Raw genomic sequence first — 127,221 nt, forward strand, 5'->3', positions numbered from 1 at the left:
CCAGAACCGAGTTGATTTTTAAGTGTTGTGGAATTTGGCCTCATTGTGCTCTCGCTCTGGATGACAAATATCACAGATCAGGAAGATTCACAGATCAGGAAGATTCACAGATCAGGAAGATTCATAATGACTAAAACCTATAGTAATCCACTTATATACACATCAGCTTCGATTTAAGATAGATTTGAAAACCCAAACTATCCCTTTAAACACTAACTGGAAACGTGATCAGCATTATTAAGTTTCATCAACGGAATCATGTTTCATTAAATAAATGAAAAGTCCAACAAATATTATTTATTATTATGTATCATTTTCTAAACTCTCTATTGTTTTACTGACTGATTGCTTGGCAGATCAGGTCTTCATTATTTTTTAGACTTGGTGCCAGATGACAGCTTTGTTTCTAGCATCTGCTGAAACAAACCTGCTGGGACAAAAACAGTCAGAAGCCTCCAATAATAAGAAAAAAGTCATTCATTTCTTTCCTTCTTGCTGACTGCAGATCTGTAATAAACTATTTTAGTTGTTTATTAAGCTGGGCAATTTGCAGAAATGTAATAAAAATAAAAGCTGACATTTATACAAGATTAAAAAAAATAATTTCTTTATATTTTTATATTAGTTTTTCTGAATTTCAAAGATATAGAATCAAGATTAGAGGCTTTTTTCGAAGTACAAAGCTCTCATTTTTATATGTAGAAATTTACTTGGACAATGTGCGTCACAATCACACTCAGTCAATTCTAAATAACTATTGGCACTTAATTAAATTTAATTAAAATTAGTCCTGGAACATAATTGAACTTGTATGAAAAACATCAATAGCATAACAAAAACCTTTCTAAAAACATTTGCTACAAAAATCAACAATTGGAATATTGGAATTGGAACTGTAATATGAACTTTTTTGGCTCCAATACTTCCAGAGCTGAGCGTATAGGAGAACTCACCATCAAGTGCATCTGTGATACAATATCCATCCTCAACCAGGAAAAATGAATAAATGGGAAAGTGTACAAATCAATAAACTGATTAGTTTAAAATAAATAAATAAATAAATAAATAAAATAAAAAACATCACAACCCCACCCACTTTTTCTTTTATATTTTTGAAATAGTTCATGAAATAGTCATAAAATATTTTTTTCATTAATTGCTTCTCAATTTCTGAAGACTATGAGAGAATTTGAAAAAGAGTTATTAAAAAAAAACATTTAAATCTGAAAATTTCCTTTTATTTTTAAAAATCATTTAGGGGCATCAAATCACGTTTTGAGAGGAAAGAATAAATGTTTCAAATGGACAATATTCTCTCTACTTATTTGATAGGAAAAAAATAATAATTGCGAGTCATTTTGATATTGTACAAAATTGAGGACAAGATGGTAATAATTTCGGAGTTACCTCCATATACAGGGCAGCTGATGCTTTCAGACAGTGTCGAATGTATTTTTTTCTTATGACAGCATAAAAAAAGTTATTACCCAGGAGCTTTATATGAATGATGATCAATGAATGTCCGATAAATCATAATAAAAAAGTGACAAACAGAAGACTTGAGGACTGGAAGAAAAACACCAGCAATTTTAATTACTTATTTAAGTACAATCTACATACAGTATTGGGGGCGTTCATATCAAACCGGGACCTGTGATAAAAGTTCTGGTGTAAAAGTGATTTACAGAAGACAGAAGCACAGTACGGTGATGAAATTCTTAGACACAGTAAAACATTTAAATGGTGCAAGTGTTTTAAAGCAGGCCGTACATCTGCGAATGAGAAACCACAACGGTACACACACAATCATTCACCAACACCACTTGCAGAGTACAGGAACTTGGCTGGGAGTTATTGCCACATCCTACTTACAATCCTGACCTCACTCCAAGTCCATAAAGGAGTTCCTGGGAGCCTGGCATTTCAGATGTGAAGCAGGCAGTCAGCTTACTGTGACAACTTTCTACCTGGATGGTATCAAAGCACTAGTGAAAAGCTGGGATAAGTGCATCAGGGGATTATAAAGAGAAATAAAGGGAATTAATAAGTCCTGGTTTGATTTGAACGCCCCCCGAATATGCACCACAAAAGTATATGCTTTGTCTTATGCAACTGAGCAGCAGTAGTTTCTGAAAACACACTAATTCTCCAGTGGCACTTCGCGACACATTCAGTATTGTTTCTGAGCATTTCTCTCTCTCGCTCTCTCTCTCTCTCTGTATTGGCACTTCTGTCCAAGATTTAAAATTAGATGGTTTTTACCACTTTAAATTATTACAACAATGCGAAATCTGACAAAACTTGTAATTTAAAACAAAAAGTGACCCTCTGGACCCCACAACCAGTCCAACACTTTAATAAAGTCTGAATAACGTATAGACGTCACTAAGCTGTGTTTAAAATATCAAACAGGAAACAGAAATGAAGATGCTTTTTTCACAGTTTCAAATAAATTTTTTCTTATTGCTCCAATTGTTCCAAAAACACTTCTGGTAGAGTAAAATTTAATTCCAGAGGTATATAATATACAGAAGGGTGACAAATTAAAGGAAAAAACAACAGAACAGCTTTAGTGCTCCTCTGTATCAATTCTACAAGTCACTGGAACTGTACTGAAGTAAGAAAGCGTGTTATTCCTAAAGACTTTCCCTTGGTGAGATGTTCATGATGATGATGACAAGCACATCATTCAAAAATGTTCCTCTGGTTTGTGATGTGGTTCATGCCAAGGCCAGGGCATGTGATATCCTATCTCATAAAACCTTTCAATGAGCCTTCGCGCACTTTAGATAGGAGTGAAGCCATTTAAAGAGGACAAACAAAAGAAAACTAGAACTTTGTTTTTATTTGCAGTGAAGCTTCAATTTTTAGAGAAGACACTGTGATAAAATAAATATACCCTTAGCACTGATCGTTACAAAGCCAGCGCTTTTTCTTTTAATTCGTCACCATTTCGTATGTATGTCTGTACCATTACATTATAATTATACCTTTTCATTTTATTCAAGCAGCTTCAGGACAAATCATAAAACAAACACAACAACGTAATGCGCGTGTGAGTGTGTGTGTGTGTGTGCTTATGTCTGTATTTTCTCCTTTCTCTCCAGTGTACTATATTTACCTATTTCTCACAATCTCAGCCCCGTGTGCTGATCAGAAACAGAAAATGGATATAAACATAATGATACATTCTTTCAGAAACCAGCACACACCTCCCTGAGATCTCTGCTCCCCTAGGGAGAGCCTTACACACCACAAGTTCGGCCACGAGTATCCACGTTTAACCATTTGGCTTACAAAACATCAAAAAGCCCTGAAACATCACTTCTGATATGCACGGTTAATACCACCAACTATAATCCACCTTTAAGTTATATTTTGGATTTCAATCCGTAAAAACTTGTAGAATTACAGTTAATAAAGACATGTCATCAACAGGTCATGTTCATCCCACTTTCAGGTTTGAGTTCCAGGGACAGAGTGTGACCACGCCCACCTGGAACTATGACCACTCCCATACACTTCTCTAGAAACTCTGATCCCGCCCTCACGCAACCACACACAGATGTCTACAATCTCATGTGCTTTTAAAGAAGCCATAACCATACACAGACATTCCTGTAGAATCAATTAACACACCCACTCTCTGTGAAAACTGTGACCACACCCACAAGCACCTGAGGAAAACAGCCCACACAGGCCAGGAGCACCGTGAAAACCTTGTGCACCTCCATATGCTTGTACAATAACCAGGCGCCAAGCTCTTACAGAAACAATAACCACACCCCCATCTCACAGCACAATTTAGGGCCACACCCATGGTACAGAAACAATAGCCATGTCCACTCGTCCCTGGAGAAACAATAACCACGCTCACTTGTTTCTGCTGAGAGTGACCACGCCCACTTGTTCCTGGAGAAAAGGTGACCACGCCCACTTGTTCCTGGAGAAACAGTGACCACGCCCACTTGTTCCTGGAGAAACAGTGACCACGCCCACTTGTACCTAAAGAAACACTGATTACACCCAGAGTATTCCAGTAACTGCATCCACACACTCCTGCAAGAACTCTAAAGCCCACCCACCTGCGTTCACATGATGTAACCACGCCCTCCATGTTCCTGCAGAAACACTTTGTACATGCCCACACAATCATACAGAAACTTTGACCACACCCACCTTCCTGAAAACACTAACATGCTCCTACAGAAACTCTGACCACGCCCATGTTTCTCCAAAAATGAACTCTGGCCCCTCCCACATTCTGCTGAATTCTTATGTCTGCACCTTGAGAAGTCATTTCTGTTTGAAAATATAATCAGTCTACATTGTTCTGCATGTAATAAAGATGATGTCATGATTAGAAGTAGTCTGTGTTGTATGGCCATTGTTAAACTTTCCCACACTCTCTGTGAGCTGAAGTTCTGTTAATGTTGTAAAAAGTTTAAAAGAGGATGAAGAAAGCTGTTTAGCGCATGAACAGGACGTCCTCATCTTCATCACTGCTCGTGTGTCCACTTTGCATCCTGTTTTTCTTTGCACTTCTATCTCTACCAGCAGAGTGTGCGTTAAGGTCTGCATGTGGATCAGTGCGAGTGTTTGAGCAGAGATCGGTGTGTGTCGGGGAATTCATCTCTTCCTCATTCTGGCTGCTGGATGATGTCACAGACTCAGGAGTGGACAGAGGAGAGACTCCCAGTACGGAGCTCCGTGTCACTGGCGTAGCTCCCAGTTCTGCTGCGAGTCCCTGGACGACCCTCCTGGACACACGTGTCTGAAACAATAGACGTGAGGGTCGACGTGGAGCTCCACATGATCTCCGCTCATCTCTTTGCCTGAGATCAGATGCTCGGTTATGATCCTCGTCATCATTCTCGTCGTCTTCGTCCTCCAGCGTGTCTGAGGTGGAGCGTGGAAGGGCTGGTGATGTGGCCGACGATGTCGGCGACCCGCTTTCAGCTAAGCATAGGACCTCCGCGTGAGCCTGCAGGTCCACCCACTCGCCGTTCTGACCTTCTATGGCACAGTGGCTGCTACTTCCAGTCCGAGAGTGACCAGGCGGCAGAGGATGCGCCTGTGAAGGAGTGTGTGCACGCCCAGGCGGGGTAAGGAGAAGAATATGACCACGCAGCCGACTTCCACGCTGGAACAGACGACTCCAAAGGCGCCCCAGTCTGCGACGCGACGCCATTCGGCGAGAAGAATGACGCCTCATCTGCCTCCGCATGGCCGAGCGGAGATTGTGAAGGACGGATGCCTGAGACAGAGGAAGGAAACAAAGTGTGCACACAAATATGTTGAGAGAAAGATAATAAATAAAGATGAATAGAATATATTAGCGTCTGATTGTTTCACACAGTCCTACAAACTGCACGGGGTTTATTCAGGATGTAGGAACAGTGTGAAACTCAGGGTGCTCTAAAAACAGCATGGCTGGAGGACACTAACAAGCACCTCTCTAGCACATGAGACCTTATTAGCACTGCGCCATGGGGGAAAAAAAAAAACATCAAACACGTCTGGGCAAGTGAAAGCGTCTGGGTGAGAACTAGAAGTCCACATGAAGGACTGTAGCGCTAATTATGCCAAGAGAGATCTTCTCACTGCGTAAAACACTGAGAACTGTTGAACGCTGAGATGACCACTACTACACTCAGCTGAACCGGTCCCATTTATATACTCACTCTGTACTAACGTTAAGCTCTGAGCGCCGACCAGTCACACTTCTGACACACACGCTTATAAGTAATGAGTCATCAAACTGTGTTTTTGTGTCTGAGAGTCAGTCTGTGAAAAATAAAGGCGTAACCACTGAGCAGACCTGTCAATCAATTGGCGATACACTTTTTGTTTCCATAGAGACAGTCTCTGCCTCCTTGTCTCACATGCAAATTAGTCAGGAAGAAGAGAATCTTTACTGCAGAGTTCAGTGGTAATAAAAATCATCCGACACGGACTGCGTACAGAAAAACTCAGATGGCAGCAGAGTTGTTACCATACAGCATTTGTATGGTCTTCACCACATCCTCTCTCTCTCATGAGGGAAGTGATATATTTATCATCATCATTATTTTTGAAGAATATTTCAATTAGGAACCAAACAGGGCCACTTATAGAATTATATAAAACGAAATATTAAAGCACACCACCTGGACAAAAACAAAGCCACACACACTAAAATACTTCATGAGTTCCTCATGTTCCCAAAACTAATCTTTAACCCCCCTAAAATATGTCCGTGCCATCAGGGAAGAAGAAGAAAACCTCCATAGATGTGATAACCTGGTGATTCAGTACATTCAGGTGGTCAGCTGACTTCATTTTATTGCCCCATAACGTTACTGAGTCTAGACCTTAGCGACTGAAGCAACCCCTGATCATAACACTGTCTCCAGAGGCTTGTACAGTGGACACTATGCATGATGGTGCATCGCTTTATGTGCTTCCCTTCTCACCCTGACACGCCCATCACTCTGGAATAGGCTCAGTCTGGACTCATCAGGTCATGTTTTTTTCCGTCGCTCCAAAGTCTAATATTTATGGTCCCTGATTCCAGTCATTTTAATGTTTTCCTTGCGTGGTCCAGAATAAATAAATTGACCCGGTTTTGTGATTAATAAATTTTTTTTTTTTTTTTTCTATGAAGCTTGAATTCATAGAGAGTAAACCTAGCTACAAGCGATGATCACCCAGGAATACCCAAACACCAGCTCAAAGACCATATTTTAAATAATGAGTCAAAAATAAATCACTAAAAAGAAACGAATGACTAAAAGTTATTTTAAATATTTTAATAAGATAAAAGATCTATGCAAAGCAGACATGTTGTGTGTTGTGCGTGCTGAGATGCTTTTCTGCTTAGCATAGTTGTAAAGAGTGTTTATTTAAGCTAACACATCCTTTCTGGTCAGGTGTTTCAAACCACAGAACCAACACTTTCTCGCCTCGTTCTGTGTGCAAAGATGGAAAGTAACTAAGTACATTTATTCCATTACTCGTGAATATTACGTCCAGTTTTCACGTATCTGTACGTTACTTGAGTAGTTTCATTAGTGGATATCTTTTACTTTTACTCCACTACATCCTACAACAAATATCTCTACTTTCTACTTCACTACACTGAGTTACATAACCACAGTGGTGTGTAGTAGTCGAAGTGGTAATGTGGTGTGTGTGCAGGATTTCTTTACCTGAGCAGGATTATAAGCAGGAAAATCCTCCACCGGTGGGATGAGACCCTGAGCAATCAGCTGACCATATGAGGGTGGAGCTTCTCTCTGAACAAACTCCGCCTCCAGCTGAGTCATCTGGGTTTCAAAAGCTCTGTGAAGATGCAAAGAAATTTTAACCTTATTTAGACCTGACATTAACGAAGTAAAAGAACTAACGGTAAAATAGTCGGTTTTGTGAATCATGTTTATCACAGAATTCCAACCCTCAACCTTGTGTATTTAAAGGTGTGTAGAACCGTCACAGGGTTTAGCTAAAGCGTTGTGATGACCTTCATGACTGGTTAAGGATAAATCTAATAATTCTAATTTTGGTTGCAGTTTTACTACTTTCATATCTTTCATTAGTACCTCACCAACCGAGGAATTTTTATGTTTCAGATAGTTTTCTGTTTTATTCCTTCCACTGATTTGCCCTCAGACTGTTCTTATAAATAAATGTTAGTCTTCATAACATATTAACATCTCCACAACACCTCCACAACACCTCCATAACATCTTAACATCTTAACATCTCCTTAAAATGTTTATAACGTCTCCCTAACGTCTCGATGCTAGCTAGCTGCATGATTAGTCTCACTCATTTGTTCGTTTATGTCCATATTCACCAGATGCTTAACAACGGTGCTCTCATGACCTTAACCAACTGAACAGACAATCATTTGATATCAACATCCAAATACAGTGGACATTGTGAAATCTCTCTCTCTCGCTTGTGCGTGCGCACTCACTGTGAGTTACACACTTTTTTCCTCTCTCTCTTTCTCCCTCTCTCTCCCTCTCTTGTATTTCAGATCAATAGTATAAGTCCTGACTCACAGCAGTAATACTATATCATCTGAACAGCTGCAGCACTTATTGACTAATTCTTACTTTCATTTGTCACGTTGTGGATGCTAGGAGGTGTGGGCATGAGAGAGAGAGAGAGAGAGCGCGAAAGAGAGAGAGAGTATATGCTTGCTTCTGACACAAATTGAATCAGCAGAAGAAAAAGGACGGTGAAAGAGGAGAAGTGATAAGAACAGATGGTAAGAAGAGAGAAGAGTGATGTGATGTTCCAAAGAGGGAGAGAGGGAGAGAGGGAGAGAGAGAGAGCGAGAGAGAGAGATTATTCGCCCACTGTATCTGAGTTAAATGTTGGAAATTTCTGCTACAAGATATTTTATTATACAAGATAAGTGAGATTAAAATATTGCAACTGTTGCCAAACCGCAGTGGTGTAAAAGTAATAAAACACTTCAGGACGTGAGATCATAAGAAAATAATCACCTTGATTTATCACACTATGTCGACACCAAGTGTTTTATTTTTCTTATATGTTAAATCTTTGCTTAAGATTTGTATTCCCTATAAAGATCTTGAGTTGAAACAACACATTTTCCCAGCAGTAATGTGATCATTAACATTATATGCATAATTAAAATCTGTAATTGCAAACCCAACCCCAGCGAGCCGGATGGAGATGGAGCCTCACCGGTACTCCCTGGTCCTGAGCGAGTAGAGTTTAAAAGCACAGCCGAGGGCGATGACAAGCAACAAGCCGCACGCCAGACTGCCAATCAGCGCTGCCGTGATGACCTTACGTGGCACAGCAGCCTGGCACTCGCGCTCGTCACTGCCGTCAGCACAGTCCTCCTGCCCGTCACAGCGCCAAGTCTCCAGGATACACAGGTTAGTTGCACAGTGGAACGTTCCCGGCTGGCAGGAGAAGCAGTTTTTCTCATCTGACCCGTCTGGGCACTGTTTCTGATTATCACAGCGCTCGTGAGCTGAGTAACACACACCTCCGGGGCCTTGGCAGGGGTACTGACCCGGGGCACACAGAGAACACCCCTCCTCATCTCGGCCACTTGGGCAGTGCCAGTAACCATCACAGCGCTGATGCTGAGAGTAACAGCCCTCATCAGGACCACATGGGAACTCACCCGGAAAACAGTAACCTTTCACCTGAAGGAGAAACAGAAAGAGAAGCTGCATGTTACATTATCTTTTGTTCCGTCTAGGTCACCTTTTACATTTTAAACATTTTATGCTCATACTGATATCCAGGTGTTACTTTTTAGGAAGTGCTCTACATAAAAAAATATAATTTATTATACACATAAATCTCAGGTCACTTTTTCTCTTTTAAAATCTATTACACACACTCCGTTATTACTGCAGTTTATGAGCAACCTGGCTCAGGTTCTCACCTGGTACGAGGCATTGAAGCCGTGCCCCTGGCTGTGGGGTTTGGCGTGGTACAGGATGCTCATCTGCCCCTGCGAGGACTCCAGCACGGCTGAGCGCTGGTTGTTGTGGTGCGTGAGACTCTGCAGCAGACGCTCGGCTCGTTCGCCCAGACCGTCATACACCCGCACCGAGTCGCCCGCTCCCAACTGCAGGTCCAACCGCAGCAACAGGGGCTTCGGGTCCTGCGTATAGTGTGTGCACATGTGTGTGTTTGTGTTAATGTCAGAATTACACCAGGTTTGATTAAAGAAATAATGATATATAATGTATATGATATGTAAAGTACTTGTCAGTTAAATTGACTCCCAGACCTACTCCAAGTGATTTTACTATTCATTATAATAAAACTTATGGACTGTTATATTTTTATCCCCAGATTTAACTCTCACATTTTTTTTCAAGTCATAAATGTATAATTAAAATAAACTAATTAAAACAGATATTTTAAAGTATAAAACAAAAAATGCAGATTGATGCATTACATTTCCATGTTTTATAAAAAAATTATAATCCCTAAAAAGAAATATAAAATCTAAACATAAAATATTGCATAATTAAAGTATATAGAACTTTATACAACAGTTACTTCTGGTCGAGTAATCCGATTGGATGAGATGCAATCCGCGAGTGCTGATACAGAGTATAACAGCACTATACGGTATGTATCACGCCGCATCACAGGTGTTTTACGATCATAAAATTGCTGTATAAGCTTTGGTGAGAGTGGGTACGGTCTGTATGGTCCGCAGTACTGAGGAGAGAGCAGCTGCCTGCCTAAACCCACTTTCACAACCAGTCACAGAAGCACATTCAGCAACAACACACGTCTTAGTAATCTCTTGTAAGTTGTTCTGAATCGCCTCTGAAACGTCCATGTTGTTCTGTTCTCAACTAGTCTGAGCATATAACACAATGCTGAATCCCAAACCCCTCTCTAACCCCTGATCAAGGGCACTACTTGGTGTGTGTGGAACAAGTGATTGTACCACACCCCACATAGCGCACTAGCTTTCCATTTCCAACATTGCAGCATTTCACATTCCAATGCTATTTAGGATTCGATCCAAAATTAATTAGAATAAGTGAGAATATAAAGTAAATCTCATAAGTTTCCCGGGACTGTTCACCGCGTCCATGGTTTATTCACCTCACCTTTTGTCTATATAGTACCAGAAAAATATAAAACTACTTTCATTTCACTAACTGTTGGTCACCAGCTCCACCAGTCGCAGTTAGTTAGTTCCGTTAGACATGTAAAGATATGTGTGGGTGGCGCAAAATAACCGGTTAAATAAAGAAGCAAATCTGTTGATAATAAATGGTGTTTGTGTAGCTGTTGTATAAAAGCAATATCACATTTGAGGTCATACTGTTGTACTGAATATTAGCAATGCCCTAATATCTTCAGTAGTCAGGCTGCTTAAATATATTAATTATTTTGTACATTTAGTTAGTCTTACAATATATTACAGATTTATATCCTTTATATAAACTAAAGAATATAAAAAAAAAAAAAAACTAAATTAAATATGCATATTTAAGTCTAAACTGTATACTCAGAGGTGTGTGTTCGTAATAACCTGTGTGTCCAGTAACCAGGTGCAGTAGAGGTCCGTGCCAGTGCTGCGGTTTGGCCTGAAGAAATCGGGCGAGGCGAACATGCCGTAGAAGTTTGCCAGCCGTTTCCCACACACCATGTCGGGACACTGAGCCTCGTCTGAGCCGTCGGGGCAGTCCTGCACGCCGTTACAGCGCAGCGCAGAGGGTAGGCAGCGGGTCGACTGGGCGAGGCTGCACTCCAGCATACCTGGGGTGCACAGGCTGGCCCGGGCGGGCGTGGGGGGGCCAACGCAGCTCCTCTCATCTGTGCCGTCTCCACATTCATCCAGGCTGTTACAGCGCCAGGAGCGCGGCACACACTTCCCATTACCGCAGAGATACTCATCACTTTCACAGCTGCTCTCTCCCAGACGACCTGCAAACACACATGGAGGGAGAGAAAGAGAGAGAGAGATATCAAATGATAGAGGAATTTAATCATTCTCCTAATGACACGTTTACAAAACATAATTAAATCTTAAAGCTAAACTAATGACAAGAAAAGACAAAGACCTACAGAGAAAGACACACAGCCTGCCAGGATGGAATTTCCAAAAAGTAAATTTTATATTTAAACCGTCTCATAAACTAGAACCAGGAATCGCTTTCTTACACAAACTCGAACTGGGAAATGTGCAACCATTTGTAAGTTTTTTAGTTTATTTTTGATTATATTTGATTTGCGTCTCTTCTCAGCTTCGTGTCCGCCGTGTTTCTGACTCGGATATTATAATGAGCCCTAGTCACGTGACTAAGCTTTTCTTTTAGACATTTTCAGGAACATTGGTAATATTAGCACTCCTGGCCAAATGCTTTTTTTTATTTCTGCTGTATTTTGTTGTAAACACAAGAATGAGTATAACTCTGCAGCAAACTACTAAATAGTCAGGATGTCTTACAAATGTTAATGTGTACTTACGTTTATTAGTGATCTTCCAAAAGGGAAAAAATAAATAGTGTAAGTAATTGCGCAATTTGCAAAACTTTGGACGCTCTTCCAGGGGTAGCATCTCAGATGAAAAGATGAAAGCACTTCCAGTTTGCACTTTCCACAATGTCATTAAGATATACAGTAGCAGTTATGGGAAACAAAGTAAGTAGGGACACTAAGTAAGTATAGGCAACATCTGGAAGACTCCAAACATTTTCTGTGCAGAAAGGCAGAGGATCTCTTCTCTTTACGTCTCTTCTTTGCAGAATCTGTTGAGGTTTGATTTGCGTCTCTTTCTTTTCAGCTTCGTGTCAGTTGTGTTTCTGCTTTAAATATTATAATAAGCCCTAGTCTAGACTAAGGCCTAGACTTCTTTTAGACATTTTCAGAAATGTTACTGAAATTATTGCAAGATGATTGTTTTCTTTTTATTTGCATGCAGATATAATTTGCAGGGATTTGTCATGTTATACAAATAACTTTATTAAAATATAAAAATTAATATATTATTCATGATTTGAACATTAAGCCAATAAACTGATTATTCTGTATTATTATTGTTATTCCCTAAGTATAGAAATATAAAAGCTGAATACATCTTTAAGATTTTGAGTTGACCGTTTCAGTAATAATTTAAAGAAACTCTTGAGGAATCTGCTAAATTGGACTTGAACATGAACCTGTACTGTATGTTGACTCACCGCGTATATAGGAGAGCCGGAAGCCTTGCGCTAGTCCCGAGCTGTTGGCCTGCGAGTGAAAGTGGAGCCACACCGCGCCTCTGGACGAGATGAACGGAGTTGGCAGGGTCGAGCCACATACGCGATACTCGTCTTTCCACGTGGGGCCGAGCAGCAGCCAGTCTCCCCGACATCCCCCCGACTCCTCAACGTCAAAACTATGGAAGCTGTGGACCGCAAACCCAGAGCAGAAAGCACATCTCAAACAGTGGCTTTATTCAACACTCAAGAAGGCATCGCAATTGTGGTGAAAAACTAGCTAGCTTAACATCAGAAATTAACGAATAGAGTAAGATAAGGGGAACGCTGTCCTAGGATGCTATAAAGAGTCACTTAACACCTTCAATCAAGCCCACTGTATAGCTATGGATTTTACAAAATATTGGCGGCCCACAAAAAAAATGAGCAAAAGCTGACTCATGAGTGATAAAGAAAGCGCTTCATCAGCAGATCCTCAGTCTATCCCAGGAACACTGAGTACAAGGTGGAACAATACACCCTGGACAATACACCCTGGGCAACACACATACACTCAGGGGCATTTTAGAGTCACAAATAGAGCTTTTAGGGTTTGGGAGGAAACCAGAGAACTATTAAGAAAACCGACACAGATGCAGGGAGATGATGTAATGACATTTTCTTTCTCTCTCTATCGAAATAAATTTTTTCCTTTCCTTAATTATTTTTTAAAGACACTGTCATTTCTTGAAGCAGCTGATTTAAAGTAAAAAAAAAAAAGGTAATATATACTTAAAAATATATTTTTAATTACATTTTCAAATAATAATTAAGCATTTGCCTTCGTTTCAGCAATAATACACATTTTTGTAGATATGAAATAAAAGATCATCAAAACATTTTTAGCATATAAGTTAAATAAAATATTGTTCTGACCAGCAAATTGTTGCCAGATGTATATATTATAATGTCGTATATAACATCATATCAAGATGAGTCAAAAATTATCCACACTCTTGCTGTAGAATCAATTTTAATTAACTTTTAGAAAAGAAAAATACATAATCTTTTGTCATAATCTCCTTACTTTTTAAAACACTTCGTCCTTTTTCAACAAGCTTTTATATTCCCTCATTAAAAAATGTTTTAGGCTAAACTGCAAGCCTCGAATGCATCGCTGTCTTCACTTCTTCATCAGAATCTTCGTATTCGTAGTTCTACTTTCAGGGGACCAAACAGGTGAAAAGCCGATGGAGCGAGATCAGGACTACAGGGAGGACGCTTTAACACCCCAGAGTGTCGACAGTGTGGGCTGAAGTTTTATTATAATAAAAAATGTATTTCTGACAGACCCACGTATTATATGATATGATATTTCTGTCATTGTGCCTATAATTTTATCCATTATCTTTGAGGGTGGAAAAAATTTCAGTTTTCAAATTCTCTTCCTTTACATTTTACATGTTGTCATAATGACAATCATTAACCATAATAATAAAAACGCTTGGTGATGCAATGTTGATTATTCTGTTTGATTTTGGAATATTTAATAAATATAAAAGGATAACAGAGCAGATTACATGACTCTGATAAACGGCAATTACGTTAGTTAGTGCATAATTATAATCAAAGAATTTATAATTGCATGATCAAGGAGAGTGATACAAGCGTTGATATTGAATGCATGATTTTGCTGAGAGAGAGAGAGAGAGAGAGAGAGAGAGAGACTATAATAAATGTGTCTGTAGTGCAGTAAAGGCCAGTAATCCTATCAAACAGCTCAGAGAAGTGCTGAGCGCATACACACAGGCGTTTTGCTCACTCAGATAAAATCAGTGTTCAGCAGCAAAGCCTTTAACAGTCTATAAATCCACACTTTACACCGTTTGGAAGGGTTACAGTAAACAAGAAAAAAAAATCCTTTCTCTGAGCAATCCACAAATGTCACCAAGTGTTACTGGAGCTTTAGATAGAATTTTTTTTTACTGCCCTGGGTATTGGCATTGTGGGGTGAAGAGCACTGCCAATATCTGGATCTACATCAGTTCAGTGCTTTAAATAGCCGTATCTTCTTTCAAAACGCTACCTCTAATGTCTCTTATATACTATTCTAGACTGCGGCGCACTTTTGCACCACAATATCAAAACATTGTGTAAACTGATATTAAGGCTACATTTACATCATCAGCCCGAAGTGACTCAACTGCTATTTTTGTTACCCAAATATGACACACATTTGATTTTTAAGACTGTCTGAATGCACAAATCTAATGTTTTTCAGATTGGATCTGAGTCACTTTCGTAGGTGGTTCTAGATCAGGTATACTGTATATCTGAAACATGACCATGTGACTCGAATGAGAACAGGCAGATTGGTATTCATGTGACTTTTTTGCTTCTATGGTGTAGGGTGCTTGCTGACATCACACAGCACTGGCAGCACGGGGATTTCATAGCAGTGCTAGCAACATCTGATTAACCAGCCAAAGTGAGGCGTCTGACTTTCTTTTTCCTTCTGGACCTTAACAAATACACGTGACTAACTGCTTGTTGTCCTCAAGAGCAACATCCCAAGCATATTTTGCTGAAATCCTATATATTTAATGAATGAGTGGTCGGAAAACTTGTGACCTTTTTTTGTCCAGATGGGGCGAGCAAAGAAAACAGATGTGTCCACATTACAATCAGATCAAAGTCACTTTTAAATAAGACTGTGAACTGTCATGACATGCAAATCCAATCTGACCAAAACATCAGAATTGAGCAGTGTGACTTATGTGGCCTAACTTCTTGCACATAACTGATCTAGATCTGTGCAATTTTAGATCTTTTATTGGACAATTTTCAACTCAGAATCAATTTACACTCAATTCAAATCAAAATGATTTACATTGAGTCTAATCTACTCAATTAATTCTCAGTAATTTACATTTGTTTCATTTACAGTCACTAGGAAGTGCAAAGTAAGCAAAGTGCAAAATCAGAATATAGTCCCTTGCACCATATTCCCACAGTGCCTTTCAGCCTGAGAGCACAGACATATAGCAGGGACTGATTTATGCTTATACTATCCGTTATCACCCAAATGAGGATTGAGTCCAAATGAGTCTGGTTCCTCTTAAGATTTCTTCCTATTGCCATCTCAGGGACAGCATCCCAGTTTTTCCTTGCCACTGTCGCCCTTGGCTTGCTTATCAAGGACAAACTGATAATTATAATTTATACATTTCCCTTACATTTTACAGTAAAGTCTTGAATCTGAGAGCTTGAACACTACCACTACACCCTCCGAAAAAAATTAGAAGGAGGGAATTCATCTGTAAAAAGATGAGCAGTGTCAGCATGGGGTGTGTATTCTGGCTCTGACCGTTCCTCACCCTCCACTGATGTCAAACTGAGATATATGCATTTTTATTTTGTATATTTCTTTTTGCTCATACCTTCGTGTGATGTTCACATCACCACACCCTGACGTTAATAAATGTGGTCTATATCAGTCCTGAAGGCTTCAGATCGAACTGCTTGGCTCGCTCGTGCCCACATGAAAGTAAAAACCTTCCTCTTCCAATTTATTTAACCAAGGTGGTCACGGGCACAAGTTACCGATAACCTCATCTTTAAATGCAGGCAATAACGATTAACTCTTAAAACTTCGCTTAAATACAGCAATAAAACAATAGCGAAAATAATTATGTTATAAATACTGTAGCTTTAAATTCAATCATGCTAAATGTATTTCATTTGTTGTCTGCCAGATATTCCATGAGCTTTCCATGACTTTTAATTGAATTCAGAACTCTATGAAGACATGACCTGTGAACCTTTATGACCAGTTTCTTAAAAAAATATCTGTATCTGTTTAAATCAGAGTAAGTGTGTTTACATGGACCATAAATTTCCATAAATAATGGACCCGTAATAAACCTGCATCATGTAAATATCTCGGTCTGACCTGATCCGACAATCGATCACAATGAATTTCTAATCAGAATAAGAGAGGTGTGTAAACCTCTGATAAACTGTTCAGCAGATAAGTATTAGCCATGTAAACATTTGATCTAAACATTCCTTTCCTGTCAGAATCAATACACTCTTTCTGCTCGTTTGCTCCATGTTGGGGTAACATCAGGTGACGAGTTTGCAGGAGGATCAGTAAACTCCATAAGGACAATTAACTCTTTCCCTTTATTTTCATCCACTGGGTCTCTGGCTGATTGTCTCACCATTTCACTCACCCATAGTAAAGCATCTAACCAATCATAGATGAGAAGTGAATTCTCATAACCTATCATAACGCAGAAGGTAGGATTTATTAGAAAAATGGAAAGCCTAGCTTAATCTCAAAGTTTGAGAAAAAATATTTTTTCTTCTTCTCCTGTTATATTTCCAGCAGATTAAGAACTTTAAAGCGAGTAGAACCGCCGTGTTCCCATCAATAAAGCGATATGGTGATACTATTGTATATAGATATTGTATACACATTCCTTATAGGATCAGCGTCCAACAGTTAAAGTGGACACTCAAAAAAATATATTGTCCATGTGCATGCAGCTATTGTCTTTGGTATTTTTCAGTTACATGTCTGGTGTACAAAGATTCCCATTGTAAAATCCATTGGTGTTAATCAGTACATTTGGGGCTGTTTTATCTGTGGTGGTTTTAGCGCTTCCAGAACATTTCCCCCAAAATCCTGACTATCTCAGTCTCAACACAGGGACAGGTACTGACACTAAAATAATCAGTTTCTTGTCCAGCATCATCTACAAGTTTCTTCAACTTTGAAATGCATCACTGGCACGTTCATGGGAAAGACAGAAGATGTGATTTACATAAATTCAACAAATAATTAAAAAAGCATTTTTAGCATTAATGATCCTTCATATTCATTATAGCAAAGATTTAAAAAAAAAAAGTAAATTAGTTTGTCCCCTCACATACCCCCGGAGGAGCTGTTACCAAATATTATTAATCGAAGGAATGCTGAAAAATCTGGCTTCAGTGTTTTGCAGTTAGAATAAAATCAGATCCCCTTACACTGAAGCTTGCATGTTGTTTATGTTGTAAATTTCTCCTAATTCACATGAGTTTGCTGGAGCTGACTGTAAAGAATAGTGAATGTGCTACCTTATAGTGATGACCTCGCCGCGGTTCCCCTGGATGTTCCAGGAGCAGTTGACTCCAGCTGGGTAGTTTAGAGGCCAGGATGGACTGTATATCACTCCTCGTCTCTCTGTGTGCAGCTCCACCTTCCCACCGCAGGCAGCTGAGACACACGGGGAAGATAACACAAGTTTACACAGTAGAAAAAAGCTTGTGTGTGTGTGTGGTGTTACAGTGACAATAACACACACCTATATACACTAGTAAATGCTTACACCTGTCAGGTATTTTTCTTCTGCTGTAGGAAATTTATTGCTGAAAAAAATTTATTGCTTTGTGTTTTTTTTAGCTACTAGGTTTAAAGATGAAGTCGACATCATGAATCATTTACTCTGATGCTCATCACATGAATCGCTAGAATATTTTATGGACTAAAATCACCATGAACAGATTTAACCCAATCTCTGTCAGTGAAGTTGAGAGGTTTGACAATGTAAACTACTGTACTGGTTTACTCATGGAGCTTGCCCTGTATTGGATTGTGCAGGTCAATACAGCAGAAGAATGAATTAAAGAAAGAACAGAAGCAAGGTAACACCAATGTCTCAGTGTGATTCTGTCTGAAAAGATGAGCAGACGCAGATGAAAGCGTGACTTGGCTTAGGCACTAGTGCATCAGCATGCAAGAGCTCAAACGTGCGCGCGCACACACACACACACACACACACACACACACACACACACACACACACACACACACACACACACACACAAGGACAACGGAGATTGGTGAACCGTTTCAATTCAAACCTTAAATCAAAATTTAAAGAAAGAAAATTTGGCAAAAGACAAAAAGAGGGAGCAACAACTACATAATGATTTAAGCAAGTCCACATCACAAATACTCTGAAACACACCATCATTAACTTCTATACACTAATCTATTTCCATAACCCTACATCAGATCTTCTCTTGACTATACACCTGCACCTCTCCTCACCTCACCTCGGCCCTTAAAAGTTTTATTCCTCATCTGAGATTAACTGACTTATACATTTATAATAACTTTTTCATTTATAATAAATTTATTGAAGGAGTCTCTAGGGTCAGCACTTTGTAACAGTCAGATATAAAGCTGTGAATTTAGGGCTTTGTTAGAACTGCATGCGAAAGTAGCCCAAATTCGATTGAACACGCAAATCAGATTTCTTAATTACGGCGTTCACATTGAATCTTTTATGTGACCTACAGTACACAAACTCCAAACTCCCCAGATCCTGAGGGGCCAGAGATGCCCCGGCGGGACAAGGGGTACCTACAAAATACTGGGCTTTATGTTTTGCTTTGTAATGTTATTGCAGATGAGTGTGTACCTAACATTAGGCTGAACAGAACTTGCACAATTAACAATGTGTCACATGATTCATTTAAGCTTGCAGTTAAAAGGGCAGGTTATTAAAATTACTTCTTTGATTCGCATCCTTAGTTTCTTTAAATGTTGTTTTTAACATGTCCCCTATACAACTTCGCTTTGCCGCTGCATCAGGCTCTCCTAAGGCTTCGTTCGGGCCCATGAATGAAAGTGTCCCAAATCAGCATTGAAAGTTATCAGATTCCATGTGATTTGTGCTGTTCATACTGTTATGGGGGGAAAAAAAAACCAGACCTGAGTTACATGGGAGCAAAATAATCTGGTCGGGGCAATTTTGGCTGGAGTGTGAACGCAGCCCAGGTGAGAACAGAAACTGACTTGTTTTATGGATGATCAATAAGATAAAATGTAACTATAACCAGATACGGTAATATGCAATATGTTGCCTTTCATGAGTAAAAACTGTACCTTTAAAATAGCAAAATTTTAAATAAAAACACTAATAACAGAAACTGATTGTTTTATAATAACAGAATCACACAGAATGTTTAAATATTTATATAATGAATAAATAAAATTTTAAATAGGGAGCATTCTTCATATAAAAAATTAATGCTTTAATTATAGCAAAAATTATCATAATAGAAATCCAGTCAATATCATTCACAGCGAAAATTTACTTTTTTTAAGCCAAATTGTTTTTAATTTAATTTTAAAATGTTTCTGTATTTTTATAATTCATATTTGCAGTGTCTTTTCTTATGCGCATCTTCATAAGCAGATACTTCGCAGCAAAAACATTTCTCACGTAAATCCACAAAGAGAACGCAAACGAAACATCAGAGACAGAACGCTGCTCTGACAGTGAGACTGACAGCTGGTGCCGCAAAGACGACCATTTCTCTGCTGTGTGAGCTGATTCAGAGTGTACGTGATGACCAAATCGATTTCAACAACTAGCCAAGTGCACAAAAAGGCCATTAGAACCAAGTTCACACCAGCAATACTACGGCAGCCTTTAATCGTTAAACTACTATCAGCACAGTAAACCAGACTGGAGGTGAGTTTGTTCAGGAACTTATTTATTTGAGTTAGATCACGAGATACACCTTGCACTTGTTATACTCACATTATATTTGTAATCAGGGTTAAACAATAATCATTTTACACTGCTTGTATTATCTAGGCTTAGATTAAATTAGCACACACACACACACACACTAATCACTTCAGAGAGCAAAACATCAGAGTGTGAAGTCTAAACCCAAACTTCCTTATCTTCCAGAAGCTGATTATCTTCCTGCAACAGATGGTCTTAAAGTGATTTATTCTTTACATACCACAGCAACTCTCTATAGCAGCTGTAGAGGGCCGAGCTCTCACCAGCCTCTCCTTTATTTTACCTTTTGATGCTAGTATTAGTATTAGATTGAGCATGTTAATACACAACCCGCACACTGCTCTTACAGAGAATTAATCAACACCTTCTGATCAATCAAGAATTTTATAGCACTGCTGTGAACAAGGATTGGAGCTCTAGTGTCTAGTGTGAACATCTAGTGTAAAATAAAAACCTTGTCACAGAAAGGGATTTGCCAGCTATGAATGCTTACATTTTTGAATCTGCATGTCTAGACATGAAGAAATCCTCTCTGCTTTGTGGGTGTTTTATGTGTTTAAAGGATCTATTGTGTTTGAGACTCTTGTGCAGGTGAAGCAGAACAAACACACAGTCTTGGATGTGCCGCGGCTATTTTTGAGACAGTCATGTACGTTCTGCTTGTGCGCTTATCCAAACATACAGAACATGATAGCTTCATACAGGACTTCAGGGATCGTTACAGCGACCACATCACACATCGCAGGCTCCGACAGTCCCTGGTGCGTGTGTGTTTGGGTGTCTCACTGACCTCAGCGTCTCGTGTAACTCGTGAAAGAGAAGCAAAATATTCCAGACTCAGTTTCCTTCCTGTTACGACTGATCACTATCACTACAGACTACAGACTATAGACAATACAGTGAGGAACAGAACAATTTGGGACTTGCAGCTATAGTTGAGGTCATTATATGGTCACGGTTGATTTTTTTCTTTATTTATATACCACTTTGCCTATCTTTTTTTTTCTATATTTTCCCCATTACAAGCATAGTTTATTTTTCTAATGAATTTGATTATATAACTTTGCTGAAATGAGCGCATCACTGTTTTGTAATTTTGCTTTTTCACTATGTATCTGATTTTACATACTTAATTTTTTGCTTTTTGGTAAAATATGATTTCCAAGTAATATGTAAATTGGTTAATAATACATTTTTCAAATCAGTCAAATTCTTAACGGAATTGAATAAATTAGTGATAATTTATTACCCAAGGTTTATAAATAATTATGCAACAGCACAACTTTTTAAAAGTGTATCTTTGCTAGTGTATCTTTGTGTATCTTTATCTTGCTAACCAATAATTCAACAATAATTTAATTATCTAATTTATTTTTCATTTAATTCATTAATATACATCAATCCCTTTCTGTCCATCATGAGTATTCATTAGGGAGACCAGAGGTTAATGGTCATTTAGTGTGTGATTGAGAGGGACCCAGGTGGAACGGTGAGCCTACATGGAGCAGAGGTAAAGAGGGTGCAGGACTTTAAGTACTTAGGGTCAACAGTCATGCGCAACGGAGAGAGTGGAAAGGAGGTGAAGAGGCGGGTACTGGCAGGTTGAAACGGGTGGAGAAAAGTGTCAGGTGTGTGTGTTGTGCGATAAAAGAGTATCATCAAGAATGAAAGGAAAGGTGTACAGGACAGTAGTGAGACCAGCGATGCTCTACAGCTTAGAGACAGTGGCACTGTAGAAAAGACAGGAGGCAGAGTTGAAGGTAGCAGAGCTGAAGATGTTGAGGTTCTCTTTGGGAGTGACAAGGATGGACAAGATCAAGAATAAGTTCATCAAAGGGACAACCCATGTTAGATGTTTTGGAGATAAAGTCAGAGAGGCCAGATTGAGGTGGTTTGGACATGTTCAGAGAAGAGATTGTGAATATATCGGTAGAAGGATGTTGAGGTTGGAACTGCCAGGCAGGAGGTCTAGAGGAAGACCAAAGAGGAGATTTATGGATGTAGTGAGAGAGGACATGAAGTTAGTTGGTGTCAAAGAAGAAGATGCAGAGGATAGGATTAGATGGAGGCAGATGATTCGCTGTGGCGACCCCTGAAAGGGAACAGCCGAAAGACAAAGAAGAAGAAGTTGGTGAAGTAGTTTTTCAGGTTTCGCTGCAGTAAAGTGCTATTTGTACTTCAATAACACAGGTAAAGCAGACATTTGGATTTTAATTAGTGGTTTTAATTCTTTTCCCTCAATCATTTAATCAGCTAATTAACAGCTCTCCCAGTTCCACCTTCACCTACTATCTGTGTGGAGTGTCACATGCTCCCTGTGTGGTTCTCCAGTGTCCCTCCACCTCCTAAAATCATCCCAGCAGGTAAACAGGCTAATATAATGTACCCATAAGTGTGAATGAGTGTGTGAACATGTGCATGTGTGCCTGACTATGTCCTGTTAGGTTTTTCCTTACAATAACCAGAACAAGAAATTGAAATTCAAATTGTGTGAGCTTGAACACACTTTCAGTAAGCAGTTCCTACCTAATAATATCTATTAGAGTGTACTATTTATTAGTTTACTGCGCAGGTTGTTAGCTGTGGATTTAAAATCTATTAGAGGGTACGATTTAGTACTGTTGTGCACATGGTGGGATTTAGCAGTGGATTTAGTATCTACTTTAGTAGTGTAGTGTGCAGAGTTGATTTAGCCATAGATTTAGTATCTATTAGAGCTTATTTATAAGGCTATGTTTACAATACCAGCCTGAAGTGCTTAGTTACCCTAATGTTACACAGATCAGATTCTTTAGGGCGGTCTAAATGCATAAATCGGATGTTTTCAGATTGGAGTTAAGTCACTTTCGTATGTTAGCCCAGATCTGATATTTATCCGATATGGTGTCATGCGACTTAAATGAGAAGAGCAGATACGAATTAATGTGAATTTTTGCCTCTGCGCATGCTTGGGACTCTTGCTGACATCATCAGTCAGTACTGGCAGTGCTGGGATTTTATAGTAGCGCTAGCAACAGCAAGGTGTCTGGCTTTCTTTCTCCTTCTAGATCTAAACAAATACAGCAAAATAAATGCTCACCGTCCTCCAGAGCCAAAACCCAAGCAGATTTATGATAAAATCGCATACATGGTTTGAACTAAATGAGCGGTTGCACAAATATTATGTTTTTAACCAAGATTAAGCAAGCAAAGACTTATCGATGTAGTTTCATAACACAGGTCCACATTAGTGTCAGATGTAAAAGTCACATGTAATTATGACTGAGAACTGTCATGACATGCAAATCCAATCTGACCAAAAAATTTAAACTGAGCAATGTGACTTCTGATGTAAGAGTAGAGTAAAACAGGGATTATATTTCAAATTTGTAAGCATGGTCTAATTTTTTTTATCCACCACGATTTCTCCCAAAACGCAACGCATCACTGGCGATTTCCAAAGATCTCTTAATCGTAGAGGTTCAGGATCAAATTTAGAAATGTCCAAAAAAAAGGGGGTTATCCATTTTTACACAATAGTAACCAGTGTCACCTCTAGTGCTCTCACTAGAGACTAGAGCTCAAGACCATGACCTGGACCTGGACGTCTATAAATCTGGTTTATTGTGCCACTGAAAGGAAGGAACCCGGACTGGACTTAAAGGTACTCACCCAAACAAAGCCATGCCCAGCGCAGGAAAAACACGCAGTTCATCAGGAAAAGCTTCATCCCTCTGACCTCCGGCATCATACGGGAGAAGCGCAGGTGATTCCCTGGATCACATTGCAGATGTTTCCTTCCGCATCTGGCGGTGTGTTAGTCAACAGCTCGGATCAGAAAAGCCAGATCTGTTTATCCGAAACCTCCATCGGCGAGAGGACTCGGGGACACAAAGTAACACCGGATCTAACATTGAGACGAATGAAACAAAATAATCTTTTGCATGTTTATTCCAAACTTCACTTCACCTGTGCATTAATTTACAAGCACCTTTTTTATTCATGCTCACCTTGGTTCATTCGCGTTATTTGTCGCCAATCAGCTCTCGCGTTTCAGTGATGCAAGCCATGGCTCTCAGTGTCTCCTGGCTTCATGCACTGATTCTGACATTTTAAATAAATTAAAGATTAAAATGCATGAAGGAAATAAACTGATACCGATGCGTTCAAGTACTGTCGTGATTATTACATGAAAGGAAAGCAAAAGAAAAGACAAGCACACAGAAAAACAAAAACAAAACACCATTCAGTGTGCGTGTGTGTGTGTGTGTGTCTGCAGAACTGCACATCCGAGCTCGGGTTTCTCTCACATCCTGCCGCCTTATCAGTCATGCATGTTAAGAAAAACGCTACAATGTATCACCTGGATGAAGCGCTTCATTGTTTCCAGATTTGATTCCTGAATACACGGTTTTCCAGCCCGTTTAAAGAAGCCTCTCGGACTGGGAGGGGGGGTCAGTTTATGAGTGAAAGGGCGCCCCCTAAAGGCCGGAGGGATCACCACGACTATACGTAGGTCTATACTATGACTATATTACCCGTACAAGCACTACATTCACTCCCTCACTCACTCATCGTCTATACCGCTTTATCCTGTATAAAACAGTCGCGGGGCATGGAGCCTATCCCAGGAGACTTAGGGCATAAGGCAGGGTACACCCTGGACGAGGTGTCAATCAGTCACACACTTACAGGCTGATTTACACACCACAGGCAATTTGTGGAATGCAAATTAGCTTAATCTGCATATCTTTGGACTGTGGGAGGAAACCAGAGTACTCTGAGGAAACCCACCAAGCAACTGGAAAACATGCAAACTCCATGCACACAGACCCTGAGGCGGGAATCGAACCTGAACCACGGATGTACAAAGTGACAGTGCTAACACAAGCAATACACGTGCCTGAATAAAGAGTTTTGTTTCTCTTATAATACAGCACTTTATTAGTTCTTACAATGTGTTGTTTATTATAAAAATTAAAAAAAACATATATAATACAAAAACATGCTAGAAATAAGAAGACACTTTTAGCTCTAGGATAAAACATATGCACCAAAACGTGTTGTCATTATTATGATTACTGACTTACCTTCTTTTCATATTGAATAGACCCATCTTTAGGCATGCCTAGAAGGTAAAATTACAATTTATTTATTTATTTTGCTTTTCTATCATATGAGACTGGATCACCTAAGAATATGTTCTATTTTAGCCTGGTGGTATATTTACTTTGAGTTTTGTTTTGCTGATTTGAGTACATGTACCCATTGTACTATTGTGCAAATGCACAATAGTTCAAAGGGTACATGTACTCTAATACATACACATAACAGGACACTGTCTAAAATATTTTACACATGTTTATGTACTATAATAGTAATATTTATATATTTATCTCAGCAGTGCCATCTTACCTGTTATGGTTCCGTCCAAATGTTAAAACACAGTACTTTGGTTATTACCATGGTACTTATTGGGTATCACAGTGGCTACCAAAGTTCAGCAAGTACCTAATATGGTACTGCCCGTACTATACCATACAAATAGTATGTACTTTGGTAGCCGCTGTGGCACCCAATAAGTACCAGGGTGTTCATCAGTGTTGTGATACACACAATAGTACCATAGTACTACAATGGTATCCACTAAAGTATCATAGTACCTAACTTGGTACCATGGTAATAATTTAAAGTAAACTAGTATACATTCAAATTAAAATTTTATTTGTCACATACAGCCATACATGGTTTGATATGCAGTAAAATACAAACCTTTACGACCACCAAACTACATGCCATAGTTAAATTTCTTGTGGCCGGTGTTCCTATTTGAACAAGACAATGAAGGGTGCAAATAATTCTAAAGCCAAACATATACAGTACTGTAACAGAGCTGTTTCAAGGGGTCCCATGTGGTTTTAATGTTATGACAGATTGTTGTGTATTTGGCTAAGTAGTATAATAGAAGGAAATTTGGCGCTTGTCGTAAATACACAGTATAAAAAATAATAAGTACACTTTAATTCACGGTAATTCCACAAATGTTGATTTATTTACCTTGAAAATTATATAAAATGAACTTTGGATTTTTACAGGAAATACAAAAGGCACCGCTGGGATTCGAACCCAGGATCTCCTGTTTACTAGACAGGCGCTTTAACCAACTAAGCCACGGCGCCACTGCGTGCCAGGCGTTATATTACACCTTAAATAGAGCGTTGATTACTCAGGGTTTTTAGACCTTTTACTTAAATGTACAGGTAAATAAGGTACTTGTCAGCTTTACTAGCTGGTCAGATGTAGCATGCTACAGAGGCGGAGGCGCTGGTGGAGATCTGTGTGTAGTCTTCAGGCGACAGAACACACACGTGGTGATGAAGTGAACTTTCTCCAAGCGAGACAGCGAAAACGCCTTTCCACATTCCTCACACTAAAACACAAACAAAAACATTTTAGTTGTATAAGACCAGATACTAAAAGTAAAAAATCACAATTTACCCTCATATGTTTTTTAGATTATTGTATTACATTCATCTATAACTCTTGACATTTAACAAAACGTTTATTTTACCGTGTTTGGAACAATGATCTAAACTCATGATCACAAGTATAGTCCAACTGTTTCCAGGTGAAATTTCTTCCTTCTTACTAAGTCACAGAAGCCAACGGGTGACGTCATTCATCGACGTCGAATCGTTTTTGTGAACAGAACAAAACGCAACAGAACAGAACGCAAAATAATATACGTCGAGGATAAGAGACGTCGTTTTAATGTTTTTTTTTTTTCATGGCATCACAAACATACGTTTTGCGATAAGCAAACATACACAGATAACACAGGAATTAATGGCATGACACTGAATATCGACAAAAAGAAAGTTTAAAATGTAGATTTTATGTGTGAATACAAATAGTGGATTTAAATACGGTACAAATCCTACAGTGGCCCTGAAGTGCAAAACAAATTAACAAAACTGAAAACAAAATAACAAAACCCAAAACAAAATAACAAATTCAAACCCAAATTAACAAAACGGAAAACAAAATAACTAATATCTGACTGGCTTTGAATTTGTTTTCTGTTTTGTTAATTTGTATTGCACTTCTCGGCCAGTCAGATATTAGTTATTTTGTTTTGGGTTTTGTTATTTTGTTTTCAGTTTTGTTAATTTGTTTTGCACTTCAGGGCCACCGTACATATCGCAGTTTAAATCGCAATTAAAACGTCAAAATAATCGCAATGTAATTTAAAGGATATATCAAATCGTGCAGCCCTAGTTCTTGGGAAATGGGTAAGCAGTGAATGATCGTGAAGAACTATGGCTCACGCAAGTGAACTCAGCCCAGCTGGAGCTCTATATCAACGTCAGGACAGTCACCAATGTCTGCTCGAAAAAGCCATATTTGTTACTAGGCCCTTTTCTGTATTACCCTAGGCTGTTTTAAAAGTCATTAAATCTATTGAGAAATTCTTTTAAGTTTGATTGAAGCATTTATAAGACAGTACCTGAATGATATGAGGCTCATAGCCATGTGCTCTCCTGCTCTCTCTGACTGCAGGAATGTTCTCATGCTGCTCAATGTTCCACAGACGCACTGTACAATCCTACAAACACACCACAACTCAGTGCACTGTATGGTGCACTCTACTCAGTTCTTTAATACAGAGGTTTGAAAATCCACAGACTTGGATAATCAGTGTATTTTCCCCTATAAATATAAACCGTGTTTGGAACACACACGTGGTCTCTGTTGATTCAGAAGTAGATCATTACCTAGATGAAACAGCTATTTAAAGGCAGGTGTTTAACCTCCTGGTAGAGGCAAGTTTTTGCAGGTCTTTAAAGGATGCCTCAATTAAACATCAATTATCAACCTTCCTCTTTATTATTAACTGACTGTTATTCATCATCATAAACGCCTCACCTTGGAGGAAGAAGCCACCCAGTTCTTATCAGCACTGATGTCCACATCTGTCACCCAGTCCAGGTGACCCTGCATTTAAAAAGGTATGTAAATCATTTTCATTCAAAGCAACAAGCATGATTGTGTAACCTTCTCATGTTAGAACTGCTTGTCCATTTTTATTAGAAGGAGAAAAAATCTCTCTTTAATCTCAAATACAGTTACCTTCAGCACCAGAGTTCTGTACAATCCCTTTACATCCCACAATGCAACCGTCCTGTCGTAAGCTCCAGACACAAGTACAGAGGCTAGAGAGCAGATTATTTTCTCATTAGAGACATTAAAAGGTTCAACTCAGTAAATGTATTAATGACTTGCTGTCAAATCTGGTTAATTATATTAGAGTTTAATATAAAGTCCCACATATTCAACAATTTTCGGTTCTATGTGAAAGCTGAGAAACCTAAGAGTATTAATAGATAATTTTGAAGAAAACACTCAATACCATCACTGGAGAAGGCACAGGAGCTGACAATTCCATCATGCAATTGACAAAGCCGCTCTCCTCCTTTGGTACGGAATGAACCTGTTTGCACATCCCACAGCAGTAGAGCACGATCCCATGATGCAGTGCACAAGTAACGTCCATTTTGTGTAAAGCAGCAGCTGGAGATGACATTCCTGTGCGCACTGGAAGGAGAAAAAAAAACACACCAAAAGATAAGAAAGAAACAAAGAAAAGAAACTATAAAACAATTTAGCTAAGAATATAGCTAAGAACATGGAGCAATTAAGGGCAAATGATTCGCTGTGGCGACCCCTGAAAGGGAACAGCCGAAAGACAAAGAAGAAGATCATATGCTAGCCAGTGTTGACATAGATGTTCTTTTTTTGCTGTTGTTGTTGTTTTTCAGTCATTTGCATGATATTTCTGATGGAAGAATTTATTTTGTAATAGATGTTACAGGATGTGGAAGGATGTCAATACCTGTTAATGCTCAGGGTGGTTTTGTGAGAACAGAGGTCCCATAATTTGATGGACCTGTCCGCTGAGACGCTGGCCACGTGCTGACTCTGAGCATCAAACCTGCAGCTCATTATTGTGGATGTATGATGACCTTAGAGAGAAAGAGACATTGATACTTACTGTACATTCTTCCTCAAATTAAAGAAAGCATCACAGGCACAGATTAGCACGATTCGCACAATTAGCTAGTCACTGTCGAATTTTAATCTTTCGAAATCACCTTCTTTATTGTGGACAAATATTACAAAGAAAAAAAAAGTTTGAAAGAATGTATGAAATTGTCAGTGTCTGGTAATTATTTAAAATTGCAAGCTAGCCTGATCTGCTAAAATGCTTTAAAGCTCAAATTCAAATTTTATTTGTCACATACACAGTACGATATGCAGTGAAATGCTTAGACAACTGCTTGTGACCTAAAAATAAAAGACTATGAATAGCAATAGGAAATGAATATGAAAATTAAAATAAAGGGTAAATTTAACTAGGAAAGAATAAAATAAAATATAAAAATTAAAGTTAAAAATAAAATAACTGTACAACAAAAATACACAATATAGAACATATATGAAGAATATATGAAGAAATATAGAACAATAAGAGCAGCTGTACGAGTAGGTATATATTTATGTAATTTTTGTGTGGAATGGAGTTAGAATAAATGGTAATAAAAGAATGGTAATGTCCAGGGTTGTGCAATTCACATATTTAAAGTGTCTTGTGCAGTGCAAATATGCTTAAAAGTGATTTATTTAAAGTGACTTGCTACAGCTAATACAAACTGTAGCATGTAATCCATACCAAAAAATCAATTTTCACAATTTCTTAAAATACTAGAATGAATTTTAAGCAAAAAATTTAAAAAAAGCATATAATATGATGGCATGATCAACGGTTGCATTCAGTGATCAGTTGATTTCCTGTGCATTTCAGTTGAACAGTTATAAGAAATAGCAGTTGATTTTAATTGTGTATTCTGTGTATTTTTTTTTCTGCACAACCAGGTTTCTCTGCTGTGTAGAAAATGCATAAGTCCAAATAACGCACCTGGACTTCTCAGGCTCACACCATGGATGTGTAAAATGGCAGGGGATCTATCTTAAGATGACCTGTTACTATATACGGTTTTCCCGGAAAAAAAGGCCATTCCCGGCTTTGGACGCACGTTGTTGGGGAAACAAATGACAGAAGTAAAGCACCAATAAAGTAAAAATCTTAACACTCCACCATATGGAGTATGTTTACAACAGTTAATGCTGGTTGGCCTACAATAACAGTGCTATGACAGTTGGATCATGATTTTAGCTTTAATATATTAATGTTTATGCGAGTAATCCTAGTTGGTGTACATGTGTGTAATTGTACTCTGGGTGTAGTATTAGTAAATGGGATTGATTTTTAGGAAACACATTGTACTTTGCGATGAAACTGATTATTAACGATCATCGATTGGTTTACTCAAACCCATGATTGATTATGGAATGATTATCGACTCCCATTACTAGTATATCATATTATAAGGACATTTATTCTGTTTAAAGTTTAGCTCTTTACCTGGAATATAATGCACACTCTGTCCTGTTGCTGCACAGTTGACGTACAGAGTGTTCTCCAAGTCTGAGGCTGACGCCACATACTTCCCATCCCCTGATACACTGCAGGACATCAGCAACCCTCCCTGCACTACTGTCCACTGAAAACACACACAAATACACACATATTACATCTTCACCGTAGGTTTTACATTTAAGCTGTGAATCTGGAAATGAGATGAGGAAAATTCACCAGGATTTTGCCGGTCTCCAGATCCCAGGCATTTACAGTCTTATCCCAAGAGGATGTTATTACTCTAATGGACAGAACACACAAAAAAAGAAAGATGTCTCATCAGCCTGAAGAGCGCTAATGTTAGTGAAGTTATATGTGTTTATTTATAATACTACTTATAATATTTATAAGATTTATAATACGAAAACTGTTTTTCTTTTTTAAATCATGTCCCAGTACTTGCCATTTATTACATGATTTGATATTATATCTTTTCATTTTTAATTCATTTATCTTTTACATTGTTTATCCTGTACAGGGTCACAGGAAGCCTGGAGCCTATTCCAGGGAACTCAGAGGTGAAAGGCCACAGTGCTAACCTCTACCGCATCATTCTTGGCCAGGGACCATTTGAAAAAGAGACTATAGTCTCAATATGATTTCCCCTGGTTAAATAAAGGAAAAATAAAATAAAAATAACAAGCATGTAAACATCATGATTTCTGTCTGGTCCTGGATTTCGCTTAACTGCTATTTTACCACTGAGAAGACAACAGAGTCTTTAAAGAACTGTGTAATTTAACTACAAACATGCATGTCAAAAAGATCAGCTTTTATTTTTCTGTATCTAGACACAATGAAAAAGTCCATCAACATTTACTAACAAGACATTTAGTCCCTGCTGCAGAGAAACTCATTACTGTCACACTAAGTGATCTTTGGCTTCTTGTGTTGCCAAGCAACAGCATCCGTTTCCTAACAAAGGACTGTGCAGTAATAAAAGAAGTGAGAGGCGAGAGTGTAACCGGAGACATCTGTGTGTGTGTGTGTGTGTGTGTGTGTGTGTGTGTTTGTGTGAGAAAGCGTGTTCTGTTTTTTTTCTTTTCTTTTTCTTCTTGTCAGGACTTGAGTACTAAAAGGGTCTTGTTTATCAAGATGCTTTTTTCTAAAAACAAGAAGCATCAAATTTAATCCTCAAGACATGATAATAAAGAAACAAAGGGTGAAGTCACATAAAACGCACACATGATTCACCTATTTTCAAATATTGCATTTGCTTTAAGATGCTGTTTTAAAAAAAAACTGTTTTATGATGACATTAAAAAGTTTGCTATTAAAACAAGACCAGAGAATGATAGAAGAACACTCCATATAGATAGAAAATGTTGAATAGATTATTTTTAATGTCCCCTTGCACTGACCAGCAGGGTGATCTCTACAAGAGTATATATTTCATATTATTTATTTATTTATTTATTTATTTATTGTCACTAACTAACTAACTAACTAACAGCTTGTTTGTCTTTGCTGCAGCTTAACAAAAAAAAATTCAAGGCATCTGAGCTTCTTGCATGCCATCCGATACAGGTGAATGTCCTCAAAACTATGTTTAACTTTTTAAGGCTTATTATGACTAAAACTGACTGCCTTTTTATAGTACTATTAGATCGGTTTTATGCTGATTCAACTGACTACAATGGAAATGATAATTTAGATTAAATCCTATAATAAATGTTTTGCTCAGTGAGGTAAAGTGTGGGTTCTCACTCCTTCTTTTCTACCTGTTCTTCTCTGGGACTAAACAGCATGCAGTGATGGCCCCTGTGTGTCCTCCTTTTAGCACCATCAACTGTGATCCTGTCTCCACATCCTGCACGCAGAGGAATCAGTGCGAGAGAACAGAAATGCAATGTACAAACTGACCCATATTTTGTAATTTAAGGTGTGATCATCCTCAAATGATCATACCCAGAATATTGCCGTCTTGTCGTGGGAGCTGGTGAGAAGTCGTGTGTCATGAAAACAGAAGTGGCAGCTGGTGGCAGATTCAGTGTGTCCCCTCAACACCTTTACAGGAATCTACAGTACAGAGCAAGGTTATTTCAAGAGATAGGAATACATTAGCACAAACTGTCTGAAAACTGTCACTCACACAGGTCACTTAGTAGGTGTTCAACTACAGAGTGGCAAAAAAGTATTTAGTCAGCCACCAATTGTGCAAGTTCTCCCACTTAAAAAGATGAGAGAGGCCTGTAATTTTCATCATAGGTATACCTCATGAGAGACAAAATAATAATTACTACTATTAATACGCATATTACATAGGGTCTTTGAGTCAAACTCCATTTATTTCTCTATTTAATCCCCTGCTACACTAATGCACTTATCCCAGAGTTTCACTAGTGCTTGGACACCATCAAGGTAGACAAGGAGCCTTCTTTAAAGCGTTTGCACAGTTCAAATGTTTTACTATGTGCTTTAAGTCTTTAAATTTCATCATATGTCCACGGTTTTCATAATAATAATGATACTAATCATTGTCAAAGACTGATTTAAATTTTGTAAAAAGCAACACATAGAAACAGTCTAGTCTGAAGTTATTTGCTATGTTGTCTTGGACTTTCCCAAAAGTCATGGCACTGGTATCTGGACTTGTCTTGGTCTTAACTCTTAACTCAGATTTTATAAAAAGATGTTTCACATGCATAAGATTGACAATCAGTAATTTCTTCTTGGATAAAACAGCATAATTATTAAATGTTGAAAAAAGCATTTATTGGTTAAAAATAAAAAAGTCAGGACATATAACTTGCTTTTATTCAGATTTGATCTTGACTTGGTTTCGACCCCTTTACTGCTGGGTATTGGATTAGATAGTGACTACATGGTCTTTATTACATCTCTAAAACAAACACTAATATGATTTTATGTTTGTTTGGTTTTGGACATGGGCTCCATATGAGACATCTAAATTTCCATTTACTACTTTTTATTAGTTAATTCTTATTGTATATAAGATGTAGGCTATTCTGCCTAAATGCTTTATAAAACCAGAAATATAAAAGCAATTATTTTATTATATCTGCAGTGTTCAGGTCCACTTTACACTTTACACATCTTGTTTGCTGAATCTCTGCTTGTGTCTTTTTCTTTTTCTGCTGCGAGTCAGTCATGGTTATAAGCCTGAGTCACGTGACCGGGTCCGCCTTTTAGAAAGTCGTGAAAATTCGCTGTTTTTGGCTTTTGCTTAGGAAGGATTTGCCATGTTATACAAATTAATACTAAGTGTCTAATAAGTAATTTTATGAATAAAAAGAATGAATGTATGAATATCATGTTTCTTTACATTACACACTGTTATGGATAACTGATCCACAGTGCAGGTTTGGTGTGCGTGATTCCTGCTATGTGTCTCAATGTTTGATGTAAGATTCCTGGTTTAATAAAATTGTGTCTTTTTTTTAAATAAGGTATTAGATTAAATAATCTTTAAAAACATTGTTGTTTCAGCTACATGGTATCAGTTATGTGGAGTTTAGAAACTTTTGAGTCTATTAAAGTACTTTTAATGAAATAATAGTTTATTATCACACACACACACACCTGCGCGAGCGCCTCGTGTTCCCACAGTGAGTTAGTGTCTGCGTCTTCCTCCTCCTCCTCCTCATTAATCACCTGATCCAGGGTCAGTGGGTCCAGCAGGGCCTGAGACATGGCAGCTCGTGTAAACACCTCCTCTACACTGAGAGAGAAATCAGTCCGCAGTCACTCCGACATCTCTCTGCTAACTTCCAGGAGTCTTGGATACAACGCCTTCCGTTTCCATGGCAACTGTGCGTTGGAAGTTTCCGGCAACTCTCGGGAGCTTTCGTTTAAGGCTCGGTCTTCAACAGATCCTGATCAGCACACAAGTGCACTACATAGGTTGCGAAATCAAGGATAAATCTACGTTATGGACAATATACAGTTTATATGGGTGAGCAAAAACTCTGCTCGAATATGTATAACCAGAATTGCAAAAACTATACTATATAGAATAATAATATATTTTTGTAATCTTTTTTGTGACATCTTCTAATTTCTTTTTTGAAATTAGGGAACACTTTATGCACACCTTGTATATTATTTTATTTTAATAATCTGAATTACCTTTAATTGTTTTAAACATAACTCACATTCAGTTAGTCTTATAATTATACTTATCTCTCTATTTTTTGCCAAGCCATCACAGGGCGCACAGATACACGCACGCATGCTACGGGCAATTTGTGTAGGCCAATAAGCCTAATCTGCATGTCTTCTGGTGGGAAGAAACAAGAGAACCCAGAGGAAACCCACTAAGCATGGGGAGAACATGCAAACTCCATGCACACAAACTCGAGGCAGGTATTGCATCCAGAGCCTGGAGGTGTAAGGCGACAGTGCTAACCACGCCACCTTCTATTTATCTATCTATATAAATAAAATAAAGGTTTTTCTGTGCTTTGTAAAACTCATGTTTTATATGTTTGAGAACCCGAAACCACTTGTTCCAAACCATGTTGAGTAGAAGGGACGTTATGAGCGGTTATGTGCCAGATTACCTCACAGCAGCCAGGACATTTTTCCTCAAGGTGGGCGTGGCTATACTCAACGGAGCCAAATAACACAATAGTTTAGGTCGAAAAAATATATCCACAGCAATCCGAGGTTAGTGCGTGCAAAATACCTGAACCGAGAGCACACAGTTATGCGCCAAAATCAAAACATTGAATAAAAGTGGTGTTAAAAAGTGAAGTTGAATGAAAGTGAAGGCGTAAGATACCCAGCCTTAGAACAATTTATTTCTTTGTATTAATAAGGTATGCAGAGAGTTCTGCCTTACAAAAAGACAGGCAGACATGTATGTGGGCTTCAACCTGAAATAATATCATTGCCTACATTAACGCTGATCAGATTATTTGTAACCTTTCAACTATCTCTAAAAAGCCTTTACCTGCCAACATCGGGTACTAACGCTAGTAAATAAATAAAAAATACTTCACTTTAGAGCTGTCATATAGTGATCAGCATAATATAAAATGTCATAAAAAAAATTATAATTATATATTAATTGTTTGGATACTACTGCCAGCCCTATTTCTACAATATAATCAGTGAGTAAAGAATAATACACTGACTATCATGTTGTTTTAGGAAAATAATCAGTGACGGGGTGGTATGATTGAGCAGATTTATTGCTACCACACTAGCACTGTGTGTTATCGGTCTTGTATCACAAGAAAATGCCAATACTAATCACGTCTACTGAAGCAAGGAAAAGAAAGTCTCGTCATACTCATACATTTACTGTTGTAAAATGTCCATGAAACAAGAATTTTTAGGTATAGTAGCTACGGTATAACTATTTGTTTACTCATCAACCTATTTTTTTTTCTTGCTTTTAAATAAAAAAAAACAAGAATCCCAAACATAGCTTGTGATGTGTCTGAGATGGCAAAGGGTGAACTGACAAAACATCAGAGGAAAATAGATTGAAATGTACATGCAGTGATTTTCATTGCTGAATCATGTTGTACCGTATAAGGCAAGCTATATTGAAATAAAAAGGGTTGTTCAAGTCAAACTGGGACTTCTGATAACAAAACACAATTCTGAGAGTAAAAACCCCCTTTATTTCTCTATATAAACCCTTGCTACACTAATGCACTTATACCACCATTTCACTAGTGCTTGGACACCATCAAGGTAGAAAGTTTTCTCGGTACGCTGGACCCGCGATCGGACAGCCTGTCTGATTTATGTCTAAAACAGAAGGATGCGTCTCTTCTGCAAGTTACCCGTAGATTTTTTAAGGATCAGGGGTTCCACTCACTAAATGTTAACGGGCAGACTGCAGTGGGCTCTGGTTCACCTCTGCTGGGATCGTCATTCATGGATGTACAGCCAACTTTAAAATGTTTACATATTTTAGTGTGGCTAAGAATCTCATCGCCGTACTGTGCTTGAAGTCTTCTGTAAATGTCAATCGCTTTTATGCCTTTATTCACCAGAAATTTTATCACTAGTCCTGGTTTGACTTTTAAGTGATACAATCTAATATATTTATTTTACATTTAAAAGGATTATATGTTCTAATAATAGGATAACGGTCTTATAAATAAATTGTATAAGAAATTAGCTTTAATTAGCTTTCACACTTCAATCAGGGATCGCAGTAACTTTATTTTTAAATCAGGCAAAGGCTGGAAAGCATGTTCTTCATTTTGCAAAATATGGATTTACACAAAAAGTTTCGCTCTTGTTTGTGTTAAAACAGAATCCTCATGGAGGACAGTTCATCCGTCTCAGAGTCATCACACCATCACTTCTTTCCTCGGAGGTTTCTCAACCTGAGAGCAGAAAACAAAGACAGTTTTAAAAATTCTGATAAAAAGACATAAAATCATGGACAGCATACTGACTACAGGAAGGACCCTGGACCTCTGTAGCAGCTCGTCATTGGACACTAAGCCTGTCCTCATTACATCACCGCCATCAGAGTCATTAGAGTCATCTGAGCTACTGTCTGTTTCCTCCTCTTTTTTCTTCTTCTTCTGTTTCCCTTTATGCTTGTGCTTCTTACTCTTCTTCTTATGCTAAAAGAAAAAAAGAGACACAAAGTGAGACAGAAATGCGACAAGTAGAAATTACCTTACCGTTACTGTGGAAACTGCACTCAGCTCACCTTCTTCTCTTTTCTGTGTTTGTGTTCTTTCTTGGATTTGTGTCTCTCTTTACTTTGTTTCTTTGGTTTTTCCTCCCATTCTGGTGATGAGGAAGAGGGAAACACTTGGCCTGATAAGAAAATAAAAGATATAAAGGTAGAAATACTGACACTGAAATGGTAGTGAGTGTATACACAAATCACTTTTATTAGCATTTTAATGTCACTGCTAATAATCAATGGCTGTATTTTTGTGTGAACTGCATGACACTGTTCAATTTATTTCACAATATAATGTCACAAAACAGTATTCACTGGCATTTGGGGTAAACCGGAGCCAGATCTTGGGCGGTAGATTTTGAATGCTTCTCACATGCCATATTTGTGAAGGACACACACACAGAAAAAGATCCTTGAAGTGCAACTTCCTTGCAAGATAAGCTAAATTTGTCTAAAAGATTTGTCACATCATTAGAAAAATGGATGACTCTTTCAAGGACCACATGCGTCACCTGCCCACTGAACACTAGAAATAGCTAGTGAATGTGTGAGCCTTCTAATAAAGGCTCTGTGATGGTTTGGTCAAAATCCTATGAACGGTTTAGAAGGAGTTGCGGATAGACTAAAAGTGTCACAATGACAGATGATGATGACGCCAACACAAGATGACGGATATGGATATACTGGTCGTCAGTGCTTCTCATGCAGGCGACACAATGAAACAGGTAGTGCACATCTACAGTATTAAATATCAAATGTACAAGCCAGTTGTTCTTGACACATTCATTATTTATACATGAACTGTAGAAGATAGCACTCACACCTTGCACGGCAGCGCTCAAGTTGTTTTTGGTCTCTTTATTTACACTCTCGATACAGCAGGTGGTAGTAAGCACATACTTGGTTTGCAAGCCACCGTTAAACGCAAGAGAACAAGAGAACGAGAAAGTTAACCTTTGCGCTATGCCTAATATTACTGATATTTCTGAAAAAATGTCAAGATCGATGATCTGGTGTGCCTTTGTACTGTATCAGCTATGGCTAGTTGTAGATATGGTATCCTATAATGGATGAGATTGGAACATGCTAGACACACAAAAAGAGTTCGAAACAGACACGACAGCACCGATGACGGCGCGTCTAAACAGCGACCTAATTCTGTTTTCCAGTACGATTGTTTTCCGTATCTGATTTGATCTGTGCACGAGTATGCCGTATAGCTCTTGAGACCTCATCTTCCAGCGGACTCAGGGACAGTTTCTGAGTGCAGAACAATTGTGTTCTCACTGATTAAAATGAACCAGACTTTGGGGTCAAGTGTTCACAAAAACAATCCCAGGGCTTAATGTGAAAATGCCCGAAGTTCAGCGAGGTAGCTGATGACAAATCAAAAGGAAGAGCCATCTTGTGGTATTATTTGGTATTATCTTGTACTCATATTAAGCATTAGGTAAAAAAGCATTTTTTTTTTTTTACCGATTTTCTCCCTAATTTAGTTGTGTCCAATTCCTCCCCGTCACTAGGGGGCTCCCACATTAAGGCTACTACTACCACTCAGCCGGGAGGGCCGAAGACTATCACGTGTTTCCTCCGAACCGCGTGACGTCAGCCGACCACATCTTTTCTAACTGCTTGCTCACGCACCAGTGGGGGCGGAGTAACACACTACGAGGAAAGCGTTAGCCGCTCCTTCTGCGTGCGCGAGCTCACAGACACCCCTGATTGGCTGCAGAGCCGTAATTAATGTGGGAGCACAAAGTACCTCTCATCCCTCCCCTCTGAGAGAGCTCGACCAATCAGCTCTCTCTAGACCTCCGGCTGTGAGAGGAAGACAGCATCACCCGGGGATCGAACCAGCGATCTCCGGATGATAGGGCAAGCACTTTACCACTATGCCACCCGGAGGCTGTGCAATGTAAAAATTTTTAATAAAGGTTCTGTGACGGCATGGGCATTCTGTAGTCATGACTGATTGTCTAAGCCACCATTTGCCTGAGCTACATTCTATTATTTAACTAATTAAATTATTCATCATGACAGCAGGTTATAATCTATATTCATTTATAATAAGCAGTTATTCCCTCACCGGCATCTCTATTTTTGTCTCTAAGCTTGTCAAAGTATAAACCCGTCTGTCCTGAAGATACAGGAAAAATTGTGCTGACACTGGAGACTTCTTCCCTGAACATTAACTAAACAATGATTACACTACACTACCCTGTGAATTAGCCGTTACTATAGAAAGAACTACATATTAATTTAAAACTGTAATAATTAGTTGCACTTTTGTCAGAGCTACAGCTCCAGATAATTAGTCAATAGCATTTGAAAAATCTGGATTAAGGATTTAGTTACTAACCAGAAGGTGGCAGTCTGGGTCCAAACTCTTCACAGTCAAGACCTGCAGTCTGGACAGAAGACGCAGCAGGAGCGTCTTTTTGCTCTGCTTTGTCAGCGATTTCTGATTCTGCCTCTGTACAGTAAATATATGTTAGATTTATAAAGTAACATTTATCCACTTATATCTAAGGCTAGCACGTACCAGTTACACTACTCAAACATGATATGGGAGGGGTTGGAAGAGCCTGGGGTACGACAGGTAGGGCAGGTGTGATGGCAGGTGTGATGGCAGGTTTGACGACAGGTGTCTGCAGCTCCGCCTTCTTTTCCTCCTCCTCATCATCGCTCTCCGCCTCGGAAGAAGAGGAGCTCTTCTCGTCCGATGAGCTGGCGAAGATTGCCTTGAACAAATCCATCGGAGGTCTGACCTCTTCTTCCTCCACCTCCTCCTCATCCTCCTTCGGTTTCTGCTCAGCGCCAGCTTCAGACACTTTAGGCTGCAACTCGCAAATTGCAATTAGAAATTAATAAACAGTCATATACAGGTAGATCCAAAATTATTGGCACCCTTCAGGGAAATGAGCAGATGCTAATCTATAAAATGAATATGAGTCAGTGATAGGTTGAGCTTAAACATACAAAGGCATTGTGTTGCTTTAATTTATTTTTACACAATCAGTGTGTTTTTAAAGTACTGGAAATTTGTTCTGTTTGTTTTTAAAACTGCTACGTGTCATTTTTGTTCATTCTTTGGAAGGTCAATACTTATAAATGCAATAATACTTTTTGCATTTTAAAAGACCATTATTTTTCACTCTTTTCTCTCTCTTTAGAACAATATAATTATAAAATAATATTATATAATATTTATACAATTATACAACATTTCCGCAAATATCAACCTAAAATGGCCATGGAAGTAATCAGTGCAGATTATAAAGAAATATATAAATGATATACCTCAGCAGCTCTGACTCTGGAGTCTGAGGACGCTGTAGATGTCGTCGCAGTGATCATGTGATCTTGCTGTTGCTCAGCCTCTTTTACACCCTGTGTCTCTTTAACTTTTGACCCCTGCTCAGCCACATCCCACCTTGAGCGTTTGCCTGAGGCTACTGAGGAGGAAGCAGCACCGCCCCCTGAGCTGGATGTGGGCGTAGCTTGAGAGCTCTGTCTATCATCCATTATAGACAGGAAGTTGAAGACAGAGAACTTGTCTCGCTTCACTTTGGGGAGACCCACAATGCTCGAGCTTTAAGTGAAAAAACAAGTACTGGTAACAAGTAATTAAAATGAATCTTAGGTTTAGTACTAATTATGTAGCATAGTTTCTATTCACTGCATTAATAGTGATGTCTGTGGAATGTCCTTACAAAGAAAAGTAAATCAAATGTGTGTTTGTGTGTATGTGTGCGTGTGTGTGTTACCCTGGGTAAGGTTCTGGAACATTAAATCTCTTGCACAGTAGTTTATCAGGATGCCATTCCATCGTGTCTCTAGTGAGTTTCCCAAACATCTTCATCTTCACTGCTGCCTGCTTGTCATTCACGTCACCCTGTTGTCACGCACGCATGCACGCACACACGGTTCATATGCACAAACACCAAGGCAACCCAAGCCTTTTGTTTATTTATTTATTTAATGTACTTCACAAATCTATATCGTAAACATGGGTCCATGAAGACGGATTACGCTACGTGAATATGCTGACCTCCTGATCTCGCGTCACTTCCACGCTGTCTGTGTCGTCCTCTTCTTTGGCGCGGGTGAAGCGGGAGGACAGTGAGGAGTTACTCGGCTTGTAGAGAACAGCAGCACGCATAAACTCATCTCGCTCTCGGCCTCGCTCCCACTCAGTCATCGTCGGGTCCAGACTTAACTCAAGAGAATCTATATGACACAAAAATAAAATCATGGAGTATAAAAATTTTGCTTAAACAGAATTCAGCTAGGTGTAAAAACAACTTGCAGTAATTTTTTTAACACGCAAAAATAATTTTTTTTAATTATCTTAATTTACATTTAAATATTGAAAGTAAACAAGTTCGTACAGTATTTTATTTTCTACTGTAGAAAAGTCTTGTTCAGTTTGATCTAAACTAAAATCTTATTTGGTATGACCTAAAAATAAACATGCAGACTATAAAATGGTCATGTTTAAAGTAGTCTCTAGTTTCATCACTGCTACAGTATTGATCGTCCCTCACCTTTATTCCCCTGCCTCAGTTGGCTGATAAAGCGATCGTATCGCGCCTGCTTGGATGGGTTTTTCTCAAACGGCCTAAAAGTCTGGCTGGTTTGAGCTGTGGGACTCGACCAGACGCTGAGAGCTTGCTGAGCCACGTCTGAAGCCCGGGGCTGGAGCTGTATTTCTGCTTGGGCTTTAGGGACATGGTGCTGGGTAAGAAAATCAGGCGGAGTGGTACTGGACTGGAAACGCTCCTTAAACGCTCCTAAAGTGGATCTCTTCTCTTCTGTAGACTTACGGATCTCAGTCAACCTCTCTCTGTCTTTACTGTCCAGGAGCTCAAACACAGAGCGTGGACCTGCGCATTAAACACACACATACACATACATACACACACATTTACTCCACCACGAAAGCATAAACACATGAAAATATCCTTCAACTTACAGACTAATGCAAGAGTTGACATCCCTATTAGTTTTTAAGTTGATTATATTTTAAAGGTTATCGACTGCACAAAATTACCTGTCTAATTAATGGGTCAGGATGAGAGTATGAAGTCATTTAAAAACAAAAGGAAAAGAAAAATCTCTCACGTTACCCTAAACATAAATAGTGTTTTTCACAAAACTGGAAAAAAAAAAACCCTCACCAACAGTGAAAACTGTCAATGAACTACCTATAAATGTCCACAAATGCAAGAAGAGCTAATGTCCAGATTTTATAGCAGACAAAAAGACACTTATAAAAAATAAATGTTAAGCAATATGTAATAAAATAATTTTTGCATTCTATCTTACATTATGAATTTCATCTATTAAGCAAGGGTGCACAAACTTTTGTACTCCATGAGTCACACTAAAAGACTCCATGAGTCACACTAAATCATAAAGCTTGTTTAATTTTTTTTTTTTTTATTTACTCTGCGCATGAACATAAAGAAAAGGTGATATGAGACATCCGTACCCTGTAAGCTGGTCTCTCCCAGCAGCTCTCTCCTCTGGGAGGAGTCCAGTGTGTGGCGGCTTTGCTGTGGTGCATTCTGGGAGAGCTGTCCACGTGAAGTCTGCAGTGCCTGGGCAACCAGCGGGCTGACAGACGATGTGTCCACCACTGGCCGGAAATAATGCACCGGACGGTAATCACGAGGCAGAACGGGCGGTGGAAAGACCTGGACACGATCAATAATATATATTACACAAGCGTACGTTATTACAGTCTGTCCTCAACGCCATCGTATTTCATGAACAACAGATTGCGATTGTGATCCTCACGTACAATTTTGGCTTCCGCAGGGATAGAAGCTATCGTGAAACCTTCCAGAATTTTCCCCACATATTCTGCATCTCTGCGTGAATCTGGATACAAAACAAACAAGTTTAAAATAATCAGTAAAATTCTCCCACACCTGATTCAGACCCACCTTTCTTTTTCTGTCTGTACTGCTGAGGTGCCGTCCATCCGTAAAGTCCGTCCCCTGGCTCCTCCCCACCCAGAACCACATCATAGTTGGACATGGCGTCCCTGTGGTAGATATCATCATCCTCCTCCTCCATCGCTCCCACGCCAAACGCCTGCACGCCAAAAATAAATGCAACAGGACCGGTAATGTTTCTTCATACGGTACACATACTGTACACGGAGTCTAAGGCAAGTCAAGCAGCTACCACCCTCACCTGTCCTGAGATCCCACCCTTACGACGTTGCCCCGCCTTCCGGTCACCAAACAGACCCGTCGTCCTATCAGAGTCAAGCGTGAAGAGGTTGATATGTGCCGCTCCTGAGCCGCCCCTCAGGGCCTGCAGGGGGTCAAGGCCTCTGTACCCCAGTCCATGGACATCATCTTTAGGGGTGAAATCCACCGGGGTCACGTCCTTGGGTGCGAAGGTCACGTTCTCAGGAGCAAACTCATCATCCTAAAGAGTGGTTTATAAAGTGTTTAAATATTATATAAACAATTATAAAACAAATACAAACATTGTTTTATAAACAGTACGAAATCTATCTGCACAGGCATTATTAAAGAATGCTGAAATATTAATTTAATTTTAAAATAAGGTAAAAACAATTCAAATAATCTTATGAAACAAAGAGACAAAAAGACAGATGGATAAAACAGAGATACAGTGGGGGAAAGTATTTGATCCCCTACAGATTTTTTAAGTTTGCCCATTAGGTTTATGGTAAAGGATTGAGACAGAATATCAACCAAAAATTCAAAAAAAGCACACGATACAAATGTTATGAATTAAGTTGCATTTCAATGAGGAAAATGAGTATTTGATCCCCAAGCAAAACATGACTTAGTACTTGGTAGAGAAACCCTTGCTGAAAAGCACAGTGGGAAGATGTTTCTTGTAGTTGTTTACCAGATTTGCACACATCTTGGGATGCATTTTTATCCACTATTCTTACAGATTTTCTCTAAATGTTTAAGGTTTCTTGCCTGTTGCTCAGCAACTCGAAGTTACAGCTCTTTCCCTGAATTTTCTATCAGAAGGTCTGAAGACTGGCTAGACCACTCCATGACCTCAAGTTGCTGAGCAAACTTAGAAAATCTGTAGGGGATCAAATATTCATTTCTCCCACTGTAGGTAGGTAGATAGACAGACACACAGATGTAAGACCCTTGCACATTTCACCTCAGACTCCTCAGACGCAATGGGTGGTAAAGCACAGCCGTACAGTTTAACACCTGGAATAACCAGACAAACAGAGAACCACAGTTTTAACAGAGTGCAAAAGATTACACCACCACTCCCCGAAACTGTCCCTGTATTTTACTGTTTGCCCTAAAAGTTTCCTTTGCTATAAATTAGTATTTACTTCTCACTCCTCTGACATTTGCTAAATGTTCTTTTGTGTCACAGGTAGAAACATTAGCTCACATCTGTGACACTGTGAATAATCTGTACGATTCATCTTTAGCTTAAAGTAAGGGTGCACAATTGTTTTGCACTGTAATAAAAATATATACCTGTGTCTTGTTTGCATTGTCTTCTTTTCAGTCTGGGTCCCACCCCCTGGCCGTCTTTCCATCCCATCTTCCGAAGCAGCTCCACACCAATAGACGACCTACCGTGCACACGCATGCACACACACACACGGATGCACCGCAATTATTACTAGAGGTAACCACAACCTGAGATATTAATTGTGCTGACACCAGCCCAAAGCTGAATCTGATATAAAGGACTGGAAATGGATTTGGAAAACATATGGAAGAGACTTGACTGATTTTATACATTAATGACTGGATGTGGATAATTAAAAAAATGCTAAGATGGAGATAGAAGTTATGTTTTATGAATTTATAAAATTAACTATGTAACCTGTGTTTCAGCCGCTTCATGAGCTCTTCTTTACTTCATGATCATATTGTGATGAGCGGTGTTGTCTTATTGACATAAGGAACTAGCAGATCCAGCACAATAACCTTTCTAATCCAAATCTAGATCTTTCTCTTGTCTATTCAAGCATCTGTATGACATCATATAATGATAGGAAAAGTTTTTTCATTGGGCTCTGAGGTGCTACCTAAAGAGAGAAAAGCCTTAACAATTACTTTCATATAAATCTAAATTAAAAGGGGTACCGTGCAGGTGCGATCAGCTCCTCCAGCAGTGTGTCTCCTGGGATGGGAGCAGAAAGCGCACTGATGGCTCGGGCCTTGTCCCTGATCTGATCTGTCCTCCCAGAAGCAAAATCTTCCGTGGTGATGATCTGTTGGGGGGCGATGCCATGCTCATTGAAATCCTGCAGGACAAGAGCTAAGTGTTAAACCTAAAAAAAAGACTGAACCGGTCAATCGGCCAGTGACCAGAATTGTCTGGTTTTCAGTTTGTTTGCCCGTGACTGGTAATCAATAATCGGCCACAGATCCAAACAATTCTGTATCAAGCGCAGAAGCTTCTTAGTGGTGTTGCATCATCAAAAATCAAGTTTTGAGACTTTGGGGGCATCCGAGGCGGTAAAACCTCACAGTTTCTTTATAATCCTACATTAATGCACTCTGGACTAATTACACATCTTAATCCTGTGTGGTAGGAAGAAATTATCTGCTAAGTTTGTTTAGAAATAAGAATTATGGTGGAAGACAGAGAAACGTCCTGCTCAGTAACAATGTATCTTTTTGTTTAAGTTAAATGTTAAACTCGTTAGTAGACTTTAGTTTGTATTGTTTAAATGCTGCTTTGGGTTTTTAAGTAAAAAATAAAATTTGAAAATGGAAATTATAACAAAATTGAAAAACATTTAATATTAATAAAATTGTGACAGAACTACAGAATTGCAATAAAAATCGATTCGGTATTATGATAATATCGTATCGAGTGGCCACTGGTGATTCATATCCATAGTAACCATGACAACCGGCTGTTTACAAGACACTTATTTTTGACATTAAGAATCCCTAAACCTAACCTCAGAGCCACACTTGACCTGACACTTACCTCCTCATCCATAAAGTCCTCTGGTCTGACATTGTTTTTCTCCGCCTTCTGATTTCTCGATGAAACAAATGTAGAAGGCGTCCATCCTACACGCAGTCAAAAGCAAAGTTTTATTCACCTCAAAACTACAGCGAAATAAACAAAACACACCATTTTTACATTTTTCTAAAGCGCCTCTGTCTGACCTTCTTTTGATCCGACGGTGTTGAAGTAGCCAGCAGAGAAGCCACCAGTAAAAGCTCCGTGAAACCTTTTGTAGCGCCCTTTCTCATCTTTAACCGTCTGGTCCTGCACAGGAACCGGCTTTCTGATCGGCTCATCTTCACACACACACACACACACACACACAAAGCACAAACTATTAAATTAAACATAAAATATCATTTTTAAAAATATAAAAACTTTTCCCAAGTCATAAATCTATTAGGTAAGACACTGTCCACTTTATTAGACACTCCTGAATACACCTGCTACAATATGCACTTATTTAGCCAGCCAATCAACTGGCATGTTCCTCAGACCTCTTACTAACATCTCACGATATGTTGGTCATCTTTTCACACCATTCTGTATGAAACCTAGAAGACTGGTGTGTATTTGATTGGGAGAGAGAAAACCACAACCATTTTTTAATAAATGCCCCACTGGAGCAGGTGGCAGGTATATACATACTGTATATAGAATGCATGTATATGAGGTAAATATTGTGTAATAAAAATTAATCTCTATATTGAGTGTTTCAAGAGAACAGGCTTATTCAAAACTTGGGGAGTATAAAATATTATGAACATACGTAGTATAATAAAAAATATACATTTATAAATGTTATATTAATAATTGTCGTAAGTAAATTACGCGCCATGAGGCCCAGTTTAATCTAAAAATCGCAACACATTATATAATTATATTATTTTATCCCACCCATATTCCAACTAGTCCCGCCTACGGAGCGAGGATTGGCTAGCAAACATGTATCCACCCCATTAAACTACAGAACAGCGCTCGAGCAGCTCATTTTAACCAATCCCAAAATTGTAGGCGGGGCTTGACGACTACGGGTAGGGAAAAAAAACTTGACAAAAACTAAAACGCAGCTTTTAAACTTTTCACAAATGCACAATTAAAAGAGTCATTTCACACACATTGTTTTCTCACATATATATTTAATCCAGGGTTAAGCAATACCTTCTTCCAAGGGCTCTAAAGGAGTTCCATACGTGACAAAATCATCATCACTCTCTCCGTCCGAACCCATGTTAGCCTGCGCGACGGTGGCCGCTAAGGGTCAAACACTCACATCGAAAACACACACACAAAGGCAACACCGCCGCTTTTACATCACGTTATTTCGCAGTTTATTATATCTCCTCTTAGTAATTTTATAAAATCTTATAATAATAATAATAATAAGTAGAAGAACAGTACTTCAGGAAACAAAAACCGCTTCCTGGTGACGTCCCATCCGCTAACCGATTATACACTATATTTTTTTATTTGCGCCCCCGTGTGGACGGTTACAAAATATTTTAATGATATTTTTTTATTTGCGCCCCCGTGTGGATGGTTACCTACTATTTTTTTTGCGCCCCCGTGTGGACGATTAGCAAATATTTTTACTATCTTTTTGTTTGCGCCCCCGTGTGGACGGTCACAAAATTTTTTATTATATTTTGGAACTTGCGCCCCCGTGTGGACGATTACCAAATATTTTAATAATATTTTTTTCCGCCCCCGTGTGGACGACTATTAAATATTTCATTTATATTCTTATTTGCGCCCCTGTGTGGACGGTTACTAAATATTTTTAAAATGTTGGATCTTGCGCCGCCGTGTGGACGGTCACCAAATATTTTAATTAGATTTTGGAACTTGCGCCCCCGTGTGGACGGTTACCAAAAATGTTAATACTTTTGGAATTTGCGGTCCCGTGTGGACAGTTAACAAATATTTTAAAATATTTTTGTAACCGTCCACACGAGGGCGCAAATAAAATAAACCGAATACAAAGCGTTCAACATTCAGAAATGAAGAAGAAAACAAATCTGCTAGCGGATGTGGCGTCACCAGTCACCAGGAAGAGGTGTTTGTTTACGGAAGTAATGTTCTTTTATTATTTATTTTAAACAATACTGTTACAGGACCGAATCCTGCAATAATTAATTAAGCACAAAGTAATTGAAGGAGTTAGGGAAATGATCCGGAAACGGCAAAGAGGAGATGGGACAGCGTCGCACTTTTTAGGGTCTGTTGCATTTTTTCTATTATCATTTATCTTTAAATGACCAAATAATGTGGTCACTTGGACAGTTAGTTATATTAGGGAAAAAATTATAACGTTATATAATAATGTAATGGTTTTATGGTTGTGCAGTTTTTGCAAACTTTAATGGTGAAATTTATGCAGTTTACAATTTAATAGTTAATGCTGCAGCCTTACATAAAGATATATTTATTATTATTATTATTATTATTATTATTATTATTTATAAGCAATGTGTAATGTGTAATTCATATCTTTGTGTGTTTTCTCTTCTTTGGACAGCATGAGAGAAAAAGCAGCTCCTCCACCTGCTCAATCCCAGTTCCACCTGGACCTCTGGTTCTCTTTCACTGTGCAGAACTGGATCCTGGACTTCGGCAGGCCGATAGTGATGGTGATGAAAACGACTCAGAATGATGAAAACGACTCAGAATGCTTATTACACACTGCTGTTTTTGCCCATTTCAGGGCTGTGCGTGTGCTCGCAGAGTACTCAGGTTCTTCTTGTGTTTAATTGGTTTCCTATGGATACTCCAGTTTTCTCCCACAGTCCAAAGACATGCAGATTAGTCTAATTGGCATTTGTAAATTCATGCCCCAGAATGCCTGCTTCATGCCCAGAGTCCCCTAAAATAGGCTTCAGTCGTCCCATGACCCTGTAAAGGATAAGCCGTATTAGAGAGTGAATGAACAAATGATTGTTGAAGGTGGTTGCATGGTGGTTTAGTGATTAGCACTCTCACCTTACACCTTCAGGGTTCGAAGTTTCCTTATGATCTATGTAAGTGGATGCTTGGTTTGCTCCAGATACTCAGGTTTTCCCCACAGTTCAAACACGGGCTGATTGGGATTTATGATGCTCAGCAGACAAAGTACTAAAAATACTCCTTGTATATTAAGACCTCACTCATTTACTAAGTTAAAATGTATTTAAAAATTTGCTGATTATGCAAAACACTAGATAGAACAAGGATCCAAGTAAAAGTTCCACTGTAAAAGAAATCCCATGCTATTTTTAACTCTCTTTAAAAAATCCACAGCACTAAGTGGAGAAGCTTTTCATGGTGAAAAATAATATCATGGCTATATCTTTGTAATATCATAATGTTCACTGCTTAAAATCTTTTCATTTTGTGAAGTTGCTTTAAGACCGTGACCTTTGTAAAAAGTGTTGTATAAATAAAATTGAATTAAAATACTGATAATAATAAGAAAAGTAAACTATAATAACATACATAATATGTTTCTCCCCACAGATTATTTTGCCTCTGGAATGGTTTCCCCTGAACAAGCCGAGTGCTGGAGATTACTTCCACATGGCCTACAACGTCATTACACCGTTTTTGCTGCTCAAAGTAGAACCAACTTAAATAAATAATGAAAAACAATATTTAAATAATTTTACTCTAAATAATAAGGATATAAGAATAATATGTTTTTTTGTAAAAAAAAAAAATCACTTTTAAGCACTAAAGCAATTTATATCTGGTTTAATTCACCACAGTTTGAGAATAGAAGGAATGACATGGTTGACCTGTGACTGGTGTGTGTTGTAGCTGATGGAGAGAAGTCCTACCACGCTGCCACGCACTGCAGTATACCTGAGTATTATTACATTTGTCATGGGTGCCAGCATCCACCTGGTGGGAGACTCCATCAACCACAGGCTAATCCTCAGCGGCTACCAGCTCCACCTGTCTGTCCGAGACAACCCCATCATGAAGGACCTCAATCCTCCCTCTCTGGTAAGAAATGTATATCCAAGTTAAGAATCCAAGAGGGGCATTTAAGTCAAAGCAGGACTTTTAATTGTACAGAATAACAGAACACAGTGTATGGGAGTAAAAACTCCCTTTATTTCGCTATATAATCCCCTGATACACTAATGCACTTATCCCAGTGTTTTGCTAGTGCTTGGACACCATCAAGGTAGAAGGTTTCCTCAGTACGTCGGAGCCATGAGCAGACTTTACATCTGAAACCCTGGGCCTCCCAGGAATTCCTTTAATGGCCTAAACATGAGGAATTGGCATGGTGGTAAGGATTGTACAGGGGTTGCTCCCAGATGAGTTCCTGTAATGTACACGTGGTGTTGGTGAATGATTATGTGTACAGTTCTCACAGACAGTTATGTCTCTTAAACAAGTTGGTGGGCCTCTGAGTGGTGCAGTGGTAAAGTGCTCGCCCCATCACCCGGAGATTGCGAGTTCGATCCCCGCTGTAACCTCTCGCAGCCGGAGGCCTAGAGAGAGCTGGTTGGCCGAGCTTTCTCACAGGGGAGGGATGAGAGGTACTTTGTGCTTCCACATTAATGACGGTTCTAGACGGGTCTGAGGGGTCTGCGGCTCATGCAAGCGGAAGGAGCAGATAGCGATGTCCTCTGAGTGTGTTACCGAGTGGGTTGGAGAAAACGTGCTAGTCTGTGGCCCTCCCGACTGAGTGGTAGTAGAAGCCTTAATGTGGGAGCCCCCTAGTGACGGGGAGAAATTGTCCACGACTAAATTAGGGAGAAAATCGGGGGGAAATCCAAAAAAAAACCAAAAAACAGGTGGTGACAAGTTATCCATTGATTGTCAAAAATTAGGCATTCCACTCGCTGCATGTTCACAGGAACGCCTTTAGTGGGCTCTGAGCCAGGCCTTCGTTAAAATCTTGTCTATTCAGAAGTTTTACTGCGACTAACAGTCTCATCACCCTACTGTGAATAAAGTCTCCTGTAAATGTCACTTACTTTTTATGCCTTCATTCAAAAAAATTATCACGAGTCCCGGTTTGACTTGAACCCCCCTTGTAAGTGTGTTTGTTGCTCTGTTATAGTTCATTAAGTATCTTTGTTCACTATATACTCCTATTTTCAGATTGACTCGTTCGAGCTGCTTTATTACTATGATGAGCATCTAGGACACTCCATGTGGTAAGTACAGTGATCTGTGTGTTGGTGATTAACAGCAATCTAACACAGTTCATATCTTTAGTGTATTTTTTGTTTGTTTTTTTACACACCTATAACATTCTTGTACTTTCTGCACCTTATGAACATGTTACTAGTTCACATGAAAATTATTAGTTTTTTCCAGGTTACTAAAAAGTCAGTAAAGTGACATCACAAATCATCCAAGTAACAGTCACCTTTCAGTTAATTTACAGCAGTTATTTACAGCTGAATGAAAATCCTGAATTAATCGATTTTAGTGTCTTGTTTTTTCCGTCCTGGGGTTGAATGCCGAATAGCATTAATGGAAAGCTAGTGTGCTTTTGTAGGATGTACAATCCCTTGTTCCACACACCAAGTGGTGCCCTTAATCAGATGTTAAAGAGTGTTTTGTGATTCAGCCTTGTGTTGATTCAGCCTAATTAGCTTTGTAGCTCACCTTATGCGTAAATAAAACATGTAGGCAATTCAGCACAACTTAATTTGGAATCAGTCACTAAGTAAACCTTATGTTAAGACAACATAACGTTATGAGCTGTGTTTTCTTATTGAACGTGCTTCTGTGACCTGTTGTGGTAGTGTAATTATTGATTGTAGAACACCTGGGATGGCGAGCGATACATATAGTCAAATGTCCCAGTGCTGTAACTGTCTATTATCACCTCTCATGGACTGCATCTCGTCCAATCAGATTGCTCGGTTGGAACTAAGTGTTACATAATGGAAGATACAGAATGGTGCAGGTCTGTGTCTGAACACAAAGGTGTTAACGTCCTCTCTTGCAGGTATGTTCCGTTCTTCCTCATCCTCTTCCTCTACTTCACCGGCTGCTTCACACAATCCAAAGAGGAGAAGATGCCACACTCGGGTTGGCTTCTGCTGGGTCCTAGTGCTCTCTATTACTGGTCAGTGCTTCACAGCACAGTCACAGTTATGTACCAAGCTGTCTTTTTTTTTTTTTTTTTAAATATTGGGACAAGGCTGACTGGGGAGCAACTTTTTCTAACAGCTTAAATATATGAAAATAACTTGCATAAGTAAACGCAGTTGAAACTGACATATAGTATATAGTAGTAATTTACAGATTGCTATGGTCTAAGAGGAATAAAGCACTGCCTTATTTTTGATCATTTTATTCAGTTACACAATAACATGGAGTGAAAATCTAAATAAAAAACTGAAATGTTAGCTGCTAATACTATAATATAATCCATTTTCTTTTTCAATTTCCCGTAGGTACCTTGTGACTGAAGGACAGATTTTTGTCCTCTACGTCTTCACGTTCTTTGCCATGGCCGCCACAGTCATGCGTCAAAAACAAAAAGGCTACGTGCTGGACAGTAATGGTCGCTTCCTGCTTTACAACTTTATCATTACTCTGGTCCTGGTGATTGCTTGGGTTGTCTACCTGTGGAATGACAGCGTCCTGCGCAAAAAATACCCCGGTATCATTTACGTACCGGAACCGTGGTCTTATTACACATTACATATCAAGGGCAGTTAGTAGGAGATAACAGGTACATGGTTAAGAGTCATGTTGTTGCAGTGAAACATCGTCTTGAAGTGGTTTAAAGTGGTTTATGAGAGGAGAGTGACCTGTAATAAAGAAGTGTGATATAATAAATGGAAAGATTATGTTCCACGTTAACGTAATTATTAAAGGAGCAGTAAGCAGTATTTTTAAACTTTGCTTGCATTGGGATAAATAATAATTATAATAAGTATATAATAGTTAATATAATAATAAATTCAGATAAGTTATTTGGTCACTGTCACAAAGCAGCTTTGCAGAATCAAAAGAAAATTATGGAAGTGTATGAAATATTTCGAATGCAAGCAGAAGGTTCCTTATTGCTACCTTGTACTCTGATTAGTATTTCAGCAAGCGGTTATTTATCCTAAAGATGAACAGCTCTTTATTTTTGTACTGTTGCAAAGATTGCAGAAAATCAGCTTCTGTAAAAAGTTCCTGAGTAAAACAATTCACAATTGCCTCCAGTTTTTGTTTTTTAATTAGTATATCAATATTGATCACTTGCAAAACTTCACAGCACCAAAATAAAAGAATTTGCAAAGAACCGTTAAAGAGGTCAAGCCTTTGCATTCATCCTTGCAATGATAAGACAAATAAATTTTTATTTTAAAATAATTACAGAATGAATATCATTAAATAATGTTTAATCACATTTAGATAGAAAGTAGCAAACTTTTATATAATTGATATGATCACTTGATGTTTTTGTTGTTGCTTGTTCTTACTTAAGGAACAGGGAAAGTGACTAGTATTAATTACACTCAGTAAGTTAAGGGTGTGCAAACTTTTAAATGCAACTCGAGCGTAGCTAAAGGCAATCATCAGTAAGTTTTATTGTGCTGTGTTCTGTGTGTAGATGTGTGGTTTAATGTAGTTTTACAGATCATTGTTCAGAGAAATGAATTATTCCTGTGGTGTGTTTTGTTGAGATCTTTGTTTTACCCTTAACACTCAATTATATTTTTTGTTGCAACTCCTGGGTCGAGGGTTCGATTCCCATCTCCAGTCGGTGGAGTTGGCATGTTCTCCCTGTGCTTGAGTTTTCTTCTGGTTACTCTGTTTTCCTTTTAAAGTCCAAAGACATGGAAATTAGTATAACTGGCATTTCCAAATTACCACTGTGACCCTGTACACAGGACAGAGATATATAGAGGAGAGGAGCAGTATAACTAAATGAATTGTATATATATATATAAAAAAAAAAAAAATTCCCCAGTAATTTATATTCATCTATATAGGAGATAAATTAGTGAATGAATGAATAATATTTTATAGGTTATGTTTTGAGAAGTGTAACTATTATTCTTGTTATTCTTTAGAATTGTTCATGCACATTCACTGTTGTCAAATGATTATAGTTTTTGCAGAATGTTTTATTAAAAGAAGCGTACTGTAGTGCTGTACTGTAATGTAATAAACTGTGTTATGAATTTTTATTGATCCATGATGACAACTATTTGTGGATAAATGTTTATCTATGGGTACTTACAATAAATCTACACACCCGTGATAATACAGTAGGAAGAATGTGATGTAAAACCAATTTAAGTATTGTCAGATTTTTTCACCTTTAATGTGATACAGCAACAAAGTATTACAGTATAAAAAAATAAAAACAAAGAATAGACAATTACTGGCATTTCCAAATTATGTGAAAAAGTTTATACCTTTTAACGAAGTGTCTGTAGATTAAAATGTTTTATATCCAGTGTATTTTCTTCATCTTATATTAGTAATTTTTTTATACCATAAAAATCTTGTTATACCATAAAAATCTTGTTATAAAAAAACTGATCTTGAATGTATTGTGTATGTAAGTTATGTGTGTTACATTTCCTACAATCCTTCTGTCATCTAATTAATACCCTCTTTGTAATTGTCTAAGTACCGTGTTTTAGCCGTATGTACTTTCCCTACATAACATAACATGTTCTAACATTTATATGTTGAAATTAAATGCTTGATTAAAAAAATTTATTTAGCACCTGTTGTTCATTCAAGCTAACACTTAGGAGCACACAGTGCAATAAGTGGTGTCATATAATACTGTTTCTATGGCAACAAGGCTATCAGTTACGTCATGCGCTCGGTGGACTTTAGATTATGAGACGCTCCTAGAAGCTACCTGTTCTGCCCGAGACTGATGACACACAATGGTAAAGACACTTTAATTTGGAAATTAAAATCCATTAGTTTGATTGTGCATTCAAAGTAACTCACTGTATTGTTTGTTTTCTATCTTTTTATCTATATTCAGGCCAAGTTTCTATCTCAGAATCAGATTAATGGTGAGTTGTTTTAACCGTACGCCTGACATTTGTGGCATTGATGCCACGAATTATAAGACACTTTAGCATTATATGAACATTTCTGACGCAGTACTAAAGCTTATCTAACAATCTTTGTCTTTCAGAATTTAAAGAATGCTTCTCGCTGTACGATAAGAAGCGGAAGGGAAAAATCGAAGCCAAGGACCTGATCACAGTAATGCGTTCTTTAGGCACCAGTCCCACGTTCAGTGAGGTCGACCGACACCTACAGGTTCATAAAATAGGTACAGACTCTACTGCAGTGTCTCGCTGTTTATTATGTAGTGTACAACAACTAATTCCATAGATAGTTAGAAAATGTTTACTGCCTAATTATGTCAAAAAATAAAAATAAATAATAATAATATTAAAAGTCAACCACTTTGAAAAAGTCTCCCATTTTCAGAGAAATGTAGTACGTGTTCCTAAATTCCAGTTCATGAAATGTTTTATTAACTTTATTTTATGATTTGAGGGCCAGAATTACAGCTGCTACTGAAAGTGTGGATAGGGATATATTAAAGGAGACATTTCAGGGTTTTGATTAACATTTCTTTAATACCTACTTTAAAAATTTAAAAGTGATTGTGTGTAAATTTCCTTGACTGATAATTCTATGTTTTAGTACATTTTCATTTAGTATAACTTGATATAGTGTAAAGATATGAACAGATCTCTTTTTATTGTCTTAAGCAACTTTTATCATACATCAATTACCTTAACAGAAAGTGTACTGTACGATAAGATCCTACTTGTTTGAGGGAATGATATCAATATAATATTATTTCCTCTAACTTATTTCCTGCTTTAGTTTTTATGATAGCTGGCTGCAGCACAGTGGCTTAAAAATTAAGATTTAAAAACTTAATTAAATCATGAAAAGTCTAATTAAGACATAAACATGCTTAAAATAATTAGACTTCTTAATAAAACACATGCACATAAAGTTAATAGAGCAGAACTTCTAATAAAGGCCCCTTTAACTGTTTAAAAAAATATATAAAACCACAGAGCCTGTGAGTACAGATCTGCTTTACCATTTTATCAAACTGCTTTTAAAGAATTGGGGACATTATTTAAATGTGTACAGTACAATAAATTGTAGTTTTATGTTGTCAAAATTTTAGGATCCGCTTTTATTAAATCTGTCATGTTTTATAAATTACCTTTTATAATAGTAAAGATGATAAATTAAATAGAAAATCCCATCAACCCATCTCTGAACTCGTGTGTGTCAAAGGCGATGCAAACTTTTGAGTTTGCTAATAGACCATGTAATTATGTAATTGTCTTCCCCACACAGAAATATACTAAGGGACTGCAAAAACTTTTGCACTCAAAAAAAAAAAAAAAAGAAGAAGAAGAAAATAATATAAAACCTGTGAATCTTACTGTCTTGTGGCTTAGATAAAATGGGCGAGCTGGACTTCTCTACCTTCTTGACCATCATGCACAGACAGATGCAGCAGGAAGACCCGAAGACGGAGATCCTGGAGGCCTTGCGCATGACAGACAAGCAGAAGAAGGGCTACATCCTGGCATCAGAGCTCCGTACCAAACTTACAGGCCTTGGAGAGAAGCTCACTGATAAAGAGGGTACAGCAGAATCATAATCTAGTGTCATTTACTGCTCGTCCTAATGGGAATCTTTTATTAAAATACAGCAGAAAATTCACTCAAGTTTTATTACAATGATGTCCAAAAAGGTTACAAGTCACTCACCTATCTTGTCTTTGTTGTGTTTTCAGTGGACGAGCTGTTTAAGGAGGCCAACGTCGGCCGTGATGGCCGTATTAACTACGAGGAGTTTACCAGGATGGTCACACTGCCTCCTGTCGACTACTAAAGGACCAAACAGGAAGAGTCTGGACCTGTCCGTGTCTGTTTTGCTCTGTGTGTTTGTTATATTAATCAACAGTAATAAAAAATAAACAAACAAACAAACATGCTTTCGTATTATTTCAGTGTCTTAGTTGTTCCTTAATAGAAAAAAAGGAAATCGACTCAGATTGTCCACATTTTTTAAATCTTTTTTTTAATTCTTTAAGAATGGCTATAGAATGAAAAGAAAAACTGTCCAGAGTAATCTAATATTTCATTAACAGATGACTGTTAAACAAATACATAAAAAAAAAAAAGTTGCTGTTTTCAGAAAGGTCAAATTATTCTGCATCGTCAAAGACAACAACTATGGAGATTTTAAATTGATTTTTGGAGTTGGGATGAAACCTGGAAGGCTAATTCTGAACCATCACCATGAAACAAGGTTTTATGTTGCTAGGGAGCATAAAGAACAGCCTGATGAGTGGTTTGATGTGTCCAGATGTTGCTCAGTTCAGTTGCTTAGGTCCAGGCTTAGGAACGTTATGTGGCAATAAAATGAAGTAAGCTGTATGTACTGAATCACCAGGACCATAGTCCAGGACAGGATTGTGAAAGAGAAAATTCTCACACATGAACTGGCCACCACATTGTGTGCTAGAAAGAGGCAAGAAATTGTCTCAACCACTTTTCTCCAGTGATATACAGTAAGTTATAGCACATAAGTTCATGACACTTTCAATTTAAAATGAATTTGTCTTTTTAACTTCAAAACAGAAGAAAGAGGGTTTCGTAAAGACCAAGAATGACCAAACTGGTTTCATGGACATTCCACAATGTTACATGCAACCATAAATAAATAAAAAGGTATATGTCATTCTTTAATTTAAAAGATAAATAATCAGTAAATCAATAACAGCCTTTAGAGTATGTTCCTATAACGGTACAACGGCGCATTTAATTCCTTAAATAAAATATAAAGCAAAGCTGTCTGTCTTTAATATAAAGTATTTTCACTTGCTTTGAGCCCTAAAAAAAAAAAAATAAATAAATAAATCCAGGGACTGCCTTTAAATTGCATGCTTTTTCAGACCTGCTCAAGAATCCTGTATAGGAAATTTTCTTCCAAATAAAGCAATAAAAAATAAAACCTTTTTAAACATTACCAAAAACAGTAATTTTAATAAAGCCACAATAAATCAACCAGATACAACAATATAATAATGACCAAGAATAGAAAGCTTTCTGTACAGTTCAGACAAAAAGAAAACAGCTCATGAAAGCTCAGATGAGGACATTTTACTGAAATGCACATCAGTGTGTACGCGTTACGATTTGCCCCAGTCAAGAGCCTTCATAAACTCCTCCTCGGTAAAAGACATCATCCTCGCTGCCTCAAAATGCATCTGTAAACATTATTAACAGTGGTAAAGTAAGCTCTAAGCTCATGCTACAAATATAAAACTGTATATAAAACTGAGTTTTATATATATACACACACTCACCTTTTGCTTTTTTAAAATATCAATAAGCTTAAGCTGCTTTTTAAAGCCAGTGATGAGTTCAGCTTTTTGTTTCTCCAGCTTTATCTTCTCAGCATGTAAAGCTTCAATCTTCTGCTGTTCCTGATTTACAGAGTCCTTTAAAGGAAAATAGAGAACATGAACTGAATGTAAGCCTCTTTATACCACGTATATGTTCTGGCATATACACACACACACACACACACACACACACAGGTATACCGTGTTCACAAGAGATCATTGCACATTTTGGACGCCTTTGGCATTGTTTTACAGTGTAGAAAGATAAATAAATAAATAAAAAAAACTCAGGAAAGACCATGGAGTTAGAAGGATTGTCCAAACATTTGATTGGTAGTGTACGTATATGTGAAAGTGTGTGGATTATTTTTACATAACAGCATGTGTAGTTCCACAAATATCACAGTGATTCAGCAACAGTCACAATGTTTTAATTTGCAAGTCAAAAATCACACATTTTAATAGTTTACAGTTTAAAAAACATCAGAGTCACAAGTGAGTTCCTGTTAGCCCTTATTTTATAACTAGAATAAACAAGCATTCATTCACAAACATTGCTCTCTCTCTCTCTCTTTCTCTGTCCTTCTTTCACTCACTTAAACTTTTGCTCATTTTACTGAGGAACCTAAAAGTGTTCTAAAGACTTCACTCAGTCTCCTTACATAAATGTTAAATACATTTCCTAAAAAAAAAATCCCTTACTAAATCAATGACTGTATATTTACCAATGAGATAGATAGATAAAGGAGTGTGACAGTCTGTTTTTTTTTTTTGTTTGATTGTTTGTTTGGTCCTGGATGTTTAAGAAGAAAGAGGACTAAAATTATTCCAATTTGTTTTTTTCCCACTTTCATTTTTAACAAATTATAAACAATCATTTAATATAACTCAATTCATAACTACAGACATGTAAATATAGTTTTGTTCATTTTCAAGTATAATGCAATAATAGTTTTGTCACACACAGACATTTTTATAACAGCAAAATGTGTGTTTTTTTTAATGACACACTTTTTGTACATTACTGTACACGGAATCTGCCAGGGTTTGGACTAGTTGCTACCTTGCTGCTCTGTTTGAGCTTGTTGAGTTCAGCTTTGCACCTCTCAGCCTCCTCCAGAGCTCGGTTCAGTCTCACTTCTGTGGCATTGTGGCTGCTGGACGCCTGCTTCTGAGTTCTTTTCATTCCCTCCACTTCCTGTGTATCACACACAACCAGGATGCTGTGCTTAAGAAGTACGCTTACAAACAAAAGAAATGTGTGTTTTCGTCTTTAGCTCAAACCACGCTCTCCTCTTATGCATGGGTGTAAAAACCTGCTTTGTGCAGTAATGATGGAGTATTCATGACAAGTTTAAGGGATGTTTGTAAAGCTATGATCAGAGAATTTTGATTTTGGTATAGCTTAGTCAAAGTCCAAACCTCAACCCAACTGGAATGGCCTGTGGTGAGACCTTAAGAAAGCTGTGCATAAGTAAATACCCCGCAAAAAACTTAATGATCTAAATCAATGTTATAAAAAAAAGAATTAATTTCTATAATTTTTAACATTTATTCCTAACCCTATTTAAAAGGATATTAGCCAGGAATTGCTATAACTGGCCAAAGCTGATGGTGAAAAAAAAAGTATATATATAGTGTTTTTAATAACTATTTAAATGCATGCCTTTTTAAAGCAACACATTAAACTATGTATTTTTAAAAACAATCATGAATCACTTATTTAAATTATTGAGTCACTTGAAACTATTGAGCGCCGGCCTTGCCTTTTGTAACACGCTGACTTGATGGCGCAGAGCTTCGCAATTCCCGTTAGCGTCTTCAGCCAGGGCTCTGTGTTTCTCTAACTGCATCTGCTGCATGTTGGTGGTCCTCTGCAGTCTGACTCGATCTTCCTCCACCTCTTTCAGCTTACTGCTCAACACTGCATTCTCCTCGTCCTGATAGAAGACCAGGAGTGTACACTACAGATCCCCCCTTTCACACTCGACTCACTTTGTCTTGTGTAACTGTGATTGCTTACCTTCTTGTTGCATTCCTGTGAGAGTCTGTTTAAATCTTCCTGCATCACTCGTAGTTTGGCTTTCATGAAGCGAATCTGGGCCTCTGTAAGGATTAAAAGACAGGAAACTAATTTTCTCAATTTCTGAACAGGAGTTTTTATACACATAACAGAATACATTTATACACATTAACAAAAACAGCACATGCTTTAAGGTTATTTCAGGTTGTTGTTTTTTACTTTTTTATTCCCTGTATCAATTCACATTTAAACATAAAACAAAGAGTTGCATTGTGTCTTTGTAGATTTAGAGAAGGCGTACGACAGGGTGCATAGAGAGGAGCTGTGGTGTTGTATGAGGAAGTCTGGAGTGGCAGAGAAGAATGTTAGAGTGGTGCAGGACATGTATGAGAGCTGTAAGACAGTGATGAGATGTGCTGTAGGTGTGACAGAAGAGTTCAAGGTGGAGGTGGGTCTGCATCAAGGATCGGCTCTAAGCCCCTTTTTGTTTGCTCTGGTAAAGGACAGAATGACAAATGAGGTTAGACAGGAGTCTCCATGGACTATGATGTTTGCAGATGACATTGTGCTTTGTAGCGAGAGCAGGGAACAGGTGGAAGAAAATTTGGAGAGGTGGAGGTATGCTCTGGAAAGCAGAGGAATGAAGGTTAGCCGTAGTAAGACGGAATACATGTGTGTGAATGAGTGAAACCCAAGAGGAACGGTGAGAATACAGGAAGCAAAGGTAAAGAAGGTGCAGGACTTTAAGTACTTAGGGTCAACGGTCCAGAGCAATGGAGAGTGTGGAAAGGAGGTGAAGAGGTGGGTACAGGCAGGTTGGAATGGGTGGAGAAAAGTTTCAGGTGTGTTGTGCAATAAAAAAAAAAAAAAAAAAAAAAAAAAAGAGTATCAGCGAGAATGAAAGGAAAGGTGTACAGGACAGTGGTGAGACCAGCGATGCTCTACGGCTTAGAGACAGTGGCACTGAAGAAAAGACAGGAGGCTGAGTTGGAGGTAGCATGTTAGATGTTTAGGAGATAAAGTCAGAGAGGCCAGACTGAGGTGGTTTGGACATGTTCAGAGGAGAGATGGTGAATATATCGATAGAAGGATGCTGAGGTTTGAACTGCCAGGCAGGAGGTCTAGAGGAAGACCAAAGAGGAAATATATAGATGCAGTGAGAGAGGACATGAAGTTAGTTGGTGTGAGAGAAGAGGATGCAGAGGACAGGGTTAGATGGAGGCAGATGATTTGCTGTGGCGACCCCAGAAAGGGAACAGCCAAAAGACAAAGAAGAAGAATTAACATTTAAACACATGAAAAGTTAGCTTCTGTTTTAGCAAACATTAAAGCAGCAATGTTATAAAACAGTCTTTCCCTCATGGGGGTTTTTTGTCAGCAAAGTGTAAAAGTCCAAAAAACATTGGAATTACAGCTTTACCCCTGACTGTTACAAAGCCCCGACACTGGAGACTCCTTTATTAAACGTTAAACGCATTTCACGAGATAAATAACTACACACTTTTAAAAGTCTGCCACACAAATGATAAAATGCAAACAAATGCATTAATATCCACCTGTGAGAATGAACTGCACATCTGTGCTACAGAACTATAGAAAAGATATTACAGCTCACTATGAAATGGAATTCTGAGTTTTTGCCGCTCACCTGCACTCATCTCTTCACCGGCACTCGGTACGATATCGTCCTCCAGTTGCTCCGCTGTGTCCTCATCATTTACTCTGCCTTCTATTTTGCGTATAGTCTTGGTAAGAGAAAAGTCTGTAAAATCCGCTGGCATGGCAACGTCATCCGCAACCGTCACTTGCTTTTTTCTGATATCGAACAAAATAAGCAGTCGTTAACTTTATCCGAGAAATAAATAAAATTAGGACTTATTATTGAAATTATTGAATGTTTAGAATGATCATTTTACTTACTGTGCTGTCTTTCTTGGAGTTGACAAAGATCTGTTCGGCTTTCCAGCTTTTAAAGATTTCTTTTCTGTTGCTGCAAAATCATCAAATGGACGTTCTGCCTTTACCTTGGCTGTAGATTTTGATTTTGTCACTGAGGGCACGACAGCTTCCCTGTTATAAAAAAAACAAACAAAAAATAAAATTTGTTTGGGCGTTAACTTAATGCAGTAGTATAACTGAAACGTATTTACCAGAATTCCTCAGAGTCGTCTGCAATATCCAGGCTCAGGTGGGTTGGTATAGGCTTTGACAGCACCTCGTTTTGTTCTCGCTGGGACAAAAAAGGAGATGGAGAATTTAAAAATAAATATATAAAGCAAGAAGGTTTCAAACAAGGTTTAATAGGCATTTATCAGTAGTAGATTTAAGAAATAATTATCTTGTATTAATTCTCTATAGCACTTATCCTGTACAGGGTCCTATCCCAGGAGTCTTTTGGCACAAAGCAGGGTATACTGTGGTCAGGGTGCCAATCCATCGCAGGGCAAACACACACACACAACGGGCAATTTCGTAACACCAATTTGTCTAATTTGCATGTCTTTGGACTGTGGGAGAAAACCAGAGTACCCGGGGGAAACCCACCAAGCAAGGGGAGAACATGCAAACTCCACGCAAACACACCTGAGGTAGGAAACAAAACCTGGACCCTGGAGGTGTAAAGCCACAGTGCGAACTGTGAGAACACCATGCCACCATGCTGCCTACATAAATACAGTACTGGGCACACACAGGGTCGTCACACCAATGACTGACTTGTTACTTAATTACATTTCATGCTTTTTATAGTTCTTTTTTAAAGTAGAAACCTTTTTTAAGACATCCTTGCTCAACGGCAGTTATTTGCATATGCCTTAGACTTTTTTACACTACTTTTAGAAAGCGTTTTTTGTACAGAGCCTTTATGTAATCAAATTCCTAATTCGGACTGGTTCGTTAGTAACCCTTACATGACCTTTACCAATTATAGGCCAGCCCCTTAACTGAGAAAAAAAACATGGTAGATTAGATTAGATTAATGTATTTGTAATTTACACAACTCCAGTATAACATTTAGCGAATATTTTCCACACCATAACTTCCTCGGCCTGGCGCACCAGCTCGGCTGTTTTGGCTTCCAGTTCTTCATTAAGTCTCCTAAAACAACAAAAGATGTCTCAGTTATGCAAGTTCAGCGTTTTACTGTGTAATTAATAACATCACGAGTCATAAGGTAGAGCGCCTAATTTGACTTCACACTGGACACAAGTACGAATTTACATTCCTTATGACTTGTTTTATATTCCATGTACATATATATATATATATTTAAAAAAGCATGTACAGTGTAATGATAAGCAAAAAAAATAAAAAATAAAGCATCACTGTTGAAATAGGTACACACTTGTATTCCTTTTCTTTAGCCAGCAGGTCTATCGGAGGCGGCTTCTTTGTTGGAGCAGAAGCAGGACGGTTTGCAGATCTTGTTGCAGCTAGAGGTCTCTGAGAACCTGAGCCTGGAGGTTTTTTGGCCTGAGTGCAAAATTTACAAAGTAGTAGCTACAGCAGATATTAACTTCTGGGTTCAGTGTAGAAAGTAAACATTTAGGACATTTCCACTTTACATATGTTCAGAACTTCAAAACTTATTTCGGGAAAGAATTATGCTAAATTTTCAAAATGATTTAAAAAAAAAGAACTTCAGAATGATGTAATGAAAAAATAATCCATTCTAGAGATTTTTTAACATTAGCTTTAAGTAAGGAGGAGGCGTCGCAGTTATTCACAATGATAATTTGACTATTGTACAAAAACACGGACACAAATTTAATTCATTTGAAATTCTTTATAGTAACATAAGTGTATTTAACTATATTAAGTCAGCTCAGTCGATCCCGCTAATTGTCATTTACAGACCTCCAGGGCCGTACTCGGAATTTCTTAGTGAATTTGCAGATTTCCTCTCAAACCTAGTCGTTTCTGTAGACAAAGTGTTAATTGCTGGAGATTTTAATATTCATTTTGAAAACCCAGAAGACCCTCTGAGAACTGCATTTATGTCTATACTGGACTTGGTAGGAGTAAATCAGTGTGTAGTAGGACCCGCTGTCTGGTTGTTCAGCTAGATGCATAAATAAGCTTCAGCTAGTCCAGAATGCAGCAGCGAGAGTCCTCACCAGAACCAGAAGATATGAGCACATCACCCCTATCTTATCTTCACTCCATTGGCTCCCTGTGAAATTTCGCATTGATTTTAAAATACTACTCTTGACATATAAAGCATTAAATGGTCTCGCCCCGCAGTACCTGAGCGAACTGCTAGTGTCTTACGATCCGCCACGCCTACTTCGATCAAAGGATGCAGGCTGCTTGTCAGTACCGCGTATTATGAAAAATACAGCTGGGGGCAGAGCTTTTTCTTACAAAGCCCCAAAGTTATGGAATAGTCTTCCAAATAGTGTTCGGGACTCAGACACAGTCTCAGTGTTTAAGTCCAGGCTAAAAACCTATTTATTTAGCCAAGCATTTTTATAAATAGATTTGCCATAGGTAAAGGAGCAGATCTGGGGGACTCATGGACGTAGAGTATTATGGTGAACTGGTATGTTTGGATGCTGTCTTCCTCACTCTCATTGATCACTCAGGTTTGCTGACGGTGAGGTGATTGTTTGCTTTACATGTCAGGAAGCCCTCATGTTTGTGTTTCCTTCTGGCTCTCCCTTTTAGTTATGCTGTCATAGTTAGTTCTGCCGGAGTCTCTGCTTGCACTCTACAGTTAATATACATTCACATTATACATTGTGTGACTGTGACCATACCTAACTGCCATCTCTCCTCTTCTTCTCTTCCCCCCCTCTTTCTTTTTCCTCTCTCCTCCTGTCCCCCCTTTCACTCTTTCTCTCTCTCTCTCTGTCGAGCTACACATGTCGTTCCTGAGCTGCCAGTGATCCAGACTCCCTCTGCCCTCCGGACCTGTCTGACCCATCCTGGTGCCCCGCTACTGGCTGAAGATCTCGTCACATGGATGCCCCGTGTGTCTCTCTGGGATGCGTCTGGTGTCTGGGAATGATTCTCTCTATCTAGAAAATGGTTCTGGCCTTGACTGGTGTTGGCAACTGTTTCTCTGGGGACTTGACAGTTCGATAGTTCATGACTGGAACTTCTTACAAGTCTACCTGGGTCTTCAATAACTACCTGGACTCCATATTAACATCAATTAACATCAGCTATTATAGCTGAACTGCCTCCCACCCTACACACTGTAATAATGCAGATCATTTACGGCTTTCTGTTTCACCCAAATGAGGATGGGTTCCCTGTTGAGTCTGGTTCCTCTCAAGGTTTCTTCCTATTACCATCTCAGGGAGTTTTTCCTTGCCACTGTCGCCCTCGGCTTGCTCACCAGGGACAAACTGACCATTTTGATTCATACAAATTCACATTTCATACAAACCTAAATAATTCTTTTGACTGTGTAAAGCTGCTTTGCGGCAATGAAAATTGCTAAAAGCGCTATACAAATAAAATTGAATTGAATTGAATTGAAGTAAATCACCTCTGTAGTCTAACTAGGGACAACGGTGACCATTGTATTTATTCCCATTTTTATAACTTTAGTAGGACCTTCAGTTAAACCTACCCAGAGGAAATCCACCATGCATGGGGAGAACATGCATTCTCCATGCACACAGAAACCAAGTTGGGAATCGAACCTGTACCCTGGAGGTGCGAGACCAAAGTGCTAACCACTAAGCCACTGTGCTGCCAATCAAGCAAATCAGGACTCTAAGAAAAATCTAAATCAGACCAACAGTGGGCTACTTGGTCAATTATCACTGATCAAAAATTGTATTCGAACATAAATGTACATTTGGTGTGGTTTGTGTGAGTTTAGGTTTGTGTATCTTGTTATTTCTGAGTATTGTTGTATGAATTATAATAAATTAAAATAGATTTCTCAATTAATTAAGTTTATTAAGTGTTCATGTTTATTATTGTCTAACTGAAGCGAATTTGTAAATAATCGTGTAGCACAGATTTTACGAGCACAGATTAAATTCATTTCATAGACTAGATTAGCAATACTGTAAATTCTAGCCCTTTCCAATATGGCGGCTGCAATGACTGCAGTATCACAAAAGCTAACGTCACAGCTAACCTACCGAGGCTGTGAATGGTCATTAAAGGATTGTTTAAAACGACTATTTTTTTGTTTAGCAATATTGTAAAAGATGAGACTTAATTTACTAAAGATGAATATTGTAAAAGATGAGACTTAATTTACTAAAGAACAATGTTCGAATTTATGGAGCGTATTTAAAGTTTGTTTGTAGCTCACCCCCTGAGACGCGGGTCTCGGTCTTTCCGCCATGTTGTTTTTTAGAACGCAGCGCGGTTGCTTAGCAACCGCTTTCACCTGCTTATCCAGAGAAAAACGCCTGACGTCATTACATTGCCTCATGAGATTTTGAAAATTCTTTATATGGATAAGCAGGTAAAAGCGGTTGCTAAGTAACGGCGCAACATGAAGCAATGTAATTCTTTATTAATTTATTATTAATAAAGAATTTTTATTAATTTATATAAAGAATTACATTGCTTCATGTTATTTTGCGACTTTCATGTTGTTTAGCGACATAACGCTATGAGCATAATTAAGAGACCTTTAAAAATGCTAATGTTATTTAATATTATATATGAAAAGGTTCCATGACAAGTTTAGCAGGTGTACTATTTCTGACTCCTTAATTCACCCTTCTGCTATGCCAGCCTCGTGTTTTTGTTGCTTCTGTAGTGCGCATGCGCGATCCCTGACTCGCAGCAGGTCTGTTCGATTCCTTTAACTTTGGAGTCGACTTTAATTCTGATTCAGTGTTTGGGAATCAATTAAATTGAATCCAGGAAGTGATTATCCTAGACTCACTTCTTTATTCTCCGTTGTGGAAATAATATCTTGTAAAATAAAAGTGTATTAACAAATAATAATAAAAAACTCTAGGTCTAGGAACCTCTGTAGTTCAACTAGGTATCATGAAGGCCAGCGTTGACCATTGTAATTATTCACATTATTGCGACTAGGACTTTTGGTCAACACTTATACGCTCATTACTAATTAACTGTAACTAAAGTAAATTATTAGTAAATATAAAATATCAAAAAACATTTGGGTTATATAACGAATAGTATATTGAAGTTAATTAGTAGACAATATAATACATTTAAACACACATAATATAAAAGGCAGCATTCACAATTTATCCGTTATAAATCTGTTTATTATATCATTATTACGCTACTAAATCTGATCAAATAACCAAACAAAATTTAACTTTACAACCTTGCAATGATTGTGAGAATATAATACTTACCTGTTTTTGACATTTAAGGCAGAATATTAAACAAAACTCACAATAAAATATTTTCTCACAATCACAGGGTTCAGGCATAATGCGATGTACATGTGACAAACATAGACTTAAAAAGGTAAGATTAACCATATATACTGTATCTTTAATAGCCCACCAATGTTGCTTTTGTAGAATAGACTGAAACTGTTTTGGTATCTCTGTGACTGCAAAATGTTGTTACGTCCCAGTCTAGGGTTGGGCCGTACAGCAAATGATAGGTTCGGGGTTCTATTTGAAACTGTGTGAAAAGAGTATGTAATGGTGTAATATACCGGAAAGAAATAGACAGGCACACCAGCTGGCAAAAAGACCGGGTTTGTATTGCTTTACACAGAGCAAACGAGAATACTGACAACACCAGGATCAGCTTCAGGGTGGACCCAGGCCAAAACAATAAACAAAACGGGTATCTGTATTTTGACAAGCTTATTTACGTAAACAAAACACAAACAAAAAAATACAGATAACTTACCTATCTCCCTAAACCAAAAACAGTGGATAAATTCCCTTTTCCCCAAAACAAATGGCAGCCACACCCCTACTACTGGTGCATGCACAAACATAAAGTGAAATTATTTACAGAAAATATATACAAACAAAACCAAGCAAACAAACCAAAAGGGACAAAGCAATAATCGAAGTCAAAGGGTTGCAATAAAGTCAAAAACCAGGGTACACAAGTCAATATCAAAACACCAAAATAACAACTCTCTCTCTCCAAACAATCAAAACCTCGCCTACACGCCTTCCCGTTCCCGCCTCTCTCTCCGGTTTATAACTGGTCCGCTCGTTGCTGACGTCACTCAGGGCGGAAGTGCACATGTGGAAGGTCAGCCAGCCGCTGGTGTAGTGGCAGTCGAAAAACCTGGAGTGGAATGGGAGCGGAGCCGAACCTGGACACGCTGTAGTGGCAGTCGGAAAACCTGGAGTGGAATCAGGGGCGGAGCGCGACCTGGGCACAATATACACACACACTACAAAGCACAGAAGCATAAACATACACAGCGCGATCAACATGTTGCGGGTTGTAACATTCCCCCCCACACAAATGTGAACTTCTAAGTTCACCTAACTTTTGTTTTACTTGGTATGGCCCACTGAATTTTGGCTTAAGGGAAGAGCCAGGGATGGGCAATAAAGCTAACACTTGCTCTCCTTCACTGAATGAACGGGAGACTGCTTTACGGTCCCACCGAGTTTTCATTTGGTCCTGACATGATTTCAAAGCTTGGCACGCAGTAGCTCTTGCCGATTGCAAGCGCTCCCTGAGAGTACGCACATAGGCTACAATGGATTTTTGTTGGGTAATTGGGGATGGGGCCAACCACTGTTCCTGCAAAACCTTCAAGGGACCACGAATAGAATGACCAAACACAAGCTCTGATGGGCTGAATCCCAAGGATTCTTGTACTGCATCACGAACCGCAAACAACAAGAGAGGAACCCCTTCATCCCAGTCCTTTTTATTTTCCACACAATAAGCACGCAACATTGTTTTAAATGTCTGGTGGAATCGTTCCAAGGCACCTTGTGACTCTGGATGATAAGCACTAGATACCTGATGATCTATTTGCAGTTCTCTGACTACCTGAGAAAACAACCGTGACATAAAGTTAGAGCCCTGATCAGTCTGAAGACACTTGGGAAGACCAAAGGTAGTACAAAATTTAATCAAAGCTTTAATAACCGTCTTTGACTTCAGAGTGCGCATGGGAATAGCTTCTGGATAACGCGTAGCAGCACACATTAGCGTTAACAAATAGCAATTTCCAGAGCCCGTTTTTGGCAGAGGACCAACACAATCAACGATAACCCTCTCAAAGGGTTCAGTTTCAATGGAAATGGGCTTCAAGGGTGCAGGAGGAATGGTTTGATTGGGTTTACCCACGAGTTGACATGTGTGACACGATCTACAGTATTGAGCTACATGTCTCTTCATACCAGGCCATACGAAATATTTTAACGCCCTCAAGTATGTTTTCCGTATGCCTACATGACCAGAACAAGGATGGTCGTGAGCCAACATGAGAACTTCATTGCGAAGTTCTTGAGGGACTACAACCTGATATACATCACTCAAACCATTAGAAGAATGGGGTGGTGACCACTTTCGCATTAAAACTCCATTTTCTAAGAAGTAAGCAATTGGGTGCTTCTCCAGCTCCCCTTTCTCCACCGCAGTCTCAAAACAATGGGTTAGCGAAGGGTCAGCCTTCTGAGCTATCGCCAACTTGGCACGAGTTATGCGAAGTTCGGCATCTGGTTTTGAAGTAGCCTTTGGAACATCAGTAAATGTCACACTGGGGTTAAGCTGAGGCATGCTTTCCTTAATGGTTTCCTCCTGACATAAGAAAGAGTCAGACAAATCTATTACGTCCCCCAATTTCTTTTGCTGAGCACGCGTTAACACACAAGCAGGAAATACTGAAGGAATCTGAGCTTCCAACTCTGGGCAATCCGCAATCGGCTCAGATACAACCTCTGGAAGCGAAAAAATTTGGTTTCCAGCAATATCATTCCCCAGAATGAATGAAATACCACTAACTGGCAACGCTGTACGAACAGCAACTTTAACAAAACCAGAAAAGCTTTTGGTTTCTAAATACAACTTATGCAAAGGTGCCCGAATTACAGTCATACCAATGCCTTGAATTAACACATCACTCCCTAAATAAGAAGCTTCTGAAGAGGGTAATGCATTTTCCAAAATAAATGATTGAGCAGAACCGGTATCCCTCAATATTTTAATGGGGTTTCGTGTTTGACCAGCCCCTAAAGATACATAACCAGAAGATATAAAAGACTCAAACACAGATTCCCCAGTAGACTTAGCCAGCAGCCCTGCAGCATTTACCTTTTTGCTAGCAGGCTGCGAACGAGCCATCTTACGCTGTAACACCGGACAGGAGGCAATTAAGTGACCTTTTTCGTGGCAATAATAACAGTTACGGGATTCAGGCGAAGGACTAACCGGAGAGCGAGCTTGAGCAGTTGGGTTTCGTGACTTCAATTGACGCAAGGAAGAGTTAGTATGAGACAGGGGCATATTAAACACTGTCTTATGAGTTAACACAAACTCATCAGCTAAGACAGCAGCTCTAGACAAAACATCAATCTTCTGTTCATTTAAATACACAACTAGCTGCTCTGGAAGACAAGACTTAAACTCTTCTAGTAGCATCAATTCTTTAAGCTGCTCAAAACTTCTTACATTACTTGCAGAACACCATTTTTCAAAGAGCAAGCATTTCTCACGAGCAAACTCAACAAATGTTTGGCTATTTGGTTTGACCAGATTCCGGAAACTTTGCCTGTATGCTTCAGGTACACGCTCATAGGCACGCAGAACTGCAGCCTTAACCACATCATAATCAAGGCTCTGTTCCAAAGAAAGAGCAGAGCATGCTTCTTGTGCTTTCCCTGTTAATTTACACTGCAGTAACAGTGTCCACAAACTTTTTGGCCATCTTAACGTGGTTGCAATTCTTTCAAACACTGCGAAATAAGAATCAACCTCCTCCTCTCTAAATATAGGCACTAGACCCACATGTCGGCTGACATCAAAAACAGACTGGCTTACCGGCGAGGACTGGAGTGGAGCAAGTGGTGAAGCCAGCGCACTGGAGACATCAGCTCCAACGGGACTGGGGGAAACTGCTGCAGGAGAACCAAACTTTCTTGGCAACGGCACAGGCTTCCGACTCTGAGCAGCCAGCTCAAGCTTCTTCCCCTCAGCGTCCAGCTCCCTTTCCCGAATGCGCAGCAACTGCGTCTCATACTCCTGTCGTTTTATTTTTAAATCCAGTTCCTTCAGTGCCAGTTGCAAGACTGGGTCCACTGAATCGGTCGGGCGTTTAGGTCGAACAGCCCCCAATTCCTCCCCATGCTCTGCTACTGTTCTTGTGTCACCGGCCCTTGGGAGAGGTTGAGTACTCACTCCCTCAGAAACTTCACGCTCAGGTAAGACTTGATCAGCCACAAGTGCCTCATAGATGGTGGCTTTAACCACCTTTTTACTAGCTGACTTGGGAACCAAAATGTTAAAGAAATCAGCTATTAGGAGGAGATCATCCTTTCTACATTTGTCAAACTCCTCTAAATTAGGACAAAGAGTGAACATGGTCAAATCAAATGCCGCCATATTTGGGAAATTATTCACCCCAGCTGAAACTAGAATGCTATCAATGAAAGTCTTGTTTAATAATCCCGGACGAGCCCCCACTTCTGTTACGTCCCAGTCTAGGGTTGGGCCGTACAGCAAATGATAGGTTCGGGGTTCTATTTGAAACTGTGTGAAAAGAGTATGTAATGGTGTAATATACCGGAAAGAAATAGACAGGCACACCAGCTGGCAAAAAGACCGGGTTTGTATTGCTTTACACAGAGCAAACGAGAATACTGACAACACCAGGATCAGCTTCAGGGTGGACCCAGGCCAAAACAATAAACAAAACGGGTATCTGTATTTTGACAAGCTTATTTACGTAAACAAAACACAAACAAAAAAATACAGATAACTTACCTATCTCCCTAAACCAAAAACAGTGGATAAATTCCCTTTTCCCCAAAACAAATGGCAGCCACACCCCTACTACTGGTGCATGCACAAACATAAAGTGAAATTATTTACAGAAAATATATACAAACAAAACCAAGCAAACAAACCAAAAGGGACAAAGCAATAATCGAAGTCAAAGGGTTGCAATAAAGTCAAAAACCAGGGTACACAAGTCAATATCAAAACACCAAAATAACAACTCTCTCTCTCCAAACAATCAAAACCTCGCCTACACGCCTTCCCGTTCCCGCCTCTCTCTCCGGTTTATAACTGGTCCGCTCGTTGCTGACGTCACTCAGGGCGGAAGTGCACATGTGGAAGGTCAGCCAGCCGCTGGTGTAGTGGCAGTCGAAAAACCTGGAGTGGAATGGGAGCGGAGCCGAACCTGGACACGCTGTAGTGGCAGTCGGAAAACCTGGAGTGGAATCAGGGGCGGAGCGCGACCTGGGCACAATATACACACACACTACAAAGCACAGAAGCATAAACATACACAGCGCGATCAACATGTTGCGGGTTGTAACAATGTCCTTTTTCAGATGAAGGACATATATTAAAATATGAAAGATAAAGAGAAAAGTCATAGTCTCTCTCTCTCTCTCTCTCACTCCCTCTCTCTCTGTCTGTATGAAGCTACGCATGGCACTCCTGAGCTGCCAGTGATCCAGACCCCCTCAGTCCTCTAGACCTGTCTCATTCATGCTGAAGCCCCATTTCTGGTTGTATATCTCATCACATGGTCTGCTTAAGATGCGTGTGATGACTGGTGATGGTTCCACTTGACCATGTACTGTACTTGGCTGATGCAGACAGATGTTCTCTGGTGACTTGTGACTGCAGTCAAGGTTCAACATTCAATAATTTTATTTGTCACATACAGTACATGGTTGTACAAGTACAACAGTAGTGAGATGCAATAGGAACACACTCCAGGCTGCAAAAGAAAAACAAAACAAAAAAGGAAAGGAGGGAGGGGCATAAAATAAGGAAAAGATTAAATAAACCATATACAATAAAATGATAAAGAATTTGGTTATACAAAAAAAAAACAGTGCAATTATATTAGATGAAGAAGAAAGATACGGATAAAGTGACTGTGTAAAAGTGACAACGTGCAGAATTTGTCAGTCATTGTCGAGGCTGAGTATTTATTCCCCTTTTTGCCTGGTGCAAAAAGCTATTGTTCAGTCTTTCAGTTTGTGCCCTGAGTGACCGGAGTCTCTTACCAGATGGCAGCCACTAAAACAGTTAATTATTTGGGTGGTGAATGTCTCTAATAGGTGAATGTCTGTTCCCTGGACCTGCATTGTCTGATTATTATATAAAACATTATTATTGAGTTCTTGAAGTTTTTAGTTGCGTACAGTTCACTTTAAAGCATTGGAATCGACTCTCCAGTCTGAACGAATGGACACAGAGAGTCGGTTCTTTCCTGGGAGTCGACTCACTCATTGGTGGTGAGAGAGAAGTGCGCGGTAGCGAGGGGAAATGAAGCCGCTTAAACACGGGGTTTGATTCTCCGTCCTCTGAACGCATGCGTGCTTGTTTTTAAAGCCACATTGGATGGAAATCCGCGCTGAAATCATGAATCAGAAGTGTTTATGTGTCGGGAGCCGGAGCTCCGAGGAGAGGAAGGTCTCACCAGGAGGAGTGTGGTGATGTAGATATTCAGCGCAGCGCTTCGGGGTGCTTTTAGTTTTTATTTATTTATTATTATTATTTTTTATAGATATCAGGTCTTTGGCCTGCGTGGTTGATCGCTTCGTGCTTCCTTCTTCCTCCTCCTCTTCCTCATCATCCTCGTGATGGCTGATGAGCAGCAGCACCTCCAGCCCGGATCTCTGCCTGCTTCAGCACTGCCAGCCTCAGAGAGCAGCGCGCTGCAGCTGAAGATCAAGAGCTCCATCTGGTAAGTCAGGTGAACTTACCTAATGTGTGCCTACAACTGCTTTCAGCTCTGTGGAACTAACCAACTAACTAGTCCCACAATCTCTGATCATTTCATTCATGAGAGTTAGAGATTAATTTATTTGCATTAATGTGTCACCCTATGATTGTAACAGGTGTTATTACCTGTCCTAGGCAATGAATGTCCTTACCTGTGAGTTTTGGTCTCAGTTTACAGGACTGGCTCGTGCTCTCGCCAAGGCGCGCTATGACGTCATAAATATTTATTTGCATATTTATTGATTTCTCCTGCTAAATGTGGATTTTTATACTTCCACTAAATTAAAATACTAAAGATTAGATTAGATGAAATTAGATTTAACTTTAAAGTTATATCTATACTGTTATAATAGTATAATATTAATAATAAATAATAAAGTTATGTTAAAATCAAAAATCATTAATGTAATAGAAACATAGTTTAGTACTCACATCACGTTTAATGTTAAATTGACTTCAGTTCTAAAATAAATACTTCTCAGTCACAATTAAGATATTTAATGTTTACGTGTCTTTTCGCTCCTTTTTCTTTTCTAATCATCCAAGCGGCATCCCCTTTCACAGACATCACTAAATGGCTTATGAGTTTTATTGAATTGTGTAATTGTGTAGTAGTTTCTGGACACGTACTTACTGCCCTCTGATTAATAAAAGTAGATAAATAAATAAATTCCTTCACACAAACAAATCTTCTCTACACATAAAAAAGAAAAATCTTTTTGAAAATGCTATAAAAATCTTTTTGAACGTGATTTATGCCAATTAGGTCTAGTAAGAGATATTTACACATTTGTAAAACATTTTAAGTGTGTGCGGGTTCAGCTGTTTGTAATTTCTGAAGCATTTATATTTATATATTTTACATGACTGAAAAAACATAGAAAATGAAGATTTTTAATTTACTTATGGTTTTGGTTGATGGGAACGATATAAATCACTGACTGGTGTATGGAAACATTGTTAAGGATTAGGGTTATTAATGGGTTATTGGGAACAATGGTGAGCAGTGATTGGTCGTTTGGAAACTTTGGTCATCAGTGATTAGTTTTGGTTCATTGATGACCATTGATTGGTTGTGAGAAACAATAGTGATGATTGTTCTTGTCGTTGTTGTGAACAATGGTATTCAGTGACTGATCACTGGGAACAATGGTGATCAGTGAGGATGTATTGGGATTAATGGTGGAGTGATTAGTTGATTATTGTTTGGTTATTGAGGATAACGGTTACTAGTAATTTGAAATTAAGAACAGTGGGTATAAGTGATTGGTTATTGTGAACAATTGTGATGAGTGATTGGTGGGAACAATGGTGATGAGTGATTTGTTTTTGGGAATTGTGGTGATGAGTGATTGGTTATTGGTAACAATAGAGATTAGTGATTGGTTGTGGGGTATAATGGTGATTAGTGATTGGTTATTAAGGATAAAGGTTATTAGTAATTGGTTATTGAGAACAATGAAGATAAATCAGTGGATATTGGGAGTAATGGTGATGAGAAATTAGATGTTGGGAACAATTGGTATCAGTGGTTAGTTGTTGAGAAACAATGGTGATCAGTGTTTTTTTTTTTAAACAGTGGTGATTAGTGACTGGTCACTTGAAACACATTGCATGCAGGACTACATAAAACACATGTTTGACTGTGTCAAGCAAAAAATACTTGAACTTTTTTAACATTATTTCAACATGGAAGAAGAGTGCTAAAAAATCAACTAAATAAAATTCTAAATGACTGTGATTTTTGTTCCTGTCACTGTGTGACTTTTTTTTTTTTACTTTTCCTGTCAGATATTTGAAGGAACTAATGAATCGTCTCTTAAGCAAAATGTATTATTTAATAGCTAAACTTCTATAAATTGCTAATAAATGACACGTACAGTATCAGCATGAAATGGTTAGATACAAACATATCTCCACATATGCTTTGTGATTGGTCGTTACTAACCATAATGATGATGAGTGACATCATTGAATATCCTTTCAGAAGGACCAATACAGAGAAAAAAACCTTTAACTTAAAGTGTAAAGTAATGTAATTTAATGGATTGCTATTTATTTAAGAGATATCTGTATATGTGTTTTTGTACAGACCATGAGTTGTCAGAGTTTTGTTCGTGAGCACTGGAAGTGTGGGTGTAGTTATTTTTGCAGCCTCCACCCCGTCGCCAGCAAGCAGCAGCAGCTCTGGTTTCACATGTCGAGACATGCTGTCAGTGTACAGCTGTTTAATGCTTCCAGGACAACACACACTCGCCGTCCATTCAGTCTTTTACGTCAGGATCGTAACTCAGCACAATACTGTAATTCGTACTCGACAATACAATGTTGAAACTGTAAACAAAAATATACATTATGTTTTTTTTCCCAAATATTGAAATTGTGACTTGGCATGTACAGTGAAATGAGTATTTATTCTGCCTCTTGAAGGAGGAGAATGTGTGTGTGTACTGTGGTGTGTTAACACAGGATTTCCTAAAGGTGTATTTCCTCTAGAGTTTGTGGAGGTCTTCCAGATTGACTCCAACTTATAACTTATTTTTATTTTTACAGGACTTTTTAATAGAATATAATTGTAACCTTTGAAAGAGTAATTAAGTGAAAATTTTTACCCCTGTTCAGGGGCAGTTAAAGGTCAGCTAAAGCCCCTGTGTTAATCGATAGCCTCGTTTCACATTTGGCACTCTGGCACGTTCGCCCCTGTGTGCCGGGGCATGAGGGGTCACTCAACACGTTCTTCACGGTCCTGAAAGAAACTATGGAAAATACAAGGCACCATGCCAGGTCACCTCTACACACGTCTACACACTTATAGACATCTCCACACACCTCTATACACCTCTACACACTTATACACACTGATACATACCTCTACACATGTCTACACACTTATTTCTACATACTTATACACATTTATACACATCTCCACACACTGATACACGTCTGCACACCTTTACACACTTATACACATCTTTACACACCTCCACCTCTTTATACACATCTATACACCTCTACCTGTACACCTCTATATATCTTTACATCTCTCTATATGTCCAACTTGTCACGTCCATCTTATAAAGTCTAGATATGTAAGTGTGCGCTGTGCATGAGGCTTTGTTTATTAAAAAGAAATGAGGCTGAAAGTATAATTTGTGCACATGAGAAAAGTGTTTATTACTTAGGAATGGGCCCAAATGTAACACCACACAGCAGTTTATTCTGCACTATGATGGTTTAACTCGTTGGGAGAGATCGGTATGGATCATGGATCAACTTAGATTAATTACACCAACAGAAGGAACCATTTAACCAGAATAAACTCCACACTGACGTCAAATATGCAGTGTTCCCCTGAAACAAACACATTACACACCAAGAAGTCACATAACATGGGCTTGGGTGTGGGAAGTACAGCCATAGGAGCACAACTGTAGTTTTGTTGTCCAGAGCACGCCACACCAGCAGGAAGAGAAACACCGCTAACAGTAACATCATATTGGCCAATCAGGAGCCTAAAAAAAGTTCACCAAGTACGTCACATTCACATTATGATGCTAAAGACAGGAGATACAGCACAAAAATATCTCTTTTTTTCTTTTCAAACTGAAAACAGTGTCCTTAAATATCTTCTCCATGGAAGTTTTCCAAGTTTTCCAAAAAGTAATTGTTGGGCGTATGTGTGTGGACGAAAGGCCAACAGGCAAGCCCAGGCAGTCTTGTCAAATTGTCATTTTTCATATTCTTAAAGAGCAACGCCTGTGCCCACAGCTCTCTTATTGGACAACCACATAAGTGCAACCTAAAAGACGCTTTCGGATTAAACGCTTACTTACTAACAAGTAGAATGCTGATGCATAATAAGCATGAAGTAGCCTACTGAGCATCCTGCATACCTGATTGCCAGGACATAGACTCCACTTGTCCTGTGTCCCCTAGCTGCTGATTTGTCCTCACTCCTCAAGGGTGTAGGCTGGGCATAAGAATAGATTTGATGTCACACTGTTGTTCAGGAAAAGAGAAGTAATTCCCTAAGAAAGACTCCCAGTGCGATAAAGACACACCATGGAGCAGTCGCTGTGGGAAACATGTCGCTTTAGGGTCGTAGCTGCACCAGCCCAAGTTAACAAGGATGTCTTGAATGCAAGAGCTTGTTGCATTGTTCGAAAGTGGTACAGGGACAGATTACTATTCTTTTTTTACACTCTTGGAACTAATCAACCATCAAGCAGATCTTTTATATCTTTAGTATTTATCTTCTGTATGGGAAGTATGCACATAATTCTATTTAAAACACATTTGAAACTTTTTTCTATTTAAGTCTATTTATGCACCGTATGTTACCTTTAAACATGTAGAGATGCACAGTAAGTTACAGAAGACCACTGGATGGTACATTTTTTACCAAATACCATTGATTGGTCACCCTAGCAACAAGGATAAGTACAGTATATAGTGCCTTTATTTTTGACAATTTAACCCATACATACACAACCCAGAGCCAAAACTATTGAGGAAAGAAGTGAATTCTCTGACTAATCCTATTGCATGGTGGTTTTACATTTACAACTTTACCTGCAATTATCTCCTATTTTTTAGCCTGACAGGCAAAGAAAAATTCAGAAAAAAAATATCTTATACAAGACAGTTAGTATTGACCAAGCCACCTGATTGGACAAGAGGCATTCTATAAGTGATGTTAATAGACAGTAGTAGCACTGGTATGTTTAACTACATGTATCACTACTATTTACACTAACTGTGGGTCCCAGCATGAAAGTAGGTCTGTTCGGTCTGCAGTACTGAGGAGAGAGCAGCTGAGAGCCAAAACCCACATTCACAGAAGCTCAGTTTGACTGCTTAATCATTGCTTCTAAGTTGTTCCGAAATGCATCAGAACCGACAGTGTTCTCTTTTCTATGGCTACAAAGCTAACAAGCTTATAACACAAGGTTAAATCCCAAATCCCTTTATAACCCCTAATCAAGGACACTACTTGGTGTGTGGACCAAGGGATTGTAAACCCTTTGCAGAGCAAAATAACTTGTTAAATAAAGAACAAATTATCATCTATCAATTATTAATAATGTTTGTGGAACTGTTGTATAAAAGCAATATCACAAGTGAGGTCATGCTGCTGTACAGAATATACGTACTAGTGCCGTAAGACCACATCACATCTCATTAAAGGCATATAAAGACATTTACAAAGAATTGTGAAGCGTGAAAGGAAGTAATCATTGTACAGTAGTAGTCATTACTGTGTCTGGTGAGTGTACTTAGCTAGAACAGTTAGTTTCTAAATGCAAATGATCTGGGAGTGATGACAGGTGGGAATAAGCCATTAATAAATCAGGGAAAACAAAAACAGTTGGTGACTCTTAAACCACATCGCCTGACTCAATAAACTCTATATACTTTCTACACTCATGTCCACCTGTCTTGCTATGTTAACCCATGTTGCATTCCACATCTGTATATAGCTTGTATAGAGTCCATACTGGTTCATACTGGTTCCATACGGCGACTCTTTTTCTGTTCCAGCACATGTTCCAGTGATTATATATCGATGTGACTTTGCCAGGGTTAGACTGGCGTCCAAGAGCATATTTCACATGCCACTGGTTTATTAATAAATTTGGCTTTCAGTGTTTCTCCTGTTACGCTTGCATCATTACTAATATAATTTTTCTTTCTCTCTTTTTTCCCCCAGCAAATCTGTGCAGTCGAAGGTCGACACCATTTTGGTGAGTTTTCCTGATTTTCACATTATGCTAAACTTTTAAAGCAAATGCATTCATTTAGGCATTCATCTATTCAATTCAGTTATATTTATACAGCGCTTTTAACCATGATCCTTGTCACGAAGCACCTTTACAAAATAAAAAAAAAAAATAGGGAACTTAATTTAAAAAATATGAGGAAATATGTGTAAATCATAATTATCAGATTGTCCCTAATGAGCAGGCCGAGGGGGGAGGTGAAAAGGAAAAACCCGCTGAGATGGCAATAGGAAGAAACCTTGAGAGGAACCAGACTCAACAGGGAACCCATCCCCATTTGGGTGATAACAGATAGCAGGGATTGATCTGCAGTCATACTGTGTGTTAGGAGGCTGGAGGTATTAATAAGGAGTTAATATGGAGTAGGTACAGTCCTAAACTATTGAGTGACGTTGCAGTCACAAGCCATCAGAGAACAGCTGTCTACATCAGCCAAGTACAAGACATGGTCAAGTGGAACCATCCCCAGTCACCACACGCATCCCAAGCAGACCATCGACGAGATCTCTAACCAGAAACGGGGGACCAGGATGAGCCAGACAGGTCCAGAAGGCAGTGGGAATCTGGATCACTGTCAACTCAGAAGCACCATGTGTGGCTCAACAGAGAGAGAGAGAGAGAAAGAGAGAGATAGCAGTTGGGTCACAGTCACATGTATAAGGTGAATGTATATTTAGTGCAGAGTGGAATCGGGGACTCCGGCAGGACTAACTATGACAGCATAACTAAAAGTGAGAGCCAGAAGAAAACACAGACATGAGGGCTCCCCAGGGAGTAAAGCAGCCAGTCACTCCACTGTCAACAAACCTGAGTGATAAGTGAGATCAGGGAAGACAGCACCTAAACATACCAGTTAAGAGAAGAAAAATTGTCTAATACAGCTTCTCAGTTGACCTTTAAATAGTCTAACATAAAAGGTTTGTAACATATGCAATTTAAATGTGAGGAAAACCAGAGTTAAAACTTTATAAATAGAAATAAAACAACTCATGATCTACAGTAATTGCCTCTGTTTCTCCTTTATTCACTGTAACCAACCATTGTAGCATTAAGATATTGTACAACTAACTAAAAGAAGTAGAGCAAGTCTACTGAAGAAAAAGAAATGTTTAACTTCAAATTTATTAGGGAACAGATTAAGTGAATGAGTCATGGCTCAAAACCCAAAACCCTCCATCTAACCATTATACTGTGCATACGTACGTGCATTTATCATGTCTGGGTTTCACCCTTAAGTAAAGATGGACATGTGCCGCTTTCGGCAGGAGGACAAAACCACCTGTCTGCCATCATATCACTGCTTTTCTTTTAACCTACCTTCTCCTCAACTTACATATCAAAGATAAACAACATCATCTGCATCAACCCTGTGCGGTTTTTGCCAAAAAAAGGTTTTAGAATAATCATGTGACTCGTGTCTGGACCAAGTGATGGTCTGCATATTGGGTACTTTTGGTACCTTGCCAAGAAGGTTTAAACCAAATTCAGCCACTGTACTTGATTTTGGTGCCTCTTGTTTGGCCAAAAAGAAGAGAACATGTGAGTCCTTTAGAACTTTTACAGCACTGTCTAATAAAGAAGCTCTGTATCTGTGTGTGTATGTGTGTGTGTTTATCTAAAATAGGCAGCATGTCTGGCTCCGAGACGTCTGCACCCAGGGGGAATTTTATTTATTTTTTAACCCCCAATAAAGCTGTACGCAGCCAGTGGGAAATAAGTTTAGGCTTTCAGGACTTAATGTAGAGACAAGCAGCAAAGAGATGAAACATCACATTAATTAGAATTACTAAGGTGAGGAGAAAGAGGAGACGTGGACAGGTGAGCCATACAGTCATCACGAGCATGATAGGTAACGGTTTGAGTTCACCCCCTGTTACATTTGCATAAAATGTGATCCTGAAACTGAATTCTGAACATGAGTCCTGCATCACCATCATGCAGATTCCAATCATACAAAACAATTTGTTCACAGTGTGGTTTTTCATTCAGAAAAAGTGCTTTTCAGATTTAAGGCCTTGATGCGGGTGGGGTAAAGCACCACTGGAGAGTGTGTATGAAGTGTGTGAATAAACTGACAGGAGTCCAAAACACTGTGCTCACTGTGGACCGTAAGTCACATTTGGAATAGGTTTTTCCAGCCTCGTAAATACGGTTGTGATGAGGCCACAGCTCAAACCGTTATTGTTTACAGGTTATTTGTACGAATAAGAAGTAAAAATAGACTAATGGACATTTTGACACATCAGTCTTATCAACAGGATCACAGTAGAATGAATAGAGATGCCAGTTTAAACCGGCTGTTAACTAGGTGATTTCAGCGGCGCAATATGGACGCAATATCACTATAAATAGAGGATTCAGCACAACGCACTGGGATTCGGTGTACACAAACTAGATCTGTGACGCAAAGTACAACGAAACCTCAGGTTGCGAGTAACATGGTTTGCGAGTGTTACGCAAGACAAGCAAAGATTTTTAATACATTTTGACTTGAAAAACGAACAAGTCTTGGTTTACGAGTACTGAGTATTATGTATCACGCATGCACTTCTTGTTTTTAAATTGTTTTATTTTTACTTTACAGCAGTAATTCCGTCAGTTTGTCGCTCAATCGAGTGTCATTAGAGAGATTTCTTGTTTATTTTTCCGATAAAACACTGTTGTGTGCGCACATGTGTGTGAAAAGAGTGGAGGAAAGGTAACTGTAAGACAGGGAGAGGGGAGGGGCTCCTTACTTTAGCTTCACACACACACACACACACACACATACACAGCGCCTGCGCACAAATGGAAAGACTTATCTGTCAGGATTTATTTTTGCTTTTTTTAAAAGGTAAAGTGCAGGCTAATTTGTTTTATTTTTACTTTATATTTTGTGATAATTATTTTTATGTATTTATTTTTTGGGCTGTGAAACGAATAATTTGAGTTTAACATTATTTCTAATGGGAAAATTCAATTTGATTTAGGAGTTGAAACACAAGCCCGCTTCCGGAATGAATTATGCTTGTAATCCACGGTTCATACAGGACTGTGCAAAAGTTCTAACCCCCTTATTTGTTCATATTTTGTTTCCAAAGAGTTTTGTATTTTTTTATCTAATTTTAAGGAATAGTTCTGCAGGCCTCCCGAAGGTCTCTCATTTACAGTTCAGTCCCTGTACTTGAGCAGTTTCAGAGGAATGTTTTTTGTGACAATAAAAAAAATAGTGACCCATGAATCATTCAAGCATAAAAAGAACATAGCTTAAGACATGAACCAGTGAGAAACAGGTGCAGATGATGATCAGGCCGGTGATTAGTATACAGGTGATGCTGAATTAGGTTGCTACTGAGGCTGTTCCATAAACAACCAATTTTTAAATTCTATCTTTAGGTAATTTGCAGCCTGTTACAGTAAAACATTTGTTTCCAGTTTCTTTAAGAATTTAGTACACGACTGTATGTATTATTATAAACAGTTCATTAGGATCAATAGCAAAAGTTTTCTTTATAACACAACCTTTCATGAACCTGTTAAATCTCTTTTTGTACACCAATACTCTAGATATTTACACTAGTAATTACTTTTTAATACAAAATCACAAGTCCTATAAATATTGGATTAGTTTATCAAATGGAAGTCTGTAATAGCTACCTTTTTTTTTTTACCTGTGATAAAAAAGAACAGCGGGGTCAAACCTTATCCAAAAAAGGCCAGCGTGGGTGCAGGCTTTCATTCCAGCCAGGTTGGGAAAAGCCTCATAATGACTGAAAATGACTGAGAGCTAATAATGACTAAACAGAACATTTGGAATCACTTGTGGTTTCTGATTGGCTGAAATGAAAGCCCTCATCCATACTGGCCCTTTCTGAATAAGATTTGACCCCCCCTGTTCTAGAGGGTGTTATTTCCTATGAAACCAGATGTTTGTGTCACATAATCATATGATCATGATCATGTTCCTGTCACAAAAATGCCATCCAGGCAGTAGAAATAGAGAAGAGATGCAGCTCTCATTCCACTTTGAGGAAATAGAGCAAGTTCAGAATCATAGATTTTACAGTCTGTTAAGCAGATTCTTTTTTGTTTCACAATCCAGGAAGTATTTGAGCAATTCTATGTAAAGGTCAAGATTACTGATGGGGGAAAAACAGGAATAATTCCTAGGGTTCTTTCCAAACCATACTGAAACACTAAATGTCCTCCAGGGTCGAGGGTTCAAATCCCGCTTTCAGTTCAGTGTGTGTGAAGTTTGCAGGTTCTCCCCATGTTTGGTGGGTTTCCTCTGGTTGATTCGGTTTCCTCCTACAGTTCTAGTAGGCTAATTGGTGTTTCCAAATTGTCCGTGCTGTGTGGGTGTGCATGGTTGTGCCCTGTGATTGGACTGGCAACCCGTCCAGGATGTACCACACCTAGTATCTGAGTCCCCTGGGATAGGCTCCAGGCTTCCCGTGACAGGATAAGCACTATAGAGAATAGAGTGAGTGATTCAGACACTTCACTTCAATGAAAACCAACAGGAAAACTTCACATCCGTAACGCCGGTTTAGCTAAAATCCTTTACTCCAAAAATGACAAGAATTTTCTAATCTACACTTTTTGTGTTTAGTCAAGTCTCTTTCATGGCACAAGTGTAAAAATCCATAGCGCTGGTAAAAAACCTGTACTCTTTCATTATATTAAATGTTGTGGTAATAAATTCACTGAAACTTTGCTACTCCATGAGCAAAAGGTTGTTGTTTTTTTATGGAAGAAAAAAGGGAAGTGGTAGCTCTGTGGTTGAGATGTTGGACGACTGACTGCAAGGTTACAATCTCAACACCAGCAAGCTGCCAATGTTGGGTACTTTAACCTTCAACTGCTCAGATGGATAATGAGATAAATGTCTGTCTCCCTGGATCAGGGCGTTTGCCATAAACATTAGTCAATTACCATCCATAACACATGAACCGCTCATTAATTTTCTGAGGGACTGGCACTGATACACCTGCTATGAGATGAAATGTGGCAACTAATGCCAGGTAACATAACAAAAAAAACATGAACGTGGAATGAAATGATCTCATGTTTAAGAACAATGTGTTAGTATCTCCTGACCCAGAGGATCTGCGCTTCTACCGGTTTGATGCTGATGTTTTATTTTTCAGCACTCGATTAATAGCAGGTCTTTATTATACAGAGTTGTGGAGTGTGAGGGTGTGTCCTTCTGCTCGGGCTGGATGTAGAGAAACAAGTCGAGAGAGACAGACTCTATGTGTGTGTGTGGGTGCGGGTGTGTGTACGCGCACTACCTTTTACTCAGACAGAATTTAAATCAGCTCTGCTGCACCCTACCATCTTTCAGATTCCCTTTGAAGACAAGCAAAGTCGAGAGAGAGGACGAAGATGTAGAGACGGCCTCTACATTTTTAATGCCACTACAAACCTCTGTGTGTGTGTGTGTGTGTTTGTGTGTGTGAGTGAGAGAGAGAGGGGGGGGGGAGAGAGAGACAGATAAAGATAAAGAGGGATAACAGTTCATTTCCTCAGGCTGAATTGTGTGTGTGTGTGTGTGTGTGTGTGTGTGTGTTTTAAAGACAGGATTTTTTTCCAGCTTTTTATCTACAATGACTTTGTTTATACTCTGTTTGTTCCTGATATTTTGATCTCAAACTTTAGGCAATAAAGGTTTCCATAAGCAGTGAGTTTTTTTCTATTTACAGAACATGGCTTTAAAAATAATTTGAGCTCTTAACTGTTGATATCTGGAGAAGCGTTCTGTAGAGAGAGAGAGAGGGAGATAGTCTCAGTCTTGGAGTAAGGGTCTCTTCCTATAATATCTTACATGAGTGGAGAGAATCAGATCCGATTCTTTTGGTCATCAGTAACCTTTTGCTATCCATTACAATCCTGCAAATTTTTGTCCTGGCTGTCAAACACAATGTTCTACTTTAGACACTTAGACAAGGATAATAAGTTGCATTCAGGATGTAACTCACTGACGTTAAATTAGCTGCCACTTTTAGAACAGTCAAGTTAGAAACTGAAAAAAGAAGTTGTGATTTGTATAACATTTACATTTAGGCATTTGGCAGACGCTCTTATCCAGAGCGACTTACTTTTTTTTTTCTTATTACACATCCGAGCAGTTAAAGGTTAAGGGCCTTGCTCAGGGGCCCAACAGTGGCAACTTGGTGGTTGTGGAGTTTGAACCTGGGATCTTCCGAACAGTAGTCCAATGCCTTAACCACTAAGCTTAACCCTGACCTCTATGTCCTAGTATAACCTGGACAAAGGTACAATTATACACCACATTCACAGTTTAAGAATTTAACTCTTTTAAATTTAATAGAGGTTTAAACTGTATAATTCTCAAACTATGATATATAACTTCAACTTTTCTTTCTTTGAAACTTTTAGTTACCCTCATTTTGATGATCATATTTTGTGTCATTTATTAATATAGTTTAGGTTTACTTTTGCGAGTAGAGTAAGTAAAGTAAAGAATTAAAATTGTAAAAAATAAAGTGTGGTAATTTTATCCTACTTTTAAAAAATTAAATACAATTAAAAAAAATTATAAATTAACCCACCAAGGTTATCCTCACCATATAAGATTTTATAGGCCTCCGAGTGGCGCAGTGGTTAAGCGCTCGCCCTATCATCCGGAGATCGCTGGTTCGAACCCCGGGTGATGCTGTTTTCCTCTCACAGCCGGAGGCACAGAGAGAGCTGATTGGCCGAGCTCTCTCAGGGGGGAGGGATGAGAGGTACTTGTGCTCCCACATTAATCACGGCTCTACAGCCAATCAGGGGCGTCTGTGAGCTCGCGCACACGGAAGGAGCGGCTAGCGCTTTCCTCCGAGTGTGTTACTCCGCCCCTAACGGTGCGTGAGCGAGCAGTTCGAAAAGATGCGGTCGGCTCGCGTCACGTGGTTCGGAGGAAACACGGGATAGCTTTCGTCCTCCCGACTGAGTGGTTGTAGTAGCCTTGATGGGTGTGGGAGCCTCCTAGTGACGGGGAGGAATTGGCCACGACTAGATTGGGGAGAAAATCGGGGAAAAAAGAATTGGACAGGACTAAATTTATAAAAAAACAAAACAAAAAAAAAAAACATATAGATTTTAAGTATTACTTATATTATGTTATAATTGATATGATAATATGATTAATATTAGTTTAAATGTACATGTTTATTAATAATATAATGAATTAATTATAATAAAAAATATATATTTTGCATGTCATAATTTTATTTTTGCTTCAATCCTTAAAACCTAAAGGATTTTTAGCCATTTTCTTTTTTCTTAAAATAATTATAAATACAGGCTTGGCGGCACGCTGGCTTAGTGGTTAGCATTGACACCTTGCACCTCCAGTGTCCGAGTTCAATACCTGGCCAGTTTAATTGCCACCTCTCTGTGGATGAAGTTGGCATGTTCTCCCTGTGCTTGTTGGGTTTCCTCCCACAGTACCCCACCTTGTGCCCTAAGTCTCCTGGGATAGGCTCCAGGCCCCCTGCGTCCCCGTGTATAAAGCGGTATAGATGATGAGTGAGTAAGTAATATACAGGCTTTGGGATTGCGCAATATAGAGTGTCATTCTTTTTCCTCACAAACTTTGGCAATATGATTTAATTTATGAATATGAATAATCATCAATTCTATAATCTACAGTATGATCTATCATATAGATATCACATAATTATCACATAATATCTATTATATTGATGGTCATCAATACTAAATCTACAGTGTGTTATAAAAAGACATATCCCCCAAAAAATAGAAGACTTTTCTTTTTCTATTTCTCTAGGGTTAACGTCCTTTGCTTTTTTTCTCTTTCTTTTTTCTCTGTCTTTCTTTAGCAAGATGTGGAGAGGTTCACAGACATCGAGAAACTTTACCTCTACCTCAGGCTGCCCTCGGGGCCCAGCAGCAGCAGCAGCAGCAGCGAAAAAATGTAAGTGTTTTAAGGTCGGACACACAAAATTTCACATTGTGATGTTCACAAACACTCAGTGTGGGCGTTCTTAGGTCCTGATAAAAGATGTGGGTGTAGCACAAGATGCCTGGCATTTAAAACCTTGTTACCATGTAATACCTGGTGCATGTGTGTGGTTTAGGACATGATGTCTGTTAGGTAGAACTGCATAAAAACATAAAGCAGCGATTATTTTTTACCTTCAGCAGCGAGCAGAGCTGTGTGTCTTCGAGCCGGATGCAGCAGATGCACGCATTCAGTTGGATTCGGAATCACCTGGAAGAGCACACGGACACCTCGCTCCCCAAACAGGAAGTCTTCGATGAGTACAAGTGAGTTGATGAGTTGAGATATCTCAGTGATACTTAAAGATATTTCTAAAATACCCAACATCAAGATGTATAATGTACAGAACTGGAAACAGTGTTAAAAATTTGATGTGAATTGATTGGAAAAAAAAAATTAACCTTAAAAAAAGTATAAAAAAGAAACTTTGAAAAACTTTAAAAGGTAGGTCAAACTTTACCAATTATTATTACATTTATACTGAACAGCTGAAACATAAATGGGAGTCGTGGGGAAATCTGGTTCCAGCTGGTTCAATCTGCAAGCTTCATTAGTGCTGCTTGTGAAGCGAAGCACCACTATTGTTATCTCACAGGCTTATTATTATTTTTCTTCTTTTTTTTCTCCTTCTTCCGTACAAAAGTTTTGCGCGTAACTAGTCCCGCATCGTTTGTCGTAGACCCATGAATGAGGTGTCAAATCGGGCGGCTAATTTGGGAATGGCGTGCTATGACTTTTCTATGGGGTGGGCAATTAACTGCCCCAAAAAGTCCCATAGACTTAACATTGGGACCACCGTCAGCTGTGTCATCAGCTATATCTATAACATGGCAAGCATCGCTCACATTTTCTTCAGGAAATGTACCTCTCTAGTTTGTTCTGCATTTTCAAAGTAATATTTAAAATGTACACACATATAAATTAACACACAGAGGAGCAATAAATCACTACTGGTCTTCAGAAAGCCGTCAGACCCCAGAGCGTTAAAAAAAATTTTTTGAAGCTTTTAGTAGAATAATTAAAATTTAATCTCTAGAACACCAACTATATATGACCAATTTAATAACTTACACTATAGTTTTTAATAAAAAAAATGCTTGGTCAACATGACAGTCAAAACTTTCAAAAAGAAATTCAAATGAAATTAACTACTGAATATTTAAAAAATTTCAAATTTGGTACAGATTAACATTGGACCTTTAAAAAAAGGTGAAATTAGTTTTTAACTTGTACATTGATTTAAATTAATAATTAATGACAATAATATAGTTTGTCATAGATTAGTAATAAACACTGAATGGTAATTATAATTACTGTATTTTATAATTATCTAAACCTATTATTAAATCTGAACCTAAAAACATTCATAATAACTTATAAATTATAAACTTCATAATAAAATTTATAATTCCAAAACCTAAATGTAAATGACTAATAAACCTTTAAAACACTTTTAAAATAGGTATAATTGTTAAATTAATAATTTATTAATATTCTATCTGTTTGAAAAACAGTTTATTTTATCTGTTAGATTTTTATCTGTACATTTTACACTTAACACTTTTTTACAATAGAAAGCTAAAAACATCAAATCAGCTGCTTACAGGGTTTGTAATTGTAAATAAAAGACTATTAATATTATTATAGCACAATGTTAATATTATATTATCATAGTTCTAAAAAGGTGCTTTGCACCTCCAGGGTCCGGGTTCTCCCGGCCAGGCTTGATTTCCGTCTCTGTGTGCATGGAGTTTGCATGTTATCCCCGTGCTTGGTGGGTTTCCTTCGGATACTCCGGTTTCCTCCCACAGTCCAAAGATATGCAGGTTAGGCTAATTGGTGTTTCCAAATTGCCAGTAGTGTGTGAATGAGTGTGTGTGTCCTGCGATGGATTGGCGCCCTGTCCAAACTGTACCCGGCCTCATGCCCTAAGCCTCCTGGGATAGGCTCCAGGTCCCTGCGGCCCTGAATACAGGATAAAGCGGTATAGACGATGAGTGAGTGAGTGAGTGTCTCTATTAGACAAGGTCCCAAATATGTGTCTTCTTTTATTTTATCTTTATATCCCTTTCGAATCTTACATAAGTCATCATATTTGTTGATGCATTTAATTTTGATTATGATTATATTGTCCTTTTTTTACTCTGTATTAATTTTAAACTGAGTGACGTGCTGTGTTTTTCCAGGAGCTACTGTGACAATCTGGGCTATCACGCTCTCAGTGCTGCCGACTTTGGAAAAATCATGAAGAACGTTTTTCCCAACATGAAGGCGCGCCGGCTCGGCATGAGGGGCAAATCCAAATATCCTTCTCTGGAACTGTTTGTTACGATCCTTTTGAACTCTCAGACATCTGTTGTTGTAGTTCATGCTCCTCCTAAATATAGATCAGGAAAATCTGAAAAAAGTAGACGCGCTGCTGCTGGACAGAGTGGCAGCAGGAATGTGCCTGACCTTCAGGAAATGTTCTACATTGCAGCTCTTCTTTCACACATTGCATTTCAGATATTATTTATACCTTTTTTTAAAAAACAACAACAACAACAACAACAAAGGATCCATTACAGTCCCTGTCTTATTGTAATGCGTGGTTTTATCATTAGAACACCAGTGAACAGATTCGTCGGGATTAACGCCAGGGTTAAAAGTGCATACGCAAATACGGACTATTTATATTTTCTCAGTGGTGCTGTTCCAAAATAACACTAGTTTGTTGATGATGGTTGTCACAGTAACGGAAATCTAATACACTTAGCAATCCCCTTCAACCCACCCTCATTACGAAATCAAATCCATCTTCATATCAGCACAGGACATTTCGACCTTTCCTTTCGGTGAAGACCATACACAATTCCACTTTTCCGCTTTTTCATTCTGCAGTTGACCATTTCTGACCACTTCACATAGGAATAACATATAGTATGACCGATAATGAATCTGTCAACATCAAGCAAATTATTTTGAAAAGGACAAAGTATTTTGCAGTAAAGCTGTTCATGTCAGATAGGAGGTAACGTGTAAGTTATCTAACGTGTTAGATAACTGCTCATTAATGTTATGAATACCTTAAAAGAATGTGTTAATAAAGAATTATCACAGAGGCTTTTAAAAATATAAAAAAAACAAATAAATATATCCAGTATATGATAATTAATTAACAACCTTTTAAGAAAGGTGTTAAAAAGCAGCAAATAAATTAATTACTTAATAATAAATTAAAACTTATTTATAAAAAGTACACTAATAATACAAAAGCTAAAAAAATACAATTATAACATAAAAATATAGATGTGAGATAAAACAAAAAATGTAAGCAGTATACATTATATAACGGTGAATATTTATTGCTCTGCAATGTGGGACAAACTAAAAACTAGTTTCTTGCCTTTTCAGGAAAAGGAGCAGTCAGAGCAAGCAGTCATCACATCGGTTTGGTTTATTACTGTTTACTACTTTTTATGGTAGGCTTTAAGTAGGATTTCTTAATTTCGCTTAATTTCTATATTTTTTTATTTATCTTTACAGCAGTTCTTTACATGTGCCTAAGACTTTTGTACAGTATGTACCATGCATGCAATCTGACCTGTGTGTTCCCAAATGCTGGTTTTGTCAGCCAGTAGAAAGCATGAAGTAGGGGTCCAAAATATGTTTTTCTTAAAATAAAGTGAAAAAACAAAAATAGTAAAAAAAAATTAATAAAAATAAGCATAAGACCAGGGAAACAAATGAACATAATACAAAGTGAGCCATCTCAACCTTAAAATTTTTAAAATTCTTAAAATTATGTTAGTATTTGCACAAATGCTTTCCTGATCTTGTTACCAATCTAAACCACTCGATTAATCTGAATCAAATTTAGCTGCCTTAACTACTACATTTTTAAAATAAAGCAGTTTAGTGAAGATACAAGCTAAACATTTAAGCATGCTCATGAATTAATGCTGAACTGTTTTCAATAGAACCGTAATAAAATAAGGTACATTTTCCATCTAAAAATGAAGTGGGATGCAAACATTTGCACTCCATATAATTATTATTGCACAATAATGGAGTTAATTGATCAGTCAATGTAGCTCCAAGTACTATAATGTGCTCTTCAGGGCCACCTTAAAATAAATTGATTTTTTGTTTTTTGCTGCTGTTGTTGTTAAATGTATATAAACAATAAATGTGTTTAGAAACATAACTAATAACTCTTGCTGTAAGGTTATATAGAGAATATTTTTGATTAATTTAACCTTAACACCTGCTCACATACTGCTATAGTGGCCTGAGGAAGAAGCCTTTCATTCACATGCCTTCTCTTCCAAATCTGGATGTACACAAAACAGGAGATGTGGTACGTTTATCTGCACAATTAATATTTCCTTAAAAGTGTTGGCCTTATTCACTTGTGTAATGTCAAATCTCAAAGTTGAGATTTGTCCATCAACGTTATATTAGATTTAATTAGATCCCTCTTTATAATTGGACAGATTACTAATGTATTAGTAAATTAGCAGAGAAATAGAATGGAAAAGATTTTACAATATTTAATGGAAAAAATGCAACAAGATTATGGGCAGAAAAATATGCATACAGTACTTAACATGTCTTTTCATTGTACGCCTCTTTCTAGATTTTTCCCCTCATGTCACCATCAAATTAACGTCCATGTTCTCTTCCCTGTCTCTCTCTCTCGCTCTCTCTCTCTCTCACATGTGGCAGTGTGAGGGGTTTGAACCTACTGGGCAGAACTCCAGTGGGGAGGATGAGATCCGCTCTGCTGCCTGTGATCTAGTGTGCGAGTGGGCTCAGAAAGTGCTAAGTCGTCAGTTTGTTAGTGTAGAGGACCTGGCACGCTTCCTGCTGAACAGCCACTACATCAGCACCAAGTCTGTTGCTGCTCTCACTGTGATGACAGGATCCCCTTCAGGTGCGGTGCACTGGTCTCAAGCAGAGGTCTTACTTTCATGTTTTTGCTATGAAATGCTACAGTTTAAAAATCATGCCTTGCTGTAGCTCCAACCTGATTATCATAAAGTGGCTCTACATAAAGACACAGAAGAGCAGACAATTTTGTATAGTAAGGCCATGTTTACATATACAGGGTAACAATGATTACTGACAAATAGCTCTACAGGGCATTGGATGTGAATGATTCTTGCAGATGGTACTAACTAACATTTATCACAATTATCAAGAAAAAATATAGCAAAATATTAACGTTTACATAGCACTAATACCGTTCTCACGCTTAAAGTTCCTTGCCCATCAAACGATGAAGTGCCACTCCGACTGCATAGTGAAATGGAAACATACAGTGGAGTTAAGAGTAAAAACAGAGCTTCGACTCAAATGTTTGAGCATGCTCAAAAATTTTGTAGCCCATGCCAGCAAGCTGTGAATCCCTACACGTTGCCCTGATACACCCATGTAAGCCACAATCTTAGCATACAACTACCACAGCTCATCATGGGTTATGAATTTGTAGCAATTTCATAACCCATGACAAATCATGTCATGGGTTATGAGACTGAAAATTGGAGCTCAGGTTAAGACTAAGATAAAGTGGTAAAGTGCAGGTTAATTTGTTTTATTTTTACTTTACATTTTGTAAAATGAATATTTTGGGGTGTGGAACGAATTATGCTCGCAATGCAAGGTTTAACTGTACATTAATGAGGTTGCGGAGACCAAGCAAGCCTAAAAAGACTCAAATTCACCAAATTAATTTGAGTTTAATTGGTTGTATTACAGCGGTGTAGACACAGAGACAGGAGGTTCTTATTGTTGATCTACACTATTATATAAATTTTGAATATTAAGCATGCGGTTTTCTTTTTTATTAATATAGTTATTCCTCTTGATTTCCCCAGGGGCCTCAGTGTCTGTTCAGTCATCTGCATTCATGCCCACAACTGATGCCCACTCATTCCAGCCTCAGGTCAAAACACTGGCATCCCCTTCCATCGATGCCAAGCAGCAGCTCCAGAGAAAGATCCAGAAGAAACAGCAGGAACAGAAACTTCATTCCCCACTTTCTCCTGAAGCTCAGGGCCGGAGGGCAGAGGGGGTCGCTACTCCTTGTGCAAGCACAGGAATCCCATGTGGAAGCCCTGCCCTACTTTCACCGCAGCCCACCATTGGTATTGTGGTAGCCGCAGTTCCAAGTCCAGTTACGGTAATTTTTTCAATTTGTATAGGAAGTAAAATTCTCGCTAAAGACTTATACTTATAATTATTTGAAGGGTGACATTTTTTTCTTTTGATTCTGGACACAACCAGATCAAATTTAAAGGAATGCGATTGAAGGTTAAACTTCAAGATAAAAAAAAAAAGATTAAATTAATAGGGTTAAACCAACATTATAAATATAAGGATTATTTTTAATACTTACACTTTTGGCGCATTTGACTGAATGCAATTAGAAAGTACTGTAGTACTACTTCTAGAAGTCGTCCCATCGTCACTAATCACCACTAAACTAGTTCAATTGTCAGCAATACATGCCCATGCCTTTTTTTTTTTTTTACTCCATATGCTTCTTTTCCTATCAGTCCTTGACATAATCTGTCAAATGAATCTTTTTCCACTGCACAGGCTAAATCCTGGCTAATCCTGACATGTTTATTTAACAAGGTATATTCTGGCCCTTGTGTTTGAGTGTTGTAAAGATCTTTTTTTTACCAAGGGAAGAATTCCATGATAACCCAGTTCAGTCGTCTTTCGGGTCTTTGTGTGACTGAGCTTGCGGGTGCTCCCCCCGCCCCCACTTGTTGATTTTTTTGGTGATTAAGTTGTCACTGTCTCTGATGAGTCTATTTTAGCTTCAACTTAATAATGATTGGCTCCGTTACATGCATTAACACCTGTTTAACTACACGCAAATTCAACACTTGAAATCAACTCTAGACCTTTGATCTCCTTAACGTATTAGGGACTAGCCTTAAAACTGCTTATAAGTCACTTATTTTATTACTTTCTAGGTTGAGAAATTTGAGGGACTTTCACAAAAATGGCTGTTAACGTAATTTTTTTTTTGTTAAAGCACTTAAATTAAATATGAAAGCCTACACTTTTCCCCACGCCAAAGCCTACACTTTTCCCCACGCCAAAATTACATAATTGTGTCACGTACTGTTAGGTGTCGGACTGTGGGCATGGTGTTTAGGCATAGACGCAGAGGGGGATGGTGGTGAAACAAAGTCTTTTAATTATAAACAAACATGAACAAAGGAAGTTGGCTTTACTTTGGAGCATACTATAAACAGAACTCAAAACACTTAAACATACACACTAGGGATTAAACAAACTAATACAATACAAACCAGATGAGAGAAGATACACTAAACAGACTAAACACTAGGGATTATACATGCAGGGGATAAACACACACAAGACAGACTTGGCTAGGCCTACTAGCTGTTATGCACATTAGCTGCTAAGCTAGTAGCTAAACAGACTAATTGCTAAACAGGCTAGTAGCCAGAGACCCAAGGGGCGGATAGACTAGGTACACAGCAGACTAGGTATGGAACAGACTAAGAACTCTAAAGGTTAGTGGCTAAGCAGGTTAGTACCTAAACAGACTAAGAGCTAAACAGACGAGGAGACTAGACAGTAAGATCTAAGCAGGTTAGTAGTGCACTGATTAGTATTTATACAGACTAAGAACTACACCTGATGCAAAGGAGGTTACTCACACATGAGGGTAAACACAAAAGGCTAATTCCCCTAGAGGCTAATCCTGCTAGGAGACACAGAGACAAACTAACTTAAGACAAATATAAACTTAACTTAAAGCTCAAGAAACCAAAAGGCCAACTATAATTAAACAAACTAAAACCCACTTAACAGAACTCACATTAATGCTCGACCCAGTTTCCCAGAACAACCAGCTATTTATAACATGCCTAATGAGCCACCTCGTTTAGGTGAGCACCCGCATCACCTGATCGAGGTGCCTTCTGGGAAACTACAGGAGTCTGGGAGTCTACAAACAAAGACTACAAACACAAAACATTGCCCTCTAGTGGTGAACCCTCACAAATTGTTGATTTTCTCTTTCCAAATACATATGTAACTGACTGGACAAAGAAGTCATATTACAGAACTTATGTTCAATTTATTTTTGTTTGCTTAGGTTCAAAGAAGCAGACAGTTGATGTCTCCTAGCCCAGCTCCTGTTGCACCAGCAGAAAGCAAGGTGCTCCCTGTCAATATTCAGGTTGTCACTCAGCCGGTGCAGCCTGTGACCCGGTGTCCAAAGACACCTCATAATGTCCCTGCGAGTCCTGTTGGTGACCGTCCCGCTCGCCATCGTTATGCTCAAATCCTGCCTAAACCAGCAACAAGTAGCACAATCACGCTACGATCACCTCCTGCTCTCCTTATCACTAAAAGTTCTATTAAAACTGTCCTACCGACACCCAAAGACAGCTCACTCAACATCGTGAAAATGACTGCCATATCGTTCGCGCCCAGCAATAGCACCACCAGCACTGCTGCCACCACAGCTAGGCCTGCCTCTGCTGGAATCACCAGCCATAGTGATGATCTCCAGCCTGTTACACGTGTCCGTAGTGGCTCTATTGCTGCAATGCCATCAACACTTTCAAAGCCAGGACAAGCAGCCACAATACCAGCCATCAACATTAAATTGGCTGATGTTGATTCTGTAATGCGAGCAAGAGAAACTCAGTGTGGAACAACTGATGGGGGTACGCAAGAAGAAGGAGCACTCAAACCCAGAGCTGCAAGTGTACCTATACCTCTAGCGAAAATTTCAGCAGAACTGGAACATCAATCAGGAAACAAATTAAATGGTCAGTCCCTCCCAAATGAAAGCAGATTGTCTGCTAGCAGCAATAATAATCAAAATGAAAGCATTTTTAAGCCAAGTCAGCACATAGCCAATAAAAGTACTAACGGTGCTCCAACAACAAGTAATAGCGCATTTATGACACCACCCAAGGGCGCAGAGTTGGTGTCTCCAAGCCCTCGCAAAAGACAAGGCTTACACCCAGATTCAAATCTGACACCTGTCAAAAAAATTTACATTTCTGAGGGAAGTGACGATGCAAAATTGAAACTTGCAGTGAAAAATGTTTCTAGGACAGAAACACTTGTTGAACCAGAAAATGAACTTTCTTCAGTTGCTGAAAATGTGAAGTTTACTTCCAATGCTCCTAATAATATCCTTGCATTTTCTGATAATGTAATTGGAAATACTGGTTTCCAAAGTGTTTCCAGTTCCCAAAGTATCATGCAGGGACAATGGGTAGGCTCTTCATCTCATGAAAAAAATATGACTAGTGGTAAAACAGCTGTGAATGCCTCTTGCCATGATAATCAGGTCAGGAATACAAACTTTCAGTCATTTAACAGACCACGAAGTGTTTCCCAAGGACAGTGGGAAGGACCTTCATCCAATATGAATAGCAAGCCAACAGTTACTCGCACTGTTAGTGCCCCAGGTCAGGCACTGATACAGCAGCATGCAAACAAAAATCACCAAGCCATGCAGGTATGTTCGGAGCAGGCCAGCATCTCTGCAGCATGTGAACTAAATGCTGTGCTTTGGAATAACGGACACCAAGATGGCAATCAGCAACAAATTTATTTTCATCAGGGAGCAGTAAAAACTAAGCAAATGTCCAGTTCTGTTATGGAGCCTCCTGTGATGACTCAACCAACTGCCACAGGCCACCTTGTGCAGATGACTACTGATATGGGGGAACATGTTTCATCTCAGCCTCACTTGGGATACTTCCCATTTAATGATGATGACATGACTCAGGACAGTATTGTAGAGGAACTAGTTCAGATGGAGGAGCAGATGAAGTTGAACAGTTCCATGCAAACATTTGAAAACTGTGGGGACATGGCACTGCAAAGTCAGCAGGCTGCCTTGCAGAACAGTATGATATCCAGTCATCAGGTCAGCACTTCTTGCTACAACTTGGCCAATACTTGCAGTACACCTGTTCACACCTCTACCCACAGCGCAGAGATTATGGGAGTAGGGCAGGGAATAACCCGTGAGAGCCCCTGCTCCCATTTTGCCCCCACCACCCCTGTAGACAGCGCTTTGGGAAGCAGCTGCCAAACCCCAATTGGAACACCTCACTCCAACTGCAGCAGTGGTGTTCCACCCAGTCCTGTTGAGTGTAGGAACCCGTTTGCCTTCACTCCCATCAACTCTAGCATCACAAATTACCATGATGGCAGCACTATCTCGTCTAGTCCGGTCAAGCCCATGCAAAGACCAATGGCCACCCACCCAGATAAAGCCAAGCTAGACTGGATGAATAATAACTACAATAACAGCAGTAGTAATTCTAACAATGGAATTAGTATTCTACCCAACTATCAGAACCTGGTGGATAACCAATTCAGAAAGCCTCACGCTTTTGCCATTCCTGGCCAGACATATCCATCACCAGTCAGGCATCACGACGTACACATAAGCCGCTTGACGCCTATTTCACCAGTCCAGCAGCAGGTTGGTAGCATGGCAAGCCTTAATAAACAGGAGGGATTCGCTGTTCCAGCACCACTTGATAACAAAACCAGCACTTCCTCTTCTGGATCGTTTCGCTGTCGCAGTGTCAGTCCGGCAGTCAGGCAGCGCAACCTGAGTGGAACCCCAAACCCCAATGTCCGCCGTTATGTGGTCTCTCCTTTTAACTCACCAGTGACACCAGAAGTACTGAATATCTTTGCTAATAATCAAGCAAATGCTAGCGTTAGCAGCATAGCGCAGAGGAGCCAGTCTGTGCCTCTTAACGTGATGATGCAAACAGAGGTTTTGCCCATGCAAGCCGGTGGGCAGACAAGCAACACGAAAAACATTACCAATGTCCTGCTCAACAAGATGGATGGTGATGGAGACACTATAGTACGTGGACTTGGCATGAACAATATGTCATCCAATTACACTGCTCGCATGAACCTCTCACAAATCTTGGAAGCGAACGCTGCTTCTGGTTTCCCTTCCGGTGGCAATCACCAGGCTATGATTTCGCCTGGCTCATCAGCTTACAAATTTACAAAGCCTGCTTACCTCATGAAGAACAATGGAGGAGAGCAAATAAGCTTCTTAGCAAGAGAGGCTCAAGGGAAGTCAGTATCAGAAGAGAACAAGCTACTGTCTGAAGAGCTGCAAAATCAGGCCTTGATGGTTCCACCACAGCAAGACCTCCAGCAACACCAGCAGTCTTTCCTTTTCGTTACAACTGATAAGGCCTTGTTAAATGATGATGACAGCTTGAACACTGTCTCAAAGCTTTCAGGCCAGGCAACTGAACTTGGCACTGTTGGTTCAGAGTTCCCAGGTGATATGCAACTGACCTCTGAACTCTCCAGTAGCATGAATGATTTAAACACTTTAGACGCAAACCTTCTCTTTGATCCAGCATCAAGTCAGCAGCAAATGCAGTATGAAGAGCCAACACTGGATGAACTAAAGAATGACCCAATTTTCCAACAGATTTGCAATGAGACTGTAAATTCTGCTGGTTTTGACTGGTTGGAGAGCAAGGACCAGGCAACAGTGGAAATGTTGGGTTAATTTGTGGCTTGCTTTGTTCTGACATTTAATGCTTTTATCTTGTGTTTGTTTTACAGGACATTCTCAAAATGTTTACACAAAGTAGTGTTACAGCGAATAGCTGGGCTTAGTTTTTGGTTTGAACAGAAATTATCCGTTTGCTAATCAAAATGCTGGTTGCTAATGCTTTTTTTTTACTGGTTGGTGCACCTCTGTACAAACTATGGTGCTGACATGTTAAATTTCTCTCCACAAATGTTCAGGTACTGGAAAGAGGAATAAAAAAATTAACCAGGGTTCCACTATCTCTAAGAAAATGGCTTTTACTGCTTCCAAGAAATTCTGTAAAATAAAAATTTTTACAGTTTACCAAAAAAGCAAAAAAAAAGAAAACAAGGGTTATTTCTGCATACCTTGCAGGCAAGGTTTATTTGTATAAAAAACTTAATTTTTACACTTGCTTCTTCACGCTAACAACGTCTATTACGACTTTGAACTGTCTGATATACTGTGATTCATTCAGATAATTTTTTTCAGCTTTTGTTAAATAGGTGCTTCCGTGTGCAGAAATTGATAACACAATAGTAAATAAGAAAGTGAATAAATAAATGAACAAATAAATGTATTACCTTTAAGGGTGTGATTATAACATATGAGAATATACCTGCTCTCTTTTATAATGTAATTTTCTTGTAAAGCTTTCAAATATATTAACTGTGACATTGACAGTTGGCACTTAAACAATATGCAGTTAAACTTTTTAATGACTTTTAAAGTCCAAAGATAAACATTATTGGCTTTTTAACAACAATAATTGGCTTGCAAGTCAGTGCAAAATAATTATTTATTTAAATTAATGTATTTTTTTATCCCTTTTTTTTAATCTCAGGGTGCCCCAAGTTCTAGCTGAGGGATTAAATTCAATTAATGATGCATATGCCCAGTAGGGATTTAACAACAATCATTAAAAGGCTTGAATATTTGCACTAATAGTAACAATAAAGTCCACTGTTTAAAAGGAAAATCAAAATTCATGAAGCTTCAATCCAGCCATCACTAGTAAATAATGAACGCGACTGTTGTCCATTTAAGTGTGTGCACTTACTGTAATATATTTTATAAAAACTGTTAGCTACAGAAATTTCTGGTAGTTATTAAGTCTTGAGCAGAAAATCCAAATTAGATTCTGAAGAAGATTCAAATTAATGTCGATGAATTTTATTCAGTTTTGTCTAGTGATTTTATAATCTATGCATTTTTAAATCAGTTGATCTGCCACTTTTTGGTTTAATTGTTTAAATTTTCTTACATACCTTCTTACATACATTTTCAAATTTTTTCAAAGGGAAAAATCATATAAAATACATTTATTTATTTGTAATTGTAAGAAGTGCACTGTATGAATATAACTTTACTACTTGTGACTTTATTTTAGTTACTATCCTTGCACTGTTATATACCATATTAATAACACAGGACATGTACCACTTATGTCACTGATTAAGCTAAGAACACTGAAATTTGAGCTTGAATTTGAGCTTGTCATAGGTAAAATAATAAGATAAAAATATATTGGGTCAATTAATAATTAAACTTTTTTATACACTTAAAAGAAAAAAGATGTACCATGTAACTGAATTTCTCGTGCCTAATACAAAAACAATGCCAATTTGTGAAAAGAACATTTTAGCCTTACTTTCCCTCCATACCAAAGACAAGCTCTTGAATTTGAGGGAATTCTTTTTTTATTCAGATTTTTATATCCTTTTTTATCATAATTTGAAAATGTAATAAGTTTATTTGTTTGTTTTGAGGGCATTTTTGTAGGCACTTTTATTTTGTAATTTGTAAGACTTGCAATTTGTCATGTAGCACTAAAACCTGTACTAAACGAATGTCTAAAAATCACACTACTGGTATAATTTGCAAAAAGAAAAAATCACTGCAGAAGACTGTTAAAGTAATCCATTGAATTTAAACATTTGTATATATGAAACTTGTATGTGACTAATGACAGGCAATGTTTAATGTTATAACTCTAGTTGTTGTTATTGTGGTTATTGTGGTTAAATAGTATTCATCAGAAGCCAGCAAATGTGCAACTTGCAGCCTGGAATTAGTCCCCATGTATGAAAAGATAATGTATAACTGCATGTATATCTATGTATTTAGTGTTTTACTTTTTGTTTATGTTCTAATTCTCATGCGAAGAATGATGAGAAAACATCATATGTGATTAAAGATGTTGCATCAGTCTACATGTCTTTCTGTCATGGACCTACACCTAAATGTTAAAATCCAACACTTTAAATTGGTCAGAGCTTTAGACATCCATTCCTACTGTTGCATGATAAATCATAATTAAAAAATGACCTTAAAATACTATTCTAGGAGAATTGAAAACAAAGCTTATAATATTAAATAAAATGTTATTTAAAATAGATAAAGAAATCAGAAAACAGAAACATTTATTTATATGAGGGACATTCAAGTCAAGGCTTTTGGTTGTTTCACACAGTTCTGGGAGTAAAAACTGCCTTTATTTATTAATATAATACCCTGTCACACTAATGCACTCGTACTCTACCAGGATTTCACTAATGCTTTAGCCCTCTCTTGATTGGTGCCTTGTTGTAGGAGTACACTAATGACAGGTGGGAATTGGCTATGACTAAATTAGGGAGTAAATCGGGAAAAATGCCAAGAAAAATTGTAATAAAAAAAAGAAAAAGGTCTTTCAGTACATTGTACAGCGCCATGATCAGACTGCTGCATAACATTTGAAATGCTGGCCTGCCAGGAACTCCTTTAATTGCACAAACATGTGGAGATGCCTTGGATCAAGATTTACATTTACATTTAGTCATTTGGCAGACGCTCTTATCCAGACCGACTTACATTTTTATCTCATTACACATCAGAGCAGTTGAGGGTCAAGGTTCTTGCCCAACAGTGGCAACTTGGTGGTGGTGGTGGGGTTTGAACCTGGGATCTTCCGAACCGTAGTCCAATGCCTTAACCACTAAGCTACCTGGCCAGGATTATAAGGGGGATGTGGCAATAACTCTCAGCCAAGTTCCTGTAACATGCAAGTGGTGTTGATGAATTATGTGTACAGTTTACACAGACAGCTGTGTCCCTTCCACAAGTTGGTGACATGGTTAGTTTTTAAGGTTTAGGTGTTTCACTCGCTGAATGGTAGTCATTCATGGACATACAGCCTTCTTTAAAACATTTGCACCATTCAACTGTTTTACTAAGGTTTCATGCACCAGAAATTTAATCTCCCATCAATTCCCATATTGACTTGAATGCCCCTCGAATATTATTCCAATTAGGTTAATTTATCACTTGGAAAATTCTTCGTTTGCTTTTAAAAAAAAAAAAAATCCTCATCATAAAGTGTATGTATAGATATTCTTATTATCAGTGGAGTGTTATCTTGATCATAAACTGCAATTATTCTGTTATCTTTACCCTATTGTGGTGGTTCTTTTTTCTTTTTGCATTAAAAGCATTCACTGGTTAATTTTATGTGACTAATAAAAATTTTGTAAAGTATCATGATATCAAGTCCTCTGTTCTTTTTGTCCTAGTGTCAAAGAATACTGCTTACCTAAGGGAAGAAAAACATTTAAAGAATATGTTGTATGCGTAGGTCCTGATTATGAACAGAAGCAACAGAGATCTTGAAGTAACCTGTTTCTTTAGTGTTTTTACCTGATTTAATGAATGAACAGATCACTTTTAAACATCTGTTTACTCATATTTATTGATACAGTATAGACTGAAGCCTGTCCCAGGGTGTGATGCGATCCAAGTCCTCACAGAACACATGCATATACAGTACGTTTGCATCACTAATACACCCACCAGAATGTTTAAGATGTTAATGGGCATTGATGGCTCAGTGGTAGGTTTCCCGCCTGCCAGTGGAAGGCCTGAATTCAATTCATACCCAATGCCCAAAACCCAGCCACTGGATACAGTGCTGGACCAAGCCTGGATTAGAAAAAAATAAGAGAATTGCATCGCAGCTACTGCAGCCCATATCACTGTTGCTACATTTTTAACATCATGTTACAATAGCGGCTGGAAGTGGGTGGGATATATATTAGGCAGCAAGTGAAGCTTTTTTTCTGATGTTGATGTGTTGGAAGCAGAAAAAATAGGCAAGCATAAGGATTTAAGTAACTTCGATAAGAGCCAAACTGTGACGGCTAGAGTACTGGGCCAAAAACTGCAACTCTAAAACTGATGTTCCTGGGCTGCAGTGGTCAAGAAGGAAAACGAGTGAACTGGCAACAGGGTCATGGGTGGCCAAGGCTCACTACTGCACATGGGGAGTGTAGGCTGGCCAGAGTCGTCCAATCCACTAGAAGAGCTACTGTATATCAAATTGATAAAAAGGTTAATACTGGTTATGATGGAAGGGGGTTCAAACACAAGGTCATTACTGTTTTTGCTGCAGCTAGGAGACCTAATCAATATTATTGGTCGTAATGTTATAGATCATTACTGCAGATAAACAAACCCACACACACAGCACGTCAAAATATGCAAATACTGTACATATGAGAGTCATCAGTAGGGCGCCAACCAGTGGCTAATGGCGACATTTTAAGCACGCGTTAGCTACTTTTCCCGCTAAAAAAAGCACATGATAAGTGTACAAACATACAAATTTGCCTTAGAGTGCTCAATTAATATTTACTTACTTTTTTAAAACCTTATTTATTTAGTTCCTGGAATGCATCTCCGGTCTAACGTGCGCATGTCCTGCATTTATCATTACAGACAGCAGGCGGCGCTATGAGTCGGTTTTAGCACTGATAGAAAGTGCTGAAAGTATCCATGTGAAGAATATCAGCCCTGGAAAAGGTAGGAAACATACCAGGATTAAAACATACACACGCACAAACACACTTTAGGTCATCTGGATATTCGTTAAGCAGGTAATCAGGGTGCATTGGCTTTTTTCTTTGTGCGTCTTCCTTGTTGACAGCCTTTTTCTTTTTCTCTACCAGCTGTATTGTTGATACTGTATTAGCCGAGTTAGCCAGTTAGCATTACTCTGCTGAAATAACTGTAACTATGTTGTGTGTAAATCCCGAAGCAGCTCGAGAGAAGATTTCTAACGTGAACAGTATAAGTCAAACATAGTCAACAATCCTCAGGCTTCAGATAAATTACAGGTAATTATAATTTATCGAGCAGTATATAATTTGGCTAGCTAACGTTATTTTTTATATACACGAAAAAAACAAAAACAAATCAGTGGAGTAACTCGCTAGCTTTCTGGTTCCGCCCAGAATATATTTAGTCTTGAAAAAGGAAAAATAAGCATGAAACGCTAGCTTGTTAGACGAAGGCACAACAAGTATAATTACGCATTTTAGATTGTATGGAACTCATAGAACATTCCTGAACAATAATATTTCTGGCAGTATTTTATCTCGCTAGCATTGAGCTAACTCTACAAAGCTAGCGGAATTAGCCGTCTTGCGTCATCAGCGCGAGCTAGCGGTCTGCCCGCACGACTCTCATTTAAATAATGTCCGCAAAACGAAATAACACGATAAAAAACGAATTTGTGTTTTTTTAAATGTTTTTTTACGTTTATTATTTTTCTCGAAAAAGGGGTACACCGTCTCTAGAGTTTGTTAAAAATAAAAATTGCGCGAGCCCTTTTCCTGTTGCTAGGCAACTAAGAAATTACGGAAGTCCTATATATAATATTTGACCTAGCTTTTTTAAAATAATAAAATAATGCAAAAAACTACAACTTGTATGTATGAACGTGGAAGCAGTTGAGTCTAAAATATAAACTTTTTTTCTGAGATGTGATGTTAAATCGCTGAAGAAAGTCACAATACTGTTATAATTACTCCATAATCACGTTAACTTTATTTGCTGAGCCGCCATTTTTTTGTGGGCGGAGCTAGTTGAAGAAATGCTTGATCTTGCGAAAAATGTTTTGTTGTTTTTTAATTTTACATTCATACATCAGGAAATTTAGATTTGTTCTACAGCTGGATGGCATGGTGGCGTAGTGGTTAGCACTGTCGCCTTGCACCTCCAAATTTGATTTGATTCCCACCTCAGGGTCTGTGTGCATGGAGTTTACATGTTCTCTCCGTCCTTGGTGGGTTTCCTCCAGGTTCTTTGGTTTCCTCCCACAGTCTAAAGACATGCCAAATTGTCTGTAGTGTGTAAATGTGCGTGCAAATGATGACTGGAATTCCTACCACAGTCGTAAAAATGGGAATAAATACAATGGTCACCATTGGCCTCCACGGACCCTAGCTAGACAACAGAGATTCTTAGACAGATGTAATAGATAAGTTTTAATAATGGTGACATTATGGGATCAAACATATTTAGATGAAATAGAAAGGCAGTGTTGCTCTTAATGTTTTTTTTTCAGAAATATAAATAATAAAAGGCATATTGCGAAGATAGACGTCCTCATTCTTGTTTTTTTGTGTGTTTTTTGGTGGCTCACAAACCAACTAGGTGCACACTGCCACTTGCTGTTTTGAAAAGTGTAAATGTGTACCCAAGTGTACCAGAGATTATTCTGAGAAGGTTTAATAATGGTGTGATTTTGTATGAGGGCAATATATATATATATTTTTTTTATTGACGCATTCTTCGATTTCAGTTCTGATTTCATGATGTTTTCAGTTTCTGCAAAAGATTTAATGACCGTGTACATGCTCTCTACATCAGGAGATCATCATTTACATATTTATTCTAGCGACTCAACTTCATAAGCAGTCGTATGTGAGAATTGGTTACATTAGTAAAATATATATATATTTTTTTTACAACACCCTTCTTAAAATAAAATCTTTGCCTCTCCACAGACCTGTTTTTATGACATGGACGGTGAAAATATTGAAGCCAAAGGTAAAGTAAATTTTAGTGCAGTAATAAACAGTAATCTCCATTGTTTTGTATTAAAACAAAAACAGAGCCATCTATTGTGTGGCTGTTTTAGAAGCTGAAATATTTATCAGCTCAGAGACTGTTGTGTCCTCTGTAAACCCTGGCTATGCATGATTATTTTGAGATGCTGTTCTGACACGGCCGAGTGTAACGTTTCATTCTAAAACTTTTATGAAGACTAGATTATTGTGCTTTTAAACGTAGCAGCAATCGGAAAGCGGTGATACATCTGACATCTGTATGCGCCAGCACTGTAACAATATTCCGGACCATTCAGAGGAGCAGAACACGATCTCTCGCTGTCTGTCGGGCCAGAAGTTAATTAGTCATTAGAAAATGTTCTACCTGTGATAATGTTTTTCAAATGGAACAGGTGGAGAAAACTAATTTGTACCATTTTATATCAACTAATTTGTGTATCTGCCTTTTTTTCTTAAAAAAAAAAAAAAAAGTTATCAGTCAGCAACTCGGCTAAATTTTATGCGTTTTAAATAAATGCGAAAAAAAGTTTCTCACTTTAAATGCCCCATATTATACTATTTATACTATATATAAGTTGACACTGGATCTCAGAGCACCCCAAAATTGTTTGTGAAATACCCCTCAAATAATTCCTTACTCCTTCTTTAAATGAGCTATTGATGAGCTGCGACACCCAGAAAACAATAGAGCTGAGCAGCAAACTGTGGGAGGGGCTTTTCTCATCTGATGTCACATTGAGGGGAATCAATTTTTCTACTACTACTACTACTACTACTACAAAAAATGGGAAAACCCTAACAAGCGAGAAAATTCTTTTTCTCACATTTTTAGGATCAAATTTGCATTGCTCCTCCCCTAATGTTGCGTAATGGGTGTCTTTTAATGTCATTATGACATAACAGATGAGCCAACAAAATAAATGAATATAGATCGACAGACTGTTTTGAACTCCCACCTGTAATAATTACTCCCTCCAATAACTAATGAGTTGATGTTGACTTTAGATCTATTATTTGAATATAGCTCTTATCAGTCACCAGGAGTTATTAGGAATGCAGGAAAATTTTACCCGGCAAAAATCTTCATCTGTTAAGAGACAAAAACATTTTATTAGGAGAAGAAAAGGTGGGTGTTTTTAATCCAAAAAAAAGAAAGAAATGGGTGTACAATGATGTTTCAAATCTAACAAATTATTGTAATGATAATTAGAAAATTATAAAGGATGTCATTTTTCTTTGCTGTCATGCAGCAGTCATTTTCACATTTAAAATGTTTCAGCAGAAGCAGATGAGGACTTTTTTTAAATGTAATTTTATTATTTTAGTGATGTCATGCATTTTTAGCCTCTCATATAGGCCACTGTTGGCCTACAGTGCTGCTTTAAATACCAACCAGAGCTGAGTTCCCAGTTTAAAGGCTCTGTTTCTGCCCTCTGTTTTCAGGTAACGTGGGTGATCTGGTGATGCAGAACCCTCAAGCACTCGCGGCTCTTCAGGACAGACTAGACAACTTAACACACAGTCCTTCAGTTATGGACAGGTCAGGACACACATATTACCTGATGCTAACGTCTCACTAGTGTCTCCTCTGAATATTAATAAAAAGTTAATTATTTTTAAATGTAAACAATTAGAAATACAAGTCAAGATTAAGAGTAAAGTATTTGTCACATTTACAGTGAATTGACCTTTTCACACATCGCAGTAAGGAAGCTGGGGTCAGCCAGGAAACAGTGCCTCTTTACACCTTACAGCACATTTTTTTGCCACTGTTGCCGTCGTCTGCGGCTTGCTCATCAGGGACAATCCTATCATTTTGATTCATACATCATTCACAATACTTTTGATTGTGTAAAGCTGCTTTGCGAAAATGCCAATTGTTAAATGCGCTATTAAAAATAAAATTGAATTGAATTAAATTAAATTGAAAAGTCAGAGGTTCAAGCCCCAGCAAAGCTAAGCGGCTACTGTTGAGCCCTTGAGCTGTCTGCTTCAGGGGTCGCTGTATCCTGGCAAATCCAAGCTTTCTACCTGGGAGCCGCAAAAAAAAAAGTTCTATTGTGCTTTGAGTTACAAAAAAAGGGTTAGTCAAAAATTATCTGCACTCTGGCTGTCGAAATTCTTAACTTTTAGAAAAGACAAATGGAATATTTGACATAATCCTTTTGATTTTCCTTTCACCCTGTCCATCTGTCTACAAGCTTTTATATTCCCTGGTTTAAAAAATATTTTAGGCTAAACGGCGAGCCATGATTGTCTTCACTTCTTCATTAGAAGTGAATCCACGTTCTCGAAGTCTTGCTTTCAGGTGAAAGTCAGGTGAATGTCAGGTGGAGCGACATGAGGACTATGGGGATGATGCTTAAACACCTCAAAATGAAGTCGTGCGTCGACAGTGTGGGCGGACGTACATAGTCATGCAAGATCACGACGCCCTTGGTTAGCAGTCCACTGCATTTAATCCGGAGTTCAGACTTCAGCTCTTCGATAAATGTCTCGCTGTAACAACGCTGTTGATTGTTTTTTTTTACTGCATGTTCCAATACTTCTGGTTTTTGAGGATTCCAGAAAACTAAGTATTAATGGATTTTCCAGCTGATGGTTTACGTTTGATGTTTTTCCTGGTCGTCGATTGAGAATGTTTCTGTTCTACACTCTGACGTTTATTCTCAGGCTCTTAGTGATGAATCCGTGTCTCGCCACCAGTAATTATTCTCTTCACCTTGCTTACTGTATCAGTTCAAATTATGCTTGCAGATATCCAAACACTTTGGTTTATGCTCTTCCGTGAGTTGTTTCGGCAGCAGGTACACACTCTTACACTTATGTTGCTGGTTTGTACCAAGGAGACCAGTGTTTTTGTTAAACACATGGTTCTTTTTGTTCATTTAGTCAACACAAAAAAAAGCTTGTGTGTTTGACTCTGCTGATGGAAAATGTTTTGGTCCAAATCTGCAGAACCAGATGCTCATCTGTTCTCTCTCTCCCGTCTTTCCAGCTTACCGCTCTCTGTCAGGAGACGAGTCAACGCCTTGAAGAATCTGCAAGTCAAAAGCTCACACATAGAAGCCAAATTTTACGAGGAGGTACACGAGCTGGAAAGAAAGTATGCTGCTCTGTATCAGCCACTGTTTGACAAGGTGAGTCCCGGCACTGAATGTAAAACAATGCAGACGGAAGACTGCTCACAGCTGTGTATTTATTTAAGTCTACACACACCAGGAACCAGTATAAACTAGTCTTCTTGTGGGTTGTGTAGTTACGATAACAGTAAATACCTAATAAATCAATGCTGAAGAGGATAAATTTCATCTGGTCAACAGTGGACACAGCTCGGTGTACATATAAAAAATCACGAAGCAAACAGAGAAATTTACACAGACATGCATCCTAAATTGACACTACCAAAGATTCCTGTTTTTTTTTTTTAAAGTATAATTTATTTACGTATTCATTTTCTTTTACAATGATAATAATTTGACAAGCGCTCAAATCTAAAGTGTGAATAATGTATATGAATGAATAATGAATTCATTGCAGAGGAAAAGCATTGTAACTGGTGCAGTGGAACCTACAGATGAGGAATGTGAATGGCAGAGTGATCACGAGGACGAAGATCTGGCAGTGAGTATATTGGCACAGTTTAGCATCTATTACTTGCAGTTCAACAGGATTTGGTGTAACCAGTGTTATGCTAGTTACTAATAAAATGAATAGGTTACTATTACTCAGAGAAAGTGATATCACTTGTTGATTTTATTACAGTAATATCTAAACTAAAATGTTCCTCTTGCATTACTTTTTTCATAAGTATAACTTGTCATTTGCCATATTAAGTTTTATTCACACAAATAAGCGCTTGAAAAGCTAGTGGACCATTTTTGATATGGGCTTAAAATCCTATTTTTATTTTGTCATTTTCATTTTTGATTTTTAGCAGGTGCTAAAAAAAATCATTTTTTTTTTTTAGTTTTTTTTTTACAAGTAACAAATGAAGGAATGATGCAAGGATTGTAAGTCTTTCAACAATTTGTATGAGGTCTAAGGTTTCATTCAGTCACATTTTGATTACTGCATACACTGTGGTGTCCAGTTTATGTTTAAGAGGATTCCTCATGCTCCCAGAAGCACTTGACTTGGAGTCTTGGAATATTGTGTGCCATCATGGAAGAAAAACTCTGTAGATGTAATTACCTGGTCATTCAGTTCATTCAGGTTGTCAGCTGACTTCATTTTATTGCGACATAACATTGCTGAGCATGTTAAAATATCCACTGTTATATACACAAGCTCGCAGACACAATTTGCTTTTTTCCTGATTAACAGGCGAGAGCTTTAATGCCATCCCACAAATCTGCTGTCTCGGATCAGTAAAGAAATGGCTGTGGTGTTTTCAGGACTGAAATTTGTGTTGTTGTTTTTTTTTTTTTGTATTTAGGCTTTCTGTTCACACCTTGCCTTAATTTGGGAGGAAAAAAAATACAGCCAATTCCCACTACAGGGCCTGCTCCTAAACGAAACTGCATGGAGACACAATTCCAGCTAAGCACATCTTTGGTCTACTGCACATGTACCATTAAGGGGCGAAATAACACAAAGCGTTTTTTTTAACTTACAGGCGTCTGTGTTTAGTGATTATATGAACGTTTTTATGTCGTGCCACTTGGGAGCACTCACACCTCATTCTTACCTTGTCTGGGGTTTACTGGTAAACTTTTTAACACACAGCTTTGCGTTGTAGTGTTTGATTATTGCCATCCAAAAACCAAACCTGCTTCTTTAACTCATCAGCTTTTCCTCATGTAAATGTGCACCGATTGAGAACCTGTGTTTGTGTGTATATTTTATTATGTTTCACGAGACAAACGATGCTCAGAAGTCAGGCTTGGGTTTTTCTTCCTAAATCACTATAAAAGGCTTGTAATCTTGTAATCAGAGCCTGACCGTTCTTTTCAGGATGAGTTCCAGAAGAAAGCCTCTATAGATGAGAAGAAAGCAGAAGAGGAGGGCGCTGCTGAGGAAAATCCCAAAGGAATTCCTGAATTCTGGCTCATTATATTCCGTAGCGTGGACATGCTGAGCGATTTGCTACAGGTGAGCCAGGGACCCTTTACTCTCCATCACTTCATCTTCTTCATCATGTTATGCTAAGATGAGATTTATAGTCCATAGAGTATCAGAGTAGAAGTTATTCAGGTTTGGGGAAGGTTTCCATTGTGTTTGTACATATCCAAATACCCCTTTGTTGTTTTTTCTATTTTCTTAGTCTCATCTGGTTTTCTTTCCACAGGAAGCTGATGAGCCAATCCTTAAACATCTACAAGACATTAAAGTGACATTTTCTGGACCTGGTGAACCAATGGTAAATAAGGACTGACTTCTGTCAAATTTTAATTTGTTCATTTTACAAAAGAATAGAGTCTTTTCCAGGCAGAAATTATTTAACAGTGTTGCTATGTACAGAAAGGCTTTTAAAAGCTAAATCACTTCCACTGATGATGTTAAGTCCAAGGCTATTAGAGTTATTACGCAATTAGAGACCTGAAAACACACATTTATTAAATGTTATGTGACTGATTCATTAAAGCATTTGAACTGTTGTTGATTATTTTTCTACAACAGCACAACATTTTCTTGGCATATGTCAATCTGTCATTAATGTTTATTAATGTTTGTGTTTACTTTTAGAGTTTCACTTTAGAGTTTCACTTTGAACCCAATAGCTACTTTAAAAACACCGTCCTCACAAAAGTCTACAAGATGAAGTCGGAACCTGACACTGACGATCCGTTCTCCTTTGAAGGACCGGAGATCATCGCCTGTGAGGGGTGTGTTTGTGTGTAACATGAGTGCCTTTTAAATAAATTTATTCTTTTGTTGTTGTTTCTCCTGCCTTGGCGGCGTCCATCGTCACGCTTTTTTTCTATCCACAACTACTTCTAAAGCATTAATGGGAATTTTACCAAAGCTTCAAGGGAACCATGATTAGGACGCATAGATAGTATTTTCTGATAAATTTTATTAGATTTTTTTTTTCTGGGTAAATGATAATTAACATAGAAACAAAGCGGATAAAATTTATTTATTTAAATTGAAAGTTGCTCAGATGTACGAAATAAAAAAAAAACATAACAAAAATTTTTTCCTCCCCCTTCATCTTATGACAGATGTGACATCGAATGGCACAAAGGAAAAGATGTTACCGTCAAAACGATTAAGAAAAAACAGAAGCACAAGGGCAGGGGTGTTGTCAGGACGGTCACCAAACAAGTGCCCACTGACTCCTTTTTTAACTTTTTCAACCCAATTAAAGGTAAAAACCTTTTATGTCTGACTGGAAATAACGCATGCATCACATATCACATTTTAAACAACCAGTTACAAATAATCTATAACACCTTTTTTTTTCTTCCTTTACAGTTTCCCCAGATAGTGAATTGGTAAGTTTTGTCATGTCATCTTGTATTGTGAGTAAAACATATTAAAAAATGTAAGACAGGGTAAGCTTAATGAAGAACCCTGACAAAAAAAGTGAAATCAAGTTTAACTATTAGAAACTGTGCTCTTAAAACAATAATAAAATGATTTCTGATTTAAAAAATGTCATAAATTGCCAGGAATATACAATAGTATGTTATTACAGAGATGAGGGATGTTAATAATAAATGATTTTAAAATTTTATCCAACTAAAGGAAAGGAGATGTTTACAGACGCATCTGAGAGTGAGGCTGAGTCAATAAATGCACCGTGTGAAATAAATAGGATTTTATTCATTTTAAATAATAAAAAAAGAGTCAGTCTTTGAGACGTTGATACTGTGGTGGGCTGCCAAAAATAAATCAGTGTACGGGAAACACCGGATTATGCCCTTAGAACTGTAGAAATAAAACTTGAGCTAATCGGAAATGTGCGTCTGTTTATCATTAGTTATTGATTGACAGATTACTAATTGTAAGCATGACTATAGTTTAAGAATAATATGTACAATTGCATCCCTAAATTGCTGAGTTAATATAAATTGAGGGTTTTCACAGGGTTTGTTTTTTTTCACAGCCACACAGAATCTTTTTTAAAATATATATATTTTATCTTATTTTCATTTTATTGACTATCAGAGTCTGCACCGTATTTTCTTTATAAACATAATGAGATCATCTTTTATTTGCTTCCATCTGTACCTCTTTAACGCACTTCTCTCTGTATCGGTTTTGATGCTTGATAAAACAAGCTGACTCTAGCTAAAAATTAGTAAAAACAAATGTCTTAGATCCTCTTTGAAAAAGGAAAAATACCCTATGATGAGGCAGGAGAGGAGACTCCAAGACTGCTAACAGAAAGAAAGCTGCATTTCAAAGAAAAGTCCTGCCTAAATTACAGGTTTATTGCAGCAGGTGATTGACATGCCTCAAACCTGCTCTATATAATAGATGCAACCTTAAAAGTGTGTCTGAGACAGCTTCCAACTCTGCCGAGGTTCTGGGGTAAAATCAAAGAGGAATATCCTGAGCTTGCCACAAATAACTGAAAACCCTGCTTCTGTCTTTGTCAAGCGGTTTTGTCTGCAAACAAAATTATAGAGCAAATTGGACATAAGGAACACACTTCAGGTGTGATTGTCTCTCGTCACTCCTAGATGGGACTGTCTTATCACAAATGAAACACGCTCAGGGCTCGCACTTTGTGTTACCGTTTGTTTTATTTGTCGTGCACTTTAACATGCTTTATAAGCGGCGCAATGGCTGGTTCGTGGAAAGCTGTCTTATTTAAGATTGGTCCTTGTGTAAAAAAAGGTTGGAGACCCATCTTGTTTTAAAAAGCTGTTTGAAATGACTAAATTATATATTATAAATCCTTAAAAGATTAGAAATGGTATGTTAACTTGTAGTTAATTTGTACTACTGATAACTTGTACTCAGTGGATCTTTTTCTCCAGATTTAAACCAGAAATGCTTTTGTGCACGTGTTTGCAACAAGCATAATAAAGATATGAATAAGGTTTCCATATAACTCAATTTTATATTTTACTCTGTACAGAAATTAGTTTGATTTGTATGATAGGTTTCTTAGTGATGTGGTGAGATAATTAGTCTTGTTTTTCTATTAAAGTATATCATTAAACACCAACACTCAAAATACTTATGTTAGCTAAAGTGCTTGTTTTAAAGCCTGTTTAAGAGGCATCACTAACTCAGCTTATGTTCGCTAATCAGTTTTATATAAAATGCATTTATTTACTTGATGTCTCAGTGTTTGAAATGTGTTTGTTATAGGTGTGTAACTTATCCTTGTGAATGTTACATGTGCTAACAGGACGAGGACTCTGAAATCACTCTAGCCACAGATTTTGAAACCGGCCATTTCTTCAGAGAGAGGATAGTACCCCGAGCCGTGCTGTACTTCACCGGAGAGGCACTAGAGGATGACGAGAGCGTATGTGAAATATCCGCTTTATTTCACAACGTGTATTTTTTTTAAGTCAAGGTTTCCTGTGATGTGTTTCATGACCATGCACAGCACTAAACATTTTCTATTTGCCAGTCTATATAATTGTTGTGTCTTTCTGATTGTGTTGTTACAGTTTGAGGAAGAAGAGCTCGATGAAGGTGAAGAGGAGGTAAGTTGAGATAATTAAAGTAATACACACGTCGTCGTGCTTAGCGTGGAATTTAAGGCAAGTTGTTGGATAATAAAGGTGTGTTTGTGTGAATTAGGATCAAGAGGACGATATGGAGGAAGAAGAAGAAGAGGGAGATACAAAGGTCAGATTTATAGTTTCTTTAAAGTCCCAGAAAATGTGAAATAAAGAACTGTATGAATGTAAAATCTCTTAACATCAGTGTAAATCTTGAAAATTAAAATGGGATGCATCAATACTGATACAGGTATCATACAGGTGTTCTGACCGAATACCATACTGATTTAATCACACTTATTAACACTGTTTCTGAGAACAGCTCTGGTAATTAGGGCAAATTCTTTGGGAAAGAATCTATCGGAGGAATTACAGCAACAGACATTAGCCCTTTTCAACACGGGATACATAATGTTTCCGGCTTCATCTGTTTACTAAAGTAATGGCTTTCTGTCACACCCACAACCATCCAGGGTGCAAGTGCAATAATTGCCATACATGAAGATTCTACAGTTCATTACAGTAAGCAACATATCATGAAAAAGACAGGACACAGCCCACAGGAAGAAAATATATGCTACTTTAAAATTTAAATGGAAAACGCTCATATATCATAAAAAAATCAACCTTAAAAAAATCATTAGTTCATCTCACAATTGACGTTTTTTTAAATGCACTTATGAAACTTGTGACAATGTGCAACTAAATTCCACGCAAACAGTGGGGTCGTGGGCACCTCTAGTCTTAAGATAGCACATTTTTTTCAGCACCAGGTGATAAGAATTTGCCCAGTTTGTTAGAAAACCTCCCACTTTGGCAACACTGTCCCACAGATTTTATAGCATATAGTTGTGATCTCTCATCATTTATTTTTCTATATGTAACAACATCTTGCATACGTACATCATAATTTATTGCAGCAACATTAGGAGGCTTCTGACCTAGTAAAATTCTTGTTTCAAGTTTACTTACAAGTGACCAGGGTGCTCATTCTGACATGAAGCTGACACATCAGTCTCCTGTTATATTTATGAGAAAGGAGTGCAGGTCTGAAACCAGTATGTTCTTTAGTGATCATTTACTATTAACAAGGCAAGGCAACCAGTGTTTCTTGCAAAGACTTTTTTTTATTTAAAGTCAACTTCCTGCACACCTTTCACGACAACTGTCTAAACATTAAACTAAGCAAAATAAAATCCATGACTGTTCAATAATCATAGTTTCATAATTTCTGTATCAGTATTGATATTGACGAGTACCTAAAAACTTAAAACAGGTCCTCGTACGAAATAATAGCACCGTTGCATTCCCACTGCCTGCATGATCATAACAAACCTTATTAGAAAGTAATCGCGGGTCCAAGTTTCTGAAACTTAAAATCACTTTAATTGTTTTTAATCGGACTGCTTCTGTTGCATTTCAATCGGTTCTCTTTATTTTAACTTTTTACATCCATCTTGTTTGTTTTAAACGTTTGCATTAATTTAATTGTCATTGTGGTTGTTTTCCTTTTTTCACCCCTCCAATTACAGGCATAAGTCATTTGTCACTTCATGCATTTCTAGGTAAGTTAGAAATGCCATGAGTTCTTGCACTACTGTGGTTCTTGTGCGTGCCTCGACTCACTGCATTAATCTGTCCTTATTCATGTTTGTCATGTCATAAACTACCACCATCTTGCTTTATTTTTTTACTCACACTTGCACATGATCCACTTAAAAGAACTGTAAAATACAAGGATGTTTTAATCAGCCCTGTACAGCTGATCACTGAAATCCAAAATCAGCACGTCCTAGTCTTTTTGAAGATGTAAACCAATAGAGTGAGCTAAAAAACAGAGCTGTAGTGATGGAGAAATGTTATACGTTCTGGACAAACCAAGAAAAAGGGGGGGGGCAAATGAACACTGGATTAAGTAGACAAACTGTTTTACTCTAGTTATTTCTGTACTTATCTAACAGTATGTTCAGCAATGACTTGTGTTCTCTGTGCTCAGGGGCTGTGTATAGATTCTACCCACACTTTAGTTGTGTTAAGCTTTTTCTCATTACTTTATATAATCGAATCAGGTATTGGGTCACATTTTAGGTGATCTGAGTTATGTATGCTTTTAAATTCCTGGTTTAAGAAGTTGTTTTATACCATGTTGTTTACTGTATCATGTCCAGTTCTGCATATATGGCCAGTGCAAGTTTTTTTTATTTTTTTTTTATGAGGAGCAAGTTAGGAAAGTCTGTTGAAATCCTATTTGTAAAAGATTTAAATGAGGACTCTATGACTTAGTAAGCAAAAGCTTCATTTTCACACCAGGATTTCCTCCTAGCCCTAAAAGTAACTTCACCAGCAGTGCAAATTTATAGTGGAAAATTTTGGTTTTTCCACACAACTAGAGTAACCAGGTTGGATTGTGTTCCTTAAAGCATTAAAACAAAGTATCAAAATTTTTAAGAATCAGATGAGGTTGAAACTGACCTGCAGTTCAAGTCATTTTATTATTATTAAATTGTTATAAATAATAACAATTAACATATTTAAGGGTTTTAAAGCACAATAGACAGTAAGATAAGCAACCATGTTTCATTATCCTCTTTCTATCAAATGCTATTTCAGGTATCTTGGTACCTAAAAAACATTTTGAGTCACTTTATGTCAAAATTGCATGCAAGATAATTACAAAGGGCATTCAAGTTAAACCTGGACTTTTGATTGTGCAGAATAATAGAAAACAGTATGGGTGTAAAAACTGCACTTATCTCAGTGCTTGGATACCATCAAGGTAAAAAGAATCCTCATTAAACAAGATCCATGATCAGACTGCCTGCTTTAAGTTTGAAGCACTGGCCTCCCAGGAACTCCTCTATTGGCCCAAACATGTGGCTTGTAGCGAGGTCAGTGGTGTGGTAATTCCCAGCCAAGTTTCTGTAATGTGCAAGTGGTGTTTGTGAATAATTGCGTGTGTAGTTCCCATAAACATTTCTTTCGCAAGTTGGCAACACCTCGGCTGGGATCGTTATTCATTTAAGACTTGCAGCCTTCTTTAAAACGTTTGCAACAATCAAATGTTATACTGTGGCTAGGAGTCTCCTCACTGTACTGTGCTTGAAGTCTTCTGTAAATATCAATAACTTTTAAAAGTTATTGCAAGTCCAGTTTGACTTGAACGGCCATTGTATTTGCATACTCAGTTAATAAGATTAAAATTAATCAGCTTTGCAGCATGCATTTGGTTTTGTATTCCACTAATACTCTTTTCTCTGCTGGTTGCTTTTAAATATTGCATGAAAAAAAGCTGTTTCTCTCTTACCTGCAGTATTATTTGTTAGTGCCCGATATACTGTAATTAAGGATAATTACTTCAGTTGAATGTTTAATCTATGTTAATATGGCTTAGTAGACCTTTTAGGAACAAACAGAGTTTACTAGAGATACTGAATGCAAAATTGGGATAAAAAAAAAAATGGATTTTTTTTCACTGTTTCACACATTAAGAATTATATTGCCTTAGGAATTCGTCATTTTTTTTATTTAGAAAATTAAAACAAGCAAATATACAACATTTGTTTGTAACAAACAAAATTAAACCTAATTAAATATTTTCCAGACTAGATTGTTGTAGATACAGTGAAATTATATTTTAGTTATGATTTCTTCCTTCAAACATGGTTTCAGTGAATTCTAATATTTGTTTCCGTTAAATTGTTTTCTTGTCTAGAGCGGAGAAGCCCAACCTGCAGAGTGCAAACAGCAGTAACAGACTAGCGCTATCTGCAGCAAGTCAGTTTCCTGCTCAGCGTCGCCCGATCTCTGCAAAACCCTCATCCTAACCGAACAGCAAACATCAACACAATAACATAGTGCATGATTTATTCTTTATTTTTCCTTTAAAAGTATGGTCACTGTTAGCAAAAAAAATAGAATAAAAAAACTAAATTCGGTTTGTAACTGTGGGTTATTGCATCCCGATCAAACTTTTTTTTTTGGTTTATTGATTTTAAATCCAAACACACATTCCAGAGGCCCTTCCTTATATTTGGAAAGTTGGAATGACATTAATTAGTTCCAAAGTTAACAGATTTAATCTTTTTGACTTGATAGTTTACTCAGGGTTTTTTATGCTGAGAATACATGCACACGCTCCATTGTGAAAACGCTGATAAGAAACTGATCTCTCGCTCTCTCTTTATTTTTGTTTGGTCATCTTAGGTTCTTACAGTTATTATTACTCCAAAAACTTTTTAGATCTTTTTCAAATTATTCCGAAGTTATTTATACAAATGTTTGCGTTTTTTAATGGTGTAATAAACTACTCATGTTGTTCCTACTCCCTCCCCGTGAATTTAAGAGTGGAAGAGCATTGTCTCTCTGCCTTGTAGATTTTCTCTCCCTATCTTTAACTACAATGTTATTGCTTTACTGCCCTGAGCGCTTACTAAAGAATTAAATATCAATATTGCCAAAAAAGATTTGTTGTTTTCTTGACTCCTTGTTGTATTAATAGTAGGGTGAAGTCTTTACCTTGTGCCGAATCTTTTACTGAAGGTGTATTTGCAAATTATAGTCAGCAGAGGGCAGCAGAATAGGACAATAAAAGTGTAGTTAAAGTTTAATAAGAAGGGTGGATTAACTATATTAAGTAAATTTTGTATTTAAATATATTTTCATGCTAATATGGAATACACCGCTTAAAAAAAAAACTGACTCAAAGGGTGTAACTCGCACACAATATGCTCACAGCAAAGACCTTTCAACACTGTCAAACAGAAACTAACCCACCACACATGCTATTGAGAGACATGAACACAGGTACATCACTGTAACAGAGACAATAGAACCAATTCACCTTCACAAAGACACTAGAATCAGTGCTGTAACAAATACTGGATCCAGTACACAACTTCCAGAGAATAGTAGCAGTGCTGTAGCAGATATTTGAACCAATACACCTTTACTGTATCAGTGCTCTAATCTGTACTGGAATCAATACACTATCACACAGATCAGAAACAGTGCTGTGACAGATACTCAAACCAATACACCAGGGACTAATAAAAACACCTGTCATAGTGAAACTGTAACACACACACACACACACACACTGCCTTAAAGCTCAGAGCACTTGAGAGAGTGGAACAAAATTGTAAGACTGCACAAAATGCACTGCAGACCCAAAGCAGGTGAACCAGACGACACACTGCTGCAGAGACAAGCTTAGGAAGAGGGTCACTGGATCAGAGGACGTGGAACCACTGAGAGAGGTTATGGAAAAATACTTAAGTGTTACATTGTTGTTTTGACTTTTGTTGTCAAAATCCAAAGGGAAATCTAATTGACGTACCATAGGAAATTTTAGAAGTTAAGTGTTAGAAGTTAAAATATCAACAAAACATCAAGATAGTAACTTTTTTACAACTTGTGATTCAGTACGTTGATATTAATCAGCTCTTAGAAATCACTTAAAAAAGTCATCTCATGCAAATGACACATCATTACTACGAATCGTAATAAAACACTCATAGTTATGAAGATTAATACAAACTCTTTTTTTTTCTTTTTATGTTTATTAATGTTTAATTACTTAAGATGTGTATACTACTCTCAGGAGATAATGGCCTGAAATAATGCCAGTACGCTTTCTGAATATTTCCACAGCCTTCATCAGCCTGCAGTTCGGCTTCAATCTCATTCAAGCTTCACTATGGTGTCCATCATTAAAACATTAAATCGCTGATTTATCATCATCATGATCTCAAAATCTTATCTGGATTTAAAATCCAGTGTTATGCTTATTAGAGAAAGGATTAGATCTATTTTAAGTGACAGATGCAGTCTTTTATAGCATCCTCGGAGTCCTGGAATATGCTGGACGTGATGACCTGGTGATTCAGTACATTCAGGTCGTCAGCTAACTTTATTTTATTGCCCCATAACGTTGCTGAGTCTAGACCTGAGCAACTGAAGCAACCCCAGATCATAACACTGTCTCCAGAGGCTTGTACAGTGGACACTATGCATGATGTCATTTTATAGTTAATTACAATTTCCAAGATTTGTATTGTTTAACAGGAAATAAATTAATGAAACTGTCGATCCTGTCTTCAGATTTCTGTCGATCCTGTCATCTATTTTTACACCTTTGATCCAGCCAACACCAACAAGGTATCCATTAGTAATCTGTTTTTTTTTTCTATAAACATGTTTCTGTATCTGAGAAATGGTAAATACCCCACCGCTGCCAAATAACTGAAAATCTCCTTGTCTTCTTTTCCCACCTCCCAGTTCTGGGCTTCCTGCCAATCTGCACCATGGCTGGCATTGCAGCTCGCACCACAGCCAGTCAGAGACGCCCACTCCACCCATGTGTCACTCAAACCTAAGCCTCGGTAACCATGGAGATCCTGCCCACCATGCCAAGTGTCCATTCAGCGTCATCCCAGCGGCACAGAGATGGGCGGGGAATCGGGCAGGACAGCTGCAGGCATGGTGCTTCCTCACAGAGTCACAGATAAAGACTCTTTTTTTGTTGTTCATTTATCGAATACTGAATTTGGTACCTTTTCATGTGCAGAGATTAAGCAATTTTGCACATCTCCATAAGTGTGCGTTGTGACATTTCATCATAGGGTTTAAACTTCATGAGTTTTACCATTTAAAAGTAAAATGTTTATTTCAGTCCTGGACATGGCACTGTTCACACACGCATTTACACCTAGAAGCAATTTAGCCTGGCTAATCCCTTTTCCTGCCTGTTTTTGGGTGTTGGGAGGAATCCAGATAGATCAGGAAACCCAAGCGAGAAGGGGGGAACATGCAAAACCCCACACAGACAATAACCTAAGCTTAGGATCCAACTGGGAACCCTGGATCTGTAAGACGGCATTCCCGCTACTCCATCCTGCCAACAGCCTATTCTGAGCCAGATAGCTTAGCTGTGATCATCTAAATAACCTAAATAAATGACAATTTTGGGTTAATTTTAGGTTAGCAGTTATTTAATATTCAATTTATCCAATCATTTTAAATATGTTTTTTTTCCCTGTTGCATCATAGTGATGGGGTTCGTCATGGTAATGTTAATGGTGCTCTCAAATTCTACTTAAATTGTGTTATAATCATTACATTATTTTCCTTTCTACGTCTTCTATGTCTTTGTGCTAAAAGAAGTTTTTTAAAAGTCTGTTTAGAGCCACCCGAAATAGGGGTGAGTAGTGAGACCCAGTATATAGTGTACTGTATATTACTATGACGTGTTCTAAAAAATTTCTTCCAAGTTTTACAACATTCTAGAAAATTCTGGAACATTCTTGTAAGCTCCATTGTAAGCTCAGCACTGAATCTACCACATATGCTTATATTTTTAACATTTTACATTGATTACTGAGGTCACAAAAGTTTGAAAAGAAAAATATGTTGTTTTTTCCATTGCCCTTTTTGTGTTACGGAGAAACTGCAAAATACATTTTTGGTGGTGGTTCAGGTATTGCAGTTTTTACACACATTTTCTTCGCAACGCATAGATTCAATCTTTGTCTCAATATTTTTTGTAAGCATCTAAAATATACTACATTCTCATATGCAGCTTAAAAAGATGTAAAAACTGGCATAAAGTAATCAAACTTTTGGTTTACCCAGATTTCTCCTTATTTCAGTTAGTTCTCAAATGTTATTAATATAACCTTAAAAGGTCACAATAAAACCTTTCACTTTGGTCATTTTAATGTCCCTGAAACGATAGATCGTACATAGACTCCTTTTCTCCTCTCTGACAAAGGAAAGACCCACAGATCATAGCACAACACACCTGTAAGGTTAGCATGCCCTTCGTGTCACGGCACCAAGTTCTTAGAAATACAGCAAAGATGAGTTTACAGAGGCGGCACGTTTTTGCATGTTCTCCCTGTGCTTGGTGGGTTTCCTCTGGGTACTCCAATTTCCTCCCACAGTCCAAAGATATGCAGGTTAGGCTAACTGGATTTTCCTCAAATTGCCCATAGTGTGTGTGCCCTGCGATGGATTGGCACCCTGTCCAGGGTGTACCCTGCCTCGTGCCCTAAGTCTCCAGGTCCCCGCGACCCTGAATACAGGATAAAGCGGTATAGAAGATGAGTGTGTAAGTGAGTTCACAGGAAATTGGTGCTGATCTTTAGACTCTGATATTTAATGCACAATTCAAGAATCTTCAGACCCGGTTTTCAGCAACAGAATGATGACTTCAGAACATTTAAATCTGTTTATGTACAGAAAATTATGAAGAGATGAAGGACGTATTATTATATTTTTTTATATAGCGCTTTTAACAATGGTGATTGTCGCAAAGCAGCTTCACAAAAATGAAAAGAAAATTTAAAAAGAAAATTTATGGAAGTATGTATGTGTGAGAAAAATGTGTCTAGATAGTAATGAGATTGTCTCTGATGAGCAAGCCAGGGGGGAAGGCAACAGTGGTAAGGAAAAACTCCCTGAGATGGCAATAACTCCCTGAGATGGCAGTATTTCACCACTGCTCTTGGTTTGGTTTGAGATCATACACAACTCTGAGACCGTACTAAAACACAAAGAAACAAGAAATATGACATTCAGCATTTTTAACATAAAGAGTCAAAGATGGACATTAAACCAGTCATGAAGTCGGAGGACGCTAATTAAAGTCTGCAATTAAAGTCAAAACAGTCCCTTACTTTTATGTCCTTTATTAATCCATAGATGGTAAAAAACTCCACATTGATAGCGAGCTAACCAGTGAACAATCCCCCCTCCTTACACCTTACTACTGTTAGCATCTATCTGTAAAATAACTCACAATAGACACATTTAGACTTGAATAGACATTTAGAATTGAAGATTTGAGAAAAACCGTGTTCGCCCTACTGTATGAACTAAACCTATTGATATATAATATATGAGCACTATGCTTTGATCTCTGTTTCCTCCGGCTCTGTTTGACCCTTACACCTTTTTCTTTCTTCTCATGGTTTGTGTGTGGAAGATAGCCAACACGTGGGTCAGGGTCAGTGTGTGTCTAAGACCCCCTGAAATGGGCCCCCTAAGTGCACAGCACTGTCTGGCCATGCATGTATATGAAGCAGTCAGTCAGAGGGCTGTCGGTGTGTGTGTGTGTGTGTGTGTGCAAGAGAGAGAGAGAGAGAGATCCCATCTGTGGGCCTCAACAGCTCCCCATCACTCCGCCTGGAGAAGCACATCCTTTGATAAAGACAGAGAATGGCGGATGGATGGAGGGCTGGATTTTAGGGGGAGTGGGGGCAAATTCTCATTCAGTGCCTCTGAAGGTCAAACCAAATAGAGCTTCTTACCAAATTAACTTACCTGTGTGTGTGTTGTTGTTGTTGGACGTTCACAGGGTGATGATACAGTAATTTGAAGCTTCATACATTAACCTCTTCAGGCCAAGTGTCAATTATATACCATCATAATAATTTTTTTTTACTGTATTTTAACATACAACACAACTTATAATTGAGTTTTAATTTCAGGAAACGACGAATAAATTATTTCTTTACAAACTATTTTATTAGTGATAGATAGATAGATAGATAGATAGATAGATAGATAGATAGATAGATAGATTTTCTTAATAGACTTTTATAGAATAAAAATATATTCCTTATTGATGTTTCTATGTGGATAGTCCCTCAGGACCCACAGGAACTCCACATTGATAGTAGCCCCAGCTCTGAATTAACCCAAGGAGTCTAAAACTGTTCCACAGACAAACAAGAGAAATAATATAAGACTTCTGTGACAAACAAAAGCAGTTATGAACAAGGTCTGTTTGATTCGCTCAGACATTCCCCAGACTTCAAGCCTACATTTGCTCATATCGATTACCACTAGTATCACTAAACAAGGAAAAAAAACCTGACTAAAGAAAGCATTAAATTGAAGGTCTCTGTAAACACACAATGTAAGAGTAAAGAGAAGTCTATCATGCATTTATTTTTAACCTAAACAAGCATTTTACAGCCCATGAAATCATGACAATAAATTCTACTGCCTAGTACAGTTCAAACGTATGTACTCTGCTTGTACTGCAGTTTTTCATTGATTTAATTTCTAAACTTCCATACTAAATGTTTTTTTTTTTTTTTCCTAAATTCATTTCTTATTGTTGACAGAAGCTCTCAAGCTGGGAGGTTCAGCTGTCTAATGGATGTGAATGCATGAGCAGATTTACCTGGTTTCTTTAGAACCACTTACATAAAGGATGTTCAAATAAACTTGCATGGTTTACATGCATGGTTTACAATGATGCTTGATGCAATGATGAAGCAATGACATAAGCAGGCATTATGCCCCTGTGCAAAAATTTTGTCTTTACTTTTTCTTTAAAGGCATAAAATACTGTGTTCCAACAACTTGTATTGTGTGCCTTCTGTGTGAGTGTACCTGTTGTGTGCTCTCTGTTGTGTTTACTGAATTAGCTCATATAGTGTATTGAGAAGCAAAGTAATTCTTCAAATATTACTGCAACAATAGAGGGAGAGGGAGTTGTTAAAAGAGTTTTGGCCTTGCGGATACATTCAATTCAATTCAATTCAATTCAATTTTATTTATATAGCGCTTTTAACAATTGGTTTATTGTCTCAAAGCAGCTTCACAAAAAATATATATATATTTTTTTTTTTAAAGAAAATATTTGGAAGTGTGTATGTGTGAAAAAAATGTGTCTAGATAATAATGAGATGAATGATGAATGAAATGTCTCTGATGAGCAAGCCAAGGGTGACGGCGACGGTGGCAAGGAAAAACTCCCTGAGATGGCAATAGGAAGAAACCTTGAGAGGAACCAGACTTAACAGGGAACCCATCCTTATTTGGGTGATAACAGATAGAAATGATATACCATCATGTGTGTTATGCAGGTGAAAGTTTAATATAACAGAAGTTTTTAAAATTAACATAAAGTCCAGTTCAGCACAGGAACGAGTCAGTAGGTGCAGAGGGCAGATGGGGTCTGGATCACTGGGAGCACAGGAGCAGCATGTGTAGCTCCAACCATCACAAAGCAGAATCCAGCTGGAGCTGGTCCTTCTCTGGATGCCTCAGAAACCTCGCAGAGTCGGCCTTTGTCTACTGAAGCTGGCACAATCTTTAGATGCCTCAGAATGGGTAGAAAAATTAAGAACAGAAGGAGAGAATTAGTGTAGTTACCATTCAGAATAGATGTATTGGAGTATGTGTCTTGAGTCTACTTTTAAACTGGGAAACTGTGTCTGAGCCCCGAACACTGTCTGGAAGGCTATTCCAAAGCTTTGGAGCTGGATATGAAAAAGCCCTGCCCCCTTTTGTAGATTTTGAAATTCTTCGAACTACCAGAAGTCCAGAGTTTTGTGATCTTAAGGAGCGTGGTGGATTGTAACGTATCAGAAGACTGGTTAGGTATGTGGAAGCTAAACCATTTAAAGCCTTGTATGTAAGTAATACTATTTTGTAATTAATTCTAAACTGAACAGGTAGCCAATGCAGGGATGATAATATTAAGGTTATAATGTATGATCGTATTTTCTGGATCTAATGAGAACCCTGGCTGCTGCATTTTGGACTAACTGAAGCTTGATTATTGAGGATGCAGGACAACCACCTAGTAATGCATTACAATAGTCCAGTCTGGAGGTCATGAATGCATAAACTAGCTTTTCTGC

At 38.2% G+C, this 127,221-nt stretch overlaps 8 protein-coding genes and 1 non-coding gene across 16 annotated transcripts; 4 read left to right on the plus strand and 5 right to left on the minus strand.

Annotated features, from left to right (window-relative positions):
• Positions 1-1,587: 1,587 nt before the first annotated feature.
• On the minus strand, positions 1,588-24,713 carry lrp3 (low density lipoprotein receptor-related protein 3). 2 transcript variants are annotated; one of them, XM_053491556.1, is made up of 10 exons: positions 24,624-24,713; positions 24,271-24,364; positions 23,933-24,167; positions 17,814-17,952; positions 12,693-12,898; positions 11,042-11,436; positions 9,422-9,643; positions 8,704-9,176; positions 7,191-7,323; positions 1,588-5,257 (listed from the first exon to the last, which is right to left on the minus strand). In XM_053491556.1, the coding sequence occupies exons 3-10, from the start codon at positions 24,009-24,011 to the stop codon at positions 4,469-4,471; spliced, it is 2,436 nt and encodes an 811-aa protein (XP_053347531.1). In that variant the 5' UTR covers positions 24,012-24,167; positions 24,271-24,364; positions 24,624-24,713; the 3' UTR covers positions 1,588-4,468. The 2 variants fall into 2 exon arrangements, with proteins under 2 accessions (XP_053347531.1, XP_053347530.1); XM_053491555.1 differs by lacking the exon at positions 24,624-24,713 and having other exon boundaries at positions 24,271-24,469.
• A 1,336-nt stretch (positions 24,714-26,049) lies between these two features.
• Positions 26,050-34,478, minus strand: LOC128519467 (WD repeat-containing protein 88-like). The gene is made up of 11 exons (XM_053493201.1): positions 34,341-34,478; positions 32,706-32,816; positions 32,519-32,607; positions 30,975-31,038; positions 30,744-30,882; positions 29,154-29,283; positions 28,671-28,855; positions 28,391-28,473; positions 28,187-28,255; positions 27,768-27,866; positions 26,050-26,690 (listed from the first exon to the last, which is right to left on the minus strand). Exons 1-11 carry the CDS (start codon positions 34,449-34,451, stop codon positions 26,568-26,570), a joined length of 1,203 nt encoding a protein of 400 aa, XP_053349176.1. The 5' UTR covers positions 34,452-34,478; the 3' UTR covers positions 26,050-26,567.
• Positions 26,366-26,439, minus strand: trnat-agu (transfer RNA threonine (anticodon AGU)). The gene has a single exon. It is a non-coding gene; the product is annotated as a tRNA-Thr (tRNA).
• A 2,443-nt stretch (positions 34,479-36,921) lies between the features above and the next one.
• Positions 36,922-47,857, minus strand: gpatch1 (G patch domain containing 1). The gene is made up of 19 exons (XM_053493365.1): positions 47,587-47,857; positions 46,587-46,721; positions 46,402-46,487; positions 45,546-45,706; positions 44,928-45,025; positions 44,593-44,645; positions 43,627-43,866; positions 43,374-43,524; positions 43,229-43,308; positions 42,917-43,121; positions 41,970-42,308; positions 41,474-41,652; positions 41,190-41,317; positions 40,723-41,014; positions 39,965-40,259; positions 39,782-39,895; positions 37,444-37,553; positions 37,200-37,354; positions 36,922-37,108 (listed from the first exon to the last, which is right to left on the minus strand). The coding sequence occupies exons 1-19, from the start codon at positions 47,654-47,656 to the stop codon at positions 37,081-37,083; spliced, it is 2,919 nt and encodes a 972-aa protein (XP_053349340.1). The 5' UTR covers positions 47,657-47,857; the 3' UTR covers positions 36,922-37,080.
• A 610-nt stretch (positions 47,858-48,467) lies between these two features.
• On the plus strand, positions 48,468-55,041 carry cln6a (CLN6 transmembrane ER protein a). The gene is made up of 7 exons (XM_053493284.1): positions 48,468-48,643; positions 48,944-49,055; positions 49,918-50,016; positions 50,218-50,406; positions 51,520-51,575; positions 52,379-52,498; positions 52,830-55,041. Exons 1-7 carry the CDS (start codon positions 48,594-48,596, stop codon positions 53,095-53,097), a joined length of 894 nt encoding a protein of 297 aa, XP_053349259.1. The 5' UTR covers positions 48,468-48,593; the 3' UTR covers positions 53,098-55,041.
• A 152-nt stretch (positions 55,042-55,193) lies between these two features.
• On the plus strand, positions 55,194-57,380 carry calml4a (calmodulin-like 4a). Its single transcript, XM_053493285.1, has 5 exons — positions 55,194-55,283; positions 55,385-55,415; positions 55,541-55,681; positions 56,844-57,032; positions 57,185-57,380. The coding sequence occupies exons 1-5, from the start codon at positions 55,281-55,283 to the stop codon at positions 57,280-57,282; spliced, it is 462 nt and encodes a 153-aa protein (XP_053349260.1). The 5' UTR covers positions 55,194-55,280; the 3' UTR covers positions 57,283-57,380.
• A 929-nt stretch (positions 57,381-58,309) lies between these two features.
• On the minus strand, positions 58,310-67,191 carry tex9 (testis expressed 9). 2 transcript variants are annotated; one of them, XM_053492691.1, is made up of 11 exons: positions 67,102-67,191; positions 64,168-64,295; positions 63,857-63,920; positions 62,975-63,054; positions 62,745-62,894; positions 62,473-62,639; positions 60,825-60,907; positions 60,568-60,741; positions 59,865-59,999; positions 58,763-58,897; positions 58,310-58,663 (listed from the first exon to the last, which is right to left on the minus strand). In XM_053492691.1, exons 1-11 carry the CDS (start codon positions 67,132-67,134, stop codon positions 58,586-58,588), a joined length of 1,227 nt encoding a protein of 408 aa, XP_053348666.1. In that variant the 5' UTR covers positions 67,135-67,191; the 3' UTR covers positions 58,310-58,585. The 2 variants fall into 2 exon arrangements, with proteins under 2 accessions (XP_053348666.1, XP_053348667.1); XM_053492692.1 differs by lacking the exon at positions 67,102-67,191 and adding an exon at positions 66,403-66,435.
• A 6,831-nt stretch (positions 67,192-74,022) lies between these two features.
• Positions 74,023-102,308, plus strand: rfx7a (regulatory factor X7a). 2 transcript variants are annotated; one of them, XM_053492246.1, is made up of 9 exons: positions 74,023-74,637; positions 80,386-80,419; positions 88,285-88,379; positions 88,607-88,732; positions 90,653-90,769; positions 92,721-92,805; positions 93,174-93,381; positions 94,325-94,629; positions 96,592-102,308. In XM_053492246.1, the coding sequence occupies exons 1-9, from the start codon at positions 74,534-74,536 to the stop codon at positions 100,018-100,020; spliced, it is 4,503 nt and encodes a 1,500-aa protein (XP_053348221.1). In that variant the 5' UTR covers positions 74,023-74,533; the 3' UTR covers positions 100,021-102,308. The 2 variants fall into 2 exon arrangements, with proteins under 2 accessions (XP_053348221.1, XP_053348222.1); XM_053492247.1 differs by having other exon boundaries at positions 88,610-88,732.
• Positions 102,309-104,802: 2,494 nt separating this feature from the next.
• On the plus strand, positions 104,803-120,028 carry nap1l4b (nucleosome assembly protein 1-like 4b). Of its 5 annotated transcripts, XM_053492453.1 has the most exons (15): positions 105,110-105,194; positions 106,869-106,911; positions 108,375-108,471; positions 109,930-110,071; positions 110,472-110,555; positions 111,888-112,025; positions 112,222-112,293; positions 112,620-112,759; positions 113,099-113,244; positions 113,352-113,371; positions 115,243-115,362; positions 115,511-115,546; positions 115,644-115,691; positions 117,097-117,129; positions 119,277-120,028. In XM_053492453.1, exons 2-14 carry the CDS (start codon positions 106,884-106,886, stop codon positions 117,100-117,102), a joined length of 1,077 nt encoding a protein of 358 aa, XP_053348428.1. In that variant the 5' UTR covers positions 105,110-105,194; positions 106,869-106,883; the 3' UTR covers positions 117,103-117,129; positions 119,277-120,028. The 5 variants fall into 5 exon arrangements, with proteins under 5 accessions (XP_053348426.1, XP_053348429.1, XP_053348427.1 ...); XM_053492451.1 differs by lacking the exons at positions 105,110-105,194; positions 117,097-117,129 and adding an exon at positions 104,803-104,880; XM_053492452.1 differs by lacking the exons at positions 105,110-105,194; positions 117,097-117,129 and adding an exon at positions 104,917-104,954.
• Positions 120,029-127,221: the final 7,193 nt, after the last annotated feature.

This window comes from Clarias gariepinus, chromosome 3, assembly GCF_024256425.1.
Source record: "Clarias gariepinus isolate MV-2021 ecotype Netherlands chromosome 3, CGAR_prim_01v2, whole genome shotgun sequence".
Taxonomy (NCBI): domain Eukaryota; kingdom Metazoa; phylum Chordata; class Actinopteri; order Siluriformes; family Clariidae; genus Clarias; species Clarias gariepinus.

Coding starts and splice junctions, on each gene's coding strand:
- lrp3 (XM_053491556.1), bottom strand. CDS start 24,011: ATGATGCCGGAGGTCAGAGGGATGAAGCTTTTCCTGATGAACTGCGTG. Junction 12,899..17,813: donor GGCGAGGTCATCACTATAAG/GTAGCACATTCA, acceptor TGCGGTCCACAG/CTTCCATAGTTTTGACGTTG. Junction 9,177..9,421: donor GCTTCAATGCCTCGTACCAG/GTGAGAACCTGA, acceptor TTTCTCCTTCAG/GTGAAAGGTTACTGTTTTCC.
- LOC128519467 (XM_053493201.1), bottom strand. CDS start 34,451: ATGTCTCAGGCCCTGCTGGACCCACTGACCCTGGATCAGGTGATTAAT. Junction 31,039..32,518: donor TTAGTCCCAGAGAAGAACAG/GTAGAAAAGAAG, acceptor TCTGTCCATTAG/AGTAATAACATCCTCTTGGG. Junction 28,856..29,153: donor ACCACCCTGAGCATTAACAG/GTATTGACATCC, acceptor TTCTCCTTCCAG/TGCGCACAGGAATGTCATCT.
- gpatch1 (XM_053493365.1), bottom strand. CDS start 47,656: ATGGGTTCGGACGGAGAGAGTGATGATGATTTTGTCACGTATGGAACT. Junction 39,896..39,964: donor ATGTTTGAGTAGTGTAACTG/GTACGTGCTAGC, acceptor TTTACTGTACAG/AGGCAGAATCAGAAATCGCT. Junction 37,355..37,443: donor AACACAGAAAAGAGAAGAAG/GTGAGCTGAGTG, acceptor TTTTTCTTTTAG/CATAAGAAGAAGAGTAAGAA.
- cln6a (XM_053493284.1), top strand. CDS start 48,594: ATGATCCGGAAACGGCAAAGAGGAGATGGGACAGCGTCGCACTTTTTA. Junction 49,056..49,917: donor TCGGCAGGCCGATAGTGATG/GTGATGAAAACG, acceptor TTCTCCCCACAG/ATTATTTTGCCTCTGGAATG. Junction 52,499..52,829: donor CCTAGTGCTCTCTATTACTG/GTCAGTGCTTCA, acceptor AATTTCCCGTAG/GTACCTTGTGACTGAAGGAC.
- calml4a (XM_053493285.1), top strand. Junction 55,682..56,843: donor CCTACAGGTTCATAAAATAG/GTACAGACTCTA, acceptor CTTGTGGCTTAG/ATAAAATGGGCGAGCTGGAC. Junction 57,033..57,184: donor GAAGCTCACTGATAAAGAGG/GTACAGCAGAAT, acceptor TTGTGTTTTCAG/TGGACGAGCTGTTTAAGGAG.
- tex9 (XM_053492691.1), bottom strand. CDS start 67,134: ATGGCGGAAAGACCGAGACCCGCGTCTCAGGGG. Junction 64,296..67,101: donor CGAGACCCGCGTCTCAGGGG/GTGAGCTACAAA, acceptor TTTTGCACTCAG/GCCAAAAAACCTCCAGGCTC. Junction 63,921..64,167: donor GCTAAAGAAAAGGAATACAA/GTGTGTACCTAT, acceptor TTGTTGTTTTAG/GAGACTTAATGAAGAACTGG.
- rfx7a (XM_053492246.1), top strand. CDS start 74,534: ATGGCTGATGAGCAGCAGCACCTCCAGCCCGGATCTCTGCCTGCTTCA. Junction 74,638..80,385: donor AAGATCAAGAGCTCCATCTG/GTAAGTCAGGTG, acceptor TTTTTCCCCCAG/CAAATCTGTGCAGTCGAAGG. Junction 93,382..94,324: donor GATGACAGGATCCCCTTCAG/GTGCGGTGCACT, acceptor TGATTTCCCCAG/GGGCCTCAGTGTCTGTTCAG.
- nap1l4b (XM_053492451.1), top strand. CDS start 106,884: ATGGACGGTGAAAATATTGAAGCCAAAG. Junction 112,026..112,221: donor TGCTGAGCGATTTGCTACAG/GTGAGCCAGGGA, acceptor TTCTTTCCACAG/GAAGCTGATGAGCCAATCCT. Junction 113,372..115,242: donor TTTCCCCAGATAGTGAATTG/GTAAGTTTTGTC, acceptor ATGTGCTAACAG/GACGAGGACTCTGAAATCAC.